This window comes from Oncorhynchus nerka, linkage group LG23 (assembly GCF_034236695.1).
Source record: "Oncorhynchus nerka isolate Pitt River linkage group LG23, Oner_Uvic_2.0, whole genome shotgun sequence".
Lineage (NCBI taxonomy): Eukaryota > Metazoa > Chordata > Actinopteri > Salmoniformes > Salmonidae > Oncorhynchus > Oncorhynchus nerka.
Genome location: NC_088418.1, coordinates 32,299,751 through 32,421,646, shown reverse-complemented (window position 1 = coordinate 32,421,646; position 121,896 = coordinate 32,299,751). Strand labels below are relative to the sequence as shown.

At 40.7% G+C, this 121,896-nt stretch overlaps 2 protein-coding genes, 2 long non-coding RNA genes and 1 other non-coding gene across 6 annotated transcripts; 4 read left to right on the top strand and 1 right to left on the bottom strand.

Annotated features, from left to right (window-relative positions):
- Positions 1-203: 203 nt before the first annotated feature.
- On the bottom strand, positions 204-28,763 carry LOC135563957 (uncharacterized). 2 transcript variants are annotated; one of them, XR_010460703.1, is made up of 2 exons: positions 28,393-28,763; positions 204-6,573 (listed from the first exon to the last, which is right to left on the bottom strand). It is a non-coding gene; the product is annotated as an uncharacterized LOC135563957 (long non-coding RNA). The 2 variants fall into 2 exon arrangements; XR_010460702.1 differs by lacking the exon at positions 28,393-28,763 and adding an exon at positions 26,966-28,377.
- Positions 28,764-40,635: 11,872 nt separating this feature from the next.
- Positions 40,636-42,955, top strand: LOC115106738 (uncharacterized). Its single transcript, XR_003860083.2, has 3 exons — positions 40,636-41,090; positions 41,865-41,970; positions 42,871-42,955. It is a non-coding gene; the product is annotated as an uncharacterized LOC115106738 (long non-coding RNA).
- A 25-nt stretch (positions 42,956-42,980) lies between these two features.
- Positions 42,981-48,317, top strand: aldoab (aldolase a, fructose-bisphosphate, b). Its single transcript, XM_029629767.2, has 7 exons — positions 42,981-43,091; positions 44,430-44,548; positions 44,963-45,229; positions 45,650-45,810; positions 46,805-47,063; positions 47,357-47,556; positions 47,849-48,317. Exons 2-7 carry the CDS (start codon positions 44,437-44,439, stop codon positions 47,939-47,941), a joined length of 1,092 nt encoding a protein of 363 aa, XP_029485627.1. The 5' UTR covers positions 42,981-43,091; positions 44,430-44,436; the 3' UTR covers positions 47,942-48,317.
- A 1,102-nt stretch (positions 48,318-49,419) lies between these two features.
- On the top strand, positions 49,420-99,864 carry LOC115106736 (integrin alpha-X-like). The gene is made up of 30 exons (XM_029629766.2): positions 49,420-49,523; positions 53,171-53,276; positions 54,551-54,654; positions 55,142-55,212; positions 55,344-55,458; positions 55,770-55,897; positions 56,968-57,110; positions 57,217-57,367; positions 59,317-59,467; positions 59,761-59,834; positions 60,009-60,132; positions 60,213-60,346; positions 67,204-67,344; positions 67,447-67,659; positions 67,854-67,987; positions 73,928-74,070; positions 75,702-75,856; positions 77,651-77,779; positions 77,956-78,029; positions 78,289-78,430; positions 78,629-78,727; positions 81,106-81,185; positions 81,284-81,367; positions 87,221-87,299; positions 87,395-87,493; positions 91,560-91,640; positions 92,276-92,386; positions 92,505-92,618; positions 92,931-93,041; positions 96,741-99,864. Exons 1-30 carry the CDS (start codon positions 49,481-49,483, stop codon positions 96,831-96,833), a joined length of 3,426 nt encoding a protein of 1,141 aa, XP_029485626.1. The 5' UTR covers positions 49,420-49,480; the 3' UTR covers positions 96,834-99,864.
- A 16,565-nt stretch (positions 99,865-116,429) lies between these two features.
- trnaa-ugc (transfer RNA alanine (anticodon UGC)) lies at positions 116,430-116,501 on the top strand. Its single transcript has one exon. It is a non-coding gene; the product is annotated as a tRNA-Ala (tRNA).
- Positions 116,502-121,896: the final 5,395 nt, after the last annotated feature.

Genomic DNA, 121,896 nt, shown 5'->3' with positions numbered 1-121,896 from the left:
TAGTTTAGACACATGTGCAATTGACTATATGTAACTGCTTTGCTTGAACCTTTTCACAAGTACCATCACAGGGGTGTGATCATTCTACAGTGGTCCCTGGATTATCTGGTGTGATTAGAAGGCTTACTTAGACTAGCCAGTTTCAAATGACACAACAATCAGCATTTGAGCTGGCATTTTTCACAAACACAGTCCTTACAAAGTTATGTCCAGAATGTCAGCAGTTTATTTTTGCATTCAATTTTCAGACATTCACAGAAGTAACTACAGCATAACACAATCATCCAAACCGGAAAAATGTAGGCTACATGTGTCCTAGCGCTAACTGAGGAAAGATTGACTTAACAAAAGAGGTCATATTTGTATAACTCTCATTTGACATAAACTACTAAATGAATTAGCTAATAGAAATGGCTATTTATAATTAATCACATTACGGGTGAGCTCGCCATTGATCGAAATAATTGAGTAAAACACTCCAGAAATCGAAAGTAATCGGATGATGGGTCTTTCTGTGCGCTGCTATGCTTTTTCTCTCACACAAACCAAAGATAATAAGAGAAGACAAGATGGGTTTGGTCATTTTATAGTATGCATGTTGAAGGGGGTGTGTCGTCTACCATCGTTGACATCCCACCATTCATTTCTGCAAGTTCTCAAAATGAGTGAACCTTTACTCACCTCATTTTGTTATAACATCTTCGGTCCAAAAGACAATTTCGTGAAACCCAGAATGCATTGTATCTCAAAAAACATGGATACACACACAGCTGGAATTAGCTTAGTTAATCATAATCAGTACAACCTTCAAAAAATTATTTTACACACATATTTACACATTACAATCTATGCAAGAATCGGAATGCATGATTTGTCGGTTATTAAAAACATGTGAATCAAACAGTAAATATAGAAATAATTACCACAAGCATTTTCTGATAGTGATTTATTTCTACAAGTGGCCCGTGCCGGCTGTCAATCACGTAACCTCTCACTCCCACTCTGAGCCATTCAGTGTTGTTGTTTATGTATGTAGCTAGTGAGCTAAGCTGTAGCATTAGCAATGTCTTTCAAAAGGAGACAACTCACAAATGCTGAAAGTCTGAAAGTCAGGAATCAGATTCTGACAGTGAGGAGCTGCCTCCCAACCTTGAAGCCATTGAGAACCCTGCATCTGAGGACCCTTGTCCACTGACGAAGTCCCAGGTCCCTTTGAAGATGCTGGTGGTGATGGAGGCAGGCCGACAATGGATGAAGTACAGGAGTTCTGTGGTAGCTGGAAGGCTGCCAGCAATTTCACCCCTCCTGGCCCTGCTGTTTGCTTTGACTCCCAGTCTGGAGTGCAACGCCCCTTGCCATTTCCATCTGAGGCAGAGTGCTTCAAGTTCTTTCTGACAGAGGAGCTAGAGGGAGACATAACCGAGACCAATCGCTATGCCTTGGAGCTACAGGAGAAGAGAGAGCCAAGAGAATGGGGGGACAACCACAATTAGTGAAATGTATACCTTGCTGGTGACAGTCCTTCTCATGGGGATAGTAAAGAAGAACTCCCTAAGAGAATACTGGAGCACAGATCCTACGTTTGTTAATCCCTTCTTTGCTTCCCTCTTTTCCCAAGACCGCTTCCTAGTTCTGCTGCGATGACTGCATTTCATCAACAATGCTACTACCATTCCAAATGACACGTTATACAAAATAAAAAATGTCAACAGCTGTTAGTAAAGTGGCATGACAAACGAGGCATCCGTGTCCCCTCCACTGTCCATACAGCAACCATGGCGGCCACAGGGAAGGTGGGCCACCTGACGGGAGAGAGAAAAATCAAACCAGACTGCGTGCTCGACTATAACCTCAAAATGGAGGCAGTGGATAAGGCGGACATGATAAATAGCTCTTTGTAGAATGCAATTAGCATTGTTTTACAGAGCTAATAGAAGAATGTAGCTAGCTACATAAGCACAATTGACTATAACACCATAAAGGTTATGAAATGAGTAACGTTATCTTGCGTGTCCATGGTTATAAGGAATATACACAAATATATTGTGCTCCATACACAGTGACCTACAGTAGAAATGGTATAACACAACATACAGAAACTATAATAACGTAATAAAGCACTTACTTTGATAGAAACGCCGTCTGGATTTGAGCCTGGGTGTCTGTAGTGACGCCTCTAGCACTAAGATGCTGTGCCTTAGACAACTGCGCCACTTGGGAGTCATGAGGCCAGAGTAGCTTCAAAATACAACACATGCTAATACTTTTCTGACGCAATTAGCATTGTTTTCAAGAGCTAATAGAATAATGTAGCTAGCTACCTAATCATTGAGTATAACACCATAAAGGTTATGAAATGAGTAACGTTACCTCGCGTGTCCACGGTTATAAGGAATATACACAAATATTATGCTACAGTAGAAAAGACAACACGACATGCAGAAACTATTATAACGTAATAAGGCACTTACTTTGATAGAAACGCACACATTTCCAAAGTTATTATTGATAATGAAAACAACTATGACTGCGATGCAGGCAACAGACGGAAAATGTGAACACGTGTGTACAGGACAAGTCTGCAGACTTCAACTGCACAAAGAATTGGGAAGTGTTTGAGGAATTTTGTCTGGGTCAGAAATGTAAAAAAAAAAAAATTGGTCCGCAAAAGTAAAAATGACTACTTATGTGAATGAATGAGGCGGAACACACCTCAATTCAAACTGTTCTTAGAAAATAAAACACTAATTTGAAATGGACAAGTTGAAAATAGTCTATAAATAAAAACACGCTGTGTGCCTTGGTTTGAGGGCAGCACGGATTAAATGTACTGTTGCGTAACAATCACATTCTGTAATGGAGAGAACGTTCTATTATCACCTGCATAAAGAATCTCACGCTGGCGCGACCGTTAGAATTATTTGGAACTCACGCATTTGCTCACATCATATATAGACTTGTTTATACTGTATTATTGACTGTATGTTTGTTTTACTCCATGTGTAACTCTGTGTTGTTGTATGTGTCGAACTGCTTTGCTTTATCTTGGCCAGGTCGCAATTGTAAATGAGAACTTGTTCTCAACTTGCCTACCTGGTTAAATAAAGGTGAAATAAAAAAATTAAATAAAAAATAAATGAAAGGGTTAAAAGCTCATTCTTGATAATCTAACTGCACTGTCCGATTTACAGTAGGCTTTACAGCGAAAGCATGCCATGCGATTGACAGTGGCCCACATCAAAACAGGTTTCATAAATTTACAATTAGCGATTAAATATTCACATACTTTTTGAAAATCTTCCTCTGATTTGTCATTCAAAGGGTCCCAGCTATAACATGTAGTGTTGTTTTGTTAGATAAAATCCTTCTTTATATCCCAAAAAGTCTGTTTAATTGGCGCCATCGATTTGAGTAATCCACTTGTTCAACATGGCAAGATAGGGATCCGAAAATGTACCCCAAAACCTTGTTTAAACAAGTCAAAATACATTTCTATACAATCCTCAGATACCCTAAATTGTAATTAAACTATAATATTTCAAAAGGAAAGAAGTATGTTCAATAGGAAAGCGATATTAGCAGGTGTGCGTCCTCTTCATCGCGCGCGCATTCAAGAATTTCCAAGTCTGTGTCCCTGTAGTAAAACTAATTTCTTACTCGTTTTGGAAGAAACAAGCCTGAAACCTTGAACAACGACTACTGACACCCAGTGGAAGCCATAGGAATTGCATACTGGGAGCTAGATTTCATTATTTCCCTATACGTTCCATTGGAAGAGCATGGGCTCTCAAATAAAATAAATTCCGGTTGGTTTTTCTTTGGATTTTCTCCTACCATATCTTTTGTGTTATAGTCTCCTACATTATTTAAACATTTCTACAAACTTCAGTGTTTTCTTACCAATGGTACCAATTATATGCATACCCACAATCCACTGAGCAACCAATGCAAATAAGTAGTTTTGAACCATTTGATTTTTCCAAAACCACACCCATAAAATTCACAAATCAAAAGCGCAGTGCACAAAACAGTGCAGTTTTCACAATAAAAACTTTTGTTGTTTTTCTGGAAATGTAGCAAATATGCAATGCTGGACTTCAGTGGTAACACACTACACTCCTAAGAATGCATACCTCAAAAGTGTACTTAGAGTACCCAAAAAACGTATCTCCAAGGCGAAGAGGAGGCCAAACATGTAAACAAATGCAGATGGCAGGTCTGGAAGATCTTTTTAAGACAACAGCCTCTTCCAGCACAATAACCGCGAGGATGCCAGCTTCGACGCTGTAATGAATTTCCTCCTCTTCTTCCGAAGAGGAGAGGCGAAACGGATCAGAGGACCAATATGCGGCGTGGTAAGTGTCCATGGTTCTTTTTTAATACGTTAAGATACACATGAACAACTGACTACAACAAACAAGAAATGTGAAACTCAAAACAGTCCTATCTGGTGCAAACACAGAGACAGAAACAATCACCCACCAACACAAAGTGAAACCCAGGCTGCCTAAGTATGATTCTCAATCAGAGACAACTAATGACACCTGCCTCTGATTGAGAACCATACTAGGCCGAAACATAGAAATTCCCAAAACCTAGAAAAACAAACATAGACAACCCACCCAACTCACGCCCTGACCATACTAAATAAATACAAACAAAGGAAATTAAGGTCAGAACGTGACAGACGCCTCTGGTCTGGCTCTTCTCTGGAGCAGTGTCCTGGTTAAAACAAGGACAAAGGGTGCGAAGCATTCCAAATGAGTGTAAAATCTACATTTCCCAAGCAATGAATTCTGATTTATAATGAAGTTCTGTTTCAAATATTCAGAGGTGCTTTTAATGAAACACTCACCACGCATGTCTTCAGTAGCTTTGCTGGATTTTTGCGAACAAACAAGGGGAGGCCTTCCAGGACTATTATCTTCCTCTGTGCCACAATGTTTGAGGTCGGAAAAACAATACACAAAAGAAAACAATATGATTTATTTGTGAGTAATTTGGGGCATTTATGATACCTTAAATGCAGATATTGCTAAAACGTGATACGTTGCTTAAAGATTAAGCATTTTGAGGTGCTCCCTTGACTTACCATACACCACCCGCACATTTAAATTGGCAGACTGAGTCCAGAACAAACCACAGCTAGTGTCAATTCTGAGAGGGAAGTGAAATGGATCAGTAATTTTGGGGGTTGAAAATCATGCCAGGAAGATTTTCCTGTCCTATAAATAGAGTTGTGTATGGCTTTCACCAGGATATGATAAACCTGTGTTCTAAAATGGCAAGGTTAGACTAGGCTCTAAGCAAGGACAGTCAGGTGTTAATATACAACATCTTGGATCTCCTGTCCAAGAGCTCCCCTTCTGGCTCGGTACAGTTTGAGGCGAGTGCTGGTTTAAAGATGCTCTGAATGTCTCCAGCAGTTTTACGTTGGTGATGCACTTAATTTCAACACAGGTCTGTTGATGGCAACAAAGAGAAAACTAATCAAAGGCCTTTGCTGAAAGGATTTGTTTAGAATATTGCATCAATAAGTTCTTGAACAATACCATCGATTTTTATGTTATGTTTAGTAATTATCTCTGAGTTAAGTATATTTTGAAGCATATGAAAAATATCAACAATAACGAAAATAATATATTCTGTGTTGCACTTTTAGAAACGTGTAATACTGTCTGCATATATAAAAACAGAGACAGCAAGGGTTCAAACTGTAGAAATCAGTTCATACAGTTGAATATAAAAATGTATTTTTTCAAACATAACTATGCTACATTTTATCTCTGGGACCCTCGGGATGACAAATCAGAGCAATATTACTGAATGTACAGTGGTGCAAAAAAGTATTTAGTCAGCCACCAATTGTGCAAGTTCTCCCACTTCAAAAAATGAGAGAGGCCTGTAATTTTCATCGTAGGTACACTTCAACTATGACAGACAAAATGAGAAAAAAAATCCAGAAAATCACATTGTAGGATTTTTTATGAATTTATTTGCAGATTATGGTAGAAAATAAGTATTTGGTCAATAACAAGTTTATCTCAATACATTGTTATATACCCTTTGTTGGCAATGACAGAGGTCAAAAGTCTTCACAAGGTTTTCACACACTGTTGCTGGTATTTTGGCCCATTCCTCCATGCAGATCTCCTCCAGAGCAGTGATGTTTTGGGGCTGTTGCTGGGCAAGACGGACTTTCAACTCCCTCCAAAGATTTTCTATCGGGTTGAGATCTGGAGACTGGCTAGGCCACTCCAGGAATTTGAAATGCTTCTTACGAAGCCACTCCTTGGACACTGCAGTTAGATTATCAAGAATTTAAGCTTTCTACCCATATAAGACATGTCTATGTCCTGGAAAGTTGGCTGTTACTTACGTCATTGTAGTCACATTAGCCCACCTTAGCAACAACCGTCCCGGTTTAGGGACACCAATCCCGTAGTTAAAGGTACAGACATAATCAGAGTAAAGACGGGGCCAGTTTGCTCCTCCTATTTGACAGTGTTTCAGAAGGACCTCTTGATTGAAGTGGACAAATTTGCAGAATTTACATTGCATATGTTCAAGTTCCTGCAAAAACACAAAGATTGGTTAGCTGGCAACTATGTTCCAATTTAAACACTGGCTTCTGGGTTTCAATAGGAATACATATAAATAAACAATACTAAATTATTCATAATTTATTAGGAATACAAATGAGAAAATTACAATCAATAGAAAGCTAATTGTAATAATACTAACGACCACATTACTGATAAACGCATAAATGCAAAATCACCATAATGGTATTCAGGAACATAAAATAAATAGAAACCCAAAGGGGCCACATGTTTGACACCTCTGGTAGTCTAACCATGAAAAAAAGAAAACATTGTCTCTTTGCATGTATTGTAGCTTGTTTTGACATATGTCAGTGGTGTATTTGTATGTGTTAACTTATATTCCTTATGTGGCAAACAGAATTGAATACATTATTGTGGTGATTTTCCTACAAAGATATGGTATAACATATATTAGACAAAATATATGAATTATAGTTGGCCCAGATGAGTATTATAATCAATGTGTATGTTCTGAAAATGTAACCTATGCAAAATGTTTTCCTAAATAGGTTTGATATTGTTTTTAAAAGTCATATAAAACCCCAAGACAATTACCAGAAGATACAGTACAAGTCAAAAGTTTGGACACGCCTACTCATTCAAGTTTTTTCATTTTTATTTGTACTGTTGCCTACATCGTAGAATAATAGTGAAGACATCAAAACTATGAAATAACACATATGGAATCATGTAGTAACCCAGAAAGTGTTACACAAATCACAATATATTTTATATTGAGGTTCTTCAAATAGCCACTATTTGCCTTGATGGCAGCTTTGCATATGCTTGGCATTCTCTCAACCAGCTCCACCTGGAATGCTATTCCAACAGTCTTGAAGGAATTCCCATCTGCTGAGCACTTGTTGGCTGCTTTTCCTTCACTCTGCGGTCATACTCATCCCAAACCATTTCAACTGGGTTGAGGTCGGGTGATTGTGGAGGCCAGGTCATCTGAATCAGCACTCTCCTTCTTGGAGAGTCACTCATACAGTGTTTACACAGTGCTGGAAATATTTTATCTCAAAAAGCAAATCTGTGCCAAACAAGGTAAATATTTCTATGAAATATTTCCACACGTGTAGTAAAGTGCCTTCAAAAATACAGCTAGATTGAGAAATAGGCCTACTTCCACTCCGATCTCGACACATCATTTCTGTATGGACCTCGCTTTGTGCACAGGGGCATTGTCATGCTGAAACAGGAAAGGGCCTTCCCCAATCTGTTGCCACAAAGTTAGAAGCAAAGAATGTCATCATCTAGAATGTCATTGTATTGCTGTTGTGTTAAGATTTCCCTTCACTGGAACTAAGGGGCCTAGCCAGAACCATAAAAGACAGCCCTAGACCATTTTTCCTCCTCCACCAAATTTTACAGTTGGCACTATGCAAAATGTTGCTCAACAGTGAAACACTTGCAATGTTACATGATGGAATAAGAGTTTACCTTATGATAATTTGAAATACATGTTTAAACCATAATTCAACCAAGCTTAATAGGCTTACAATTTGGCAAGCACAAATTACCGTCTCACAAAAAATATATCTGTATTTTATATATTTTTTTACTTTTCCCCCTTCTTCTCCCCAATTTTGTGGTATCCAATTGGTAGTTACAGTCTTGTCTCATCGCTGCAAATCCTGTACAGACTCGGGAGAGGCAAAGATCAAGAGCCATGTGTCCTCCGAAACACAATCCAACCAAGCCGCACTGCTTCTTGACACAATGCCCGCTTACCCTGGAAGCCAGCCACACCAATGTGTCGGAGGAAACACCATACACCTGGTGACCATGTCAGGGTGCATGCACCCGGCCCGCCACAGGAGTCACTAGAGCGTGATGGGACAAGGACATCCCTATCGGGCCAAACCCTCCCCTAACCTGGACGACGCTGGGCCAATTGTGCGCCACCCCATGGGTCTCCCGGTTGCAGCCGGCTGCGACAGAGCCTGGACTCGAACCAAAATCTCTAGTGGCACAGCTAGCAACTGTGTTGTCGTGCCTTAGACCACTACGCCACTTGGGGGACCATAACTGTTTATTATTGTGTCTAAAATTGTTTAATTGATGGTTAAAGTAATTGACCCATTGTTAAATTGCTTTTATGTGAACTGTTTATGAACCCATTTTTGCCATTGGGCCCGGGCATCAGATTCCAGAGCCCTTTATTGCAGAGTTAGTTTATTAATGGATTTCTTTCATTGATCCCTAATATTCTGGACCCCTTCTCTCGATATATTCCATTGAATCTGTTGAAAATTCAAATTAAACACTGTATTCAAAGGTATGGCTTCAGATAAATGTACTGAACACACTATTGAACAAAAACTCCATGATCAAATTGGTCTTCCACCCAGTGGGTGTGTTTTCTGGGATTGAATTAAATGTATTCAGTGCATGCAAGAGAGCCTCACCCCAGAGCGTGTTACTCACTGGCATACATTAAGTCTAAGTACCAACTACTGAGAAGTGCTTACATCAAAGTGTAAAAAAGTCTGTCGAGCCCAATGTCACGACTTCCGCCGAAGTCACTTTCGACTTGGCACCATCATTGGATACCACCTTTCCAACAACGTCTAGGTCCAACACCGGCTCAGCCACGAAGGGGTAGGACACATACACACAAGCTCACAGAACAGGCCCGCTGAGTTTTGAAGCGCATTGTGTGTAAAAATCGTCTGTCCTCTGTTGCAACACTCACTACGGAGTTCCAAACTGCCTCAGTAAGCAACAAGAACTGTTCGGGAGCTTCATGACATGCGTTTCCATAGCCGAGCATCCGCACACAAGCCTTAGATCACCATGCACAATGATTTACACCAGGGTGGTGTAGAGCTCGCCGCCATTGGAGTAGGCCCCTTAGTTCCAGTGAAGGGAAATCTAAACACTACAGCAAACAATGACATTCTAGACGATTCTGTGCTTCCAACTTTGTGGTAACCAAAGTTTCAGCATGACAATGCCCCCGTGCAAAAGTGAGGTTCATACAAAAATGGGTTGTCGAGATCCGTGTGGAAGACCTTGACTGGCATTGAACAGAGCCCTGACCTCAACCCCATTGAACACCTTTGGGATGAATTAGAACGCCAACTGCGAGCCAGGCCTAATCGCCCAACATCTGTGCCCAACCCCAACTGCAAGTTCCCGTAGCAATGTTCTAGTGGAAAGCCTTCCCAGAAGAGTGGAGGCTGTCATAGCAGCAAAGGGGGGACCAACTCCATATTAATGCCCATGATTAGGGAATGAAATGTTCGACGAGCAGTTGTCCACATACTTTTGGTCATGTATGCATGTGTGCATTGTATACAGCCTTATTAGTGGGGGGGGGGGTTTATTTAAAAAATGTCTCATCAATCTACACATAATATCCCATAATATTACCAAAGACCAGGGTAACATTACCAAAGACCAGGGTAACATTACTAAAGACCAGGGTAACATTACTAAAGACCAGGGTAACATTACTAAAGACCAGGGTAACATTACCAAAGACCAGGGTAACATTACTAAAGACCAGGGTAACATAATTAAAGACCAGGGTAACATTACTAAAGACCAGGGTAACATTACCAAAGACCAGGGTAACATTACCAAAGACCAGGGTAACATTACTAAAGACCAGGGTAACATTACTAAAGACCAGGGTAACATAACCAAAGACCAGGGTAACATTACTAAAGACCAGGGTAAGACCAGGGTAACATTACTAAAGACCAGGGTAACATAACTAAAGACCAGGGTAACATTACTAAAGACCAGGGTAATATTACCAAAGACCAGGGTAACATTACCAACAACCAGGGTAACATTACCAAAGACCAGGGTAACATTACTAAAGACCAGGGTAACATTACCAAAGACCAGGGTAACATAAGGAAAGACCAGGGTAACATAAGGAAAGACCAGGGTAACATTACCAAAGACCAAGGTAACATTACCAAAGACCAGGGTAACATTACCCAAGACCAGGGTAACATTACTAAAGACCAGGGTAACATAAGGAAAGACCAGGGTAACATAAGGAAAGACCAGGGTAACATTACCAAAGACCAGGGTAACATTACCAAAGACCAGGGTAACATTAATAAAGACCAGGGTAACATTACCAAAACCAAAGACCAGGGTAACATTACTAAAGACCAGGGTAACATTACCAAAGACCAGGGTAACATTACCAAAGACCAGGGCAACATTACCAAAGACCAGGGTAACATTACCAAAGACCAGGGTAACATTAATAAAGACCAGGGTAACATTACCAAAACCAAAGACCAGGGTAACATTACTAAAGACCAGGGTAACATTACCAAAGACCAGGGTAACATTACCAAAGACCAGGGCAACATTACCAAAGACCAGGGTAACATTACCAAAGACCAGGGTAACATTACCAAAGACCAGGGTAACATAAGGAAAAACCAGGGTAACATAAGGAAAGACCAGGGTAACATTACCAAAGAACAGGGTAACATTACCAAAGACCAGGGTAACATTACCAAAGACCAGGGTAACAAATCAAATCAAATTGTATTTGTCACATACACATGGTTAGCAGATGTTAGTGCGAGTGTAGCGAAATGCTTGTGCTTCTAGTTCCGACAATGCAGTAATAACCAACAAGTAATCTAGCTAACAATTCCAAAACTACTACCTTATAGACACAAGTGTAAGGGGATAAAGAATATGTACATAAAGATATATGAATGAGTGATGGTACAGAGCGGCATAGGCAAGATACAGTAGATGGTATTGAGTGCAGTATATACATATGAGATGAGTATGTAAACAAAGTGGCATAGTTAAAGTGACTAGTGATACATGTATTACATAAGGATGCAGTAGATGATATAGAGTACAGTATATACGTATACATATGAGATGAATAATGTAGGGAACATTATATTAGGTAGCATTGTTTAATTAAAGTGGCTAGTGATATATTTTACATCATTTCCCATCAATTCCCATTATTAAAGTGGCTGGAGATGAGTCAGTGTGTTGGCAGCAGCCACTCAATGTTAGTGGTGGCTGTTTAAAACCTCTTGGGGCCACTAGTTCCCATTTGGGAACCCCCCCCTTCCAACAGAACAATGACCCTAAGCACACAGCCAAGACAACGCATGAGTGGATTAGGGAGAAGTCTCTGAATGTCCTTGAGTGACCAAGCCAGAGCTCGGACCCGATCGAACATCTCTGGAGAGACCTGAAAATAGCTGTGCAGCGACGCTCCCGATCCAACCTGACAGAGCTTGAGAGGACCTGCAGAGAAGAATGAGAGAAATTCCCCAAATACAGCGTCATACCCTGGAAGATTCGACGCTGTAATCACTGCCAAAAAAGTACTGATCAAAGGGTCTGAATACTTATGTAAATGTGTATTTCAGATTTTGTTTGTCCTAAATTTGCTAAAATAATGTGGCTTTGTCATTATGGTGTACTGTGTGTAGATTGATGAAGGGGGGAAAATATCAAATTAATCAATTTTAGAATAAGGCTGTAACGTAATAAAATGTGGAAAAAGTCAAGGGGTCTGAATACTTTCCGAATGCACTGTATTCTGATCAACTGGCGTGCTCTTGTGTCAGGAAAAAAGTACCACATTAATCAGATATACCTGGCCAAAGATTTTTTACCAAATACTTAGATACTGCGTTTTGCCTTTGTAGGGCAGTGTACTATACCCTACTGTAATGTACTCTCCTGTATTGTACCCTACTGTACTGCATGTACTGTACTGCATGTACTGTACTGTACCCTATTGTGCTCTAATGCACTCTACTGTACTGTACTCTATTGTCCTCAAGGTTACTCTACTTGAGTTCCTTACAATTGAAGAAAGGGCCCTTGGACTCTTGATCTAGTGGACTTGACCACAAAAACTCGGTCTTGGGCAAAAGCCAGTGAAATTGCAGCTCGGCAAATTCAAATAAAATGATATAAAAATCAAACTTTCATTAAATCACATGTAAGATACTAAATTAAAGCTACACTCGTTGTGAATCCAGCCAACATGTCAGATTTTAAAAATGCTTTTTGGCGACAGCATAAGAAGCTATTATCTGATGATAGCACAACAGTAAACAAAGAGTAGCATATTTCAACCCTGCAGGCGCTACACAAAACGCAGAAATAAAATATAAAACATGCCTTACCTTTGACGAGCTTCTTTTGTTGGCACTCCAATATGTCCCATAAACATCACAATTTGTCCTTTTGTTCGATTAATTCCGTCCATATATATCCAAAATGTCCATTTATTTGGTGCGTTTGATCCAGAAAAAAACAGCTTCCAAATTGGACAAAGTCACTGCAAAATATTTCAAAAGTTGCCTGTAAACTTTGCCCAAAAATTTCAAACTACTTTTGTAATACAACTTTAGCTATTTTTAAACGTTAATAATCGATCAAATTGAAGACGGGTCTATCTGTTTTCAATAGAGGACGAGAGGAACAAGTGCCTAAGAAATATTGTTTCCCAATGAGAAAAAAAAAGCATTCTGAACGGTTAGTCCTCGGGGTTTTGCCTGCTACATAAGTTCTGTTATATTCACAGACATGATTCAAACAGTTTTTAGAAACTTCAGAGTGTTTTCTATCCAAATCTACTAATAATATGCATATCTTATATTCTTGGCATGAGTAGCAGGAAGTTGAAATTGGGCACGCTATTTATCCAAAAGTGAAAATGCTGCCCCCTATACCTTAAGAAGTTAACCTTTTTGGGAAAGGCGTGCCGCTAGCAGGACACCTCAAAAACATCCGGTGAAATTGCAGAGCGCGAAATTCAAACGACAGTATTATAAACATTTAACTTTCATAAAATCACAACTGTAATACATCAAAATAAAGCTTAACTTCTTGTTAATCCAGTCGCTGTGTCAGATTTCAAAAAGGCTTTACAGCAAAAGCAAACCATGTGATTATCTGAGGACAGCGCCCCGCTTACAAAACCATTGAAAACATATTTAACCAGGCAGGTGCGACATGAAACTCAGAAATAGCGATATAATAAAAGCCTTACCTTTTGATGATCTTCTTCTGTTGGCACTCCAAAAGGTCCCAGTTACATCACAAATGGTCCTTTTGTTCGATAATGTCCTTCTTTATATCCATAAAAACTCAGTTTAGCTGGCGCGCTTCAGTCAATAATACACCCAGTTTCACTCCTTCAAAATGCATACAAAATTAATCCCAAACGATACTAATAAACTTTTCCAAACAAGTCAAACAACGTTTATAATCAAACCTTAGGTACCCTAATATGTAAATAAACAATAAATTTAAGACAGAGAATCATTATTGTCTTTACCGGAGAAAAATACCAGAGAAGGCGCTCTCTTCCAAGCGCTTGGAAACACTACAGCCAAAATGGGAGCCACCTAGAAAAACTACAATTTCTGGGTCATTTTTACAAAACACAGCCTGAAACTCTTTCTAAAGACTGTTGACGTCTAGTGGGATCCCTAGGCACTGCAATCTGGGAGGTCTTCGCCTTATGATTAAAGTGATAGCCACTGAACATAATGGTAAGCTGAATTTTCTTTTGGCGGGGATGGTTTGTCCTCTGGGTTTCGCCTGCCATATCAGTTCTGTTATAAACCGAGGGCTAGATCTCTCTTCCCAAGCACTGTCCACCCCTACACTATCTAGCACAGGTGACCAGTCAATTTTACCCACTTCCTCCCTAAACTTTTCTACACAGTATTTTTGAGTCCTCTGATTCTAACGGTTTTGTGACACTTAAATATATCTTTAAAAATCCTCCTTGTAAAATGTAATAAAAATGTAATAAAATTATCACTGATTCCATAGACTATTACTCCACACGCGATATTTTAGATTTATCAGACACCAATATTAAGTCAATTGTACTTTGCACTGTTTCACATATCCTGGTAAGCCTGTCAATCTGCTAGAACAGGATACATGCAGTGGTCAAAATTATGATGAAGAAGTGGACATGCTATTCATGACAGATGTTAATTCTGCTCAAAGTGGCAAAGAGAAATGGTTTACAAACTTAAAGCTTACCCCACGGACATGATAACTGTGATTATGATTGAAATTTGAATAATAAATGGTTGAAATTATTACTATTAAGATTGAAATTTGGATAATAAGATTGAAATGGGAATAATAGGAGGGTTGAAATTTAGGTATTAAGTATTGAGTGAATGAGAGCTGTCAGGGGACTAGCTCCAGTGTGAATATGGAGTGAATGTGAGTTTTCCAGTTCTGTGAGCTGAGTTTTTCAATCTGTAACATTATCTAGGAGTCTGTCCAACACTGCCATTGGATCTACAGGTAGAGGATAACATGTCTCAGAAATCTAATTCATAACATGCCTCTGAGGATAACATGTCACGTTAGTAACAAGGACAACATGTCTCGTTAGTAAAGAGGAAAACATGTCTCATCAGTAACGAAGATAACGTCTCTGAGGTTAACATGACTTTAGATTACATGAGGTTATCATGTCTCATCAGTGGAGTTTGATGTATAATGTTATTATGTATGGAGATATGAAAGAAGAGAGAAATATTTTCGAATATGCTGTTAAATAGAGGTAGTTTAAATATCTAAACCCCTGTATGAATAGAACACTAGTCTAGATGAGGAATTTGTGATGTAATACAAATGTATATTGGGTTACTAGAGAAAAAGTAATATAATACTGAGTATAGTTGGTTATTATGATGATCTGATGAATTAAGAATAGAAAAATGATAATAATATAAAACCTACACACCCACACCCATACATACAGTGGAGCAAAAAAGTATTTAGTCAGCCACCAATTGTGCAAGTTCTCCCACTTAAAAAGATGAGAGAGGCCTGTAATTTTCATCATAGGTACATTTAACCTCTTACCTCTACCTGGGACGCTTGCGTCCCAACTAGAGCTCTGGAAATGCAAATGCGCTACGCTAAATGCTAATAGTATTAGTTAAAACTCAAAAGTTCATTAAAATACACATGCAGGGTATCAAATTAAAGCTACACTCGTTGTGAATCCAGGCAACAAGTCAGATTTTTAAAATGCTTTTCGGCGACAGCATGAGAAGCTATTATCTGATAGCATGCACCAATACACTACAACAGAAAAGCACAGCAGGGGACGTAAACAAAATAATTAGCATTTCGGCGTTACACAAACCGCACAATAAAATAGAAAACAGTCATTACCTTTCACCATCTTCTTTGTTGGCACTCCTAGATGTCCCATAAACACTATTGGGTCTTTATTTCGATTAAATCGGGCCATATAAAGCCAAGATATCGTTATATGTAGACTGTAGAAAATTCAAAAAGTAGACGATAAACTTTCACAAAACACTTCGAAATACGTTTGTAATGCTACTTTAGGTATTAGTAAACGTTAATAAGCGATAAAAATCATCCGTAGGCGATGTACATTCATTAGCTGTCGTCTTGGAAAAAATTTCAGGAGAGAGCTCTTCCGGAATGATCTGGGCGGAGACCGGAGGTACGTCGTGCCCCTCTTTCGGTTCAACCAAGAATCAAAGAGGATTAAATTCACAAGATACTCGACTGCATGGGGATGCTGTGGGAGTTGAATGCTCGGTCTTATCTAATTCGGCTCACTGTTAACAATTGCTGGAAGTGGCGCAAGGATATTTATTTCCATTTTCTGTGATCAGGTTTTCCTGCGCTTTCCGATGTAACGCACATTATGTAATAGCCACAGTCGTGATTTAACCAGTTTTAAAAACGTCCGAGGGTTTCCTATACACACATTCTAACCATATGAACGTACTATATTCCTGGCATGAGTAGCAGGGCGCTGAAATGTTGCGCGATTTTTAACAAAATGTTCAAAAAAGTAGAGGGTAGGAGCAACTAGTTAAACTATGACAGACAAAATGAGAAAAAAAATCCAGAAAATAAGTATTTGGTCACCTACAAACAAGCAAGATTTCTGGCTCTCACAGACCTGTACTTCTTCTTTAACCTTTTGTGACTAGGGGGCAGTATTTTCATTTTTGGAAAAATAGCGTTCTTCAGGACAAGATGCTAGAATATGCATATAATTGACAGCTTAGGATAGAAAACACTCTAAAGTTTCCAAAACTGTAAAAGAATATTGTCTGTGAGTATAACATCCTTATCATTTATCGCCCTCCAGGTTCCCTCGGAGAGTTCATCAATGAGCTTGATGCCTTGATAAGCTCCTTTCCTGAGGACGGCTCACCTCTCACAGTTCTGGGCGACTTTAACCTCCCCACGTCTACCTTTGACTCATTCCTCTCTGCCTCCTTCTTTCCACTCCTCTCTCCTCTTTTGACCTCACCTCTCACCTTCCCCTCTACACACAAGGCAGGCAATACGCCTGACCTCATCTTTACTAGATGCTGTTCTTCCACTAACCTCACTGCAACTCCCCTCCAAGTCTCCGACCACTACCTTGTATCCTTTTCCCTCTTGCTCTCATCCAACACTTCCCACACTGCCCCTACTCGGATGGTATCGTGCCGTCCCAATCTTCGCCTCTCTCCCCCGCTACTCTCTCCTCTTCCATCCTATCATCTCTTCCTCTGCTCAAACCTTCTCCAACCTATCTCCTGATTCTGCCTCCTCAACCCTCCTCTCCTCCCTTTCTGCATCCCTTGATTCTCTATGTCCCCTATCCTCCAGGCCGGCTCGGTCCTCCCCTCCTGCTCCGTGGCTCGACGACTCATTGCGAGCTCACAGAACAGGGCTCCGGGCAGCCGAGCGGAAATGGAGGAAAACCCGCCTCCCTGCGGACCTGGCATCCTTTCACTCCCTCCTCTCTACATTTTCCTCTTCTGTCTCTGCTGCTAAAGCCACTTTCTACCACTCTAAATTCCAAGCATCTGCCTCTAACCCTAGGAAGCTCTTTGCCACCTTCTCCTCCCTCCTGAATCCTCCTCCCCTCCCCCTCCTCCCTCTCTGCAGATGACTTCGTCAACCATTTTGAAAAGAAGGTCGACGACATCCGATCCTCGTTTGCTAAGTCAAACGACACCGCTGGTTCTGCTCACACTGCCCTACCCTGTGCTCTGACCTCTTTCTCCCCTCTCTCTCCAGATGAAATCTCGCGTCTTGTGACGGCCGGCCGCCCAACAACCTGCCCGCTTGACCCTATTCCCTCCTCTCTTCTCCAGACCATTTCCGGAGACCTTCTCCCTTACCTCACCTCGCTCATCAACTCATCCCTGACCGCTGGCTACGTCCCTTCTGTCTTCAAGAGAGCGAGAGTTGCACCCCTTCTGAAAAAACCTACACTCGATCCCTCCGATGTCAACAACTACAGACCATGTGTGCCGTCCTTGGCCAGCTCTCCCGCTATCTCTCTCAGAATGACCTTCTTGATCCAAATCAGTCAGGTTTCAAGACTAGTCATTCAACTGAGACTGCTCTTCTCTGTATCACGGAGGCCCTCCGCACTGCTAAAGCTAACTCTCTCTCCTCTGCTCTCATCCTTCTAGACCTATCGGCTGCCTTCGATACTGTGAACCATCAGATCCTCCTCTCCACCCTCTCCGAGTTGGGCATCTCCGGCGCGGCCCACGCTTGGATTGCGTCCTACCTGACAGGTCGCTCCTACCAGGTGGCGTGGCGAGAATCTGTCTCCTCACCACGCGCTCTCACCACTGGCGTCCCCCAGGGCTCTGTTCTAGGCCCTCTCCTATTCTCGCTATACACCAAGTCACTTGGCTCTGTCATAACCTCACATGGTCTCTCCTACCATTGCTATGCAGACGACACACAATTAATCTTCTCCTTTCCCCCTTCTGATGACCAGGTGGCGAATCGCATCTCTGCATGTCTGGCAGACATATCAGTGTGGATGACGGATCACCACCTCAAGCTGAACTCGGCAAGACGGAGCTGCTCTTCCTCCCGGGAAGGACTGCCCATTCCATGATCTCGCCATCACGGTTGACAACTCCATTGTGTCCTCCTCCCAGAGCGCTAAGAACCTTGGCGTGATCCTGGACAACACCCTGTCGTTCTCAACTAACATCAAGGCGGTGGCCCGTTCTTGTAGGTTCATGCTCTACAACATCCGCAGAGTACGACCCTGCCTCACACAGGAAGCAGCGCAGGTCCTAATCCAGGCACTTGTCATCTCCCGTCTGGATTACTGCAACTCGCTGTTGGCTGGGCTCCCTGCCTGTGCCATTAAACCCCTACAACTCATCCAGAACGCTGCTGCCCGTCTGGTGTTCAACCTTCCCAAGTTCTCTCACGTCACCCCGCTCCTCCGCTCTCTCCACTGGCTTCCAGTTGAAGCTCGCATCCGCTACAAGACCATGGTGCTTGCCACGGAGCTGTGAGGGGAACGGCACCTCAGTACCTCCAGGCTCTGATCAGGCCCTACACCCAAACAAGGGCACTGCGTTCATCCACCTCTGGCCTGCTCGCCTCCCTACCACTGAGGAAGTACAGTTCCCGCGCAGCCCAGTCAAAACTGTTCGCTGCTCTGGCCCCCCAATGGTGGAACAAACTCCCTCACGACGCCAGGACAGCGGAGTCAATCACCACCTTCCGGAGACACCTGAAACCCCACCTCTTTCAGGAATACCTAGGATAGGATAAAGTAATCCTTCTCACCCCCCCCCCTTAAAAGATTTAGATGCACTATTGTAAAGTGGCTGTTCCACTGGATGTCTTAAGGTGAACGCACCAATTTGTAAGTCGCTCTGGATAAGAGCGTCTGCTAAATGACTTAAATGTAAATGTATAACAGAACTGATATTGCAGGCGAAAGCCTGAGAAAAATCCAATCCTGAAGTGCCTCATGTTTTGAAAGCGCTATGTTCCAATGCGTCCCTATTGAGCAGTGAATGGGCTATCAACCAGATTACTTTTTCTCCGTATTCCCCAAGGTGTCTACAGCATTGTGACTAGTTTTACGCATTTATGTTGAAGAATACCCGTAAGCGGCTACATTGCGCAACTGGTCACCTGATGGCTCCCAGAGTGATACTCGCGTAAAATACAGAGGTAGCCATTATTCCAAATCGGTCCTACTGAAAAAACAATTGTCCCGGTGGATATATTATCGAATAGATATTTGAAAAACACCTTGAGAATTGATTATAAACAATGTTTGCCATGTTTCTGTCGATATTATGGAGCTAATTTGGAATATTTTTCGACGTTTTCGTGACTGCAATTTCCGGGCGATTTCTCAGCCAAAGGTGAAGAACAAACGGAGCTATTTCGCCTACAAAAATAATATTTTTGGAAAAGAGGAACATTGGCTATCTAACTGGGAGTCTCGTCAGTGAAAACATCCGAAGCTCATCAAAGGTAAACGATTTAATTTGATTGCTTTTCTGATTTCCGTGACCAAGTTACCTGCTGCTAGCTGGATATGATGCTATGCTAGGCTATCGATAAACTTACACAAATGCTTGTCTAGCTTTGGCTGTAAAGCATATTTTGAAAATCTGAGATGACAGGGTGATTAACAAAAGGCTAAGCTGTGTCTCAATATATTCACTTGTAATTTTCATGAATAGGAATATTTTCTAGGAATATTTATGTCCGTTGCGTTATGCTAATTAGTGTCAGTCAATGATTACACTCCCTCATGCGGGATGGGGAGTCATTAGAGGTTAAGAGGCTCCTCTGTCCTCCACTCGTTACCTGTATTAATGGCACCTGTTTGAACTTGTTATCAGTATAAAAGACACCTGTCCACAACCTCAAACAGTCACACTCCAAACTCCACTATGGCCAAGACCAAAGAGCTGTCAAAGGACACCAGAAACAAAATTGTAGACCTGCACCAGGCTGGGAAGACTGAATCTGCAATAAGTAAGCAGCTTGGTTTGAAGAAATCAACTGTGGGAGCAATTATTAGGAAACGGAAGACATACAAGACCACTGATAATCTCCCTCGATCTGGGGCTCCATGCAAGATCTCACCCCGTGGGGTCAAAATGATCACAAGAACGGTGAGCAAAAATCCCAGAACCACACGGGGGGACCTAGTGAATGACCTGCAGAGAGCTGGGACCAAAGTAACAAAGCCTACCATCAGTAACACACTACGCCGCCAGGGACTCAAATCCTGCAGTGCCAGACGTGTCCCCCTGCTTAAGCCAGTACATGTCCAGGCCCGTCTGAAGTTTGCTAGAGAGCATTTGGATGATCCAGAAGAAGATTGGGAGAATGTCATATGGTCAGATGAAACCAAAATATAACTTTTTGGTAAAAACTCAACTTGTCGTGTTTGGAGGACAAAGAATGCTGAGTTGCATCCAAAGAACACCATACCTACTGTGAAGCATGGGGGTGGAAACATCATGCTTTTGGGCTGTTTTTCTGCAAAGGGACCAGGACAACTGATCCATGTAAAGGAAAGAATGAATGGTGCCATGTATCGTGAGATTTTGAGTGACAACCTCCGTCCATATGCAAGGGCATTAAAGATGAAACGTGGCTGGGTCTTTCAGCATGACAATGATCCCAAACACACTTCCCGGGCAACGAAGGAGTGGCTTCGTAAGAAGCATTTCAAGGTCCTGGAGTGGCCTAGCCAGTCTCCAGATCTCAACCCCATAGAAAATCTTTGGAGGGAGTTGAAAGTCTGTGTTGCCCAGCAACAGCCCCAGAACATCACTGCTCTGGAGGAGATCTGCATGGAGGAATGGGCCAAAATAACAGCAACAATGTGTGAAAACCTTGTGAAGACTTACAGAAAACTTTTGACCTCTGTCATTGCCAACAAAGGGTATATAACAAAATATTGAGAAACTTTTGTTATTGACCAAATACTTATTTTCCACCATAATTTGCAAATAAATTTGCAAATAAAAATCCTACAATGTGATTTTCTGGATTTCTTTTCTCATTTTGTCTGTCATAGTTGAAGTGTACCTATGATGAAAATTACAGGCCTCAACCTTTTTAAGTGGGAGAACTTGCATAATTGGTGGCTGACTAAATACTTTTTTTGACCCACTGTATGTGGTGAAAAAATTATTCTGAGGAATGTTCAGAGTGGTCCTTTTATGGATCATTTGAGTTATAAGGTTAAAGCATTGTAAGGGACTTGACATTTAGAATATTTCCTCCACCCTGGTAATACATGTTTAAATAAGCCCATACCCTGTTAAATAGAACCAATGAGTGTCTGTATTCACCTACTTAACTGTTTAAAGTGTTAGGTAGAGACTTAATTGTGGACAGAGCATGACATCTACTGGGGACTGAGACAGTGCTAACCCAGTTAACCTGTTGCTTCTACTCGGGACGCTTGCGTCCCAACTAGAGCTCTGGAAATGCAAATGCGCTACGCTAAATGCTAATAGTATTAGTTAAAACTCAAAAGTTCATTAAAATACACATGCAGGGTATCGAATTAAAGCTACACTCGTTGTGAATCCAGGCAACAAGTCAGATTTTTAAAATGCTTTTCGGCGAAAGCATGAGTAGCTATTATCTGATAGCATGCAACACCCCAAAAGACCCACAGGGGACGTAAACAAAATAATTAGCATTTCGGCGTTACACAAACCGCACAATAAAATAGAAAACATTCATTACCTTTCACCATCTTCTTTGTTGGCACTCCTAGATGTCCCATAAACACTATTTGGGTCTTTATTTCGATTAAATCGGTCCATATAAAGCCTAGATATCGTTATATGTAGACTGTGTGATAAACGAAAAACATCGTTTCAAAACGTAACGTCATTTTTTAAAATTCAAAAAGTCGACGATAAACTTTCACAAAACACTTCGAAATACGTTTGTAATGCAACTTTAGGTATTAGTAAACGTTAATACGCGATAAAATTCATCAGGAGGCGATGTAAAGATCATTAGCTGTCCGTCTGGAAAAATGTCCGGCTAGAAACTCAACGAAAATATCCGGTCCTAGACCGGATTAGATACGGTGTCCTGCATGTGTTTGACCAAGAAAAAACTCGAAGGGAAATGACAAGACTCTAGACACCGTGTGGAAGCTGTAGGTACTGCAAGCTCAGTCAATTAATTGTGGTTCACCTTTATCAATGGGATCAAGTAGCGCATGGATATATTTTCCCATTTTCAGTGATCAGTTTTTCCTGTGCTTTTCGATGTAAATGCCGTTCTGGTAAAGCCACAGCAGTGATTTAACCAGTTTTTTAAACGTCTGAGTGTTTTCTATCCACACAGACTAAGCAAATGCATATACTATATTCCTGGCATGAGTAGCAGGGCGCTGAAATGTTGCGCGATTTTTAACAGAATGTTCAAAAAAGTAGAGGGTCGACTGAAGAGGTTAATACATATTGATCCCTCCAAAGCATTACAGATTCATCTTAAAATAATAGACATTTAATAAATATCGAAACTAAGTGAATACCCAACAGAGAATGGTAATACAAATATAGAGTAACGTTTTAAAGGTATACTAAAATAAAAAACAATGCCTTCCAATATGGAGAAAGTTATCATGTTTGTTTTGTTTGGTTTTAAACCTTGCAATAGGGGGAAAAGCAAAATGTTGTTTGAGAGTGATCTGTGTGTTTTAAGCAGTAGTGATTGAGGTATTCATATTGGGAAGGGAGTCCAAGTTGAGGGAAACCGATATGGAGACTAGTGAAAGTAACAAAGTGAATGGTAATTGGCTTTCAGATAGCAATTCAATAATGCAAAATCTTAGTAATTTGAAGGAGGAAGGAAGAGTGATTTGAGAATTGGGACTGATATTAAATTACAGGCCGCTCACTCTTCAAGGCTTGGTCCACTGCTCTTGTGTTTAAGTCATCTTTTGTTTGGGTTAGAGATAACCTTCCTGTGGAACAATAGATAGCCGCCAGTACACACTGAACTCAAACAGGCTGTAAGAGACCCAGTGGGGAAATTTGGGACAGTTTGTACAGAATTTTATATCAATGCAACAGGTCAAATAGATTAAGTTTACAAGAGAAGTGTTTAATTTAGAAAGTGCCCAATTCAGCTTTATGGGACACCATATCATCTGATATGTCTAAAGTATAAATGTGTCTGAAATATAATTCTGTATAGACATGGGTTTATTGAGACTTCTTGCCCAAGATGCAGTAAACTCGATTAATGATTTAAGAATTTTTAGGACTGATTCAAATGTAGCATAGTGAAAACTAAGTACATGTTTATATTCTTTCTTCCAAGACTGATGGAATGTCTGCTACCAAGTTTTTTTTTCATGTTGATTAATGATTCTGTATCTCTCCCTTCGAAAGGCTTCCTGAGGCAAGGGCTTGGGAGAGCAGTTAAAAGTGCCTGGATCCAGCTGTTAAGGGACCTCCCAAATTAAGGAAGGCCTGGTCATTTTGTTTGTGTTTACCCTACAATTTTTGCCACACACATGCCAGCACCCACACATAACCCACCTATTAATGAATATTTGTTAGTAGAACTCTGAATTTTAGTGGGTTCTTCACAAGTTAGAACGGATGCTGTACACAAGTGAACGGTTCTATTGTCAGAGTTTTGGTTCTGTTGATTAGAAGAAATGAACTGAAAACGCAATGTAAACCTGATACACAAAATGTTTGAAATATCTTTAAATAATGTCTCAGGTACAGGAAAAGAAACACTCACTTAATAGGGCTGACTGACCTCTGTTCTGACTTCCTGGTGAGGCCTGATCACCCTAGAAAGACAGCAGACATTGTTTTGTTTTATATGGGCTATGTCAAAAAAAATAATTAGGAAGAAGTTTATAATTTATCAATAGTCCTATGTGTGATTCGGACCACGAGAAGGACAGAGAGGAGCTGTCTCTAGTCTATTTTCCCATTACCTTATGGGATACAATTATTTCCTTATGAAGTTATCAATCAAATTTGATTTGTTATTCTAATTTGTTTATTTTTGATTTAACAGGCAATGTTATTGTGATTTTCAGATGCATGAATCACGATGTGAGTCATGTGTCCAAATTGGGAATTACCAGGGCTCTTTGGTAAATATGCAAATTGATTTTCTTCACATGCCTGTTTGTAAAAGGTAAAAACAGATATTGGTCATGGATGATAGTTCTTTCAAATGAATTGAAGTTGAAGTTTTGCCCCACCTGTTGTTGTTTTCTTTTCTTTGTTTTGGTCTTGCTTCAATAACAAATCTCACCAGATTAGTTATAAGAAAAGCACAAACATAAAAATTCCATCATCAGCACGATCTGCAGTGCCTCTATTCACATGACTCTCTCCTAACACACACACCATACATTGCAGCTACTATTCATATTTGTATCCTGCTGCTCAGACACTACCCCTGATTGTATGCATATAACTACCTCATCTATCAACAGTATCACTGATATCATATTGTTCTAGTACAAACTGCATATTATTTTGTTCTTTCTCTACTGGCATTGACACTATCTATTTTTGATATTGCTACTATGCAAGTAATCATTTCGCTATATCGTTTACAAGATGTGGCTGGGGTTATACCATTTCTTTCACGTGACCCATTAATTTAGACAAGTGTGTCTGGGTAAGCATCATCTAATATTTATAAAATATTGTTTTCTGGACACATTCTGTTTGTAACGGTTGTCTTCCTCCTCTGACGAGGAGGAGTAGTAGGAAGGATCGGAGGACCAATGCACAGCGTGGTAAGTGTTCATGATATTTATTATAACTCAGAACACTAAAAATAAAACAACAAAGAGAATGAAATGAAACCGAAACAGTTCTGTCTGGTGCAGACACAAAACAGAAAACAATCACCCACAACTCAAGGGTGAAAACAGGCTACCTAAGTATGGTTCTCAATCATGAACAACGATTGACAGCTGCCTCTGATTGAGAACCATACCAGGCCAAACACAGAAATCCCAAATCATAGAAAAAAGAACATAGACTGCCCACCCCAACTCACGCCCTGACCATACTAAAACAAAGACAAAACAAAGGAACTAAGGTCAGAACGTGACAGTACCCCCCCCCAAAGGTGCGGACTCCGGCCACAAAACCTGAACCTATGGGGGAGGGTCTGGGTGGGCGTCTGTCCGCGGTGACGGCTCTGGCCCGGGACGTGAACCCCACTCCACCATAGTCTTTGTCTGCCTCTTAACACGCCTCCGTGGCCTCTTTAGAGCGGCGACCCTCGCCGCCGACCTCGGACTGGGGTCCCGAATGGACGGGAGGCTCCGGCAGCTCTGGAGTGAAGGGCGATTCCGGCAGCGCTGGAGTGACGGGCGATTCCAGCAGCTCCGGAGTGAAGGGCGATTCCGGAAGCACCGGAGTAACAGACGGCTCCGGCAGCTCCTGACTGACAGGCGGCTCTGGCAGCTCCTGACTGACCGGCGGCTCTGGCAGCTCCTGACTGACATGCGGTTCTGGCAGCTCCTGATTGGCGGGCGTCTCTGGCAGCTCCTGACAGACGGGCGGCTCTGGCAGCTCAGGACAGACGGGCGGCTCTGGCAGCTCAGGACAGACGGGCGGCTCTGGCAGCTCAGGACAGACGGGCGGCTCTGGCAGCTCAGGACAAACGGGCGACTCTGGCAGCTCAGGACAGACGGATAGACGGGAGACTCTGTAGGGAGGAGACGGAGAGACAGCCAGGTGCGGGGGGCTGCCACCAGAGGCCTGGCGTGTGGAGGAGGCACCGGATAGACCGGACCGTGGAGGCGCACTGGAGGTCTCGAGCACCAAGCCTGCACAACCCTACCTGGCTGGACAACTCAAGGGTGAAAACAGGCTACCTAAGTATGGTTCTCAATCAGGGACAACGATTGACAGCTGCCTCTGAGAACCACACCAGACCAAACACAGAAATCCCAAATCATAGGAAAAAGAACATAGACTGCCAATCCCAACTCACGCCCTGACCATACTAAAACAAAGACAAAACAAAGGAACTATGGTCAGAACATGACACTGTTTCCCCAGAATTTTTCCTTATTGTGGGCCAATACCTTTACCACTTTTAGTCTTAATCTTCACTACACTACTCACTGTTTAGCACATTACCTCACATGTTAATCCTTAAAGGGATGGGTGGAGCTGGCTTAAGAGGATGTGAACAATGATGAATGGGTATAGACAAAGAAGATTTCTCCAGTAGGTGAACCAAAACACTTAACTTCTTGCGTCGAGCCAACCCGGATCAGGTATCATGACTACAGCCTCAAGCCCATTACCATAACGAAACGTTAACTATTCATGAAAATCGCAAATGAAATGAAATCAATATGCTAGCTCTCATGCTTAGCCTTTTGTTAACAACACTGTCATCTCAGATTTTCAAAAATATGCTTCTCTACCATAGCAAACTAGCATTTAGCATTTAGCGTTAGCGTTTAGCATTAGCATTTAGCGTTAGCATTAGCAGGCAACATTTTCACAAAAACCAGCAAAAACATTCAATAAATCATTTACCTTTGAAGAACTTTGGATGTTTTCAATGAGGAGACTCTCAGTTAGATAGCAAATGTTCAGTTTTTCCTGAAAGATTTTTTGTGCAGGAGAAATCGGTCCGTTTGGCTACCAAAAAAACCTGAAAATTCAGTTATCCAAACGCCGAACCTTTTTCCAAATTAACTCCATAATATCGACTGAAACATGGCAAATGTTGTTTAGAACCAATCCTCAAGGTGTTTTTCACATATCTCTTCAATGATGTATCGTTCCTGGAAGTGTGCTTCTGCTTCTGTATCCCATGGTAAAATGAGTGTTACTGACAATTGCGCACCAATTTAGACAAAAGACACCGGATGGCCCCCTGGCAAATGTAGTCTCTTATGGCCAATCTTCCAATGATATGTCTACAAATACGTCACAATGCTGCAGACAACTTGGAGAAACGATAGAAAAGGCAGGCTCATTCGTGGCGCTTTCACAGCCATATAAGGAGACAATGAAAAACAGAGCCTCAAAAATCCTGCTCATTTCCTGTTTGAAGTTTCATCTTGGTTTCGCCTGTAAGATCAGTTCTGGGGCACTCACAGATAATATCTTTGCAGTTTTGAAAACGTCAGAGTGTTTTCTTTCCAAAGCTGGCAATTATATGCATAGTCGAGCATCTTTTCGTGACAAAATATTGCGCTTAAAACGGGCACGTTTTTTTATCCAATAATGACATAGCGCCCCCATAGGTTGAAGAGGTTAAGAGCCATTTTCATGTGGGGTTACAAGTTTATCAACTTTCAAAGCATTGTTCCTCAAATACAGTGTATGATATACCATTTTGTAGCTCTGTGTGTCTGCTTTTTTCCAATGTAAACAAAAACACATTTTCTAATGTTGCTACATAAGACCGAATTATGGTGTTCGGTCACATACGCACTGACTGTAAAAAACACTGAAAAAAGTCCAAGATAACCAGACCATTTCTCCTTTTTTCTTTCACTTCCCCTATACTGTAGATCCATTTCATTAATATTCTGCCTAATAGTCCTTCCTTTTTTTTAAGTATGTCTGAGAAAACACAAGTATTAGTTTATAATGTCTTTGTTTCTATTAGTTGATCATGTATTTTGATTAGTGCTTTCAGAAAGTATTCACTCCCCTTGACTTTTTAAACATTTTGTTGTGTTACAGCCAGAATTGAAAATTGATTAAATTGCGATTTTGTGTCACTCAGCTACACACAATACCCCAAAATGTCAAAGTGGAATTATGTCTTTAGAAATATTTACAAATGAATTAACAATGAAAATCTGAAATTTCTTGAGACAATAAGTATTCAACTGTTTTGTTATTTTAATTTTTATTAATCTAGGCAAGTCATTTAAAAACAAATTATTAGTTACAATGACGGCCTACATGGCAAGCCTAAATAAGTCTAGTAGTAAAAATGTGCTTACCCATATCTCATATCTGTACCCCACACATTCTTTGCAATTTTCTTTAAGGTCCCTCAGTCAAGGAGTTAATTTCAAGCACAGATTCAACCACAAAGACCAGGGAGGTTTCCAATGGTTCGCAAAGAAGGGCACCTATTGGTGAATGGGTAAAAAAAAGAGTAGACATTGAATATTTGCACTAACATTTGTTTCACTAACATTATTAACTGTCAATTCTAAATTAAACTCTGCTATTAATAGAGATCATGAGCTAGATTGTCTGTGCTGACTTCTCCCTCGTGTGTGTGTGTGTGTGTGTGTGTGTGTGTGTGTGTGTGTGTGTGTGTGTGTGTGTGTGTGTGTGTGTGTGTGTGTGTGTGTGTGTGTGTGTGTGTGTGTGTGTGTGTGTGTGTGTAAAAATTATGTACAGTGTCTTACAAACCCCTTGACTGTTTCCGCATTTTGTTACGTTACAGCCTTATTCTAAAATGTATTAAATAGTTTTTTCCCTCATCAATCTACACACAATACCCCATAATGATAAAGCAAAAACAGGTTTTTAGAAATGTTTGCTAATATATATTTTTTAAATGTAGCAAATTTAGGACAGATAAAATCTGAATATCACATTTACATAAGTATCCTGTCACGTTCTGACCTTTATTTCCTTTGTTTTGTCATTATTTAGTATGGTCAGGGCGTGAGTTGGGGTGGGCAGTCTATGTTTGTTTTTCTATGATTTGGGTATTTCTATGTTTCGGCCTAGTATGGTTCTCAATCAGAGGCAGGTGTCATTAGTTGTCTCTGATTGAGAATCATACTTAGGTAGCCTGGGTTTCACTGTGTGTTGGTGGGTGATTGTTCCTGTCTCTGTGTTTGCACCAGATAGGACTGTTTAGGTTTTCGTACATTTATTGTTTTGTTAGTTATTTCATGTCTAGTTCCTTTATTAAAGAACATGAATAACCACAACGCTGCATTTTGGTCCGCTTCTCCTTCACCACAGGAAAACCCTTACATATCCAGACCCTTTTCTCAGTACTTTGTTGAAGACCATTGGCAGTTATTACAGCATCGAATATTTTTGAGTATGACGCTTCAAGCTTGGCGCACCTGTATTGGGGGAGTTTCCCCCATTCTTCTCTGCATATCTTCTCAAGCTCTGTGAGGTTGGATGGGGAGCGTTGTTGAACAGTTATTTTCAGGTCTCTCCAGAGATGTTCAATCGGGTTCTGGCTGGGCCACTCAAGGACTTGTCCCGAAGACACTCCTGCATTGTCTTAGCTGTGTGATTAGGGTTGTTGTCCTGTTGAAAGTTGAACCTTCGCCCCAGTCTGAGGTCCTGAGCGCTCTGGAGCAGGTTTTCATCAAGAACCTCTGTAATTTTCTTTGTTCATCTTTGCATCGATCCTGACTAGCTTCCCAGTCCCTGCAACTGAAAAACATCCCCACAGCATGATGTTGCCACCACCATGCTTAACCATAGGCATGGTGCCAGATTTCCTCCAGACGTGACGCTTGGCATTCAGGCCAGAGAGTTCAATGTTGGTTTCATCAGACCAGGGAATCTTCGTCATCAGGTGTCCCATATGGCGCCGCACAATTGGCCTAGCATCGTCCGTGTTTGGCCGTGGTAGGCTGTCATTGTAAATAAGAATTTGTTCTTAACTGACTTACCTAATTTAATTAAATAAAAAATCTATGGAAACAGGATGCACCTGAGCTCAATTTCGAGTCTCATAGCAAAGGGGCTGAATGCTTATGTAATAAGGTATTTCTATTTTAAAAAATTATAAATTAGTAAAAATGTCTAAAAACCTGTTTTCGTTGTCATTATGGGGTATTGTTTGTAGATTGCTAGGGGAAAACAAATATTCAACCCATTTTAGAATACAGCTGTAACGTAACAAAATGTGGAAAAAGTCAACGGGTCTGAAAACCTTCCGAAGGCACTGTATGTGTCTATGTATATGTCTATGGTGTATGTAGAACCCTGATCTGAACCATAAGGGAAACTGGGACTCTGCCATCCCACTATCAGTTGGGGGGCGGGGGGGCAGTCAATGTTTGCTTTTCACCATCACCCACTAATTAGTTGGTAATTTTTGCAGATAAAAGTGGTAGAGCTAGTACGGTATCAATATTATTATTTTTTAAATTGCTAATGAGTATATAGCAAAACTTTGGATTTCACCCCTTTCTCATAATCGAGTGGTTTAGACCATATGGAAGTTTTCATAGACAGGAACTAGAAAAACCTTGAGGGGTCCATGACACAACATCACAAGCACGTTCTAAAAAATATTCCCAAGATGTCTCTGGAACAAACTGGAACTAGACAAAACCTCCAGGGGGCCATGACACAACGTCCTGACTTCTTTAGCTGACCATTTTGTGACGTTCTGGGGATGTCCTAACAACACATTTTTGTTGGCAAGGATGTTCCCTTTGGACCGTCAAGCAATATCCTACTGACTATTAAAATGAAAGTCCTGAAAACGTCCCAAAAAATGTCCTGACATAGTCCTCAGTGACATCCTGATAACTTACAGGGAACTAGATAAAGGTCTCCCAGAGAATGTTCCCTTGGGACCATTACGCGACAACCTCAAGACTTGTCAAATTAAAGTCCTGAGAATTTCTTAGAAAGGTCCTGACATGGTCCTTAGTGACGTCCTTATAATTTACAGGGAACTATACAAACGTCCCCCAAAGAACGTTCCCTTGGGACCCTCATGTTACGTTCTCTTGACCATCATTAGTTGTTCCTCTGTGGTCATTGACTGTCCCATGGACACCGTCCTATCAGAACCAGATAATAACATTTTCGTAATGTTCCATAATGGACATCAAAATACCTTATTATAAGGTTATGCTGCAACCAAACCTGGACCTGTACTTGAACATCCTGTTGTGGTCCCAAGGTTAACGTAATGTTTTAATATTCCTTGAATGTTCTCCATGAATCCCTTAAAGGGAACTAATGGGAATGTCACCTAATGTCCTTAGGATGTCCCCTGTTGTCTGGGTATCAACTTAATGCTCACCAACAAAAATATTCTGTAAAGATATATTTTTGAATCATTATATGTATTGTTGGCAAATATTGCGTATATTTGGCTTACTTTGCTGAAACAGCTCTATATCTGTTAAGACTCTAGGGGCAGTATTTCATTTTTGGATAAAAAGACGTGCCCGTTTTAAGCGCAATATTTTGTCACGAAAAGATGCTCGAATATGCTTGGAATTGATAGTTTTGGAAAGAAGACAGTCTTACGTTTCCAGAAATGCAAAGATTTTCACTGTGAGTCCCTTAGAACAAATGCTTCGGGCAAAACCAAGATGTATGACCAACCAGGAAATGCACAGGATTTCTGAGGCTACGTTTTCCATGATCGCCTTATATGGCTGTGAATGCGACAGGAATGAACGGACTCTTTCTCTTGTTTCCCCAAGGTCTTTGCAGCATTGTGACGTATTTGTAGGCATATCATTGGAAGATTGACCATAAGAGACTACAATTGCCAAGTGTCCCCCTTGGTGTCTGTGTGGCAATTGGTGCGCAAAAGTCAGGTCCCGGTATTTTTCCATTCAAATCTCAGAACAAACCAGGCTACAAGGACGGTGCTTTCAATGGAGAGAAATATGACAAACCACCTTCAGGATTGATTCAAACAACGTTTTCCATGTTTCAGTCGATATTATGGAGTTAATTCGGAAAAAAAGTTCGACATGTAGGTGACTGAATTTTCGGTTAGTTTCGGTAGCCAAATGCATAGTAACAAAAGGGAACGATGTGTCCTACACAAGAATCTTTCAGGAAAAACTGGACATCTGCTATGTAACTGAGAGTCTCCTCATTGAAACATCTGAAGTTCTTCAAAGGTAAATTATTTTATTTGATTCCTTGGCTGGTTTTTGTGAATATGTTGCGTGCTAAATGCTAACGCTAATGCTAAGCTAGCTATCACCACTCTTACACAAATTAATGATTTTCTCTGGTTCTAAAGCATAATTTGAAAATCTGAGACGACAGCATTGTTAAGAAAAGGATAAGCTTGAGAACAGGCATATTTATTTCATTTCATTTGCGATTTTTAGAAATCGCTAACGTTGCGTTATGGTAATGAGCTTGAGGCTGTAGTTACGCTACCGCATACGGGTTTGGGCGGACTATGAGGTTTTAAATATGTCAAATAAAATGAACAAATTGATTGATTCATACTATAATATCCCATGTGAGTGCACATCCTTTCCATGTTGAGTATGCAGTCATCGCCATTAATATGGTTGTGTCTGCAAGCTATCAGTAACTAATAAAACTGTCCAAGGCTATGCTCGTTATACATAAACAAAGGGCATCATGACAGCATGATACGTGCATACAGAGTTGTTGTCCCATACCTTTTCAGAGCAACTAATGTGCTGTAAGGGAATTTGTACCACATGTAATGTGAAGTATTATTAGGGCTAAACATAAATTAGAGAGATATTCTGCAGTTTTGGCCCACAGTGATTGGCCCACACTCTCGCTGGCTCTAGGGTTCTCTACTCCCATTCATTCAGGCCACATGGTCCAATTTAAGCCAGACCCGTAGGGGTGTATAGTGAAGTTACCTCTTAGACACTGATCTTACATTAGTATTTTAATTTCCCTGCTATTGGTTAAGGTTCGGGGAGGGGAAGCTGATCCTATATCTGTACCTAGGAGACTACACCCCGGAGTGGTATGGGTAAAGGGGAACCTTTCTCTCATAGGGTGTTTTCTCTCATTATGTTAATTATCGTGATTACATCATGTACTCCTCCTCTAATCCATGTACACTTACTGTGAAAAGAAACAACAGAAAAAAAGTATGTCCAAGATAATCAGACCATTTCTCCTTTTTCTTTCACTTCCCCTATACTGTAGGTTCATCAGATATTTTTTCCGTCTACAGTATAGTCATTCCTTTTTTAAAGTATGTCTGAGAAAACACAAGTATTCGTTTTTAATGTCTATTATTTTCTTTTAGTTGATCATGTATTTTGATTAGTGCTTTCAGAAAATATTCACTCCCCTTTTTCCACATTTTGTTGTTACAGACAGAATTGAAAATGGATTCAATTGCGATTTTTCTGTCACTGAGCTACACACAATACCCCATAATGTCAAAGTGGAATTATGTTTTTCCGAAATGTTTACAAATGAATTAAAAATTAAAAGCCAACATTAAGTAAGTATTCAACCGTTTTGTTATGGCAAGCCTAAATAAGTTCAGGAGTAAAAATGTGCTTAACAAGTCACATCATAAATTGCATGGACTCACTCAGTGTGCAATAATGGTGTTTAACATGATTATTTAATGACTATCCAATCTCTGTACCCCACACATACTGTTCAATTATCTGTAAGGTCCCTCGGTTGGGTAGTGAATTTCAAGCACAGATTCAACCACAAAGACCAGGGAGGTTTTCCAATGGTTCGCAAGAAAGGTCCACTATTGGTAGATGGGTACAAAGATACAGGCGCCCTTCCTAACTCAGTTGCCGGAGAGGAAGGAAACCATTCTGGGATTTCACTTCATGAGGCCAATGGTGATTTTAAAACAGTAGATAGCTGAGGGTGAATCAACAACATTATAGTTACTCCACAATAGTAACATAAATGACAGAATGAAAAGAAGGAAGCCTGTATAGAATCCAATTATTCCCGAAACATGCATCCTGTTTTCAGTAAGGCATAAAAGTAATAATGCAAAGAATGTGGCAAAGAAATGTACTTTTGTCATGAATACAAAATGTTATGGTTAGGACAAATCCAGTACAACACATTACTGAGTACCACTCTCCATATGGTGGCTACATTATGGTGGCTACATATGGTGGCTACATTATGTCAGGGGTATGCTTATCATCGGCAAGGACTAGAGAGGATTGTACGATAAAAAGAAATGGAATAGGGCTACGCTCAGGCAAAGTCGTAGAGGAAAACTTGGTTCAGTCTGCTTTCCAGCAGACAATGCTTTCCAGCAGACAATGATCAACAACCAACTTGACAGAGCTTGACATTTTCTTTAAAGAATAATGGCCAAATACTGTACAATCCATGTGTGCAAAGCTCTCAGAGACTTACCCAGAAAGATTCACAGCTGTAATTTCTACCACCTATCTAATAAAGATATATTAGTGTTTTATTTTCCATTATAGTTTGACATGACAGAGTATGTTGTGTAGATCATTGACAAGAAATACAATTAAATCCATTTTAATCCCACTTTGCAACACAACAACGTGGTATCTACATGGGCTATCTACTGTAGATACAGTGGGGCAAAAAAAGTATTTAGTCAGCCACCAATTGTGCAAGTTCTCCCACTTAAAAATATGAGAGAGGCCTGTAATTTTCATCATAGGTACACTTCAACTATGACAGACAAAATTCGAAAAAGAAATCCAGAAAATCACATTGTAGAATTTTTTATGAATTTATTTGCAAATTACGGTGGAAAATAAGTATTTGGTCACCTACAAACAAGCAAGATTTCTGGCTCTCACAGACCTGTAACTTCTTCTTTAAGAGAATCCTCTGTCCTCCACTCGTTACCTGTATTAATGGCACCTGTTTGAACTTGTTATCAGTATAAAAGACACCTGTCCACAACCTCCAACAGTCACACTCCAAACTCCACTATGGCCAAGACCAAAGAGCTGTCAAAGGACACCAGAAACAAAATTGTAGACCTGCACCAGGCTGGGAAGACTGAATTTGCAATAAGTAAGCAGCTTGGTTTGAAGAAATCAACTGTGGGAGCAATTATTAGGAAACGGAAGACATACAAGACCACTGATAATCTCCCTCGATCTGATGCTCCACGCAAGATCTCACCCCGTGGGGTCAAAATGATCACAAGAACGGTGAGCAAAAATCCCAGAACCACACGGGGGGACCTAATGAATGACCTGGAGAGAGCTGGGACCAAAGTAACAAAGCCTACCATCAGTAACACACTACGCCGCCAGGGACTCAAATTGTGCAGTGCCAGACGTGTCCCCCTGCTTAAGCCAGCACATGTCCAGGCCCGTCTGAAGTTTGCTAGAGAGCATTTGGATGATCCAGAAGAAGATTGGGAGAATGTCATATGGTCAGATGAAACCAAAATATAACTTATAATAATATAACTCAGAATGCTGAGTTGCATCCAAAGAACACCATACCTACTGTGAAGCATGGGGGTGGAAACATCATGCTTTGGGGCTGTTTTTCTGCAAAGGGACCAGGACGTCTGATCCGTGTAAAGGAAAGAATGAATGGGGCCATGTATCGTGAGATTTTGAGTGAAAATGCCCTTCCATCAGTAAGGGCATTGAAGATGAAACGTGGCTGGGTCTTTCAGCATGACAATGATCCCAAACACACCGCCCGGGCAACGAAGGAGTGGCTTAGTAAGAAGCATTTCAAGGTCTTGGAGTGGCCTAGCCAGTCTCCAGATCTCAACCCCATAGAAATTCTTTGGAGGGAGTTGAAAGTCCGTGTTGCCCAGCAACAGCCCCAAAACATCACTGCTCTAGAGGAGATCTGCATGGAGGAATGGGCCAAAATACCAGCAACAGTGTGTGAAAACCTTGTGAAGACTTACAGAAAACGTTTGACCTCTGTCATTGCCAACAAAGGGTATATAACAAAGTATTGAGATAAACTTTTGTTATTGACCAAATATTTATTTTCCACCATAATTTGCAAATAAATTCATTAAAAATCCTACAATGTGATTTTCTGGATTTGTTTTCCTCATTTTGTCTGTCATAGTTGAAGTGTACCTAGGCCTCTCTCATCTTTTTAAATGGGAGAACTTGCACAATTGGTGGCCGACTAAATACTTTTTTTTGCCCCACTGTACATGGGCTCCGATACAATACAGGAGTGATACGTTTTAGTTTGAAACGATTTGGTGAGATGCGGTTCGATGCGATACGATTTGATGCACTAACATTACTCATTTTCCATTCCAAATTAAATTCTGCTGCTGATGGAGATCATGAGCTGGGCCTCTCTGAACAGGATCTGTCTGAGCTGACTTCCCTCTCTCTCTCTCTCTGTGTGTGTGTGTGTGTGTGTGTGTGTGTGTGTGTGTGTGTGTGTGTGTGTGTGTGTGTGTGTGTGTGTGTGTGTGTTAAAAAATTGCTAACGAATATATAGTACAACTTCATATTTCATCTGTCTCATAATCAAGTGGTTTCGACCCCATTGGAAGTTTTGATGGACTCGGCATGAGCTTATCTTCTTCTCCTGCTTCTACCATGCAATGCTGGTAGCAAAGGTTATTGCTGTCCTCGTTATGAAATGATCAACTTTACCCTGCATATCTAAAAATGACCTCATATACTGAACCAAAACTACCAAAACTATTGCTGATGGTGAACCTGAACAATCAAAATAACATCTAATGTAAGCCCCAATCACCATGTAGCCTACCTATAGTCAGATGAGAGTTGTGTCGCCGTGGTAGCTTAGACTACTTTTATTTTCAACAGGCATTTGATAAAAATAACCAAGAAAATTACAATGGTTGTCACTCAACTAATTAAGCTTTATATTGTGCAAGCTATTTTACAAACATTTGAATGCTAAAGGTGACACGCATATGTGACAGATCAGGAATATGCCTACCTCTCATTGGTCAGCATGCGAAGCAGCGCACAGTGCGCAATTTGTCAATGCTACTGATTTTGCCTGAGACTGTTCGGCATTCAAAATGACTTGTAGATCAATGACTGCCAACATAATTAAGATATCATTTGTAAGTCCATGCTAGATAGAAATTTGTCTTCTGCTTTTATCCAACCCCCAATATACACACACATTAGAGAGGCTGGAGCAGAGCGCAGCACCCAATGAGTAGTTTAGGGGATTAAGTTCCTTGTTCAAGGGGTCCCCCACCGGTTCCCAGCACCTCTCCTCCGGGCCATACCCCTCCCAGTCCACAAGAGAACTGCAGGCCCATCACCCGGCGTCTCGAGTCCAGAACAGCACGTACTGTGTACGCAAAGGACTCCTCGATGTCCAGGGGGGGGGGGGGGGACCTCGGGCACCTCACACTCTTGCAGGGGACCAGCTACCACCGGCCTGAGGAGAGACACATGAAACAAGGGGTTAATACCGATAATAGGAAGGGAGTTGTAATCTATAACACACCTCGTTTATCCTCTTCAGGACTTTAAAGGACCCCACACACTGCGGCCCCAGCTTCCGGCAGGGCAAGCGGAGGGGTAGGTTTCGTGGGCCTCACTGCGGTGGTGGCGCTCCTTTTCTGCCGTCCACCGGCATGCTTGAGGGATTTCTGGACGGCCCTCCAGTTCTCCTTGGAGTGCTGCACCCACTCCTCCACCGCAGAAGCCTCGGTCTGACTCAGATGCCACAGTGCCAGGACCGGCTGGTAGCCCAAAATGCATTGAAATGGTGACATGTTCGTGGCGGAGTGAGTTCTGGGCCAAGTCCGCCCATGGGATGTACCTTGACCACTCCCCTGGCCGGTCCCGGCAATACAACCGCAGAAACCTACCCACCTCCTGGTTCACTCTCTCCACCTGCCCATTACTCTCGGGGTGATAACCGGAGGTCAAGCTGACCGAGACCCCCAGACATTCCATCCTCCACACTCGGGGCGTGAACTGGGGACCCTGATCAGAGACGATGTCCTCCAGCACCCCGTAGTGCCGGAAGACGTGGGTAAAAAAGCCTCCCGCAGTCTGTAGGGCCGTAGGGAGACTGGGCAACGGGAGGAGACGGCAGAACTTAGAAAACCGATCCACAACAACCAGGACCGTTCCGTTCCCCTGAGACGGAAATCCACCGACAGGTGAGACCTAGGCCGTTGTGGAACGGGGATGGGTTGTAACTTCCCTCTAGGAAGGTGCCTAGGAGCCTTACTCTGGGCGCACACCGAACAGGAAGAGACATAGAATCTCATGTCCCTAGCCAAGGTGGGCCACCAGTACTTCCCCCTAAGACCCCGCACTGTCCTCACCCCCCCCCCCGGTTGCCCGAAGAGGGTAGTGTGTGAGCCCACCGAATCAATTGATCACGAACAACAAGCGGCACGTACTTGCGACCTGTAGGACATTGTGGGGGCACAGGTTCCACCCGTAACGCCCGCTCAATGTCCACGTCCACCTACCATACCACCGGTGCCACCAGCCTAGAGGCTGGAAGGATGGGAGTAGGATCGATGGGCCGATCCTCCGTGTCATAGAGACGGGACAGCCCGTCGGCCTTCGTGTTCAGGGAACCTGGTCTATATGAGATTGTGAACTTAAATCGGGTGAATAACATGGCCCACCTTGCCTGACGCGGATTCAGTCTCCTCGCTGCCCGGATATACTCCAGATTCTGGTGGTCAGTCCAGATGAGAAAAGGGTGCCTAAGCCCCCTCAAGCCAGTGTATCCACACCTTCAGGGCCTTTACCACAGCTAACAACTCCCAGTCCCCCACATCATAATTACGCTCCGCCGGACCGAGCTTCCTCGAAAAGAAAGCACAGGGGCGGAGTTTCGGTTGAGGGGTCCGGGTGCCCAACACGGGTGCATCAGTGAACAGCGCCTTCAACCGATTGAAGGCTCTGTCAGCTTCTGCCGACCACCGTAAACGCACCGGCCCCCCCTTCAGCAGTGAGGTAATGGGGGCCGCTACCTGGCCAAAGCCCCGGATAAACCTCAGGTAGTAATTGGCAAACCCGAAATACCGCTGCAGCTCCTTCACCGTGGTTGGAGTCGACCAATTACGCATGGCCTTAACGCGGTCACACTCCATCACCACCCCCGAGGTGGAAATGCGATAACCCAGGAAGGAGACGGCTCGTTTGGAGAACACACACTTCTCAGCCTTGACGTATAGGTCATGCTCCAGCAGTCTACCAAGCACCTTGCGCACCAGAGACACATGCACGGCGTGTGTGGCGGAATAGATCCGGATATCATCGATATATACAACCACGCCCTGCCCGTGCAGGTCCCTGAGAATCTCGTCTACAAAGGATTGAAAGACGGCTGGAGAATTCTTTAACCCATATGGCATGACGAGGTACTCATAATGGCCCGATGTGGTACTAAACGCGGTTTTCCACTCGTCTCCCTCCCGAATACGCACCAGATTATACGCGCTCCTGGGGTCCAGTTTTGTGAAGAATTGCGCTCCGTGAAATGATTCCACCGCCGTAGCGAACCTCTATAATCAATGCACGGACGCAGACCTTCCTCCTTTTTCTTCACAAAAAATAAACTTGAGGAGGCGGGTGAAATGGAGAGCCGAATGTACCCCTGTCCCAGAGATTCCATGACATATGTCTCCATAGCCAACGTCTCCTCCTATGACAATGGGTACATGTAATTCCTGGGAAGCGCAGTGTTTACCTGGAGGTTTATCGCACAATCCTCCTGTCGATGAGGTGCTAATTTAGTCGCCCTCTTCTTACAGAAGGCGATAGCTAAATCCGCATACTCAGAGGGAATGCGCATATAGTTCCCAGCTGAGTCTGAATCGACTAGCGCCTTATGCTGGGAAGAGGAAGAAAAATCAAGGAAAAAAATACATATACAAACATGTGACCATCAGGGGGCTCTGGGTGAGTTTGATGCTGACTCACCTGGGGTGACCGAGAAGTGTTCTGCCTAACCCTCTCAACTCCCAGACGGGCTCCTCCAGCACCGGTCGGCCGTGTGTCCTCTCCGACCACAGCTGGTGCAGGAGGAGCCTCCCCCCGGTTCCCCTCGAAGTGGCCCCCCCTAACTCCATAGGAATGTGAGCAGGAGTGCTAGGAGATGGAACTGACAGAACCCTTTTTGAACGTCCACGGGCAGCTAGCAGATTGTCCAGCCAGATTGACATGTTTATAAATTCGTCGAGAGAGAGAGTGGCGTCACGACATGCTAGCTCCCGGCGGACGTCCTCCCGGAGGCTGCACCGGTAGTGGTCCATCAGGGCCCTGTCGTTCCACCCGGCCCCAGCGGCCAAGGTCCGGAAGTCCAACGCAAAGTCCTGCGCGCTCCTCTTCTCCTGCCTGAGGTGGAATAGTCGCTCCACCACCGCTCGGCCCTCCGGACGGTGGTCGAATACCACCCTCCGGATGGGTGAACTCTGGATAGTGCTCCCTCGCCGAGTCTGGGCCATTCCAGACAGCGTTGGCAGGAGACGAGGATGCTCACACTCTCTCCTCCCCCGAGGGAGTCGGCCTCACGGTAGCCAGGTACAACTCGAGCTGGAGTAGAAAACCATGGCACCCAGCCACTGCTCCATCGTACTCCCTCGGGGGCGCAAGACGAAGTGCGCTGGAGCCGGACGCCGGGGGAGGAGCCGAAGTCCATCGTAGACCCAATCCGATGGAGGATGGTGGTATGTTCCTCCATCGATGGGAGGGGGGTGGCCGCTGCTCCTGCTGACTCAATGCTCAGGGTGCGGGCTTCTGTAACGGTCTGGGCATAGTGGGTGCGGAGTCAGGCGCAGGAGGCAGAAAGTTCAGGATAGCGTTTATTACGCTCAGGGAAGAAATAGCGCTCGCCAAGAATACCGGGCGCACAATAACAAATGCTCAACACAATATGTACTGAAAAATAGTTAAGCCCGCACAAAGAGCAGGCGGGCCTACCGGCTTAAATAGCCCAACTAATCAACCTCAACAAGGAACAGGTGAAACTGAACAGACAAAACCGAGCGCCACCCGAACAGGGAGAGGAGTAACAATCGGTAGGAGTCGTGACATGAAGTTACATGCTCTTATTTACTGTGTTTAATTGATATGGTTTTGATATGACTAATCATGCAAGTTAAAACGCATAAATAACTGATTAACTTGTTAAGTCCTAAATACCACATTGTGAAGCACATGTTGCAATTGCATGAGATATAAAAGGACAAAAATGTAATCAAAGAGAGCGATACTATTTTCTTCACTATTGGTTATTCCATGCTCTTGATATATTTCGTAATTTGAGACTACACTAAATGCGAGAAAGCTCATTCTGCAAGCAGTAGAACTTTGAGTGGGGCTGATTCTCAACTCTGTGTTACTTATTTTCGGGAAGTCATCAGTCTATTTCAGTGCCTCAGTCTCCGACACATCGGCTGTGTGTCATTGTTGGTAATGCCTCAGCAAATATACTGCAGGTTTCCATGGTAAAACCGAGGTTGCCTCGAATACTATTTCAGACACAACGAACAGCTTCTCACAACCCTAAAGATGTGTGACATGAGCTGTCTCATATCACATTATGACTTGCCCCAGCATTTGGCCAACATATGGCATTTGGCAGCTGCAGCCCACTTTTACTCTGACAGTGAACACACAAGGCCTTCAGATTTCTTTCATACACCACACAACATTTAAAGGAGATGAGATGTGTCAAAAACAAAACATTGAGTAAACTTCACAAACAAACAAAGATGTATAGGGTCAAAAAGTGGAAAAAACTTGAGGTCAGACAAGTCCAATGTTTTCATGCATATACAACCTTTGCCAAGACACCCACCTGACCCCATCCTGCCAAGCAAAGGCCATAGAAGGTCAAGAAAAGGTCAAGGATCATCACACAGTGCTGCCATGTCTGGATTGGATTTCTATGAGCAGGTTAGCCATGTTGCTCTTTCAGAACATTCTAACTGGTGAAACTCTGTGAACTCACAGCTGGTTCACAAGTTACACTTTATAATAACTGAACTAGTTACAGTTCATTATTTAGCCACTGTAAATGTTCATTAATATTTCTACATGTTTAAAATGCATCTTCATTCATTATAAATGTTATAAATGCTTATGAATTGAAATGCTCATAAATGTTTACAAGTAATGAAATACTTATTTCCTCATAGCGTATAAATTCTTATTCATGAATGTTATTATTGGCATGCAAAATAAAGCAGGCTTATTGTGAGAGGTGAGCGGTTTATTGAGTATTTCAGAAGGAGGAAAAGGAATCTCACTTGAATAGACAGTACCAAAGTAGAATCACTCCTGATTCAAACTGGTAGGAGAATTCCTACATGCGGTTTCCATCCTTTGTGGTTTTTTAATACCTTATACGACTTGTCATAAGTATCTCCGTTGAAAACTTTCTACATTGACAGACATAAAATATTTTTGCTCAAAGCCCTTGATTCTCTATCTTTGATAGTTTTATTCCAACCTGAATATTTGTCTACATTTATTCCCCAACCCTCTCATCCCATGGCCTCTCAGCTCTTTTCCCCTCTCTTCCAATGATTTTGCTTCATATTACCCTATTTTTACTTCTATATGGTCCTGTGTGGCTCAGTTGGTAGGGCATGGTTTTTGCAACATAATGATGATCACCATATGGAAATGTGTGCTCGCACTACTGTAAGTCGCTTTAGATAAAAGTGTTTGCTAAACGGCATATACCACATCATTTAACGTGCACCCACTCTTATTTGTTCTCCTCACCATCCTTCTCTCCCTCTCCCCACCTCCTGCTCATCGCCCATTTATTCCCTCTTTGCCCTTTCCCAGATTGCATGGGACGCCTAGCTGCATTACACTAGCATGTTTTTTTTTTTTTTTATGTCACCGGCCTTCTCCAGTTGCTTGCCATTCTTTTTTTAGCCGGCGGCTGAAATGTGAGGGGTCACAATAGGAGGATAAAAAGTGTCCCAGGCGGACCAGGAGGTTGTCGCGAACTTTAGTCGGATCTTCTCCCCTCTCTTCTCCCAGCTCTCCTCCAACCCTCCAAGGTAAATGAATCGAATCATATCTTAATAAGATGGAAATTAATTATTTTTTCCCCCCAAACACTTATATCTTACTAAGATATTTATCATATCTTCAATTAGAATAAAAGTGTGTATATACATATTTTTTAATCTAGGATAGCTCTGACTGCTTGTACTTTATATTGTGTGTGATATACAATTGAAAGAGCACTGCAAACATTGTATGCTAGCATTATAAAACGTATATGAAACTGTAAGAGCAAATGCATGAGTAGAATTTTCAGAAGCGTTGTTGTTATTATACAATCAATGGTGCATCAATGCTAATCAACATTTTATGCATGCATTAGACACATCTCTATGCTAAAAAACATTCATACGAGATGAATCTCTGAAATGCTCACTCAAGCTAGCATACCACAATGTTGCTTTGCTACATTTAGGTATCATTATTTCTTTGCTTTACGCTAGCCTGCTTACACCAAAAAGTGGAAATGACTTATTAATTGCTTTTACTCACGCTGCACACTTTTAACTTAGCCTTTACTGTACTTAATTAACTGTACTGTACTACAGCTACAGCACATAATGTTATCTATATAGATCTGAGTTTGCGACTGAAGGAGGCCCCACACATGCACACACAACATTTACATCACCACTCTGAGAGAAACACGAGGTGCTTTGGTAACAGCTGCCGTGTTCCAATGTTTATATTTAGTTTGACCTATTGGATTGAGTGGTACTGTGACAAGACAGGGTTGGATAAAGGAGGTGTAGTGTGAGTAGTGGAGGGGAGAGGAGGGGGGAGCAGCCAATGGAAAGGTCAGGGTTATCAGAGACTAGAAAATGGAAAAAGTCATTCACATGCCTATCATGGCTGTGGGGGTGGCTGCTGCAACAGATACCAGAGCTTAACATGCAGTAGGAAAGCATGCAAATTATAGACAGAAAGGCAGACAGGAACAGTCACACAGCAATCTCAAATGGACAGACATACAGACAGGAAACATACAGACAGGCATGTTAAGCCTATATATTACAAGAGAGGAAGACAGACAAAAAATAGTACATTCGAATAACGTACAGACAATCACCCAAACGGACAGATACAAATACTTGGCACTTTCTTCATCGATAGCTTACTTCCCTTTTCTTTGAACCTTTCCACATATTGTAATTTTACAGTGAAAGTAGTCTACACTCTTTTCACGTCACTGACTGCTTTTCATGAAATATACCTTTGTTTATTTTCTACTTATCTATTTCTGTATGCGCTTCTGTGTATCTCAAGCCCTCTCTCTCCCTCCTCAGAATTTTAAACATTGTCACCCCACTCTTTCTCTTCCTTCTGAAAAGAGTCAAAATGCCTCACTCATTCCCCTTCCTCACTCCTGATCAGAAGAAGGAGCTCAGTGACATCGCTCACAAGATTGTCGCCAAGGGCAAGGGAATCCTCGCTGCTGACGAGTCTACCGGTACGCAAAGCTGGCCAACAGAAACTGGTTGCACACACATTATTAAACACACACCTATGGAAAGAAAAGGCACCCATATTTTATGACATGCAAAGACATACTCATAATCAGATCAACTACATTGTCACAATGTACACAATGAGTGTTTTTTCACCTTATTATAACTTCTTCAAAACGTTTCATGAGAACCAACAAGTAATACCACACTTCAGCTTATAATGCTACATTCAAAATGCTACAACCGTTTCATAGTTCAGTTCAAGTTCATTTTATTTCATTCACATGGCTAAGGACAATTGAACTACTGATTTGTGCAAATTCGGAATTCAGTTTAACCATAGAGATATAACATATTTCTTCTATTTCATTCTGTGAGTCTAACCCTCATTCCCTATCTCTCTTTCCCCCCAACAGGCAGCGTTGCCAAGCGCTTCCAGAGCATCAATGCTGAGAACACTGAAGAGAACAGGAGACTGTACCGTCAGCTCCTCTTCACCGCTGACGAGCGCGCCGGTCCTTGCATTGGTGGTGTCATCTTCTTCCACGAGACCCTGTACCAGAAGACCGATGCCGGCAAGACCTTCCCCGAGCACGTCAAGTCCAGAGGCTGGGTTGTAGGCATCAAGGTTGACAAAGGTGTTGTCCCCCTTGCTGGAACCAACGGAGAGACCACCACTCAGGGTAAGGAGGAAGAATAGGAAGAATCGATGGCATTCCCCACTAATGGGAATACAGTACAACAACATACAATCATTTGTTTATAAGATCAATGATTATATATTCTTCCAACCTAGCTAAAATACTCAGTGGCCTAGTGACCTAATGGTTAGCGTGTCCTCCCTGAGATTGGAAGATTGTGAGTTCAATCCCTAGTTGGGTCATACTGAAGATTGTAAAAATGGGACCTATACATCTTCACTTGGCACTCAGCAATAAGGAGATAGCTTGGGGGAAAGGCTCTGCAATAGACTACTGTCCTGGGCATGTACTTGTACATCAAGCTGCCTTGAGATAGGTTCTGGTTTTCTTGTGCAAGGCTACTTACAAGATACCATACTTATCTCTATTTTCTCTCCCTGCCTCAATCCATTTCTCCGTCAGGTCTGGATGGCCTGTATGAGCGTTGCGCCCAGTACAAGAAGGACGGTTGTGACTTCGCCAAGTGGCGTTGTGTGCTGAAGATCACCTCCACCACCCCCTCCCGCCTGGCCATCATGGAGAATTGCAATGTCTTGGCTCGTTATGCCAGTATCTGCCAGATGGTAAGAATCACACAACCCTTTAAGGCCTCAGGGGTCTTGTTAGTTCATTAGCTCAGGTAGTTAAAGCACATTGCCACCAATGGCAAAGTTGTGGGTTCAATTATCCTATGGCCCACAAGTTACCTTAGAATCATTGACTCTCTTGAAACATGTGGGTTAAACTTTCATGAAATAAGCAATTATAAATGTTTTAAATTCTTATAAATTCCTCAGAAATTATTACACTTTCATAAAATCACTGTATCAGAAAACGCAGGTAAGTGTAGAGCAGGGATGGGCATCTGGCGGCCCCCGGCAGTCAGAGTTTCAACTTACTCTTGCAAGTTAGAATAGTAAAATACACAAAGTGCAATTTTTTTATTTGGTTGTTCATCAGCAGTTTTTGTTATGTCAGTCACTGATAGTCAATTAGTCCATGTCAGCTAAATGTATTTAGATTGATGAGTTAATTTAGCAGCCAGCTATTTAAACGTGTTATCGTGGTTGAATTACCGGCCGGGGGGCCCCCACTGATTTTGTTAGTCAGTCTCACTCAGATATCCTATTAAAAATGGCTAAATCTTCTCCCCGCCCCAAAATGAGTAGAATTGCATTTAATTAGTTATAAAATTACAGAATCTTCTCTCCGCCCCATGGCAAAATGTATAGAAATGTATCAAACTTGCTTTAAAACAGCAACATTTTCTCTACACCCCATTGCAAAATGTGTAGAACTAAAACATTGTCTCTCTACTGTTAAGATAGGGGCCCATTAAAATGTTTTGCTCGCAGGCCCGCGAGCAACTGCAGACCCTCATGATGAGTTCAGATTTTTTGTGGCCCCCACCCACATCAAAGTTGCTAATCCATGCTGTAGAGGGATAGAGAGGATAGATAGGAGGAGAGCCACTCACGACTAAAGCTTTACTGTTTGGACTGTTAACTGTCAAGGTCAACAACATGCACCGTTGGCGAAAAGTCTATTTTAGTATTCATGACCTCTTCCTTCTTCTAGCACGGCATTGTCCCCATTGTTGAGCCCGAGATCCTCCCCGACGGTGACCACGACCTGAAGCGCACCCAGTACGTGACTGAGAAGGTCCTGGCCGCAATGTACAAGGCTCTGTCCGACCACCATGTCTACCTGGAGGGTACCCTCCTGAAGCCCAACATGGTCACTGCCGGACACTCCTGCTCACACAAGTATACCCACCAGGAGATCGCCATGGCCACCGTCACGGCCCTGCGCCGCACCGTGCCCCCAGCAGTTCCTGGTGAGCGGCCGACAACACACTGAATACAGCACAATATACAGCACGATACACATATACATTTCTAAACATCCACCTTCACACTCGATGTTATGACACATTTTCACAAACACACACAAACTCTCCATGAATATGGCACTTTCACACACAGTATGTAGTTACAATATTATATAATTTATTATTGTGTATATTTCACATACAATTGTGTTGTATGTGAAATATACAATGTGTTGTATCTTCTTTAGGTAGGTTTTTACAAAAAAAATAACCTCTCTTCTTCCCCTCTTCACCCACAGGCGTCACCTTCCTGTCCGGTGGCCAGTCTGAGGAGGAGGCATCCATCAACCTGAACGTCATGAACCAGTGTCCCCTGCACAGGCCATGGGCATTGACTTTTTCCTATGGCCGTGCCCTCCAGGCATCCGCCCTGAAGGCATGGGGTGGCAAACCTGCGAACGGCAAGGCTGCCCAGGAGGAGTTCATCAAGAGAGCTCTGGTATGAATAACCAAATATATTTTTCCACATTTTTTTTAATAGATTTTGCATATATTCCACGTGACTGTCATATTTTTATTATATATATATTATTATATTATATATATAAAAAGATAAAAAATATTGTCATATATTTTGCTCATATTTCAAATGTGATTATTTATGTCTGTACAGTGGCTACATGTTTATATTATAGACGTATAGGAAGCCACAATGTCAATTCCACATTTAGAAAATATCAGCAGAAAACACATTTATGTTGTTCTTATGTTGTTATTCTTTCCTTCCACAGGCCAACAGCCTGGCCTGCCAAGGCAAGTATGTCGCGTCCGGAGACAGCACCGCCGCTGGAGAATCACTGTTCGTGGCCAACCACGCTTATTAGGCATGGACACTTTACCAGCATCCCTCTCCTAACCCTCACACCATCTCCCTGTACCCGCCACCCTCCCCCACATGGGGAGTGCCATGTCTTATTCGGCACCTCCTAAGAAGCCGTCTCTACTCGACCCTCTGCAACATTACTCGTTTGGTACCTCAGCATGGAGAAAGAGAGAGAAACGGAAACCTTTCTTTGGGCTCTTGCTTCAGAGAGAAGATTACAAAAAAATGTGTTCTGCCTCCATTCCCTCTCCCTACCATTTCACAGATTCCCATCATTGTGTTTTTACAAAACATGTAATATTATTCCTGGGTCTGTAACACCTAACTCAGTATAATGTTTGTAATGGAGCCATGGAATAAAGTATGTATCCACAATATGTCGCTTTGCTTCCTTCCTTATTGTATTTCAAAGTAACTGACAATTTACACAACATCGGCGCAATGACTACTTCCTATTTATTTAGAATGTACTGTTGGAGGTTGATGTCGATACATATTACCATATAAAAAAAAGCAAGATGAGGGGAGACTGTTTAATGTTGACATTCCAACTCAAAGGCTTTTCTCAAGACCAGTATCACTGAACAATGCACTATAGCAAACAATAAGGCATTTGTAAGAATTTATAATAGTAATAACAGAAATTACTGTAAATATTATTAATAATATCCACCTGGTGATACCAGCAGCTAACAGAAAATAGAGAGCAAAGCAGTTGACCTCAACATGGGGCTGTTTTGAAAGTACAAATGAGACTGTAAAAAAATGGTGTATATTCTGTTGACTGCATACATTAATTGTGTTTCATCATAGTCATCTTCATAATAATAATAATCATCATCATGATCTTCAAACTTGTAAACCTTTATCACACCAGATAAAGAGTAGCAAAACAGATAAATATGGACAAAGCAAGGCCAATTGAGCTACAGTAGACAAAGACAGACAGAAAGTGCAAGAAAGAGAGGAATATTATAATTACATTCAGCTGTGGCCGAATTTTCCTTGAGCGGATGGTTGTACAGCGTAAATCGACTCAGAAATATATATATATATTATTTGACAAAAACAGAATGATTTCAAACCTTGACTACAATGAGATACGATCACATATGCCTCTCTATTTAAGCATCGGAATACTTAGGAAAATATTCCTTGAATTGAAATAACTTTGATCTGATTTCCTAGTGATTTTATAGTATTTTATGTCAAACAATGAAAAATAATGAATAAATAAAACATTTATTGTTTTTTCCCAAAATAAAATCACCTGCGAGCCAAATTTGGCCCACGTGCCGCCTATTGGGGAATCCTGTTATACAGCAAGAGAAAGGGGGAAAGCTAAATGGAGAGAGAGTGGAAAAGATTGGATAAAATATTGTTAGCGTTTCACCCCATCAGTTCAGCTGCTTCTTGGAACTATTCAAACTAAGTGTTAAACTAAGCCATTTCCTCTTTATCAAGTTCCTCTTCTCAAACTGACACAGCCTTAAGACCTCAGAACTCAGACCTCTCCTTCCATTTGTGTGTTCATACGAGCATGACAATGGATTGGATAATACCCCTTTCATTCTACTTATCAGGTAGGCAAAATATATTTACTTTACAACATTGCTGGAAATAATAATGTTCAGTCCATTGTCTGCCAATATTTGACTTTTTGGGGGGTCATTTTTGGTATCATCCAATGACATAAAACATGTACATTTGGAAAGAGGTTGGAAAATAAGTCAGGGAAGCTTCTTTAAATGCGTAGCAATTGGATACTAATCCCAGATGATTGATTGTCTTCCCATACATAAATGCTTGATAGAGACTATTATACTTTTACACATACAACTTACTGTTATATATTTACAGTCTTGATTTTGTATCTCCACAGACTACATTTGTGCCAGTTTTTGCAGATCCATTGATATATTTTAGACATCCTGAGTTCTCACATGTCATTTTTTCCTCCCCGTAAAAAACTTCTACAACTACTATTACCTCTACTACTACTACTACTACTACAGTAGTGACTTTTGGCTTGCTACACTACTACTAAAGTCCTGTTTCCATAGAAATCTATCTCCATATAATGTGAGGGTGTAAGTAAATGCAAGCGTACATTTTATGTTGAAACCTTGTGGTAGAAAACTCTTATGAAGCCACAGGTTATTGCCTCCCTCAGACCATGTTGGGCTCTCTAGTTCTTTAATAGAGGGCCATACTAGTATTATTGAAAGTGTAGCATGCTTACAGCTATGAGCATTTTTCTAAGCTTTACACATGATACTTAGTGTAATTATGAACCTGTCCATGATGCATAAATATCATCCCCTTTATCACATTCATAATGTATTGTAAGACTTGTTACAATATAAGCATTAATTACACTGCATGTGCTTGTTATATACAGTACACTGAACAACAATATAAACACAACATATAAAGTATTGGTCCCATGTTTCATGAAATGGAATATAAGATCCCTGAAATGTTCCATACCCACAAAAAAAGCATATTTGTCTCAAATGTGTTTACATCCCTGTTAGTGAGCATTTATCCTTTGCCAAGATAATCCATCCACCTGACAGGTGTGGCATATCAAGAAGATGATTAAACAGCATGATCAATACACAGGTGCACCTTGTGCTGGGGAGAATAAAAGGCATCTCTAAAATGTTTTTTCACACAACACAATGCCACAGATGTCTCAAGTTTTGAGGCAATGTGCAGTTAGCAAGCTGACTGCAGGACTGTCCACCAGAGCTGTTGCCAGAGAATTACAGTAAATGTTCATTTATCTACCATAAGCTGCCTCCAACATCGTTTTAGAGAATTTGGTACATCCAACCGGCCTCACAACCGCAGACCACATGTATGGCATCATGTGGGAGTGCTGTTTGCTGATGTCAACATTGTAAACAGAGTGCCCCATGGTGGAGGTGTGGTTATGGTCTGGGCAGGCATAAGCCCAGGGTAATGGCGTGGGCAGGAATAAGCTATCACCTCATGTTTCAGCATGATAATACACAGCCCCATGTTGCAAGTACCTGTACACAATTCCTGGAAGCTGTAAATATCCCAGTTCTTCCATGGCCTGCATACTCACCAGACACGTCACCCATTGAGCATGTTCGGGATGCTCTGGATCGACATGTACAACACCATGTTCCAGTTCTCACTTATATTCAGCAACATCGTACAGCCCTTTAAGAGGAGTGGGACAACATTCCACAGGCCACAATCAACAGCCTGATCAACGTTATGCAAAGGAGATGTGTCACGCTGCATGAGGCAAATGGTGGTCACACCAGATACTGACTGTTTTTTTTATCCACGCCCCTAAACCCTTTTTTAGGGTATCTGTGACCAAGAGATGCATATCTGTATTCCCAGTCATGTGAAATCCATAGTTTAGGGCCTAATGAATATATTTCAATTGACTGATTTCCTTATATAAACTATAACTCAGTAAAATCTTTGAAATTGTTGCATATTGCGATAATATATTTGTTCAGTATATTTTGCCAAATGGATTAGTGTGTGGGTGTACTGTGTTGCATCTGCCATCTGCCTGTATTAGGGCAAAACGTTGGAGTGACAGTGGAGTCAACCAATCACATTGACTTCACATTAACAAAAGCTAGCTAGCTAGACCATGGGAAAACGTATGGAAACTTCTGCCTTCTCGAAGGCCAACAGGTCTAGCTAGCTAGCTTTTGTTGTAGGCTAGTTTGCAGCAGCTGCAGCAGGTATTATCGAAAAGGATGATGTTGCTAATTTGTTAGCTCTTCCCTTTTCAAGATTAAGTTTCAACAAGAAGTTAAGTTTCAAATTATTATCATCTGGTGAGTGGAACTGTGATTTTTATTGCAGCTGAAATGCTGTTAGCCATCTCTTTGAAAATAACTTGTGTGTGTGAAACATTGTTGCATTTAAACTTTAGATCACCTGTTACTTTGTGTACTAAATGTGAAATGTTTTTTGCAATGGGAAGTAATAGTTGTACATTTTGATTAGGAAATGCTAGCCTAATGGTTGTGTTTTTGTATTCTTAAGATGATGACATGATGGCTTATTATGTCCGAGTGAATGGACTGTTTATCATCATGCTGTGTGTGACTGCTGTCTTTCCATCTGCCATATGCAGTGGTGTTGTGGTGCCTGGAGAAGTGGGTTCTTTGTGAAGGAAATGCGCTCTGTGTGAAAAATCCCTCGTCTTCCTATAGATTTGTCTGTTTTTTCACTCTCAAATAATAAACCACTAAAAAATGTATGTTCTAAGTCCACAACAATGCTCAAACAATATCAGGAGACTGTTTTTGAAGTCTGGGAGGTTAAAGTTGCCCTTTAATTGAAACGAGCAAAACAAATGCTCTCCCTATTGATACAAATCAACATTATGTCATTCTGTCAGGTAGACTGACATTTTTGTCAACATTTTATTGGCAAGGTTTTTTTGGGAAAACCTTTAGAAATGTTCATGACGAATGAATTGTGCATCGCAAATAGCCTACTAACCAAGATTACGGACCAACCTTTTTCAATACCTGGTTTGCATACCGATTGTTGCCTTAGTTAGCATTTACTGGTCGATACCAGAAGTTGAAACGTCTTTCCTACCTACCAGGTGCCGATGTCATTATATTTGTGAGCTGCTCCATGCAACCACCAGTTGAGAGCTGCGCACTCTTTCTGCCTTCAAATAATATTCAGCAGGATGGCAGGGTAGGCTAGTGGTTAGAGTGTTGGACTACTAACTGTAAAGGTTGCAAGATCAAATCCCTGAACAAGGCAGTTAACCTGTTCCTAGGCTGTCATTGAAAATAAGAATTTGTTCTTAACTGACTTGCCTAGATAAATACATCATACTGTTGAAATGAGGCTAATTGTTCTCCAGACGTGAATATATTTCATGTGCTTTGCGATTGTGTAGGCAACTTTGCATGTTGTCCTACATAATTAATAAATTGTATACCTCCACTACACTACTTCAATATGCAACAGTAGGGATTAAGCAATGAGTATAGGCAATGCCCACTGAAAAAAAGTGGGTATAGGGCGTATAACTGTGTATATCCTCCACTCACTAGCTGTCCTAGTCAAGTATTTGAGATTGTTTTTTGAGATCGGTTTCAATATCTTACACTCTTAAATAGATACTCATACATGCTTTGAAAGAAAATGTGGAACGTTTGGGTTGTGGTAATGCTCTTTCTGATATATTGTCTCCTCTGCTTAGTGCCTCAAGGTGCTTTGGCTTTTAACATTGACCCAGTGGCTTGGAAGTATGTCAGCGAACCTGCTGCTGGGTTTGGATACAAGGTGGTACAGAATAACCCATCAAGGTAAGAAAAATCATATGGAGATAAGTCTAGTGACTTGGTTTGACCTTTTCTTTCATTTTCAAAAATGTGATTTTCCTCATTGGCCAGTGTATTAGGTACACAAAAATGGTTCGTAGTGGCTTGCGATATAAAGCAGGCAGACAAGCATCCAGGTATTCAGTTACTGTTCCACTGAATGTTAGAATGCGAAAAAATAAGTGCCCTAAGCGACTTTGAGCATGGTATGATCGATGGTGCCAGGTGTGCCGGTCCAAGTATCTCAGAAACGTCCGGCCTCCTGGGCATTTCACGCACGAGAATGGTGCTATAAACAAAAAAAAACATCCAGTCAGTGGCAGTCCTGTGGGTGAAAACAGCTCATTGATGAGAGGTCGAAGGAGAATGGCAAGCTAACAGGAGCGACACAAACAGGCAAATAATGCAGTACAACAGTGTTGTGCAGAACAACATCTCAGGACTCACAACTCATCGGTCCTTGTCATGGATGGGCTATTGCAGCAGATGACTACACAGCTAAAAACAAGAAGTGGCTCCAGTGGGCATGCGATCAGCAACACTGGACAATTGAGGAGTGGAAAAACATTGCCTGGTCTGACAAATCCCAGTTCCTGTTGAGTCAGCATTTGGCCGTAAGCAGCATGAGTCTATGGGATGACATCCATACAAGCATTAAAACACTATTTTTACCTCAACATAGTGTAAAATACACATATAAATAATAGCCTAAATGTTGACACATTTTACTGGGGGGCAATGAGGAGATTCTGTATTTTCTTCCCCCACGGCACCTTTCCCCCACATGTTTCCATGCCATTTCCATTGTTTTGGTCGAGTTCCATTGACTTCTTTACTGCATCTACAATCTATTGTGTTGTAGAACAGCTGACTGAAGCCCAGGCATTCAGATCAAACAGATGAGACTTTGTGACTTGTCAGAGAAATATTAGCAAGGCTAGCTATAGCTGCAGCAAAATCGCTAGCTAACAATCTGCAAGGCTAAAACAAAACGTTAGCACATTGTTCTCTGATTGGCTAAATGGATCAGTCTTGTAGCAAAACTTTAGCTCAAGATTTGACATGTTGAAACTTGGAAACCCCAGCAGCCGTCTTGAGACGTTCTAAAACTAGACCGCTCAGATCAAGTAAATTTTGTTCTAAATCTGTATAAAAATGTCTTGTCGCAACTTATGTATCTGAAATTGGCTTAATCATTTTTGGTGTTGTATTTTTGTCAATTAATATAACATAAACACACCTTTGACCTCTATCACAAGCTTGCTTATAAGTGCCCCCCTGGATCAGTATAAGCAAAATAGGAGGGGACAAGTTTACCGATGTCTGGTCAGTGATTCATCTTGCATACCATTGTCAATACGAGGTATGTATGGTAGAATATACTACTCAAATATCTCTGTTCATTAGCAATGGGACATTTCTTGATTACTGTTGAGCCTACCTGTGCTGTCGGATGAAAACCTTGTAATTCTATTCTTGCCAATTTTCCATCTTTTTTTTACATGTAATGAAAGGAGTTACTTCCCTAAATGTACTATACACATTATATGACTCTAGGACAAACAAAATGTATTCAAAATAGCTTTTGAAGTTTGATAATTGTATGTTCGTTAACAGTAAAATATGGCTGTTTTTTCCATTTCCTAAAAGGTTTATATTTTGGAGATATGAGGTTTTCATCTGACAGTGACAATAGACTTCTGTAGAATAAGCGATGAGTTGAGAGACGGTACTTGATTAATCTCTAACAAGAAAATCTAATAATAAAAAAAATGTGTGTGGGGGGGGGCGGTTTAATAATACAAATCTAGATGTTTATATCGCAAATTCTCCCCTGTTGTGTTTTAAAGAGCCCAGTCATGGGATCAATATGTCTCTTGGTTTGTCAATGACAAAGGATCCCGAGTCACTAACCACCTTGGTGAGTGGAATGTGTGTTCACGTCTTAGCCGTATTGATGAAAAACCACAAGGAAATAATCAAATTGCTGCATTGCTTTTCATGATGATTATCATTTTGTTCATCATTTCTCCAACCTTCTGTTCCTTATAGGTATGCGGACCAACCATCCCAAGAGAGTGCAAATCCATCACCACCTACAATGGGATGTGCTTTGAAATTGACCAAAGTCTTCATGTGAAACAACCTGTCCCTTCATCTCTGGAAGGTAATCCAAGGTTGTATTTTAAGGTAGTCTGGTTGGTTGAGTCAATATTAAAAGAAAATATACCTATTGTGGTACAGATGCTGTCTTTTTGTGTGTGTGTCACGCCACAGCACGCCACTTAATTACGGAGGGTTATCAGTGCCAATTCTTAAATGCAATGCTAAATTGCAATGTGAAAACGGCAAACGCATTGCCTAAATATTACATTGCATTTAAAGCATTTACATTAAGCACTAATGGTGGGGGTCTCTACCATTTGACTTCACATTGTTTTTTCTCTTTTCTGCTCTTTTTCTACACATTTTTACCAGAATGTCCTGGACAAACAGACATAGCCTTTCTATTGGATGGGTCAGGAAGTGTTAACGAATTTGATTTTTTAAAAATGAAAGACTTCGTGAAAGATCTGATCAAGGAATTTCTGGAAAGGGATACTAAGGTAAGAACTACTTTTACATGTTATTATAGAAGCAGTTTTAATTGCATTCATTGGTGATTACTCAATATATCATTGGTGATTATGGTTGAGGTCGGAAAAAAATTATATATTTTCAATGATTTCTCAATAAACTGAAAAGGATAAGCTATTTATCATCCTTTTGTTTTATTCAAATCACTCTGAATTGAGTGACTTCAATTATAATTGACCACAACCCTGATATTGCTCAACATAACCATATTTAGTCAAATATGCAACATGTAGTTATTAGTTTATGTAGACTGGCAATTGTATTTGTTATGACGAGATGAACAATAAAAATGCCACTGAGGTATTCATATGACTAAGCTTCTTGTTGGTATTTTGAGTGTCTCCATTATACTATATTGTATGCCAAAACAAAAAGGTAAGTTATATTATTTTATACTAATACAATTTACTTTACCCATTACCAGGATATTTTATCCAAAAACCCGGTGGCCTCTGCCAGGAGGTTGTAACTTGGCCATGAGTGGCTCTTCCAGCAAGACTATAACCCCAAGCACACATCAAAATTCACAAAGAAATGGTTCATTGACCATGAAATCTACATTTTACAATGGCCATCTCAGTCTACAGACTTGAACCCCATTGAAAACCTGTGGTTTGAATTGAAGAGGGCAGTCCATAGGTGTAGACAAAGGATTTCAAGGATCTGGAATTATTCTGTATGAAGGAATGATTTAAGACCCCCCCCCCCCCCAATGTGTTCTGAAATCTTGTAAAATATTTTAGAAAATGCTCAGTGCTGTTATCCTCACAAGGGGAGGGAGGGTGCTGGAGTATTGAAAACAGGGGTGCCAATAATTTTGACCTCAATCTTTTTGAGAAAAGAAAGATTACTTGTTTAACAATTTAAAAACTTTTTTTTATAGCAATTGTATTAGTATAAAATATATATATATTTTTTTCATTCTGAGCATACAATATAGCTCAGTATTTGTATTATTTATTTTATACAGTATTTCTTTGTTCATCCTTATCAATTGTGTCAATAATTTTACACACGACTGTTCTCTTCCTTTTTACAGTTTGCAGTTGCCCAGTATTCAAGCTATTGCACTATACATTTTGACTTAAATACGTTTAATGTCATGAATCGGGATTATCAAGTGAGTAGTATTGCTCAACAAAGGGGAGGGACTTACACGGCAGCAGCCATGAGAAAAGTTGTGTAAGTGCATAATATTTATGTAGACATATTACAGTATAGAGTCATCATACAGAATATTACCATACAACATGTTAACGTGAATCTACAACCTTTTCTGATCAAAAAGCCAAGAGGTCTTTTCAACGAGTAGAGGATCCAGACCAAAGGCAAAGAGGATCATGATAGTAATTACAGATGGAGTATCACATGACAGAGTGATGCTGAAAAATGCAGCCTCTGAAGCTGAAGCCAAAAACATTATTCGATTTGCCATTGGGGTAAGTTGTTTGCCTCAATGTTTCTTTGGACACCATACTATGCAAAATAATATCTTTTTCATTACGTGTTATTATATTCTTTAAAAAAAAGAAATTATAAATTGATCAATGCCTCTTTTGTATTTGAGATTTTGTCACAGGTCTCAAAAGTTTTACATGTTACATAGTTGTCCTGTGCAGTCACATTTTTATTACATTTAAATAGACTTTATAGACTTATTAAAATCACAATATTTGTATTTTTTGTTCATTCATATAAAGTTGTAGTTTGAAGTTTACATACACTTAGGTTGGAAATATTAAAACTAGTTTTTCAACCACTCCACGAATTTCTTGTTAACAAACTATAGTTTTGGCATGTCGGTAGGACATCTACTTCGTGCATGACACAAGTGATTTTTCCAACAATTGTTTAGACAGATTATTTCACTTATAACTCACTGTGTCACAATTCCAGTGGGTCAGAAGTTTACAAACAATAAGTTGACTGTGCCTTTAAACAATTTGGAAAAATCCAGAAAATTATGTCATGGCTTTAGAAGCTTCTGATATGCGAATTGACATCATTTGAGTTAATTGGAGGTGAACCTGTGGATGTATTTCAAGGCCTACATTCAAACTAATTGCCTCTTTGTTTGAGATCATGAGAAAATCAAAATAAATCAGCAAAGACCTCCACAAGTCTGGTTCATCCTTGGGAGCAATTTCCAAACGTCTAAAGGTACCACGTTCATCTGTACAAACAATAGTACGCAAGCATATACACCATGGAACCACGCAGCCATCATACCGCTCAGGAATGAGACGCGTTCTGTCTCCTAGAGATGAACGTACTTTGGTGCGATAAATGCAAATCAATCCCAGAAAAACAGCAGAAGACCTTGTGAATATGCTGGAGGAAACCGGTACACAAGTGTCTATATCCACAGTAAAACGAGTCCTATATCGACATAACCTGAAAGGCCGCTCAGCAAGGAAGAAGCCACTGCTCCAAAAACTCCATAAAAAAGCCAGATTACAGTTTGCAACTGCACATGGGGACAAAGATCGTACTTTATGAAGAAATGCCCTCTGGTCTGATGAAACAAAAATAGAACTGTTTGGCCATAATGACCATCGTTATGTTTGGAGGAAAAAGGGGGAGGCTTGCAAGCTGAAGAACAGCATCCCAACCGTGAAGCACAGGGGTGGCAGCATCATGTTGTGGGGGTGCTTTGCTGTAGGTGGGACTAGTGCACTTCACAAAATAGATGGCATCATGAGGTAAGGAAAATTATGTGAATATATTGAATCAACATCTCAAGACATCAGTCAGGAAGTTAAAGCTTGGTCGCAAATGGATCTTCCAAATGGACAATGACCCTAAGCATACTTCCAAAGTTAAGCAAAATGGCTTAAGGACAACAAAGTAAAGGTATTGGAGTGGCCATCACAAAGCCTATAGAAAATTTGTGGACAGAACTGAAAAAGCGTGTGCGAGCAAGGAGGCCTACAAACCTGACTCAGTTACACCAGCTCTGTCAGGAGGAATAGTCCAAAATTCACCCAACTTATTGTGGGAAGGTTGTGGAAGGCTACCTGAAACGTTTGACCCATGTTCAGCAATTTAAAGGCAATGCTACCAAATCCTAATTGAGGGTATGTAAACTTCTGACCCACTGGGAATGTGATGAAAGAAATAAAAGCTGAAATCATTCTCTCTACTATTATTCTGACATTTCACATTCTTAAAATAAATTGGTGATCCTAACTGACCTAAGACAGGGAATTTTTACTAGGATTAAATGTCAGGAATTATTATTTTTTTTTAAAAACAGAGTTTTTAAAGGTATTTGGCTAAGGTGTATGTAAACTTCCGACTTCAACTGTATAATGCCACTACTCAGAAATTATGATTTTTCAATGAACAGCGACGTTAAGTACCAGTGTCTATTTCTGGATTTCCTCAGGTGGGCACAGCCTTTTCTTCGACCTCAGCAAGAGAGGAGTTAGAAACAATTGCCTCCTCTCCACCAATCAACCACATGTTTCAAGTGGGCAGCTTCCAAGCACTTGGCCAAATCAAGGATACATTACAGAACAGCATTTTTCCTATTGAAGGTATGGTTGCTTTTCTTGATGTGTCTGTCAAGCCACTACAGTCCTCATCAGTCCACCACACAATTGCAATCTAACTTTTAATGAAATGTGAATGAGGTGTTTACCCATCTTGAATATCTGTCCTGCTAAAACTTGTATGAGTCTACCTCAGTTGATTGTTAACAATAACATATGTAACCTACAGGACATACTGTATAATACTAACTCATGTGAATGTTGATAGGAATCAGACCATCTCACACTGTTAAACCACTTACGTGAATGTGATATCTCAGACTTTTTTTGTATTGCAGGATCTCAGACTACTGGGGAATCTATTAAGATGGAAATGGCCCAGGAGGGATTCAGTTCAGCATACATTCCTAGGGTAGGAAATACTCCATAAATGGCTCAAGTCCTGCATGCTTCCTCATTGGCTGGCTTGGCTTTCATGCCAAGCACTAATCCTGTTTTCTGGTCACTAATTAAAATATAATTGCATGTAATATAAGTCAAATAAAATGTATAGTCTTCAATTAGTACATTTGCCCATCCTTGCCAGAGTGGATTCCAGATGGGAGCTGTTGGAGCCTTCCAATGGAGCGGGGCTTACCAGGAATACATAGGGAGCACTTTATACCCTACACCACAACAGAGTCAGAACATGGAACCAGATAGCTATATGGGTGAGAAAATCGACTGAAAAAAAAATACCCAAACGTACACTGTTATTATTGGCTCTGACCCTGTGAATTTCCCACCTCAGGGTACTCCATGGCAGTTGCTACGACACACACTCGCCAGTTTACCATTTTAGGTGCTCCAAGATTTAAACACACTGGACGAGTGGTGGTTCTTCCGTCCAGAGACACAGACAAGCCGATAGAATTTTCTGGACAGGTTTGTAGACAACTTAAACATTGTTGACTGAAAATAATGTTGAATATCATAACTTGCGTTCTCCAAAAAAGTATGTGGGTAGCAGCAGACCTAAAGGTAAATCCTGAAATAAAATTATGACACAGAAAGGTGCCTTGTGCTATGTTTTATCAGGTTTTCACTCTCAAAATCACACCGTTTTATAGAAAAATTACAAAGATATGTTTGAAGTCCACAACAATACTTAAACCATATCAGGAGACAGTTCAGTGAGACAGCGTATAGGTACCTCTACGTGCGGTCATAGGCTCCGAAAGTTCTGGCAGTGTCATTTCTTTTAGTGTGGCTGTTGATATGAGCCAATCCTGGTGACTGACCAATAGGAACACGGCCGGCATTGAATATGCAGTCATGTTTACATGACACATCTGAAATCAGGCTACCTGATGGGATTTTGATGAATGCTCAAAATTGTCAATCAAAATAAAGATGTGATGAAACCAAGATTGAACTCTTTGGCCTGAATGCCAAGCGTCACGTCTGGAGGAAACCTGGAACCATCCCTACGGTGAAGTATGGTGGTGGCAGCATCATGCTGTGGATATGTTTTTTAGCTCGGGGATTTGAATCGAGGGAAAGATGAACGAAGCAAATTATAGAGAGATCCTTGATGATAACCTGCTCCAGAGTGCTCAGGACCTCAGACTGGGGGGAAGGTTCACCTTCTAACAGGACAATGACCCTAAGCACACAGGCAAGACAACGCAGGAGTGGCTACAGGAAGTCTCTGAATGTTCTTGAGTGGCCCAGCCAGAACCCAGTCTTGAACCCAATCAAACATCTCTGGAGAGAACTGATAATAGCTGTGCAGCACTGCTCCCCATCCAACATAAACAGAGCTTGAGAGAATTTGCAGAGAAGAGTTGGAGAAATTCCTCAAATACAGGTGTGCCAAGCTTGTAGCGTCATACCCAAGAAGACTCAAGGCTGTAATCGCTGCCAAAGTTGCTTCAACAAAGTATGGAATAAAGGGACTGAATACTTATATTTTTAAATGTTAATCATTTTGCAAGTATTTCTGAAAACCTGTTTTTTCTTTGTCATTATGAGGTATTGTGTAGATATGAGGGAAAAAAACAATTGAATCCATTTTAGAATAAGGCTATAACATAATGTGGAAAAAGTCAATGGGTCTGAATACTTTTCAAATGTACTGTATAAAGTTTGTGAAAAATATTTATAAATGCATACTTTCCGAACTCAGCCTAATCATTGCAACAATTATAGCTGTTTTTAGCAACGCAGGTGTATTTACATACACTAGTGTTGATCCCTATTGTATTGGGTTGCACATAAACAGTCTGCGGGAAGCCAAAAGTTAAATTCAATTTAATTTCAACTTAGCCAAGACGGTTGGACAGGGAGTTGAGACTAAATATCTAAAGGAATGTATTATTAAACAGACTTTACAAACATGGGTCTGTTGTAGACCCATTTCCTCCATGCTTAGGGATGGATCAAAATGTACAGAATTGGTACTTGGAGAAAAACGGGGGAGGGTCATGCTTGTTCAATTACAGTCAAGGGGAAGGTTTAGTAATAGTAGTTCTTTCAGGACAAAAAGAGAATTGCATTGCAGTATTACTTTTGTGCCTTATTGTAAACATGCATGTTTTGGAATATTTTTTTATTCTGTACAGGCTTCCTTTTCACTCTTTCAATTAGATTAGTATTGTGTAGTAACTACAATGTTGTTGATCCAGCCTTAGGAAAAAACTATCACAGCCATTCAGTAACTGTTTTAAGTTCACCATAGGCCTGATTGTGAAATTCCTGACCATTTTCCTTCATCTCCGGCAACGGAGTTAGGAAGGACACCTGTGTCTTTGTAGTGACTTGATGTATTAATACACCATCCAAATTGTAATTAATAACTTCACCATACTCAAAGGGATATTCAATGTCTGCTTTTTTATTTTTTTACCTATCTACCAATAGGTGCCCTTCTTTGCGAGGCATTAGAAAATCTCCCTGGTCTTTTTGGTTGAATCTGTGTTTGAAATTCAATGCTCGACTGAGGGACCTTACATAAAATTGTATGTGTGGGGTCAGAGATGAGTCATTCAAAAATCATGTTAAACACTATTATTGCACACAGAGTCCCTGCAACTTATTATTTGACTTGTTCATACTATACAGTGCCTTGCGAAAGTATTCGGCCCCCTTGAACTTTGCGACCTTTTGCCACATTTCAGGCTTCAAACAAAAGATAGCAAATGTTCCGTTTTTACAAAAAATATTATTTGTGTCGAAAAAAATAAAAATAATAATAAGTAATTAAAACGCTAACTTTTTTCCAAATTAACTCCATAATATCGACAAACATGGCAAACCGATGTTTAGAATCAATCCTCAAGGTGTTTTTCACATATCTATCGACGATAACTGCCACGATGGATTTTTACTTTCTCTTCTGAAGAAATGGAACGCGCATGGATTTACAGATTACGCACACAGGACACCGGGCGGGACACCAGGTAAATGTAGTCTAATGGTCAATCTTCCAATGATATGCCTACAAACACGTCACAATGCTGCAGACACCTCGGGGAATAGACAGAAAGCGCGGGCTCATTCCTGGCGCATTCACAGCCATATAAGGAGACATTGGAACACAGCGCCTTCAGAATCTGGGGCATTTCCTGTATGAAAGTTCATCTTGGTTTCGCCTGTTGCATTAGTTCTGGGGCACTCACAGATAATATCTTTGCAGTTTTGGAGACATCAGAGTTTTGTCTTTCCAAGGCTGTCAATTACATGCATAGTCGCATCTTTTCGTGACAAAATATTGCGCTTAAAACGGGCACGTCTTTTTATCCAATAATGATACAGCGCCCCCATAGGTTCAACAGGTTAACAAACTATAAACTATACTGCTATAAACAAGCAGGAAAACCTACACCCAGAGGCTGACTTTCTGGTTGTCAGCGATTTTATTTTGGCGTCACTAAGATACGTGATGCCCAACATCCATCAACATGTCTCCAATGCCACTAAAGGCGATAAAGTCCCAGACCACTGCTATTCTACCCACAAGCAAGCATACAAGGCCCTCCCTCTTCCGCCATTAAACAAATCAGATCATGACAAACAGAAGCTGAAACAGGAAGTTCCTGCGATTCACTCCATTGAGAAATGGTCACCAGAGTCTGAGGATATGCTATAGGACTATGAGACTCCGGCAGGGGCTACAGTCCATTGCGGATTACCTAGTCCATTGCGGATTACATAGGAAGATTCATCCGTGATCTGCCCAATGATGCCTCTCTACCAGACTTATGCACACTTTGACAACAACATCAAGTCGGCTGTGAGGGCCGTCACCGACCCAGAGGATTGGGTGATCTCGCTCTCTGAGGCCGATGTGAGAAGGGTCTTTAATCAGGTCAACACTTGCAAGGCTGGGAGCCATGACGATATTCCAGGGCGCATTCTCAGAGCATGCGCAGAACAGCTGGCAGGCATATTCACGGTCATTTTCAACCTCTCCTTGTCCCAGTCTGTAATCTCCACATGTTTTAAGATGACCACAATCATTCCTGTTCCTAAGAACTCTTAAAACTTAATGCCACAATGACTACCGCCCTATAGCACTCATTTCTGCAATCATGAAGTGTTTTGAGAGGCTGGTTATGGCACACATTAACTCCACCGTCCCAGCCACCCTAGACCTACTCCATTTTGCGTACTGCTCCAATAGATCCATAAATGACGGACACTCAATTGCTCTCCTCACTACCCTCACCCACCTAGAGAAGAGGAATACCTATGTGAGAATCCTGTTCATTGACTACAGCTCAGCGTTCAACACCATTGGCCCCTCTATGCTCGTCACCAAGCTTAGGCTCTGGGTCTGAACACCTCCCTCTGCAACTGGATTCTGGACTCCCTAATGGGCTGACCCCTGGTGGTGAGGGTAGGCAACGTCGCCTCCACCAGGAGCACTCCCCCATCCACATCGACGGGGTGGCAGTGGAGCAGTTAGAAAGCTTCAATTTCATCGGTGTCCAAATCATTAAAGATTTAAAATGGTCCACATACACACACACACACTGACTACAGTGCCTCTTCCCCCACGGGAGGTTGAACAAGTTTATTTAATCTGCTGCAGCACGGCAAGAGGTACCGGTGCATCAAGTCTGACACCAACGGGTTCTTTAACAGCTTGTCCCCAAACAATATGACTGATAAATAGCTAACAAAATAGTTACACTGACTATCTGAGTTAACCTTATACCTTTATCGACCTTTTATTTTTATTTCAATCTTTGCACTCTATGCACACTCACAGGGCCCAACACACTGTCACTACAACACACACACAAACACTCACTCCATAATTTGCTCATGCACACATAATATGCACATATATTTATACAGACTCCCCACATACAAGCTGCTGCTGCTACTCTGTTTATCTTGCATCCTGTTGCCTAGTCCCCTTACCCCTATACATATCTGCCTCCATCATTCCAGTATCCCTGCACATGTAAATATGGTATTGGATCTGACTTTTTAAATATTTTGTGTATATAGGATGCTTACTTACTTACTTTTTTGTGTATTTCCAATTCTTATTTCTCATGTTTTTTTTCTCCAGGAAATCATTGTTATTTATTATTGCATTGTTGGGTTTTGGGTTTGCAAGAAAGGCATTTCACTTTAATGTGACATTAAAACTTGAAATGAGAAGTGTCAACAAACTTTGCATAATCAAAACGGTTGCTTTGTGAGGTGTTAACCATGGAAGGTCTTAAAAAATACATTTGCATTCCTAACTTGTGTGTAACAGGACAAATATAAGCAGCCCCAAAGTATTGTTTTTGTACTGAACAAAAATATAAACTCAACATGCAAAGTGTTGGTCACATGTTTCATGAGCTGAAATGAAAGATCCCAGAAATGTTCCTTACCCACAAAAAGCTTATTTCTCTCAAATTCTGTGGACAAATTTGTAACATCCCTGTTAGTGAGCATTTCTCCTTTGCCAAGATAACCCATCCACCTGAAAGTTGTGGCATATCATGAAGCTGATTAAACAGCAAGACCATTACACAGGTGAACCTTGTGCTGGGGACAATAAAAGGCCACTCTACAACACAATGCCACAGATGTCTCAAGTTTTGAGGGAGTGTGAAATTGACATGTTGACTGCAGGAATTTCCACCAGAGCTGTTGGCAAGGAATAGAATGTTAATTTCTCTACCATAAGCCGCCTCCAATGTCATTTTAGATAATTTGGCAGTACGTCCAACCGGCCTCAACGCAGACCAGGACCTCCACATCCTGCTTCTTCACCTGCGGAATTGTCTGAGGGGGAGGGTGGGGGTGCTGAGGAGTATTTATGTCTGTAATAAAGCCTTTGTGGGAAAAACTAATTCTGATTGGCTGGGCCTGGCTCTCTAGTGGTTGGGCCTGGGTCCCAGTCATGTGAAATCCATAGATTAGGGCCTAAAAAATGTATTTCAATTTAATAATATGAACTGTAACTCAGTAAAATGGTTGACCATTGTTTTGTTAAAACTTCTTATGGATACGTGGGACGGTAGCGTCCCACTTGGCCAACATCCAGTAAAATTGCATAGCGCCAAATTAAATTACTATAAATATTTAACTTTCATGAAACCACAAGTGTAATACATCAAAATAAAGCTTAACTTCTTGTTAATCCAGCCAAGGTGTCAGATTTCAAAAAGGCTTTACAGCGAAAGCAAACCATGCAATTATCTGAGGACAGCACCCTGCATACAAACACATGATAATCAGATTTCAACCAGGAAGGTGTGCGACAAAAGTCAGAAATAGCGATATAATATATGCCTGACCTTGGAAGATCTTCTTCTGTTGGCACTCCAAAATGTCCCAGAAACATCACATCGATAATGTCCTTCTTTATCTCCCAAAAATGTCAATTTATTTGGCACTTTGATTCAGAAATACACCGGTTTCAACTCGCCCAACATGCCTACAAAGTATCTAATAAGTTACCTGCAAACTTGGTCCAAACATTTCAAACAACTTTCCTAATCCAACTTCAGGTACCCTAAAACGTAAATAATCGATACAATTTAAGATGGGAAATACTGTGTTCAATACCGGATAAAAACAACGTGAAGCGCGGTCCAGGTCATGCGCACCAAACAGTAGAATTCATCTGGATCCATCTGGAGTGACACTCACAAAGAACAGCCGTACTTCTTAATTTCTCAAAAGAAAAACATCAACCAAATTCCAAAGACTGTTGACATCTAGTGAAAGTCATGGGAACTGCAACCATATTCCTATTAAAAAGGGCTTCCCATAGAAACCTAATGGCAAACAGATTGACCTCAAAAAAATGTTTTCCCTGGATGGATTGTGCTCGGGGTTTGGCCTGCCAAATCAGTTCTGTTATACTCACAGACATTATTCAAACAGTTTTAGAAACTTCAGATTTTTTTTTTTATACAAATGTACTAATAATATGCATATCCTAGCTTCTCGGCCTGAGTAGCAGGCAGTTTACTTTGGGCATGCTTTTCATCCGGACGTGAAAATAGTGCCCCCTATCCAAGATAAGTTATTTATGTATCTTCCACTATCTCCCAGTCTGGCCCCAAGTCTGGGTAGGTTCATGGCCCAGGATGTTTTGACTTTTTGACCAAACACTGCTACAAAGCCTGACAGTAGAAATGCACCAATAATGTGGGCATGTATGCCAATGCATGATTTAATTAATAGTGAGAATAAAAAAATGAAGTTTTAGTTTGATCTGTCAGAAATGTTATTTGTTATCTGGCGGGGAAATAATCATAATTGTGGTTCTCTCATTCTTTCAGATTGGCGCTTATTTTGGTGCAGAGGTCTGTGCAATGGATGTGAATAAAGACTCATATAGCGACCTAGTCCTCATATCAGCTCCGATGTTCACGGACAGAGACAGAGAGGGCAGGGTATATGTCTGTACCATCAATGACAGGGTAATTGGTCAATCTTTTTTTGATTCACCAAATCTGACAAAACAATTGATAAAAACATGTTTCAGCCTGATCACTTTTACTGATTGCCTGTTTTTCTTCCAGTCTGGGGTGGCCTGTCAATTAAATGCTGAGATGACACTGGTGGGGGATGCAGGACAAATGGGCAGGTTTGGAACTTCTCTTGCCCCACTGCCTGACCTGAATAAGGATGGATTTAATGATTTAGCAGTCGGAGCACCTCTAGAGAACGATGGTCAAGGAAGTGTCTACATATTCCATGGGACGAGTAGTGGAATCAGCAAAATCAAATCTCAGGTATGTGGGAGAAAGATAGAAATTGAATGAGGGTGGAGGATATGAGCATAAAGAGAGACAGACAGACATTGTCTCCATTCTTTAAACTAAAGTGTAAATCCACTAGAGAAACACGGCAGAGATAATTGAAGGTGTAATAGAAAATTGGATTATATCTACTGTGTCTTTTTCTCTTTCTTTCCATCTCTTGATAGAAAATTTCAGCCTCAGATGTACAGTCTGGATTAAAGTATTTTGGACTGTCCATCAGTCAGACTTCCCTGGACATGAGTTTGGATTCTCTCCCAGATTTGGCCGTGGGATCAAAGGGGGCTGTTCTCTTACTCAGGTATCTCCAAATAATATTTTGAGCATTGTTTCCATTGGCAATTAAATTCAAGCCAAGTTGGGCAGGCGTTGATGGGCACAGCTCAAATTGTTTATCCATTGCCTCTAGAATTTAGAAATTGTCATGTTGTTGCTTATGAATTTGCCAATTTAGCTAACACTAATGGACTAATGTTGCTAGCTAACTAGAATTTGTAGAATGCCCTTGCTGATAGCTAAATGATCATAACTAGATAACTAGCTAACAAAATGTTGATAAACAATTTTAATTTACTTTCCATTACCCCATAGTCCTAGTGCTAGTATCAGCTTGCCAAGTGTTTAGCTTGTTAGTTAGTTAAATGGTTACCATTGTCATTTGTTAACTCAATGAATAGGCAAGCTAGCTAGCTAAATTCTTACCTTGCTTACCATGGCATAGGCTACTAGCTATATATATATATATATATATATATATATATATATATATATATATATATACACATTTAAATAAGATGTATCTAGCTTGCTTTCAATGTATCAATATGACCTGGCTAGCTAAAATCCATGATAGCAACATTGGCTAACTAGCTCCCCAGCAAACGGAGGACATCCTAAGGATCCTTCATTTTACTAGTCATTAGGATGTCGCATGATGGTCCTCTGGGAACATTCTCTCAGGGACCTTTGTCTAGTTCCCTGTCAGTTTCCAGGACGGTGTTGAGGACCATGTCAGGACGTTTTCAAGACGTTTTCAGGACATTTGTTTACCAGTCGTCAGGACGTTGCGTTATGGTCCCAGGTGTCCCAAAACATTATAAGTAAAGTAATAAAATGTGATGGGAATTTTACGATAAGTGGGACCCTGTTCAGCTAAAGTTTAAAAAAAACTTTTATCAACGGTAACATTTGACACAATCACTTTCATAGTACTGACTTTTCAATATGACCCCATCTGGGATTAAAACTCACAACCTGATTTGGATTACACTGATCTTTCTGCAGCGCCACAATTTCACCATATCAGTTAAACTGACTATTCTCTCATCATTGATTTGATTGACTTAATTCAGCACTGAGGGTTTTCTGTATAGTTGTCTAATGTTAATGGGGGCATATTACTCTATTTTAATGTTACTCGTGAATCACTATGATTAAATACAATAGTTTTTCTTGAGTGAATTTGTTGCATTGAAGTCAAGTGTAGTGATACAGGTGAATTGAGTCAGTGACACAGACATGGTGGCTTAGCAGGATGATTGGAATGCTGTGAACTAAGAGGTTGTGAATTCAAATCCCAGGATATAATATTTGCCTTGAGGACATAATGTAAATTTGAACATACACAATGTAATCATGTAAGTTGAAAACACTATGTTAAAAGCACTGGTTTGTGTATGTGGGTTTTCCCTCACGTTATCAACAGACAAAGACCTTTGACTGAATCAGTGGTTCACCAATCAGGGTCATAACGGGCTCTTCAATAGTAAAAAGGTGTGATGTGTAATGAAACTGATTATTTTAAAATGTTTCTGTCCTGATGATTGATACACTGAGGGTCAAATGCAACCAACAGGCTAAATTTAACATGCAGCTGCAGGTTAGCGCTGGACTTCTTAAAATGCGTCAAAGAATTAGATACCAGACAGATTTGTCTTGGTTCTCTACCCCCGGCCCCGATGAAATATCAACCTATCAGGAACATTGAAAATAGCAAGATTAGTAACTAATAAAACATAAATTGTTGGTCACATGTTTCATGAGCTGAATTGTTTTGAAACAAAATAAAAAATCCCAGAAATGTTACATACCCATAAAAAGCTTATTTCTCCAATATTTTGTGCACAAATTTGTTTACATCCCTGTTAGTGAGCATTTCTCCTTTGCCAAGATAATCCATCCACATGACAGGTGTGGCATATCAAGAAGATGATTAAACAGCATGATCATTACACAGGTGCACCTTGTGCTGGGGACAATAAAAGGTCACTCTAAAATGTGCAGTTTTGTCACACATTTCTCTACCATAAGCCACCTCCAATGTCGTTTTAGAGAGTTTGGCAGTACGTCCAAACGGTCTCACAACTGCAGACCCCGTGTAACCATGCCAGCCCCGGACAGCTGATGAAACTGTGGGTGCGCACAACCGAAGAATATTTGCAGTCAGAAACCTTCTCAAGGAAGCTCATCTGCATGCTCGTCGTCCTTACCAGGGTCTTGAGCTGACTGCAGTTTGGCATCGTAACTGACTTCAGTGGGCAAATGCTCACCTTTGATGGCCACTGGCATGCTGGAGAAGTGTGCTCTTCAGGGATGAATCCCGGTTTCAACTGTATCGGGCAGATGGCTTGGGGTGAGTGGTTTGCAACGTTGTGAACAGAGTGCCCCATGGTGGTGCTGGGGTTACGGTATGGGCAGGCATAAGTTACGGACAATGAACATAATTGCATTTTATCAATGGCAATTTCAATGCACAGAGATACTGTGACGAGATCCTGACGAGATCATTGTCGTGCCATTCATCTGCCCGCCATAACCTCAGGTTTCAGCATGATAATGCATGGCCCCATGTCGCAAAGATCTGTACACAGTTTGTGTAAGCCAAAAATATCAGAGTTCTTCCATGGCCTGCATACTCACCAGACATGTCACCCCTTGAGCATGTTTGGGATGTTCTGGATCGAAGTGTACGACAGCGTGCTCCAGTTCCCGCCAATGTACAGCAACTTCACACATTGAAGAGGAGTGGGACAACATTCCACAGGCCACAATCAACAGCCTGATCAAGTCTATGCGAAGGAGATGTGTCATGCTGCATGAGGCAAATGGTTGTCGCACCAGATACTGTTTTTCTGATCCACACCCCTACCATTTTTTTAAGGTATCTGTGACCAAGAGATGCATATCTGTATTCCCAGTCATGTGAAATCCATAGATTAGGGCCTAATGAATTCATTTCAATTGACTGATTTCCCTATATGAACTGTAACTCAAGTAAAAATTGTGCCATGTTGCTTTATATTTTTGTTCAATGTAAAACCATCCCCCCCCTCTCAATGATGACATATAGCCTTAACATATGAAACTGTTTGAAATGTAATATTCCCTTCCAGAAATGAGCCCCAAAAAAAATTCAGGAAAGGTAATATCTTTAGGTCCTGTACATGGTCCATTTTGCAGGCAGGTGTGCTATTTTAGTAATAAGCATTATCACCTGATGCATGGCTGAAGCATGGGGTTGCTCATCTGCATTGTTTACCCTAATGGCACTAGAGCCTAAAAAAAATGATGCGATTTTTGCAGTGAATATAGGCCTACCATTTATGCACTCGAATGGCCGTTACGCACTTCCTGCAGTTACTTTTTTTATTGTCATGCCAAACACATTTTATTGTCATGCCAGATTGTAAAACCCTGCCAATTGCGCAAAAACTGTAGTTGAGAAATAAATCAAACAGTACTGGAAATCTGGGATCCTGCTCTTTTCAATAATTGCCATCAAAAGTGTTGTCTTTTCCGAGATTGCATTTAGGAATGTTGCACAGTGACTGGTCTTATTAGAACACATTTCTTTCCATGCAGCATCAGATGTATGAGGAGTTGCGTGCTCTTGCCACCGGACAGTTGATATCCTGCTGATGAATAATTGACACAGCTTCGGGAATTAATCTGTTTTTTAAGCAATTATATTGAACAAAAAAATTGCATTTTTACATTTTTACAATATATATATATATATATATATATATATATATATATATATATTCTTTCCTGATTGAGTATCCAGGATGTACTGAGGTGGTGCTCACTCGAGATGGAGAGAGAAGGTTTTGACATTCTTGACTCCAATTGGAAACCGAATGCTGGTTGATAACAAGTTTGAAGCATCAGACGTTGGGAAGATTATGAAGGATTAAATACAAATGTAAATTTGTATTGTCTGTTTTGGAGTGTTTAAATGTACTGGCCCAAGCAGACCATATGAATGATTGATTAACTGGCCTTGTAAACTTGGCAGATGTGGCCAGGACAGCAGGCAGCCATGAATTTTGAGCCCTGCCCATACATACCCCACAAGACATGCCACCAAGGGTCTCTTCACAGTCAACAAGCCCAAAACGAATTCACGTCAATGCACAGTATTATACAGAGCCATGATCACATGGATTTCTCTTCCATCTCCAATTACTCAAGCAAAACAGCAAAATTACCTTTAGATTGATTAAACATCTCATGGAACGGCGGGGACTGTGAGGACACACACAAACACTCTAACACACAATATTTTTGTTGTTGTATTTTTTATTTTTTTGCATTCTAAATTTGTGTGACTGTCCTTATCGGATCAGTGTTTTGTTACTTCATGTAATTTTTTTTGTGGACTCCAGAAAGAGTAGCTGCTGCTTCTGTAAAAGCTAATGGGGATCCCAAAACACAAACAATAAACAGCTTTAGGGAGTGGTAAAATGTTGACCAATAGTGGTTGCAATTGAGATCAGCTGTGCGGGTGATCTTAGCACATATTGATGGTTTACCGAGAGAGCACCTCGTGTTGGGATGGTGCTCAATGTTGGTTGCAATTAACCTAAAAACATTTGTTCTAAATTCATCCTGACCTGGTTCTCAATGATGTCCAAGGAACATAGAAGGAACTAGACAAAAGTCTCCCAGAAAACGTTCCTTGTGAACATTGCATTACATCCAGATGAAAGGAACAAATTATATATTGGGAATCTCCTAAAAATGGTTCTAAGGACGTCCCCAGAACACGCTGGGAACTAGACAAAAACTCCAGGGGACCATGACAGAAAGTTCTAAGAAGGCCCTGTAAACGTCCTTGGGGACGTCCCCTGAACAAACTGGGTACTAGACAAAAACTTCCAGGGAACCATGACAGAACATTCTAAGAGGGTCTTAAAAACATCCTTTGGGATGTCCCCCGAACAAAACGGGAACTAGACAAAAACCTACACGAGACCATGACACAACGTCCTCAAATCATCAAAGGGGACATCCCCGGAACAAGCTGGGAACTAGTCAAAACCTCCACAGGACCACGACACAAAGTCCGAATGACTCATTTTTATTTGCAGGGTCGTTTCAAGCTAACATTAGCTAGCTGCTAACCAAAAACGACACTGTTCTACCAAAAGGTTATTGTTCAGCAGCCTGGTCTCATAGTGAATGTAAATCCAGGACACTCAAATTAGTATGATATCTTACATTTGGAATCGTTGCATAAGACAGAATGTTGCTTAAGGCAAAAACACAAGGAGGGTGGGCTTATTACACAAATGCGAAGCAACCCAAAGGTAGCTACTTTGCAACTACTTAGCATGTTAGCTAACCCTAACCTTAACCCTTTTACCTAACTCCTAACCTTCACCCCGAACCCAGCTAACATTTGCCACCTATTTAACATTATCAACAAAAAAATTGGAATTGGTAACATTTCATACATTTTGCAAATTCCTAACATATTGAACGTTTGGCAAATGTGTAACACTTTGTACGTAACATATCACATGAATTGTAATTTGTCAAATCCAATCCGAAATGGATGATGGGAATCCACAAATTAACACATACCATAAGAATGTAACATATCAAACTAAGTGGAGTGTCATGTCTGACTATTGCAGTAGCTCAGCTAGCTAGCAGCAACAAATCCAAAGCCAAATGTATCAGCATTGAGCGAGTGATCAGCTAGCTGGTGGTTGCATTGTAACGGCGTCACCAGCCTGAACCTAATCCAGCCAGCACCAGTTGTGAATCTGGGCTGTGTTGGCCCGGGACTCCCTGAACCAGCTCAAATTTGAAAATTGAGCCAGCTCAAATTTGGCCCTAATTTAGGTGTCAATGGCGTGTCAAATGAGGCTTTAGAGGCCAATAACTCACCCTTCATTGTGGAATGTACATATACTTTGTATCAAACTGATACATTATATATTTTTTCTTCCAGGTCCAGGCCTATAGTAACATTGATGGCACGAGTTTTCTTCAACCCACCCAAAATCCCCACCAACCAGGTGGACTGCAGTACACCTCTGAGAAACAGTGCTAAAGTCTGTTTCACCATGACCAGACAAACAACAGACACAAAAGGTTTCTGACGTCAAAATTGTTCTTATCTACAGTGCATTCGGAATACTTTTTCAAAATGTTGTAACGTTGTAGCCTTATTCTAAAATGGATTAATAAAGTGTTTTTTTCCCTCATCAATCTATACACAATGCCCCATAATGACAAAGGAAAAAAGGGTTTTAGAAATGCTTGCAAATGTATTAAAATTAAAAACTGAAATATCACATTTACATAAGTATTCAGACCCTTTGCTCAGTCCTTTGTTGAAGAACTTTTGACAAAGATTACAGCCTCGAGTCTTCTTGGGTATGACACAACAAGCTTGGCACACCTGTATTTGGAGAGTTTCTCCCATTCTTCTCTGCAGATCATAAGCTCTGTCATGTTCGATGGGGAGCGTTGCTGCACAGCTATTTTCAGGTTTCTCCAGAGATGTTTGATCGGGTTCAAGTCCAGGCTCTGGCTGGACCACTCAAGGACATTCAGAGACTTGTCCCGAAGCCACTCCTGCGTTGTCTTGGCTGTGTACCTTCGTCCCAGTCTGAGGTCTTGAGCGCTCTGGAGCAGGTTTTCATCAAGGATGTCTCTGTACTTTGCTCCCTTCATCTTTCCCTCAATCCTGTTAAGTCTCTCAATCCCTGCCACTGAAAAACATCCCCACAGCATGATGCTGCCACCACCATGCTTCACCGTAGGGACGGTGCTAGGTTTCCTTCAGACAAGACATTTGGCATTAAGGCCAAATAGTTCAATCTTGGTTTCATCAGACCAGCGAATTTTGTTTCTCATGGTCTGAAAGTCTTTAGGTGCCTTTTGGAAAACTCCAAGTGGGCTGTCATGTGGCTTTTACTGAGGAGTGGCTTCTGTCTGGCCACTCTATCTTAAAGGCCTGATGGGAAGAGTGCTGCAAAGATGGTTATCCTTCTGGAAGGTTCTTCCATCTCCACAGAGGAACTCCAGAGCTCTGTCAGAGTGACCATCAGGTTCTTTGTCACCCCCCTTCTCCCCCAATTGCTCAGTTTGGCCGGGTGGCCAGTTCTAGGAAGAGTCTTGGTGGTTCCAAACTTCTTCCATTTAAGAATGATGGAGGCCACTGTGTTCTTGGGGACCTTCAATGCTGCAGACATTTTTTTTTACCCTTCCCCCAGATTTGTGCCTCAACACAATCCTGTCTTGGCGCTCTACGGACAATTCCTTCGACCTCATGGCTTGGTTTTTGCTCTGACATGCACAGTAAACTGTGGGACCTTACATTGACACGTGTGTTTCTTTATAAATCATGTCCAATCAATTTTATTTACCACAGGTGGACTCCAATCAAGTTGTAGAAATATCTCAAGGATACAGAATACACCTGAGCTCAATTTCAAGTCTCATAGCAAAGGGTCTGAATACTTTTGTAAATATGGAATTTCTGTTTTTTTTTTTAATACATTTGCTACATTTGCTAAACATTCTAAAAAAGTTTTTTCTTTGTCATTATGGGGTATTGTTTGTAGATTGCTGAGGAACATGTTTTATTTAATCCAATTTAGAATAAGGCTGTAACGTTTAAAAAATGTGGGAAAAGTCAAGTGGTCTGAATACAGGCACCGTACATATGCATGCGAGTAGCTTATCCTTTTCATTAAATGCAATCTCTTTTGCTCCAGATCTTCAAGCAAAGATTAACTATACTTTAACTCTGGATGTGACCCGCCAAGCTCCAAACTATCGTGCTTATATCCTTACAAAGATACGGGAGGAAACAAACACTTTTACATTAAGACTTCAAGAGCAATGCTTCTCTCATAACTTCTTTATTGAGGTAGGTTTGAAACTTAGCCCTCCATTTGGGTTTGCCAAAAAGTTATCAATCAAGAAAATGACCAGTATTAGTATAACCTCATGCCCAACAACACAGCGCTCATATACCAAAAACTTGAATCTGGCATTCAGGTGAGTGAACTTAGTCAGCAAAGTATTTTTAATTTGTCATTATTTGAGCTTGGCTCCAAATCAGAAATAAATGCATAGGCAGGAAAATCTACAGATTATCTATTTTATCTCATTCTGATGATATCTAGTGGGCCATGAGGAGAGTAACTACAATGTTGTTGACTCATCCTTAGTTTTCTCCTATCACAGTCATTAATTACTCTGTAACTGTTTAAAAGTCACCATTGGCCTCATGGTGAAATCCCTGAGTGGTTTCCTTCCTCTACGGTAACTAAGTTAGGAAGGACGTCTGAATCTTTTTAGTGACTAGGTGGATTGATACACCATCCAGAATGTAATTAATAACTTCACAATTTTTAAAGGGACATTCAATGTCTGCTTTTTAAAATTCATCTACCAATAGGAGCCCTTCTTTGCGAGGCATTGGAAAAGCTCCCTGGTCTTTGCGGTTGAATCTGTGCTTGAAATTCACTGCTCGACTGAGGGACCTTACAGATCATTTCATGTGTGGGGTACAGAGAGTGCGTCCATGCAACTTATTATGTGACTTGTTATGCACATTTTACTCCTGAACTTATTTTGTCTTGACATAACAAGTTTTATTTTTTTACTTATTGACTCAAGACATTTCAGCTTTTCATTTGTCACTGGCCAGGCCAATGACAAAACAAATCTACATTTAATTAAATTACAATTCAGGTTGTAACAACAAAATGTGGATAAAGTCAAATGGTGTGAATACTTTCTGAATACACTTGGTGACTACCACGACTCAGGATATGACCCAGATGCAGACACAGGAGGCGGATAGTACAGTTCTCAGATTATTTATTGTAAACACGGGGCGGGCAAAGGGCAGGTCGAGGACAGACAAGGGTTCGTGATCAGGTCAGAGTCAGGCAGGTACAGGACGGCAGGCAGGTTCGGGGTCAGGGCAGGCAGAATAATCAGAACCGGGAACACTAGGAAACAGAATTTTTCCTTTTCTGACGGTTATGGTTTCATACTCGCAAAGTAGCCTAGGCCTACAACGTCCCATCTGTCATTGAATTGGACCCACTTTACAGTAGTAACGAGAAACTATCCAGAGCTAGGCTACTGTCTATACGTCTGAATAGTCTACTGTAATTTCAAATGTCTCAAGTAAACTATATTTAATTTATAAACATAAAACATAATACATAGTTTCATAACCATTGCAGAATAAATTCCTGGCCACCTTTTCTGTACATGATAGGTTCATATGACGAAGAAGCTTTAGCCTACAACAATACAGCAAACAAGGGCGTTATTGTCACCATAAAAGTTGAATGATGTGCCTTTTTCAGGTGGAGTTTTAGTGCTCTAAGCAGTCAAAAGTATTTTTCGGGATCCAATGAGAGAATAGCAGCTGAAACTTTGGAATGACATACTATGTGACTATTATGACTATTATGTGGAGTACACATCAAATTGTATCAGCTTTAAGTCTGGGCTTTATGGCTGTCACATGTCGACAACCTCAAAAGCATATGCTCATTGGTTTCTCCCCTCTGTCATTACTATACACTCTAAAGGATACAGCCATAGAGCCTTGACATGTCAATGTTAACAATATCACAGTAAACCTCTTTTTAGAGGAGTTTGAATGATAAAATGTCTCTGAAGATTCTATTTTTTATAGGCTTGCCCAGAGGACTCCCTCAATGAACTGTCCAATGAACTTGACTTCACATTTGAAGGGTTGCCAACATCTCCTGGTGGCCTCAGCTCTAGCCTTTCCCCGCAGTCACCGACTGCAACATATCATCCTGTATGTTTCTTCTCTTAACTTTTGACAATAAAAACTGTGTCAAAGTTGATTTGAAATCCCCTAAAAAAAGGCTGTTGTGTGGGTGGAGGGGGGGTAAAGATACATCTATATCCTAGTCATTATGAAGAAGGTAACGTGTTAAGTGAACTTGGTGAACATCTTTCTTCATCCCACAGTTAGGTTTTGAGATCAACTGTGGCGCTGATAACAACTGCATTGACAACCTGAAAGTGGATTTTAATTTCACTAGGTAAGATCACTAGCATTGACTCAGAGCCTTTCTGTTTTTCTACTGGGTAAGATTAAAAAAAAAATTAAAAGAAGTATTATGATTAGAATGTCGATTAGAGCGTTGCAACAGCTGGCGAGTAAAATGGATGAAGATGAAAATGATGATGATGATGATGTCAATGATAGTCAAAGGTTGAGGAAAACAAGCATGATGTAATGACAATGAGAATCATTTCTTTATTTCTTTTGCCCTCTCTTTCTCACTTTCTCACTCTCAGGAGTTCAGAGGTGAGGGTTGGCATAGATGAGGTGATAAATGTGACAGTGTCAGTCGAAAGCAGGGAAGAGAACTCTTACAACAGCCACGTTATTCTCAAATACCCTGCAGGACTTTCATTCAGGAAGTTCACCATACTCCAGGTAAGAGTACATACGAGGAAGGAGAGGGAGTGAGTAGCTATAAACTCAGTGTTTGAGGGGCAGGAAGGATTTATATTGTTTAAGTGATAGTGATTTCTGTAGGTCCAGTATGTACATTTCCAGTGTTTCATTGGTAATTTCAGTGAACTATTGCCTGAAGTTGACATAAATTGTCATTGTCCTGTCATTGCTCTCCAGGGAAGAGTGGAGTGTAACTCATCAGACAGTGTGGGAAATGTAATGTGGGGACAAAGTGACTGCACCATTGACAAGCCAATCTTCAAAAGCGATTCTAAGGTCTGTCTCACTTACAACATATGTTCATCATTACAATAACAGTAATACGAGACTGTATTGTAATAACATCCCTATTACTTACTAAATAAAACATCCTATTGAACTGTAGAAGCAATCTGTACTCCCTGCAAAAAAAATGTCATTAGGACGTCCACAGAAAGTCAGGAAATGGTTACCGAAAGTTGTCAGGAAATTGTTTCATGGTCCTGTGGAGATTTTGTCTAGTTCCCTGTTTGTTCCGGGGCCGTCCCCAAGGACAATTTTAGGATGTTCTGTAGACATTGGGTCATGGCCCTGTGTAGGTTTTGTCTAGTTCCCAGCTTGTTCCCGGGGATGTCCCTAAATACGTTTTTTGGGACTTCTCAAGATATATTTTTTTCCTGTCATCGGGACATTGTGTGATGGTCACAAAGGAATGTTCTCCAGGTGACTTTTGTCTAGTTCCCTCCATGTTCCTGGGATGTCATTGAAGGTCAGGTCAGGATGATTTTAGGACGTTCTCAGGACATTCAGTGTATCAGTCATCAGGACGTCGCCTGATAGTCCCCCCAAAAAAAACATTACACCCACCTACCTGGGGATTCACACACTCGTTTCATTACACATCACCCCTAGTTACTGTTGTCGAGCCCATCAAGGCCCTGATTGGTGAACTACTGATCTATTCACAGCTCTTTGTCTGTTGGTAGGTTTAGGGACACCTACACACAAACAGTGCTTTTAACATACAGTGTATTCAACATATTTGACACACTTTGACATACATGAATACATTGTACATGTTCATTTATACAGTAAGTATTATTCAACATGTCCTCACCTGGCATTTTAACTCACAACCTCTTGGTTCCTGCTATGCCACTATGTCTGTGTCAATGCCTGATTCCACCTGTATTGCTACAGTTTGCACTTCTAAGTAAATTAAGCTTGGTTAAAAATACACAAGAAAAACTATTTTATTTATCATAGTGATTCAGGAGTTACATTAAAACAGAGTAATATGCCCCACTAACATTGGACAACTATACAGAAAAGCCACAAATTGCAGAAATAGGTAAATCAAATCGATTAGAGAATAGTCAGATTAACTGATAACTGAAATACCAGTGCCAATGGCACTCTTTTGCTAAGTGCAGAGATGTGTTATAGGCAAGAAATGTGTGGGGGACTTCTGAGTATGTCCAGATCTTGTGGTGCAGCAGAAAGATCAGTATATTCCAAATCCAGAGGTTGTGAGTTCAAATCTCAAATGGGGTCATATTGAAATGTAAGTACTCTAAAAGTGATCATGTTATATGTAATTTTATTGTAATTTACATTGTTTTAGCTGAACAGTGTCCCACTTAGCTCAAACACCCTCTCCCATTTCATTACTTAACTTATAAAACAAATGCCCTGAGGATGTCTTGAGGATATCCTTATATTGTCCTCAACAAAGTCCTGTTAACTTAGAGGGAACTAGACAGAGGTCCCCCAGAAAACGTTCCCTTGGGACCATCACACAAAGTCATAATGATTATTAAAAATGTATGTCCTGAGAATGTAAAAAAACAAAGTCCTGACATGGTCCTCAGTGACGTACTGGTACTGTACCTTACAGGGATCTAGACAAAGGTCCCCCAGAGAACATTCCTTTGGGACCATCAAACAACTTCCAAATGACAGGAAAAAATGCATTAGTTGGGAACATACAAAAAACATCTTTAGGCTTGTTCTAGTCCCCAGAACAAGCCGTGAACTAGACAAAAAAACTCCAGGGAACCATGACAGTACATTCTAAGAGCATTGTTTAACCATCGTTGGGGACGTCTCCGGAACGAAGATGAAAAAAAAAACAGGGGACCATGACAGAACGTTTTAAGAATGTCCTAAAATCGTTCTTGGGGACATCCCCAGAACAAACTGGGAACTAGACAACACATCCACAGGACCATGCCACAACATCCTTTTCTCCATTTTGTGACATTCTGGGAAATTCGACCAATTATTTATTATTTGAAGGCCAGGACCTGCCTGAAACGTCTCCTTCTGAACATTGACATTGAATGCCCCAAGGATAACGTCCTTTCAGAAACAAATAGGAGCCTATTTGTAAAATATCCTTGTCGTCACCAAAATACCTTTTTTATAACGTTATACTGTGGCCAAACAGGGATCTGTACTGAACATCCCTTTATGGTCCCAAAGATAACGTAACGTTTTAAAGTCCATAGAACATTCTCAGAACGTCAGTGGGATAACGTCTCACTGAAACCCTAAAAGAGAATTTATGGGAATGTCGCCTAATGTCCATATGACATACTTTTTTTGCTGGGCTTCTACAGGAGTCTAAGGTCATATTTTAAATAAACATTGTATTCTCCTTCCCTTCATCTCAGGCTCTCTTAGTAATTTCCTATGGGATTGATAGAAACACTCAATTTGGCCAAATGATGACATTCACTGCAAATGCCTCAAGGTATGTGCGGTACACACTCAGATAAAGTTATCATGTCCTATGATGTTTTGTCTAACAATATTTGTAGTAACTGCATTACCCCGTCTCATCCTGTTTAGTGGAAATGCACACTCGCCAAAGAGTGAACTTTCCAAAGTGAAAGAGATTGGTGTGAAATACAGCATTTTTGTTGTGATTAAAAGGTATGTGCTATTTAATTTTCATACCATATTTTCCTATATGTGGGTCTAGCTCGTTCTACAAATATAGGGCCTTTTATGTCCCTCAGACATTATTTGTGTACATTTTTTAAAAACACAACATTTTGCAGTTGAATCATGTACATCAATGCTCTAACTCAGGTGTGTAAAACTCAGTTTGTCCTGGGGGCTGCACAAGGTCCGGAGGGTCGCACTGAAAATGTGTTATATGTCCTCACTGTAAAAATTTACAAAAGATAGTCCTTATCCATCGTTTTTTGGAATTTCCAATATTCCCTGACTGTCTAGCTTTAATTTCAGGAATTATAAACGAGATGGATACAGTCAATAAACTGTACAAATCAAAGAGGTTTGGTGGCACCTTAATTGGTGAGGACGGGCGCGTGGTAATGGCTGAAGAAGAATGAGTGGAACGGTATCAAACACATGGTTTCTATGTGTTTAATGCCATTCCAATCGCTCCATTCCAGCCATTATTATGAGCCGTCCTCCCTTCGGTAGCCTCCACTGGTATAAATATAGGTTGAAGTCTGGGCTCTGGCTGGGCCACTCAAGGACATTCAGAGACTTGTCCCAAAGCCACTCCTGCATTGTCTTGGCTGTGTGCATAGGGTCATTGTCCTGTTGGAAGGTGAACCTTCGCCCCAGTCTGAGGCCCTGAGCGCTCTGGAGCAAGTTTTCATCAAGGATCCCTCTGTACTTTGCTCTGTTCATCTTTCCTTCTATCCTGACTAGTCTCCCCAGTCCCTGCCGCTGAAAAACATCCCCTCAGCATGATGCTGCTACCACCATGCTTCACTGTAGGGATGGTGCCAGGTTTCCTCCAGACGTGATGCTTGGCATTCAAGCCAAAGAGTTCAATCTTGGTTTCATCAGACTTAGGGCTGTGGCGGTCACGATTTTTGACCACCTGTGATTGTCAAGCAAATAACTGTCAGTTTCACGGTAATTGACAGTTAAATAACATAAACACATTTAGCATCTCCTTGACTTCCAGACATAGCCTACAAGCCACTGACGCAGACCTTTGGAACATCTGTTTGAAAAAGTATAATAAATCCATGTAATATAGCCTACACTTTCTCAAGAAATCCATGATTTACTTCAGACAGGTCGAAAGAAACATAATATGAAGAAAATGTAGTCTACTTCAGATGAACAAATCCGTGCAGGATTTCGCTACAAGCTTACTCAGAGTTGTCCTGATGTTAGGTCCTGATCTGGCTATGCCAAATGGCTGTGGGCTTCACTACTTCATTCAGCGGACAGGATTTGCTTAGAATTCCGTGGCATTATTTTATATTATTTTATAGTATAAAGAATACAATTGAGAATAGCTGAATAAAATAGAAAGGATATTTTCTCCAAACAATTTGAGACACATGCCGCTATCCTGTGTTGAGCGGTAACAAAGAAATAGGTTGTACTATATCCTTAATTTAGAGTTATTAACAACTTCTTAGGGATCAAATCCCTTTAGCGGGATCGATTTTTGACAACATCCAGTGAAATGGCAGAGCGCCAAATTCAAATTAAATTACTATAAATATTAAACTTTCATGAAATCACACATGCAATTCACCAAATTAAAGCTACACTTGTTGTTAACTTCTTGCTCCTACCCTCTACTTTTTTGAACATTTTGTTAAAAATCGCGCAACATTTCAGCGCCCTGCTACTCATGCCAGGAATATAGTACGTTCATATGGTTAGAATGTGTGTATAGGAAACCCTCGGACGTTTTTAAAACTGGTTAAATCACGACTGTGGCTATTACATAACGTGCGTTACATCGGAAAGCGCAGGAAAACCTGATCACAGAAAATGGAAATAAATATCCTTGCGCCACTTCCAGCAATTGTTAACAGTGAGCCGAATTAGATAAGACCGAGCATTCAACTCCCACAGCATCCCCATGTAGTCGAGTATCTTGTGAATTTAATCCTCTTTGATTCTTGGTTGAACCGAAAGAGGGGCACGACGTACCTCCGGTCTCCGCCCAGATCATTCCGGAAGAGCTCTCTCCTGAAATTTTTTCCAAGACGACAGCTAATGATATGTACATCGCCTACGGATGAATTTTATCGCTTATTAACGTTTACTAATACCTAAAGTAGCATTACAAACGTATTTCGAAGTGTTTTGTGAAAGTTTATCGTCTACTTTTTGAATTTAAAAAAATGACGTTACGTTGTGAAATCGCTGTTTTTTTCGTTTATCACACAGTCTACATATAACGATATCTTGGCTTTATATGGCCCGATTTAATCGAAATAAAGACCCAATAGTGTTTATGGGACATCTAGGAGTGCCAACAAAGAAGATGGTGAAAGGTAATGACTGTTTTCTATTTTATTGTGCGGTTTGTGTAACGCCGAAATGCTAATTATTTTGTTTACGTCCCCTGCTGTGCTTTTCTGTTGTAGTGTATTGGTGCATGCTATCAGATAATAGCTTCTCATGCTGTCATGCATTTTAAAAATCTGACTTGTTGCCTGGATTCACAACGAGTGTAGCTTTAATTTGATACCCTGCATGTGTATTTTAATGAACTTTTGAGTTTTAACTAATACTATTAGCATTTAGCGTAGCACATTTGCATTTCCAGAGCTCTAGTTGGGACGCAAGCGTCCCAGGTAGAGGTAAGAGGTTAATCCAGCCAACGTATCAGATTTGAAAAAGGCTTTACGGTGAAAGCAAACCATGCTATTATCTGAGGACAGCATCCCATCAAACAAAGACAGACAATCATAATTCAACCCGCCAGGCAGGACACGAAACTCAGAAATAAAGATATAATTCATGCATTTGACGAGCTTCTTCTGTTGGCACTCCAATATGTCCCATAAACATCACAAATGGTCCTCTTGTTCAATTAATTCTGTCGTTATATATCCAAAATGCCCATTTATTTAGCTTGTTTGATCCAGAAAAACACCAGTTTCAACTCGCGCAACATGACTACAAAATATCTCATAAATTACCTGTAATCTTTGTCCAAACATTTCAAACAACTTTCCTAATACAACTTTAGGTATTTTTTTAACGTAAATAATTGATACAATTTAAGACGGGATAAACTGTGTTCAATACCGGAGGAAAACAAAGTGAGCGAGCTTTTCAGGTCATGTGCCTCTATCAAACAGTACACTTCACCCGACCCTTGTTCTGAACAGGGCTACTTCTTCATTACACAAAGGAAAAACCCACCCATCTCGTTTCGCTGTCGGAGCGTTCAGAGCGCACACTTTGTTTACCTCTGGATAACATGAAAACAGCCTAATCAGCTCTGCTAGCAACATTTCATTACGCTTTTTTGTCTACGTTTACTGACAACGGCCATATTCAACGGGTGTTGTACACTTTATCTTAAGACATGTAGCTAGCTAGCAAGCTAGGTAAACAATGAAACTAGTTAGGTAAAAGAAAGGTGTAAGATCACACGTCCCATAACGTTAGCCAGTTAAACAACAATGAACACAGTGCCAAATCATGTCATGACTATATGCTGGGAATATGCTGGGAGCTAACCAACCAGGTTCAATGTTAGCTAGCTAACATTAGTCTCTAACTAGAAAAGCAAACGGCTCTGGGATACAAATAATAATGTCAGCTAGGGAGCCAGCCAGCTAACGTTAGTTAGCTAGCTAACAGTGCAATTTTGCTTGAAATAAACCACTTTCTGTCAAAATTCGAAACGTTTAATATCTGAAAATGTAGCTAGCTAACGCTAGACTATCTGTATACATTGTATACATCATGTATACATCATCATGCATGATGAACGCGTCTCCCTGTCACTAATTCCATGACATGGTTGCCCTTAGTTTGAAGATGTAATCTGGACACAGGTGTTTTCTCCATCTCTTTAGCTATCATACTCTAATTCCAATGATTTCAAAACTTGATCCTCCAGAAAGTTCTGGAGCTCCACTACACAATGCATTAAAAAAGTTGAATTCGACAGATTACCAACACAGACGGACCAGCTCAAATAGACAGAAGCCTTCTTTATGGCAGACCAATCCTATAGGGCAGACCAATCCGAACTGCTTTCTCCCCCAATTGCATAGCCTGTAGAAATGTTGTGCAACATGAGCTCATAGGATCTCATGAAGTGTTTGATTAGATTTTCGATTACATTTGCATTTATGTCAGTGATTAAAGGAACAATAGAGTGCTGAGTACAAAGCAGTTAGCAAGTTTGGTAGGCTACTAATGACCATCAGCAGCATCAGAGCTTGGAGAAGCCTAATTGCCATGACCAAACGGTCACATGGAACTTAACTGCCTTCATGACTCGTGACCGCCAGTGTGGTGGTAATACAGTCAATACAGTCAGGAGTGGCTTCCGTCTGGCCACTCTACCATAAAGGCCTGATTGGTGGAGTGCTGCAGAGATGGTTGTCCATCTGGAAGGTTCTCCCATCTCTCCAGAGTTCTGGAGCTCTTTCAGAGTGACCATCGGGGTTCTTGGTCACCTTACTGATCAAGGTCCTTCTCCCCCGATTACTCAGTTTGGGTCTTGGTGGTTCCAAACTTCTTCCATTTAAGAATGTTGGAGGCCTCTATGTTCTTTGGGGACCTTCAATGCTGCAGCGATTTATTTGGTACAATTCCCCAGATCTGTGCCTTGACACAATCCTGGTAAAGTAGACCTTACACAGCCTGGAGGTGTGTTGGGTCATTGTCCTGTTGAAAACAAATGTCCCACTAAGCCCAAATCAGATGGGATGGCATATCGCTGAAGAATGCTGTGGTAGCCATGCAGTTTAAGCGTGCCTTGAATTCTAAATAAATCACAGACAGTGTCATCAGCAAAGTACACCCACACCATAACACCTCCTCCATGCTTCACAGTGGGAAATACACATGTGGAGATCATCCATTCACTAACACCGTGTCTCACAAAGACATGGCGGTTGGAACCCAAAATCTCAAATTCAGACTCCAGACCAAAGGACACATTTCCACCGGTGTAATGTCCATTGCTCGTGTTTCTTGGCCCAAGCAAGTCTCTTATTCATATTGGAGTCCGTTAGCAGTGCTTTCTTTGGAGCAATTCGACCATGAATGCCTGATTCACGCAGTCTCCTCTGAACAGTTGATGTGTCTGTTATTTTAACTCTGTGAAGCATTTATTTGGGCTGCAATTTCTGAAGCTGATAACTCTAATGAACTTATCCTCTGCAGCAGAGGTAACTCTGGGTCTTCCATTCCTGTCTTCATGAGAGCCAATTTCATTATAGGGCTCAATGTTTTTGTGACTGCCCTTTCTTGAAATTTTCCGTATTGACTGACCTTCCTGTCTTAAAGTAACGATGGACTGTCGTTTATCTCTGCTTTTTTGAGCTGTTCTTGCCATCGTATGGAATTTGACCAAATAGGGTTATCTTCTGTATACCACTCCTACCTTGTCACAACACATCTGATGGGCTCAAACACATTAAGAAGGAAAGAAATTCCACAAATTCACTTTTAAGAAGGCACACCTGTTAATTTAAATGCATTCCAGGTGACTATTTCATGAAGCTGGTTGAGATAATGCCAAGAGTGTGCAAAGCTGTCATCAAGGCAAAGGGTGGCCATTTGAAAAATCTCAAATATAAATTATATTTCGATTCGTTTAACACTTTTTTGGTTACTACATGATTCCATATGTGTTATTTCATAGTTTTGATGTTTTCACTGTTATTCGACAATGTAGAAAATAGTAAAAGCCCTTGAATGAGTAGGTGTTCTTAAACTTTTGACTGGTAGTGTATGACTCAGGTTTAATCTAGCCCAGCTGTTCGGAATATTTGTCTTCACTAAATCTTCCCCCCATTTATTTAGAAATGAGGATTCAACCAGTTATGTTAATTTCACTGCCGGGAAAAATGATTTGCAGAAACATGTGAAACAATCCTTTGAGGTAAGGATAATATACTAATATACAGTATTTATGTGTCATTTACTTAATATGTCTGAAATGTATAGCATAAGTTAAAATATCCCCTTCTTTCTCAGGTTGAAAATTATGAAAGAGGCTTCAATCTTACTGTGATAATCAAGGTGCCAATGAAGCTTGGTGACAAAGATATCTGGGCTGATCCAAATGGTATACAGGTGAGAGGAGTGGAAACTACTTTTTGAATCACCTATGCAACTGATAGAAAATAGGAGAATTTAAGCTTTCTGGTATTGTAAACTTTGTCTAATCTCCCAATATTGAGTGAATTACACTCTGTTAAAATGGGATTAAGTGGTGAACAGTGATATTGAAGAGACATTTGCCGTACTTCGTTTAGCAAATTACAATGTGAAAGCAATTGTTTTTTTTTAGCTTAGACAGAAAAAAAAACATTTGGTTTAGCTGCCCAGTATTCTAGTTTGGCTCTAGGTTGTCTTGATTTTCAGTGTCTCAAACATTAAAAATGCCTGGGATTGGTAGATAGTCCATACAGAAAGTATTCAGACCCCTTGACTTTTTCCACATTCAGTTCTAAAATGTATTACATCGTTTTTTCCTCATCAATCTACACAAAATACCCCATAATCACTAAGCAAAAACAGTTTTTTTTACATTTTTGCAAATGTGTTAACCCCCCCTCCAAATATCACATTTACATAAGTATTCAGAGCATTCACTCAGTACTTTGTTGAAGCACCTTTGGCAGCGATTACAGCCTCGAGTCTTCTTGGGTATGATGCTACAAGCTTGGCGCACCTGTATTTGGGGAGTTTCTCCCATTCTTCTCTGCAGATCATAAGCTCTGTCATGTTCAATGGGGAGCGTTGCTGCACAGGTATTTTCAGGTCTCTCCAGAGATGCTCGAGGGGGTTCAAGTCCGGGCTCTGGCTAGGCCACTCAAGAACATTCAGAGATTTGTCCCGAAGCCACTCCTGCGTTGTCTTGTCTGTGTGCTTAGCATGGTTGTCATGTTGGAATGAGAACCTTCACCCCAGTCTGAGTTCCTAAGCACTCTGGAGCAGGTTTTCATCAAGGATCTCTCTGTACATTGCTCCATTCATATTTCCCTCGATCCTGACTAGTCTCCCAGTCCCTGCCACTGAAAAACTTCCCCACAGCATGATGCTGCCACCACCATGCTTAAATGTAGGGACGGTGCCAGGTTTCCTCCAGATGTGACGCTTGGCATTCAGGCCAAAGAGTTCAATCTTGGTTTCATAACACAAGATAATCTTGTTTCTCATGGTCTGAGAGTCCTTTAGGTGCTTTTTGGCAAACTCCAAGATGACTGTCATGTGCATTTTACTGCGGAGTGGCTTCCATCGGGCAGCTCTACCATAAAGGCCTAATTGGTCGTGCTAAAGAGATGGTTGTCCTTCTGGAAGGTTCTCCCATCTCCACATAGGAACTCTAAAGCTCTGTCACCTCCCTGACCAAGGCCCTTCTCCCCCGATTGCTCTTGCAAGAGTCTTGGTAGTTCCACATTTCTTCCATTTAAGAATGATGGAAGCCACTGTGAAGTTGGGGACCTTCAATGCTGCAGAAATGTTTTTGGTACAATTCCCAAGATCTGTGCCTCGACACAATCCTGTCTCGGAGGGCTACAGACAATTCCTTCGACCTCATGACTTGGTTTTTGCTCTGACATAACATTGTCAAAAGTGGTGCCTGCCCTCCAAATCATGTCCAATCAATTGACTTTACCACAGGTGGATTGCAATCAAGTTGTAGAAGCATCTCAATCATGATCAATGGAAACAGGGTGCATCTGAACCCAATTTCAAGTCTCATAGCAAAGGGTATGAATAATTATGTAAATAAAGTATTTCTGATTTTTTATACATTTGCAAACATTTCTTAAAACCTGTTTTCACTTTGTCATTATGGGGTATTGTGTGTAAATAGTACTCGCAAAACACCAGTCTCAACGTCAACATTGAAGAGGCGACTCCGGGATGCTGGCCTTCTAGGCAGAGTTGCAAAGAAAAAGCCATATCTCAGACTGGCCAATAAAACGATAAGATTGAGATGGGCAAACGAACACAGCACTGGACAGAGGAACTCTGCCTAGAAAGACAGCATCCCGGAGTCTGCACTGTTGATGTTGAGACTGGTGTTTTGCACGTACTACTTAATGAAGCTACCAGTTGAGGACTTGTGAGGCATCTGTTTCTCAAACTAGACACTCTAATGTACATGTCCTCTTACGCAGTTGTGTACCGGCGTCTCCCACTTTCTATTCTGGTTAGAGTCTGCTTGTGCTGTTCTCTGAAGGGAGTAGTACACAGCATTGTACACGATGTTCATTTTACAAGATGGCAATTTCTCGCATGGAATAGCCTTCATTTCTCAAACAAGAATAGACTAACAATTTTCAGAAGAAATGTATTTGTTTCTAGCCATTTTGAGCCTGTAATCAAACCCAGACATGCTGATGCTCCAGATACTCAACTAGTCTAAAGAAGGACAGTTTTATTGCTTCTTCAAACAGGACAAAAGTTTTCAGCTGTGCTAACATAATTGCAAAAGGGTTTTCTAATGATCAGTTAGCCTTTAAAAATTATAAACTTGAATTAGCTAACACAACGTGCCATTGGAACACAGGAATAATGGTTGCTGATAATGGGCCTCGTAAGCCTATGTAGATAGTCCATAAAAAATCTCCCATTTCCAGCTACAATACAAGCTTTTCTTTAAAAAACAAGGACATTTCTGAGTGACCCCAAACTTCTGAACGGTAGTGTGTGTATATATATATACATACAGTTGAAGTCGGAAGTTGAAGTCGGAGTCATTATAACTCGTTTTTCAACCACACCACAAATGTCTTGTTAACAAACTATAGTTTTGGCAAGTCGGTTAGGACATCTACTTTGTGCATGACACAAGTAATTTTTCAAACAATTGTTTACAGACAGATTATTTCACTTATAATTCACTGTATCACAATTCCAGTGGGTCAGAAGTTTACATACACTAAGTTGACTGTGCCTTTAAACAGCTGGGAAAATTCCAGAAAATGATGTCATGGCTTTAGAAGCTTCTGATAGGCTAACTGACATAATTTGAGTCAATTGGAGGTGTACCTGTGGATGTATTTCAAGGCCTACCTTCAAACTCAGTGCCTCTTTGCTTGACATCATGGGAAAATCAAAAGACATTTCCAAATGCCTGAAGGTCCCACGTTCATCTGTACAAACAATAGTATGCAAGTATAAACACCATGGGACCACACGGCTGTCATACCACTCAGGAAGGAGACTCATTCTGTATACAATAGATGAACGTACTTTGGTGCGAAAAGTGCAAATCAATCCCAGAACAACAGCAAAGGACCTTTGAAGATGCTGGAGGAAACAGGTACAAAAGTATCTATATCCACAGTAAAACAAGTCCTATATCGACATAACCTGAAAAGCCGCTCAGCAAGGAAGAAGCCACTGCTCCAAAACCGCCATAAAAAAGCCAGACTACGGTTTGCAACTGCACATGGGAACAAAGATCGTACTCTTTGGAGAAATGTCCTCTGCTCTGATGAAACAAAAATAGAATTGTTTGGCCATATTGACTATCGTTATGTTTGGAGGGAAAAGGGGGATGCTTGCAAGCCGAAGAACACAATCCCAACCGTGAAGCACGGGGGTGGCAGCATCATGTTGTGGGGGTGCTTTGCTGCAGGAGGGACTAGAAACGGGGCCGTGCATTATCATGCTGAAACATGAGGTAATGGCAGAGGATGAATAGCACGACAATGGACCTCAGGATCTCGTCACAGTATCTCAGCATTCAAATTGACATTGATAAAATGCAATTGTGTTCGATTGTCTGTAGCTTATGGCTGCCCATACCATAACCCCACTGTTCCCAACATTGACATCAGCAAACTGCTCGCCCACACAACGCAATACACTCGGTCTGTCATTTGCCCGGTACAGTTGAAACCGGAATTCATCCGTGAAGAGCACACTTTTTGCTTTTTGTAACATTTCTGGGATCTTTTATTTCAGCTCATGAAACATGGGACCAACACTAGACATACTGTGTTTATATATTTGTTCAGTGTATAAATACATTAGTAATGATAAATGCACAAATAGCACAAATATAAAGTAAAGTAAGCACTATGTTCAATCCCAAGAAATGGGATAAAGAAGGTGGATATTGCAGGTTTTATTTCAGTTTTGTGATGATTGGAATTGACAGGAAACTTTTGTGTTTCAGATTCAAGGTTGTCAAAGACACAAGAATGAGGAACCTACTGCCACAGACTTTGTGGACCAGCTGCAGAAAAATCATGCTGTGGTGAATAGTGCTAGCCCATTTCAGTTTTATAATGCCATCCACTTCTATTTGAAATAATATTTCTCAACAACTTCCTGGTATTGCAACTTCCTGGTATTGCAACGGTCACACCTAACACCAACTTGCCTTGAGTGTCACGAACAGTAGCAATGACAGGTTTTCTGCTAATAGATTATTTATTTAACACATAATCTAATGGCTAAACATATATTCTAGAATTTTTTAGATGTTGAAGCCAAGTGTTGTTACAGGTGTTATTACAGATTTGCTGTGTCTAGAAATGCTGTTAAATGTAAACAGAATTACATTTAGGTAGTTGCCTGATTCTGTATGAAGGCAAACTTAATTAAGAAAAGGTATTCACAACCTCTGAAAATGTGACTTTTAAAATGCTTGATTTGTGTTACACTTTATAACTCATGAATAACCCATTATAAATTGTCCATAAAGGAGTATAAATGCTTTATAAATTATATAATATATGTTATAAATGCTTACCAACTAAAATGCATATATAAATAGTTGTAATGCTTATTCATGGGTTAATAGTAAATAATAACCTATTATATTAATGTGTTCGATTGTCATTAGTTCAAAAGTGATCGCAATTATTTTTTCTTCCCCCTATTCTACAGGACTGCTCTGTCGCAAATTGTGGGGTGTTCATGTGCAAAAGCTTCATTCGAAATTTGGATCGTAACTCTTATAACATCACTGGTAACCTCAGCTCTCAATGGATAGAACAGGTATGAAAGGATGGAGGTATGGATAATTGTATACAGTATTTTCCCCCAATGCTAGCTGTGCTAATTTACAGAACATATCTCCTTACTAACATTCCTCACTCTTTCTCTCTGCTCTCAGATTGGTCTTGAGTCTGCCCAGTTCAACTTGGTCAGCAGTGCCACTGTAGATTATGACAGAAACCAATACATCTATTATTCTTCGGACTCCAAAAATAACCCACCTATACAAAAGGTAGCCTTTTAGATGTTATCTCCTCAAATCGGGGTTGAGGTCGATTGGAATTGAAATCAGTCAATTCAGGGAGTGAATTTAATTTAAAATCCAAATATGTAAAAACGTTTGGCTTAAACAGCTTCTCCTTTTCAGCTTATTGCAAAGTTATAAAAAAAAAAATATTAAAATGTTTTACTTATTGAATTGGAATTTCAGTTTACTTCCTGAATTGACTGCCTTCAATTTTAAATTGACTCCAACCCTGCCGCCCAGTAAGATTGATAACTTAATTTAGCTTCAGTTGAAAATACATGCATTTGTCATCCTCAGATTGAAACTCAGGTGGAGGTGTATCCTGAGGTTAACTTCACAAAGGGGGTCATTGGGGGTGTTGTGGGAGGTCTGCTGCTGTTAGCTTTGATCACAGCTGGGCTTTATAAGGTAATATTCATTACATATTTGGTATAATCAATTTCACTCTCATATGTTGAATATCTACAGTATACTCAAAAGGTTTTAATGTACATCACCATTTTATATTAAGTAGTTCTAAAACCAGGGTCGTTTTCATATCCATGTAATGTGCCATGTACAGCATACAATGCCTTCAGAAAGTATTCATACCCCTCAACTCATTCCACATTCTGTTGTGTTACAGCCTAAATTCAAAATTGATTAAATAAAAAAATATCTCACCCATCTACACACAATACCCCATATGTGCAAAGATGTTTTTAGATTTTTTTTGCAAATGTATTGAAAATGAAATACAGAAATATAAAATGTAGTTAAGTATTCACACCCCTGAGTCAATACTTTGTAGAATCACCTTTGGCAGCGATTACAGCTGTGAATAGTTCTGCGTGCAATAAACACGATGGGAGACAGAGAGCACTGTGATAGACTACATTCAGTTTGCTGAGTAGAGTGTTGGGGGCTATTTTGTAAATTACATCGCCGAAGTTAAGGATCGGTAGGATGGTCAGTTTTATGAGGGTATGTTTTGGCGGCATGAGTGAAGGAGGCTTTTTGCGAAATAGCAAGCCAATTCTAGATTTTATTTAGTATTGGAGACACTTAATGTGAGTCTGGAAGGAGAGTTTACAGTCTAGCCAGACACCTAGGTATTTGTAGTTGTCCACATATTATAGGTTAGAACCGTCCAGAGTAGTGATGCTAGTCGGGCGGGAGGGTGCGGGCAGCAATCGGTTGAAGAGCATACACTTAGTTTTTCTAGCATTTAAAAGCAGTTGGAGGCCACGGAAGGAGTGTTGTATGACATTGAAGCTCGTTTGGAGGTTTGTTAGCATAGTGTCCAAAGAAGGGCCAGATGTATACAGAATGGTGTCGTCTGCATAGAGGTGGATCAGAGAATCACCAGCAGCAAGAGTGACATCATTGATATATAGAGAGAAAAGAGTCAGCCCGAGAATTGAACCATGTGGCACCCCCATAGAGACTGCCAGAGGTCTGGACAACAGGCCCTCCAATTTCACACACTGAACGCTTAAGTTGCTGCAGGGGTTGCTGAGATGTTGGCCAGGGTAGGGGTAGCCAGGTGGAAAGCATGGTCAGTCGTGGAAAAATGTTTATTAAAATGATAGATTATCTTAGATTTATCAGTGGTGACCTTGTTTCCTATTCTCAGTGCAGTGGGCAGCTGGGTGGAGGTGCTCTCATTCTTCATGGACTTTACAGTGTCCGAAAACTTTTTAGAATTAGTGCTACAGGAATCAAATTTCTGTTTACAAAAGCTAGCCTTAGCTTTCCTAACTGACTGAGTACATTGGTTCCTGACTTCCCTGAAAAGTTGCATATCGTGGGGGCTATTCAAGTGGGCTAGAAAGTGAGCTGCCTTCAGGGGATTTAAGTGTTTGAGAGTGAGTTGGAAGAAGACATTTCATTACGTTTCTAAGAGTTTTCTACACCTGGATTGTGCAACCTTTGCCCATTATTATTTTAAAAATTCTTCAAGCTCTGTCAAATTGGTTGTTGATCATTGCTAGACAACCATTTTGAGGTCTTGCCATGGATTTTCAAGTAGATTTAAGTCAAGACTGAAACTCTGCCACTCAGGAATATTTACTGTCTTCTTACTAAGCAACTCGTGTATATTTGGCCTTGTGTTTTAAGTTATTGTCCTGCTGAAAGGGGAATTAATCTCCCAGTGTCTGGTGGAAAGCAGCCTGAACCAGGTCTCCACTAGGATTTTGCTTGTACTTAGCTCCATTACGTTTATTTTTTATACTGAAAAAATACCCAGTCCTTAATGATTACAAGCATACCCATAACATGATGCAGCCATCACTATGCATGAACATATGGAGAGTGGTACTCACTCAGTAATGTGTTGTGTTGGATTTGCCCCCTGAACACTTTGTATTCAGGACAAAACGTTAATTGCTTTTGCCAAATTATTTAGCAGTTTTACTTTAGTGCCTTGTTGCAAATAGGATGCATGCGTTGGAATATTTGAATTATGTACAGGCTTCCTTCTTTTCCCTCTGTCCTTCAGGTTCGTATTGTGTAGTAATCACAATGTTGTTGACCCATCCTGTTTTTTCCTATCACAGCCATTAAACTCTGTAACTGTTTTAAAGTCACCATTGGCCTCATGGTGAAATCCCTGAGTGGTTTTCTACATTCCTGGGTGTATTGATACACCATCCAAAGTGTCATTAATAACTTCACCATGCTCAAAGGGATATTCAGATTTTTTATGTTTACCAATAGGTGCCCTTCTTTGCAAGGCATTGGAAAACCTCCCTGGTCTTTGTGGTTGAATCTATGCTTGAAATTCAATGCTCTACTGAGGGACCTTACAGGTGGGGTACAGATGTGTGTGTGGGGTACAGAGATGAGATAGTCATTCAAAAATGACTACCTCAAAAATCATGTTAAACACTGCTATTGCACGCATAAATCCATGCAACTTATTATGTGACTTTTGGAGCTAATGTGTAGTCCTGAACTTAATTAGGCCTGCCATAGCAGAGGGGTTAAATAATTATTGACTGACAACATTTCAGCTTTTAATTTTTTAAATATTGTAAAACAAAACAAAAAACATGATTCCACTTTGACATTTTGGGGTATTATGTGTAGGCCAGTGACAAAGTAATACATTTTAGGCTATAACACAACAAAATGTGAAAAAAAGTCAATGGGTGTGAATACTTTCTGAAGGCACTGTGTATAGTAGAGTTCTGCATGGGTCCGTTTTTTGTAGCCACACCCGCCCCATGCCTGCCACAATTCCGATACCCACTCGACACCAGGACAGATTGTTCTCCACGAATCAACCCACCTACAAAGAATTGTTCCGAGAGATTATCTGTGAACCTGCCAAATTGCATCCATTTAAAAAAAAATTTTTTTTTACTCCAGACAGTAAGACCATTGATTTTCCTAATTTGTCTGCATGTTTATTTAACCGTTGGATAAAGGAAACCATACAAATTATTTATTTTTATTTTCACAATGTGGCACATTGATAACTCAATCGCTTTGAGCAATAGCCTGCTTATATAGTGATAGGCTCATCTGCTCCATCCAGCATACCTCCTCATCAAATATCAGAGACACGGGCCAGCCAGAAACTTGTTTTTGTTTTTATGTTGGGTTATCGTCGTCCTGTCCTCTGTTAGTTGTGTAACCAAGTTCAGCTAGTAGCTAGTTCTACTAACCTACTATGTTTGTGTTATTTATTTAGTTGAAAAAGACGATCACTTGCAGGAAAAATGCCATTTTTTTAGTTTACAACAACTCAAAACCTTTGCAGGCAAAATTGTTTTGGTTATCAAATTGTTTAATTGAAACTTAAATAAAGCATTGCCAGAATTGAATATAGCCTGCAACAATCTTCTAACCTTTGCCAGCCACACCAGTCAAACGCAAATTATATGACCAGCGTATGGTGAATGAAAGTTTCAGTTGTGAACGCCTCTGCACGTGTACAAATTAGAATGTTTCAGCACCAATAATAGACAGTTCCCTACTCCAAGGAAACAGTGGGTACCTGGGCCGATGCAGGAATCTAATATGTAGTACACATTCTTATACTCTTACTATGCAATAAATTTGCCAAAAAACTGTTAAATAACGTCATAATCTCTCTCTACACATGTCTCTTTCTCTCAGGCTGGGTTTTTCAAAAGCCAGTTGAAGGAGATGATGCAGAATACAACAGAAGATGGACCAGGGGGTGATGGAGAAGCTGCCTCGCCTGAATAACAGCAAACAATTGGACTTGCTCACTGAATGTGTACAAATATTAAAGAGGAAGTTCAGGATTTTACAACTTGATGTTAGATGGTTCCTCACCGAAAAAGTAGTCTATGGGTCAGGAAAATCAGTAAATCATGGTTCGGTTTTCTTTAAATCTACTACAAACTTCAGCTAACTTGAGCCACTGCTAACAAAAAAACCGATGCTCGTGATAGATGCAATCATGCAATTTAGAAATGTTATCGGCCAAATCAACTACATAGTTGGTTTTTCGTTACTTAATAAACTTTTACCGCATAATGTTACCATGTGGCAACATATCATTTATCTTTACCCCCTTACTTCCCTAAATGAAAAAATACACCATGGCCTTTTAACTAGATAATAACTAGCTACCACGCACATAACTAGCTAAGAGCTAGTTATTAATTTGCTCCACAAATGATTCTCATAAAACAATCATCTTTACATCTCCCCTTCCCCCCAAAAATATAACATTTGGCCAAGACAACATACGACTTTATTTACATATGCATGGTAAATACAATTAGTTTTATATGCATAATATTATAATATCCATTTCATAAATATATAATAGGGCTAGATTTAATAGTTGTTTTAAGAAAACATATTTTCAGATAGTGTAAATGAATAAAACAATAATTCAAACACCTCATTTTTATTAGAAAACCCAAATATTCCTGATATTATTATAAGAGTATTACCGTTGTCGCACAGTGTTTCGATATGGCAACATACAGTTAAATAAAACTTTAAAATATATTTTTTCAAACACTGTTCTACATTTGTTTATTTGAGGCCATTTGAAGTGATAAAAAATGGAAGTGATAGGGGGCATGGTTCTATAATAATGCGTGCAGTAAAGGGTGATTTGGCCATTGTAAATCATTTGCACAATTCCCACTATCACTTCCATTGATTGTTAGCTAACAGTGGCTAAAGTTAGCTGAAGTGTGTAGTGTGTGACCACTGCATTTAAGCTGGTACACCATTGACATATTAATTTAATTAACATTTTAACTTCCCATTATTACCAACAAAATGGCCACTGGTCCACCCCTGTTGAATGTTAACTTGAATGGGAATGTCTATTCTATTATCTATATTTCTGTGATTTCAATAGGTTTCCTATGGAAGATTGACAACAGAATTTAGAATAATGGATATTCCCATTCAAGTCAACATTCTTTGATGGGTGGACCTGCAACCATGTTTGTGGTACCATTTGAAAGATACCATTTCAATTTTATTCACATTTTAGTATGTATGGAAAAATATGTATGGAAAGATTATTTCAAATCAAAAGAGGTCAAAATGCACCAAAGCATATGGATCAACTCAGAAAGTTATTGTAAATAAAAAATTAACCTCCTGGCAACTATCTGCCTATAAGATACTGTAAAATGCTCAGTAACCCCTTTACAGTGCCGTTCTTCTCTATTGTCGCATGCTCTTACAAAGACTGCAGAATTGGTAGTGGACAAAAGAGGTGCTCAACCTCAATTAACATAACCATAGACCACTTAAACTGGTGCAACACTTCCACTAACCAACGTTTGGCACAAATACATATTGTAGACAACGCCCACAAATATGCTAATAGGGAGCCCCCTGCCATTTTTTTTATTTTAATTTTACCTTTATTTAACTAGGCAAGTCAGTTAAGAACAAATTCTTATTTTCAATGACGGCCTCGGAACGGGCAGAACGACAGATTTGTCAGCTCGGGGGTTTGAAATTACAACCTTCCGGTTACTAGTCCAACGCTCTAACCACTAGGCTACAGTAATAAATATGTACCTGGTGGCAATGCAGAAACATCAACACACCTCCAACCAAGAGGTTGCAAGTTCAAATCCCCACAGCATATATTCATACTTTACATTAAGTGTCCCAGAGCCCTGCTATTTTTATGTTGGTGTTGTCAGATAATCTTACTTTGCCCACCCCCAATGTCATACCCAGAGACCTGGTCGCGTAGCAGGTAATTCAGGTCGCTGGCAACCTGGAGGTTGCAGTAAAAATACAGTAAATATCATCATTTACATGTTATTTTAGGGCAATAACACCCTAGTAAATGGTATATTTACTGTATGTTTACTGCTACTCAGTAGCCAGTGTTTACTGTAATATATAATAATTATAGATAATTTATAACAGTCAGAAACCTTTAACAAAGTGCAGAAATGTATTTTTCCCAATAAATCTGTGGCCAATTGCTGCCATGCCCAAAAAGCAGAACATTTCTGGTCACTGGCAACCAGAAGGTTGTAAGTTCAAATCCCAGGAGAGGTTGAATCCCAAATGTCATTTTACAGCAATAACATCTTAATTCAGGTGTAAAAAAACATATTCAAAAATATTGTAATTTCAGATGTTTGAAGCTTGTGTACAAAAATGAAAGTTAAAGATGCAAAAACAATGCTTAAGAATGGGACGCATAGAAATAGCGCACATAGAACACATCTAGCACTTCTTAGACTTGCTTTCAATGATAATGACAGATTTATAACTCACATTTCTATGTGAATTTGGTCAGGTCACCCAAAAGGTTACATATTGCAGCTTTAAATTAGGAATCTTGCAGCTTTAATTTAATTTTAACATTTCTTGTGAAACCTTCTGGTATTTGTATGGCACAGACATTGTGCTACATAGTAAATGTTTGTTTTATTGTTCTTCACATTTAATTGAAACAGTGACTAGATAGCTTGCTTTAAATTCATCCCCTATCCTTGTGCTACTGGGAAACCAATGATCATGTTCATAATTCCCTCCAATAACGAATTAATCCAATCTTCCAACTGGCAAGATATCCATCTGTTTGTTGGAAGATTGGATTCGTTTTTGGACATGATCTTTGGTTTCCAATTTGCACAAAGATAGGGGATGGATTTGCAATAGCTTAGAGCTTACAGTACATGTCATGAGTTAGTTTAGTCTATTGAAACATACCAAGCATGACAATAAATGTAAATATTTCTACAAAATAAACTAACTGCCAAAAAAAGCTAAACATTTCTTGCATTTATGATAAATGTTCATACAAGCCGCGCCCTCAGAGCATGCGCAGACCAGCTGGCTGGTGTGTTTACGGACATATTCAATCAATCCCTATCCCAGTCTGTTGTTCCCACATGCTTCAAGAGGGCCACCATTGTTCCTGTTCCCAAGAAAGCTAAGGTAACTGAGCTAAACGACTACCGCCCCGTAGCACTCACTTCCGTCATCATGAAGTGCTTTGAGCGACTAGTCAAGGACCATATCACCTCCACCCTACCTGACACCCTAGACCCACTCCAATTTGCTTACCGCCCAAATAGGTCCACAGACGATGCAATCTCAATCACACTGCACACTGCCCTAACCAATCTGGACAAGAGGAATACCTATGTGAGAATGCTGTTCATCGACTACAGCTCGGCATTTAACACCATTAGTGCCCTCCAAGCTGGGTCTCGACCCCGCCCTGTGCAACTGGGTACTGGACTTCCTGACGGGCCACCCCCAGGTGGTGAGGGTAGGCAACAACATTTCCACCCCGCTGATCCTCAACATTGGGGCCCCACAAGGGTGCGTTCTGAGCTCTCCTGTACTCCCTGTTCACCCACGACTGCGTGGCCACGCACGCCTCCAACTCAATCATCAAGTTTGCGGACGACACAACAGTGGTAGGCTTGATTACCAACAACGACGAGACGGCCTACAGGGAGGAGGTGAGGGCCCTCGGAGTGTGGTGTCAGGAAAATAACCTCACACTCAACGTCAACAAAACTAAGGAGATGATTGTGGACTTCAGGAAACAGCAGAGGGAACACCCCCCTATCCACATTGATGGAACAGTAGTGGAGAGGGTAGTAAGTTTTAAGTTCCTCGGCGTACACATCACAGACAAACTGAATTGGTCCACCCACACAGACAGCATCGTGAAGAAGGCGCAGCAGCGCCTCTTCAACCTCAGGAGGCTGAAGAAATTCGGCTTGTCACCAAAAGCACTCACAAACTTCTACAGATGCACAATCGAGAGCATCCTGTCGGGCTGTATCACCGCCTGGTACGGCAACTGCTCCGCCCACAACCGTAAGGCTCTCCAGAGGGTAGTGAGGTCTGCACAACGCATCACCGGGGGCACACTACCTGCCCTCCAGGACACCTACACCACCCGATGTCACAGGAAGGCCATAAAGATCATCAAGGACAACAACCACCCGAGCCACTGCCTGTTCACCCCGCTATCATCCAGAAGGCGAGGTCAGTACAGGTGCATCAAAGCTTGGACCGAGAGACTGAAAAACAGCTTCTATCTCAAGGCCATCAGACTGTTAAACAGCCACCACTAACATTGAGTGGCTGCTGCCAACACACTGACACTGACTCAACTCCAGCCACTTTAATAATGGGAATTGATGGGAAATGATGTAAAATATTTCACTAGCCACTTTAAACAATGCTACCTAATATAATGTTTACATACCCTACATTATTCATCTCATTTGTATTTGTATATACTGTAATCTATATCATCTACTGCATCTTTATGTAACACATGTATCACTAGCCACTTTAACTATGCCACTTTGTTTACATACTCATCTCATATGTATATACTGCACTCAATACCATCTACTGTATCTTGCCTATGCCGCTCTGTACCATCACCCATTCATATCTTTATGTACATATTCTTTATCCCCTTACACTTGTGTCTATAAGGTAGTAGTTTTGGAATTGTTAGCTAGATTACTTGTTGGTTATTACTGCATTGTCGGAACTAGAAGCACAAGCATTTCGCTACACTCGCATTAACCTCTTCAACCTATGGGGGCGCTATGTCATTATTGGATTAAAAAACGTGCCCGTTTTAAGCGCAATATTTTGTCACGAAAAGATGCTCGACTATGCATATAATTGCCAGCTTTGGAAAGAAAACACTCTGACGTTTTCAAAACTGCAAAGATATTATCTGTGAGTGCCCCAGAACTGATCTTACAGGCGAAACCAAGATGAAACTTCAAACAGGAAATGAGCAGGATTTTTGACGCTCTGTTTTACTATCGTCTCCTTATAAGGCTGTGAATATGCTGTGAACGAGCTTATGCGCTCTGCCGTTCGTCCAAGATGTCTGCAGCATTGTGACGTGTTTGTAGGAATATCATTGGAAGATTGACCATAAGAGACTACATTTACCTGGTGTCCCACCCGGTGTCCTGTGTCGATATTATTGCGTAATCTGTAGGTCCATGCGCGTTCCATTTCTTCAGAAGAGAAAGTCAACTGCCACGAAGGATTTATCGTCGATAGATATGTGAAAAACACCTTGAGGATTGATTCTAAACATCGGTTTGCCATGTTTCTGTCGATATTATGGAGTTAATTTGGAAAAAAGTTCGCGTTTTAATGACATATATATATATATATATATATATATTTATTTATTTTCAATTTTTTTTCTTACCCAAACGTGATGAACAAAACGGAGCGATTAGTCGACACAAATAATATTTTTTGTAAAAACGGAACATTTGCTATCTAACTGAGAGTCTCCTCATTGAAAACATCCGAAGTTCTTCAAAGGTAAATGATTTTATTTGAATGCTTTTCTGTTTTTTGTGAAAATGTTGCCTGCTGAATGCTAACGCTAAATGCTACGCTAGCTATCAATACTGTTACACAAATGCTTGTTTTGCAATGGTTGAGAAGCATATTTTGAAAATCTGAGATGACAGTGTTGTTAACAAAAGGCTAAGCTTGAGAGCAAATAGATTCATTTCATTTCATTTGCGATTTTCATGAATAGTTAACGTTGCGTTATGGTAATGAGCTTGAGGCTGTAATCACGATACCGGATCCGGGATGGCTCGACGCAAGAAGTTAACATCTGCTAACCATGTGTATGTGACAAATAAAATTTGATTTGATTTGATTTTAAATGTTTACACATGTTAAATTTGCTGAAAATAAATGCAGTTGATAGTGAGAGGACATTTCTTTTTTTGCTGAGTTTATAAGAATCCTAATTATAATGATGACATTACTTATTATAATGATCATAATAATAACAATAAGAAGGAAATCAAGAAAAAGGAGGGTAGAGGAGTGAGAGCTGCTTGTGTGATAAACAGGTAGTGTTCTATTACAATATTTTTTTTCGGCCCATTTTCATCAGTGTAAACAACACTAACTAACTGGTAAATAACACCAGAGAGACTGTTATAATGCATTTTTTTACGCTTTTATTAAAGCAACGAATTTGAGAAATTACTTTATCCGACATTTTGCAGTTGCGTGAAGCTTGGTGTTCATGTGATCAGAAAGCTATTAAGCAATCAAACAGGCAACATAATCAGGATCTGTGTTATTCCTGTATATATAATATGGATGATTTAGAAAGACAGGCACATTTAACAGTTAGGCCATTGATTATAGACCTAATTGAGTTGGTGTTTCCTCAATTTTCGCTATTATGCACCTATAGGGAAAGGCGCCAATTCAGTGGCACATTGAAGATTGTTTCAGAACCGTGGACAGCTATATTTTTCAGTATCTGGCTGGGTGACTCACTCATTTCTGGCTTTCATTCAGAATAAGTTATGCTATAAAGCAGGGTTAAAGACACATTCTTTCTGATTGTCTTTAGTCTCTCTCTTGCTACAGCTCATTTCATTTGAATTATTATGTGGACATAATACAGTTACATATTTTTAGAGGTTGATGCATTTTTCATCGGGGAAAATCAGGTCTGTGAAACTGAGTTAGAAATGTAAAACTTTAGAGTAATTAAGCATCAAATACATTGCAAGTTTGCCCTTTTTGGCATTTAGGCTACACTTTACACTCAACTGTGACTGACCACAGCATATATCTGTAGTCTAAACTGTGGCACAAATTGGGGGATTCCTCTCAACTATCCAAGCTATTAGACTGTACTTTTGTAAAGTAATGGAGGTGTGGATGTTTCTGTCAGAGTTTCTCTCTCCTCTTGCACTAGATTCCTGCATCAGGCAAACAATCAGCTGGCGGGTGGTCCCGGAGTTGAGAGAGAACTTGGGTAAATACAATGACGCAATTATACTTACCATTTGGATGACGGTTTTCGAAAAATAGGATACTTGCACCTTACTGTCCATTACATAAACAAAGAATGGGTGCTCATGGAGAGGGTGCTATTCACCACAGAGTGGGACCGTTCCCAGCTCCAAACTGCAGATAGCACAAGGCCAACTATTGTGAAAGAATACTTGTGTATCTAGTTGATTTCCTCTATCGCCACACTCGCCTTGGAGGCAAGCAAACAGCCTACTCTTCACCTGTGGTTCCAAAGGATAAAGCCTCACCTACAGATGGATTTGTGTTGTCAGAGAGAAGCCAGAAGTTAGCCTGCGACCAGGCACGGTGGACCACATCCTTTTCCTGCACAGCAATTTGAAGAAATCCAGTGATTACTGTTTTGAAGTTGTTGTTTTAGTAGCTTAATTTGTTGGCTGATATTAGAAGGCTCTTTCAAAGTGATTTTGAGTTGTCTATGTGCCTCATTGCATTGTGAAAATAAATATATATAACCTTCTTCATTCATGCGATGGTTTCTGTTTAGCCAAATGTTGAATAGACATGCAGGGAAATAGGAATAATAGCCTACTGTATGTAGTCATAAAAACAATTAGGCTAAATCAATTTGTTATTTTGTTGGTGTAACGGATTTCCTCCTCTTCGTCTGAGGAGGAGTAAGGATCGGATCAAAGCACAGCATGGTAAGTGTTCATGATGATTTTTAATTAAAACTCAGAACACTAAACAATAAATGACAACGTGAATTTACAAAACCGAAACAGTACCGTGTGACCCAAACACACACACGGTAAAAACAAACACCCACAAACCAAAAGTGAAACCCAGGCTACCTAAGTATGATTCTCAATCAGAGACAACTAACGACACCTGCCTCTGATTGAGAACCATACTAGGCCGAACACAAAAATCAACATAGAAAAACAAACAGACTGCCCACACCAACTCACGCCCTGACCATACTAAAACAAAGAATAAAATAACAAAACTATGGTCAGAACGTGACAGTACCCCCGCCCCCCTCCCGAAGGCGACCCTCGCCGCCGACCTCGGACTGGGGACCCTCGCCACGGGTCCCGAATGGACGGGAGATTCGGCAGCGCCAGACAGGCGGGAGACCCCGGCAGCGCCGGACAGGTGGGAGACTCCGGCAACTCCGGAGTGAAGGACGGCTCCGGCAGCTCCTGGCTGACTGACGGCTCCGGAAGCTCCTGGCTGGCTGACGGCTCTGGCGGCTCCTGGCTGACTGACGGCTCTGGCGGCTCCTGGCTGACTGGCGGCTCTGGCGGCTCAGGACAGACTGGCGGCTCAGGACAGACTGGCGGCTCAGGACAGACTGGCGACTCAGGACAGACTGGCGACTCTGGCGGCTCAGGACAGACTGGCGGCTCAGGACAGACTGACGGCTCTGGCGGCTCAGGACAGACAGGAGACTCTGGCGGATCAGGACAGACGGGAGACTCTGGCGGCTCAGGACAGACGGGAGACTGGCGGCTCAGGACAGGCGGGAGACTCTGGCGGCTCAGGACAGACGGGAGACTCACGCTGGTATCAATGATTCGGGAGACAGACTCAGGAATGCGTAATAGGGTTTTTAATTAAATCCATGTAAAGGCACGAGGACGAAGACCAAACAAACACGTAACAAAACACAGGGTAGAAACCCAAAACAAAAGAGCAACGAGTACCTTGAATAAATTACACACATGCACAATGATTAACACACAGGACAAGACCTGTAATCATCTGCGCAATCCACAATGGCACGAAAGTCAAAACACACAGCACAGGTACTCACATGCACCAAATGGTGTGGTGGGGGGATTTGTTCCTCTTCAGATGGGTATAGAATAGGCTACAACCTTTTAGTGTCAATTAAGGACCTCTTACACTGTAAGAATGTGCCCAGTCTGTCATTATTTTGTGTTGGGACACTATGTACAGTCCCTTGAGAAAGTATCCACAGCCCTTGACTTTTTCCACATTGTATTGTGTTACAGCCTGTATTTAAAATGGATTAAATTGAGACATTTTTCTCTCTGGCCAACACACAATCCCCCATAATGTCAAAGTGGAATTATGTCTTTTGACATTTTTTTTAACAAATTAATAAAATAAGTGAAGAGCTGAAATGTCTTGAGTCAATAAGTATTCAACCCCTTTGTTATGCCAAGCCTAAATAAGTTTAGGAGTACAACTGTGCTTACCAAGTCACATAATATGTTGCATAGACTCATTCTGTGTGCAATAATAGTGTTTAACATGATTTTTGAATGACTCATCCCTGTACACCACACATACAAATTATCTGTCGGTCCCTTCAGTTGAGCAGTGAATTTCCAACACAGATTCAAGCAAGGGAGGTTTTGCAATGCCTTTGAAAGAAGGGCACCTATTGGCAGATAGGTAAAAAAATAAAAAAATAAACAGACATTGAATATCCCTTTGAGCATGGTGAAGTTATTAATTACACTTTGGATGATGTATCAATATTTGCAGTCACTACAAAGATACAGGCCGCCTTCCTGAATCAGGTGCCGGAGAGGAATTGAAACCGCTCAGGGATGTCACCACGAGGCCAACGGTGACTTTCAAAGTTACAGAGTTGAAGCTGTGATAGGTTGCTGATCATTGCTAGTTTCTCCTATCAGGTTTCAGGTATGAGTCAGATGCAGACAGTGTTAAAGTAACAAAAGTGTATTTCTAGTACAGGGGCAGGCAAACAACAGGTCAAGGGCAGGCAGGGGTCTGTAATCCAAAAGGGTGCAACAGGTCCAGAACGGCAGGCAGTCTCAGGGTCAGGGCAGGCAGGGGTCAGTAATCCAGAGTAATTCACACCTTTTAGTAATCCAGAGAGGTGTGGCAAGGTATAAAACTGCAGGCAGGCAGGCTGGCAAGGGTCAGGGCAGGCAGAATGGTCAAAATCGGGAAAGACTAGAAAACAGGAACAAGAACAGACAGGAGCAAGGGGACAACCACTGGTAGGTTTCACGAAACAAAATGAACTGGCAACAGACAAACAGAGAACACAGATATAAATACACTGGGGATAATGGGGAAGATTGGCGACACCTGGGGGGTGGAGACAAGCACAAAGACAAGTGATCAGGGTGTGACACAACCAATTTGAGAGCTTGAGGAAATGTATATTGTTACAAATCAAGGTGTGCAAAGCTCTGAGAGACCTACCCAGAGAGACTCACAGTTGTAATCACTGACAAATATGATTATAACATGTATTGACTTAGGGATGTGTAAATTATATATTTCTGTATTTCATTTTCAATAAATTGGACAAAACTTCAAAAAACATGTTTCACTTCGTCATTATGGGGAATAGTGTGTACAGTAGATGGGTGAGAGAGAAAAAGGCAATTTAATAAATTGTTTCACTCAGGCTGTAACACAACAAAATGTGGAATAAGTCAAGGGTTATGAATACCTTCTGACGGTACTGCATTCAGAAAGTATTCAGAACCCTTCCCTTTTTCCACATTTTGTTACGTTACAGCCTTATTCTAAAATGTATTAAATAAAAATGTTTCCTCATCAATCTACACACAATATATTCAGACCCTCCTACGCTACTCGGAGGCTATAACCCTGCGCTGCTCCCAAACTGTTGCTTGAATACTGTGTCACTTTTTCGAGGTAGAGTGGGTAAATGGGGAGCTAAAAAGGGACTTTTATATAAATGTGTTGTTATGAATGACACAGCACTACTCATGAAGGTGTTATGCCTGATTTCATGAAGGTGTTATGTATACCCCTTTCAAATAAAGTGTTACCCTGAAATGCATAATTCATGTGTACATGTAAACATGTACCACAAGCTGGAGTAGCAGAGCAGCTTAGAACGAAACATGCAGCTATGAGAAAACATCAAATCTTTTCAGTTAAAATAATCAGTCATTGAATTCCACAGGAAACGGCCCATTTATCTGTAACAGTCTGGATGATGTACAGTTGACGTTGGAAGTTTACATACACTTAGATTGGAGTCATTAAAACTTGTTTTCAGCCATTTCACACATTTCTTGTTAACAAACTATAGTTTTGGCAAGTCAGTTAGGACATCTACTTTGTGCATGACATGTAATCTTTCCAACAATTGTTTACAGACAGATTATTTCACTTATAATTCACTGTGTCACAATTCCAATGGGTTAACAAATGGTTAACATTGAGAGATTTACTCACCTCTGAATCTACAGATCCCTTGTGTAAGTGTATATATTTTTGATACTCACTCCTATTTATTATAACCTTTTGAATGTAGATGATAGCTTTATTATGAGTTATTGTAATGATGTAGTTAATAGAAGCATAACCCTTATTATGATTTAAGCTCAACTGTATTGCTTCCTTTAAAATGTTATTATTATTATCACACAAGTGATAAAAGGATGGAATGTAAAGGACATTTAACTGTGCATCTAATCTATGATGTCATGAACAATCCTTGGTTCCTGCCTGTGTCTGGTCAATATATGAGGGGGGGGGGCCCTCCAGATGAACAACTGGCGGATCACCCAGAATATGTTCTTTAAATTAAGATAGGAGACGGAGCCAGTCACATGTAGGAACCATTACAATGAGTCAAGTTTCTGTAAATTTAGGTATCCGAATATAATGCTCTATGAAAGGAACGCCCCTTGAGAGCTCACTTCAGACTTATGCATCTAAGTTTGACTGTGACCTCTCTAGCTTGCTGACCAAAAATAGTGATTATTTTAAGATAGACTTTGAGTGTTCCTATGTAAGAATTTCCATGTCAATTCAACATATAATACCCCATAATGACAAAGCGAAAACAGGTTTTTAGACATGTAAAAATAACTGAAGTACATTATTTACATAAGTATTCATGACCCTTTGCTATGAGATTCAAAATTGAGATCAGACGCATCCTGTTTCCATTTATCATCCTTGAGATGTTTCTACAACTTGATTGGAGTCCACCGGTGGTACATTCAATTGATTGGACATGATTTGGAAAAGCACACACTTGTCTATAAAAGGTCCCACAGTTGACAGTGCATGTCAGAGCAAAAACCAAGCCATGAGGTTGAAGGAATTGTCTGTAGAGCACAGAGGGTACTCAAGCATTTCTGCAGCTTTGAAGGTTCCCAAGAACACAGTGGCCTCCATCATTCTTAAATGGAAGAAGTTTGGAACCACCAAGACTCTTCCTAGTAATGGCCTCCTGGCCAAACTGAGCAATCGGGGGAGAAGGGCCTTGGTCAGGGAGGTGACCAAGAATCCGATGGTCGCTCTGATAGAGCGCCAGAGTTCCTCTGTGGAGATGGAAGAACCTTCCAGAAGGAAAACCATCTCTGCAGCACTCCAGACGGAAGACATTCCTCAGTAAAATACACATGACTGCCAGGTTGGAGTTTGCCAAAAGGCACCTAAAGACTGATGAAACCAAGATTGAACTCTTTGGCCTGAATGCCAAGCGTCATGTCTGGAGGAAACCTGGCACCATCCCTACGGTGAAGCATAGTGGTAGCATTATCATGCTGTGGGGATGATTTTCTGTGGCAAGAACTGGGAGACTAGTCAAGATCGAGGGAAAGATGAATGGAGTAAAGAACAGAGAGATCCTTGATGAAAACCTGCTCCAGAGCACTCAGGACCTCAGACTGGGGCGAAGGTTCACCTTCCAAAAGGGCAATGACCCTAAGTACACAGCCAAGACAATGCAAGAGTGGCTTTGGGACAAGTCTCTGATTGTCCTTGAGTGGCCCAGCCAGAGCCTGGACTTGAACCCGATCAAACATCTCTTGATGTAGTTGAAAATAGGTGTGCAGTGACACTCCCCATCAAACCTGACAGAGCTTGAGAGGATCTGCAGAGAATAATGGGAGAAGCTCCCCAAATATATAGTTGTTAGTTTACATACACTTAGGTTGGAGTCATTAAAACTTGTTTTTCAACAATTTCACACGTTTCTTCTTAACAAACTATAGTTTTGGCAAGTCGGTTAGGACATCTACTTTGTGCATGGCACGAGTCATTTTTCCAACAATTGTTTACAGAAAGATTATTTCACTTATGATTCACTGTAGAGATGAATGTACTTTGGTGCAAAAAGTGCAAATCAATCCCAGAACAACAGCAAAGGACCTTGTGAAGATGCTGGAGGAAACAGATACAAAAGTATCTATATCCCCAGTAAAACGAGTCCTATATCGACATAACCTGAAAGGCTGCTCAGCGAGGGGGAAAAAAGCCACTGCTCCAAAACCGGCATAAAAATGACAGACTACAGTTCGCAATTGCACATGGGGACAAAGATCGTACTTTTGGAGAAATGTCCTCTGGTCTGATGAAACAAATATAGAACTGTTTGGCCATAATGACAATCCTTATGTTTGGAGGAAAAAGGGGGAGGCTTTCAAGCCGAAGAACACCATCCCAGGCGTGAAGCACAGGGGTGGCAGCATCAGGGTGTGGGGGTGCTTTGCTGCAGGAGGGACTGGTGCAATTCACAAAATAGATGGCATCATGAGGTAGGAACATTATGTGGATAAATTGAAGCAACATCTCAAGACATCAGTCAGGAAGTTAAAGCTTGGTCGTAAATGGGTCTTCCAAATGGACAATGACCCCAAGCGTACTTCCAAAGTTGTGGCAAAATGGCTTAAGGACAACAACGTCAAGGTATTGAAGTGGCCATCAAAAAGCCCTGATCTCAATCCTATAGAAAATGTGTGGGCAGAAATGAAAAAGTGTGTGTGAGCAAGGATGCCTACAAACCTGACTCAGTTACACCAGCTCTGTCAGGAGGAATGCGCCAAAATTCACCCAACTTATTGTGGGAAGCTTGTGGAAGGCTCCCCGAAACGTTTGACCCAAGTAAAACAATTTAAAGGCAATGCTACCAAATACTAATTGAGTGTATGTAATCTTCTGACCCACTGGGAATGTGATGAAAGAAATCAAAGCTGAAATAAATCATTCTCTCTACTATTATTTTGACATTTCACATTCTTAAAATGAAGTGGTGATCCTATCTGACCTAAAACAGGGAATTTTTACTAGGATTAAATGTCAGGAATTGCGAAACACTGAGTTTAAAGGTATTTGGCTAAGGTGTATGTAATCTTCTGACTTCAACTGTAGGTGTGCCAAGCTTGTAGCGTCATACCCATGAAGACTCAAGGCTATAATCGCTGCCAAAGAAGCTTCAACAAAGTACTGAGTAAAGGGTATGATATTATGATATGATATTTCCGTTTTTATTTTTAATACATCTGCAAACATTTCTAAAAACCTTTTCTTGCTATGTCATTATGGGGTACTGTATGTAAATGATGAGGGGAAAAAACAACGTAATACATTTTAGAATAAGGCTTTATCGTAACAAAATGTGGAAAAAGTCAAGGGATTTGAATACTTTCCGAATGCACTGTATATATAGAGATTATTAGCAGGACGTAACATATCAAATCAAATGTTATTTGTAACATTCTTTGTAAACAACAGGTGTAGACTAACAATGAAATGCTTATTTACGGGCCCTTCTCAACAAGGCAGAAAGAAAAATGTAAAAATAATAACACAAGGAATAAATTCACAATGAGTGGCTATATATCTTGCCTATATACACTGGGTACCATTATCGAGTCAATGTGAAGGGGTAAAGTGACCAGGCAACACGATAGATAATAAGCAGTATCAGCAGAGTATGTGATGAATCAAAAGTGGTGTCAATTCAGAGTCCGGGAAGCTACTTAGTTAAGTATTTAGCCTTATTTAGCCTTACTTAGTCTTACGGCTTGGGGATAGAAGCTGTTCAGCTTCCTTTTGGTTCCTGGCTATTTTTAGGGCCTTCCTCTGACACTGCCTGGTATAGAGGTCCTGGATGACAGAACTTTTGGCCCCCGTGATGTACTGGTCTGTACGCACTACCCTCTGTAGAGCCTTGCGGTCGATTGCCAAGCAGTTTCCATACCAAGCCGTTAGGAATCAAGTCAAGATGCTCTCAATTGTGCAGCTGGCCATGCCAAATATTTTCAGCCTCCTGATGGAGAAGCGGCGCTCTCATGCCTTCTTCACGACTGTGTTGGTGTGTGTGGACCATGTTAATTCCTTAGTGATGTGGACAAAGAGAAACTTGAAGCTCTTGAACCACTCCACTACAGCCCCGTCGATGTGGATGGCGGAGTGCTCAGACGTCCGTTTCCTGTAGTCAGCTCTTTTGTCTTGCTGACGTTGAGAGAGAGGTTGTTGTCCTGTCACCACTGAACCATTTTTTTCTACTGTCAAACGAAATCACAATGTATTTCTGAATAAGAAGTCCAGTTTTTATATCAGTTTCTATGTTCGCTCATCTACATGTGTTTTAAATGACAAAGTATTTCTATGAGGGGAATCACTCAATTTGGGCACCATTCAATGTGCAGATATTAATGTCTGTGCACAAAGTCTGATTACACTGTGCTGTACTCTTCTGCCTACTCTAGGCTATAGCTGATATTTGTAAAACAAAAGCTATTGTTGACAAACCGGTACTGAATACAGATAAAACAATGTATATGCTATTCTCAATAGCCCACAACATTGACTCCACAGACATTAAAACTTGTCGTGGCTAGGCGTTCCCCTAGGGGCGAGGGAAATTCAAAAAATATTATTTAGAAATATTTAACTTTCACACATTAACAAGTCCAATACAGCAAATGAAAGATAAACATCTTGTTAATCTACCCATCGTGTCTGATTTTTAAAATGTTTTACAGCGAAAACACAACATATATTTATGTTAGATTACCACTAAATTCAAAAACACACAGCCATTTTTCACAGCCAAAGATAGTCACAAAAGCAGAATTATAGATAAAATGAATCACTAACCTTTGATTATCTCCATCACTCATAGGACATCATGTTATACATGTATTGTGTGTTTTGTTCGATATTGTGCATATATACAGTATATATATAAAAAATCTCAGTTTACATTGGCGTGTTACGTGCAGTAATGTTTTGATTCCAAAACATCCGGTGATTTTGCAGAAATACTCACAATAAACATTGATAAAAGATGCAAGTGTTATTCACAGAATTAAAGATAAACGTATCCTCTATGCAACCGCTGTGTCAGATTTTTAAAAAACTTTATGGAAAAAGAATAATCTGAGAACGGCGCTCAGAACCCAAATTAGCCAAAGAAATAGCGTCAACAGAAGCTACAAAAAAACACTATCAATATTCACTTACCTTTGAATATCTTCATCAGAAGGCAGTTCCAGGAATCCCAGTTCGAAAATAAATGACTGATTTGTTCCATAAAGTTCCATAAAGCCCATCATTTAGCCACTTGTTGATAGCTTGTTCAGCCCAGCATTCAAACCTCAAAAAGCACGAGCAAATTCCTCCAGACAAAAACTTTAAAAGTTCCGTTACAGGTCGTAGAAACAAGTCACATGATGTATGCAATCCATATTTAGGATGTTTTAAACATTATTCAGCAATAAGCTTCCAACCGGAGAATTTCATTGTCTGAAGAAATGCATTGGAACGTGAGGACACTCTCTCGTGACCGCGCGCAATTACACCAAGGCTTTCTGCCAGACCACTCACTCAAAGAGCTATTATGAACCCCTCCTTTATAGTAGAATCATACAACCAGAATCTAAAGACGGTGACATCTTGTGGAATCCCTAGGAAGTGCATTCACATCCATATCTAAAATGGACATCAAATGGCACTGTTTTCAAAATCGAGTTCTCACTTCCTGTTTGGATTTCTTCTCAGGTTTTTGTCTGCCATATGAGTTCTGTTATACTCACAGACATAATTCAAACAGTTTTAGAAACTTCCGAGTGTTTTCTATCCACCAGTAATAATAATATGCATACATTCCCATTTGGGAAAGAGTAGGAGGCAGTTTACTCTGGGCACGCCTTTCATCCAAAAGTGAAAATGCTGCCCCCTAGCCCCAACAGGATTTATTAATATCTGCACGTTGAATGGTGCCCAACTTGACCGAGTCCTCTCATATACAGTGCCTCAGAAAGTATTCATACCCATTGACTTATTCCACATTTTGGAATAGGTTGTTACAACCTGAATTCAAAACCGATGCAATTTTTTTTTCTACACATAATAACGCATAATTGTGAAAACATGCTTTTGAAAATGAAATATAGAAATATATAATTTACATAAATAGTCAATACTTTGTAGAATGACCTTTGGTGGTGATTACAGATGTGAGTCTTTTTGGGTAAGATTCTAAGAGCTTTGCACACCTGGATTGTACGATATTTATCCATTATTCTTGAAAATATTCTTCAAGCTCTGGAAAATTATACACAAGCACTGTTTGGTGTGGTGGTAACAAATTCACCTTTTGATTAGACAACCGGAGCTCGAATTGCAGACAGCATCATGATTAATGAAATCTCGTTCTACTCAATATAAATACATTGTGATTTAGATTTGGTATCAGACTAACTTTTCTTATGATATTGTTTGCAGAGCATACAGGCTGGCAGCTTATCGCCAGTTCACCCTATGGGGACAAGGGACATTTGGACGAGGTGTACGGGCATGTCATCCCTTTGTTTGTCATCTCTTCCGTAAGGCGCACATACCCAGAAGTAAAAGGAATTTACATAGGTTTTGAGTTTGTATCAGAACTCAGGATAAGAAAGACCCAGACGCAGACAGCTAGAGCCACAGATGTTTATTGACCCAAACAGGGGGCAGGCAAAAGACAGGTCAAAGTCAGGCAGAGGTCCATAATCCAGGGCAGAGTCAATAAGGTACAGAACAGCATGCAGGCTCGGGGTCAGGATGGGCAGAGGTTCGTAAACGGGTCAGAGTCAGGCAGGTACAGAACGGCAGGCAGGCTCGGGTTCAGGGCAGGCAGAATGGTCAGAACCTGGGGAAACTAGGAAACAGAACTTGAGAAAGCAGGGAGATGGGAAACCACTCCTGTAAGACCTGACAAGACAAGACAAACTGGCAACAGAAAAACAGAGGACACAGCTATAAATACACTGGGGATAATGAGGAAGATGGGCGACACCAGGAGGGGTGTGGAGACAAGCACAAAGACAGTTGAAACAGATCTAGGTGTGACAGTTTGAATAGAACCAGTTAATTTAGTAAATCTAGCCTTCTGTAATTTTTTCAAGATAGAATGCCTGAGCCTTATGTAAAAATATAATTAGTTAGCTTGCCCACTATAACAAGTTCAAGTGTAACCAGAGAAACTTGCTTTAAAAATGTGTTTGAGCCCATCAGTTGTGTTGTGACAAGGTAGGGTTGTATACAGAAGATAATGGTAAATTAGATAAGATAATGGTAGATTTGGTAAAAGACTCCATATTATGGCAAGAACAGCTCAAATAAGCAAAGAGAAATGACAATCCATCATTATTACTTTAAGACATGAAGGTCAGTAAATACATTTCAAGAACTTTGAAAGTTTCTTCAAGATTTCAAATACAAATTACAGTTAAGAATCAGTTAACTGATTCTTAACTGAATTGGTTCTTAACTGATTCCATATGTGTTTTTTCATAGTTGTGATATCTTCACTATTATTCTACAATGTAGAAAATTGTAAAAATAAAGAAAAATACTGGAATGAGTAGGTGTGTTCAAACTTTTAACTGGTACTTGCTTAATTAATTTGATACATTTTATGGTGTTTCTATTCCATGAAAAACCAAAAAACCTCTTGGTTTCTTTTAGAATGGAGCGGAAAATATGGTGCTGTACAACGTGATTGTAGGCAGTACAGTGCTGGGCTATTTAGCTAAATAATCCCTGTGTTGTCAGAGAACAGCGATGGAGAGGAAGGAGTAGGCTGTCTTTGTTCTTAACTGATTCCATATTTGTTATTTTATGGTTGTGATGTCTTCACAACATAGTTGTGATGTCTATTACAGAATGCGGGACAAGTGGGAGACCGAGGTTCAAATTCCCGCTTGTTTTCACTTAAGCTAGAGTGAGCGAGAAAAAGGCCATTCTTGAACATGGGGTGAGACATTCTCACTAATTTGTAAATAAAGCCAGTACAACGTGATGGTCGGGAGTAGGCAACAGGATTGGAGGATTGTAAATTGTTTGCCTTCATTAGACATTACTCAACACAAGTGAGACTCATTTCGCCTATGGTAGGTCGACAGTATATTGAAAAATATTGACTTTTTTTTTTTTCAATGATGTGACTCTCCGCCTATAATTACATTTCGAGGATTGGAGGACTCTAAATAAATATCTAAGGGGCACTTTCCATTAGGATCTGTGAGAATATCTGAGAATATCTAAGGGGATTTTATATCATTCTAAATTAATTAATAATAATAATCACTTTGTTTAAAAAGTAACAATATTTTAGAGATTTAGTTTTCATTTAACCTAGAGTGAGCAAGAAAACGGCAAAAAAAGCAGACATCACTTGCTTATATTCAGTCAACACATATCTCAAGAATATAATGGCATACTTGAACAAGTTATTAATTTTTTTAATGTTATTTCCTTTCCCAGAAAGGGGATGTATCTCAGTGGTAGAGTGCATGCTTTGCATGTATGAGGTCCTGGGTTCAATCCCCAGCTTCTCTTAAATGTTTTACATTTTCATTTACACAACTCCTACTTTCCAGAATGTTGAAATTCTAAGGAGGAAACAGAGATGTGCTAAGTCATTTGGTCTTGTAATCTGAAGAACATGCGTTCAATCCCTGTTTGTATATTTATAGGACAGAAGTGGTATTGTTTGCTTTTTTTTAAGTACATTTATTTAGATTAAATATCCAAAACATACAATATACTTGCAGTGAAGCCGCTCAACAACTACATCATACCAGTCATCCAACAGACTCCCATTCAGAGCGACACACAGAAGCTTCCAGGGTCGATGCCCTGCTCAAGGGCACGTTGACAAATCTACCACTAGGCTAAAAACGTGAACCCAAACCCTCCAAGATCCCCCCACAGTTCCCCAATAGTTGTCCCTCAACCATTCGAGACCCCTCCCACAGTCCCCCCAAGAAAATAAATGAAAAAATACAATTAACTCCATTCACCGTGCCAAGAACCCCCCCCAATGCAACAACAACCAAGAGAATAAACTAAAGAGAAAAAAGGAAAAGACAGAAGAAAACAGAAAACAACAAAGCAAAAAAATATATAAAACAAAATAATACATTTAAAACAAAAGACATTAAGGTCAACTAAAATCATAACAGCAATGCCAACTGTATATGTTTGTGTGCATGTCTGGCACTATTACATGTGCCAGACATGCACATGTAATAGTATATGTATATGTTTATTTGAATGAGAGTGTGTGTATATGCATGTGTACAAACACCTGCACGGCATTAGTTGAAAAACATTACACTGCCCCTCAGTGTAATTCAAACTGACTTTTAATTGTGTATTATTTTGACTTAAAAATAAATAAAAACGTTTTTCTTTGACCATCATTCTATCTCCCACACACCAACTCCACTATCACGTGTCTTCAATTCCACATCCCAACCCTCAGCTTCCCTCAGCCCATCCCATCGATCTCTGCTGGCCACCCACTTCGGGTTTCTACGCAACCCATATCTTTCAACTATGCTGTGATGTTTAATGTACAATTTCAATCTATCAAATTGAATAGAATCCACAGATTGCGAGTTGAAGATAAATCATTTTACTAAGAGTATTAGTATATTAGTAATTGACTGAACGGTCTCTCCTTATCTCCTAACATTACTATTTCTAGGGTCAATTTTAGATCAATGCTATGCATTTTCAGCCATCCCTGAACCTGAGACCAGAAGCAGGCTACCTGATGGCAATACCTAAATAAATGGTCTATTGATTCTGTATCCCCACAACAAAATCTGCAGAGCTTCGATGACTTCATTCCCCAAATATTCAACATTTTGTTGGTGGCAAGAATTCTATATAATAATTTTAGCTGAAAAGCACAAAGTCTTGAATCTTGTGTTGTTAAATATATCAACTCATACACCCTGTACCATGGAATCTGTACATCAAAAATCTCTTCCCAACTATTTTGCAATCTGTATGGCACAGTTGTCAACATCCTGGTCCTCAAATGAAACTAGTATACTTTCCTATTTATGCTATTTTTATTCCTCCGACAGTTTTGATCCTTTATATTGGGCAGACAGACCAGTTCCCTACCTCCTCCCGCTGCCACATGCCTCCTCCATTTTTGGGGTAATGCTGTAATCAATTGGTTGTACTCTTGGATTGAGCAGATCTTCCCGTACAATTCTGATAACTCCATGAAGGACATAACTCTACCATTCCAATTTACAATATCATTTAAGAACAAAATACCCTTTTCAGACATCTTTCCCATAAATACAGGTATTTTATCAACCAGCACATTTGAGTTCAGCCATAATATTTGTTCTATCTTTTCAGGGGGATGAAACTGAAATTGTAAACAGCTCTGCAATGCTTTTTTGAAAAAGTGAGATATTTTGAAAAAAGTATCATTTTCAATTAATTCAAAATGAGACATGGCAATCTGCACAAAGGCAAAAAGGCATTTTTTTTTTAAATGGATGAGCTTTTCTTAGTAATCTACTTTAGGGTTAAAAAAAAACTTTGAATGAGTGAAGCTTTTAGAGAGAGGATTAGTTATTTTATATTTAATCATCTCAACCCACTCAACTCATATTCATTACATAGATAGGCACGTTTTATTTTGTCTGGTTTAGCATCCCAGATAAGGTGAAATATTTTTTGCTCATAGAATTTGAAAAACGAATCATCAGGAATTATCCAGCGCCATAAGTAAGTGAGTAAACTGAGATATGACTAAGGAGTTAATCAGGAAACTTTTCAATAAATGTCTATTTTTACAAGTTTTCTATTGAAATTGATTGTGGAGAGCTTATTTCTATCTTTTGTGATATGAATACCGAGTATGTCTACTTCACCATCAGCCCATTTTATAGGTAAACTGCATGGGTAATGTAAAAGTTGTATTTTTTAAAGATCCAATGTTCCAAAGTTATTTTGATCTTCAATGAGACATTGCAGGTATCTAGCTTGCGGACTTAATATAAAACTTGAGTCATCGGCATACATGGAGACCTTTGTTTTTAAGCCTTGGATTTCCTCAGAGTTCTTTGCCATGAGGTGCCATGTTGAACTTCCAGTGACCAGTCAGTATGAGGGAGTGTGAGAGCGATGACACCAAATTTAACACACCTGCTCCTCATTCACACCTGAGACCTTGTAACACTAATGAGTCACATGACACCGGGGAGGGAAAATGGCTCATTGGGCCCAATTTGGACATTTTCACTTAGGGGTGTACTCACTTTTGTTGCCAGCGGTTTAGACATTAATGGCTGTGTGTTGAGTTAATTTGAGGGGACAGGAAATTTACACTGAGATACAAGCTGGACACTCACTAATTTACATTGTAGCAAAGTGTCATTTCTTCAGTGTTGGCACATGAAAAGATATACTCAAACCAATATCTCTCTCTACCTGTACATGATCATCTGATCATTTATCACTCCAGTGTTAATCTGCAATATTGTAATTATTCGCCTACCTCCTCATGCCTTTTGCACACATTGTATATAGACTCCCCTTTTTTTCTCTACTGTGTTATTGACTTGTTAATTGTTTACTCCATGTGTAACTCTGTGTTGTCTGTTCACACTGCTATGCTTTATCTTGGCAAGGTCGCAGTTGCAAATGAGAACCTGTTCTCAACTAGCCTACCTGGTTAAATAAAGGTGAAATAAAAAAATAAATAAAAAATATTTACAGAAATGTGAGGGTTGTACTCACTTTTGTGATATACTGTATATATATAGTTAAAGTCGGAAGTTTACCTACACCTTAGCCAAATACATTTAAACTCATTTTCCCACAATTTCCAGAAATATGTCTCACTGTTGCCGCCTGTTATAGACCCCCTCAGCTCCCAGCTTTGCCCTGGACACCATATGTGAATTGATTGCCCCCCATCTATCTTCAGAGTTCGTTCTGTTAGGTGACCTAAACTGGGATATGCTTAACATCCCAGCAGTCCTACAATCTAAATTAGGTGCCCTAAATCTCCCACAAATGATCAAGGAACCCACTAGGTACAACCCTAAATCCGTAAACATGGGCACCCTCATAGATATTATCCTGACCAACTTGCCCTCCAAATTCACCTCTGCTGTTTTCAATAAGGATCTCAGCGATCACTGCCTCTTTGCTATGGATCCGCGGTCAAACGGCCACCCCTTGTCACAAATCCCGCTTCCTGAGTCAGTGTTTGCCTGTGTTTCTGTCGTGGAGTGTGTTTCCGGTGTCCTGGAACGCACCCTGTCTCGTTGCCGGGCGAATTAGCTTGTTGGGAGATCGATGTTCACCCGCACCTGTATCCCATCAGTAATCTGCACACCTGTCCTGATCATCACCTCTACCCTTCAAAAGCTCTGACCTGACATCCATTCCCTGCCGGATCGTTAGCCATGAACAGTATGTTGTGCCATATTATCAGCCTCAAGTTGGATAGAATTTGTTTTGTTGTTTTTTTACGTATTGCTTGCCTTAAACTTACCTCAGTTTGTTCTGTCTTCAGTTACTCACCCGGATCATTTACCCCATTCCCGCCTGGTCGTCGGAGGATTCCGCTACCCCATTGGATCCACCTATTTACTCCCATCAACTCACCACCGCTGCCCGCTACGCCACCTGGATATATCTTCACATTCACTTGTAAATAAATACTCACCTTCTTCCTACTCTCCTTGTCCTGGTCTGCTTCTGGGTTCGATTTTGAAAGAACGTGACACCCCTCATCACTGTCAAACGCTCCCTAAAAAACTTCTGTGAGCAGGCCTTTCTAATCGACCTGGCCCGGGTATCCTGGAAGGATATTGACCTCATCCCATCGGTAGAGGATGCCTGGTCGTTCTTTAAAAGTAATTCCCTCACCATCTTAAATAAGCATGCCCCTTTCAAAAAATGTAGAACTAAGAACAGATATAGCCCTTGGTTCACTCCAGACCTGACTGCCCTCGACCAGCACAAAAACATCCTGTGCAGAACTGCGCTAGCATCGAATAGTCCCAGCGCGATATGCACATTTTCAGGGAAGTCAGGAACCAATACACGCAGTCAGTCAGGAAAGCGAAGGCTAGCTTTTTCAAACAGTAGCTGTAGCTCTAACGACAAAATGTTTTGGGACACAGTGAAGTCCATGGAGACTAAGAGCACCTCCTCCCAGCTTCCTACTCCACTGAGGCTAGGAAACACTGTCACCACCGATAAATCCACAATAATCGAGAATTTCAATAAGCATTTTTCTACGGCTGGCCATGCTTTCCTCATGGCTACCCCAACCCCGGCCAACAGCTCCGCACCACCCACAGCAACTTGCCCAAGCCTCCCCTGCTTCTCCTTCACCCAAATCCAGATAGCAGATGTTCTGAAAAAGCTGCAAAACCTGGAGCTGTACAAATCAGCTGGGCTTGACAATCTGGACCCTCTCTTTCTAAAATTATCCGCCACCATTGTCACAACCCCCTTTACCAGTCTATTCAACCTCTCTTTCATATCGTCTGAGATCTCTAAAGATTGGACAGCTGCAACGGTCATCCCCCTCTTCAAGTGGGGTGACACTCTAGACCCAAACTGTTATAGACCTATATTCATCCTGCCCTGCCTTTCTAAAGTCTTCAAAATAATAATAACAGATCACTGACCATTTCAAATCCCACCGTACCTTCTTCGCTGTGCAATCCGGTTTCCGAGCTGGTCACGGGTGCACCTCAGCCACGCTCAAGGTATTAAACGATATAATCGCCATCGATAAAAGGCAGTACTGTGCAAGGCTTTCAACTCTGTCAATCACCATATTCTTATCGGCAGATAACAGCCTTGGTTTCTCAAATGACTGCCTCTCCTGGTTCACCAACTACTTCTCAGGTAGAGTTCAGTGTGTCAAATCGGAGGGCCTGTTGTCCGGACCTCT

Bases quoted from the DNA above. Each gene is read 5' to 3' on its own strand.
- aldoab (XM_029629767.2), top strand. From the start codon at position 44,437: ATGCCTCACTCATTCCCCTTCCTCACTCCTGATCAGAAGAAGGAGCTC. The intron at 45,230-45,649 runs GTAAGGAGGAAG...TTTCTCCGTCAG, and splicing joins CGGAGAGACCACCACTCAGG to GTCTGGATGGCCTGTATGAG. The intron at 45,811-46,804 runs GTAAGAATCACA...TCCTTCTTCTAG, and splicing joins ATGCCAGTATCTGCCAGATG to CACGGCATTGTCCCCATTGT.
- LOC115106736 (XM_029629766.2), top strand. From the start codon at position 49,481: ATGACAATGGATTGGATAATACCCCTTTCATTCTACTTATCAG. The intron at 53,277-54,550 runs GTAAGAAAAATC...CTCTATCACAAG, and splicing joins GTACAGAATAACCCATCAAG to CTTGCTTATAAGTGCCCCCC. The intron at 81,368-87,220 runs GTATGTGCTATT...CCATTTATTTAG, and splicing joins ATTTTTGTTGTGATTAAAAG to AAATGAGGATTCAACCAGTT.